Source organism: Trifolium pratense, linkage group LG3 (assembly GCF_020283565.1).
Source record: "Trifolium pratense cultivar HEN17-A07 linkage group LG3, ARS_RC_1.1, whole genome shotgun sequence".
Lineage (NCBI taxonomy): Eukaryota > Viridiplantae > Streptophyta > Magnoliopsida > Fabales > Fabaceae > Trifolium > Trifolium pratense.
This window is the reverse complement of record NC_060061.1, coordinates 50,971,776-51,115,954: the sequence shown is the minus strand read 5'-3', so window position 1 is coordinate 51,115,954 and position 144,179 is coordinate 50,971,776. Positions and strand designations below refer to the sequence as shown.

General features: G+C 32.6%; 17 protein-coding genes and 2 pseudogenes across 18 annotated transcripts in view; 11 read left to right on the top strand and 8 right to left on the bottom strand.

The window, feature by feature from the left end:
• Positions 1-122, top strand: part of LOC123915337 (F-box/FBD/LRR-repeat protein At5g56420-like) — a 1,357-nt gene extending 1,235 nt beyond the window's left edge. Inside the window, exon 3 of the mRNA XM_045966468.1 lies at positions 1-122. This exon is cut by the window's left edge and continues 151 nt beyond it. Within this exon, the coding sequence (XP_045822424.1) occupies positions 1-122 (122 nt within the window).
• Positions 123-4,050: 3,928 nt separating this feature from the next.
• On the top strand, positions 4,051-5,446 carry LOC123915336 (annotated as a pseudogene).
• Positions 5,447-7,237: 1,791 nt separating this feature from the next.
• LOC123914392 lies at positions 7,238-11,763 on the top strand (annotated as a pseudogene).
• Positions 11,764-11,858: 95 nt separating this feature from the next.
• LOC123914393 (UPF0496 protein 4-like) lies at positions 11,859-13,223 on the bottom strand. Its single transcript, XM_045965524.1, has one exon. It carries the CDS (start codon positions 12,925-12,927, stop codon positions 12,001-12,003), a length of 927 nt encoding a protein of 308 aa, XP_045821480.1. The 5' UTR covers positions 12,928-13,223; the 3' UTR covers positions 11,859-12,000.
• Positions 13,224-16,217: 2,994 nt separating this feature from the next.
• On the top strand, positions 16,218-18,431 carry LOC123917094 (biogenesis of lysosome-related organelles complex 1 subunit 2). Its single transcript, XM_045968719.1, is given in 4 exon segments — positions 16,218-16,434; positions 17,604-17,810; positions 17,969-18,223; positions 18,225-18,431. Coding segments are annotated over 3 exon segments (549 nt in total). The 5' UTR covers positions 16,218-16,434; positions 17,604-17,699; the 3' UTR covers positions 18,408-18,431.
• A 645-nt stretch (positions 18,432-19,076) lies between these two features.
• Positions 19,077-25,598, top strand: LOC123917093 (serine carboxypeptidase-like 40). Its single transcript, XM_045968718.1, has 7 exons — positions 19,077-20,035; positions 22,551-22,658; positions 22,741-23,015; positions 24,091-24,348; positions 24,565-24,773; positions 25,053-25,158; positions 25,255-25,598. The coding sequence occupies exons 1-7, from the start codon at positions 19,660-19,662 to the stop codon at positions 25,408-25,410; spliced, it is 1,488 nt and encodes a 495-aa protein (XP_045824674.1). The 5' UTR covers positions 19,077-19,659; the 3' UTR covers positions 25,411-25,598.
• A 1,832-nt stretch (positions 25,599-27,430) lies between these two features.
• LOC123916798 (F-box/WD-40 repeat-containing protein At3g52030) lies at positions 27,431-32,633 on the top strand. The gene is made up of 8 exons (XM_045968340.1): positions 27,431-27,947; positions 28,474-28,528; positions 30,011-30,109; positions 30,769-30,872; positions 31,332-31,421; positions 31,612-31,751; positions 31,913-31,997; positions 32,107-32,633. The coding sequence occupies exons 1-8, from the start codon at positions 27,553-27,555 to the stop codon at positions 32,489-32,491; spliced, it is 1,353 nt and encodes a 450-aa protein (XP_045824296.1). The 5' UTR covers positions 27,431-27,552; the 3' UTR covers positions 32,492-32,633.
• Positions 32,634-37,920: 5,287 nt separating this feature from the next.
• LOC123914485 (N-terminal acetyltransferase A complex catalytic subunit NAA10) lies at positions 37,921-41,755 on the top strand. Its single transcript, XM_045965679.1, has 2 exons — positions 37,921-38,335; positions 41,270-41,755. Exons 1-2 carry the CDS (start codon positions 38,036-38,038, stop codon positions 41,522-41,524), a joined length of 555 nt encoding a protein of 184 aa, XP_045821635.1. The 5' UTR covers positions 37,921-38,035; the 3' UTR covers positions 41,525-41,755.
• A 432-nt stretch (positions 41,756-42,187) lies between these two features.
• LOC123914484 (pectinesterase/pectinesterase inhibitor PPE8B-like) lies at positions 42,188-45,872 on the bottom strand. The gene is made up of 3 exons (XM_045965678.1): positions 45,366-45,872; positions 44,559-45,083; positions 42,188-43,069 (listed from the first exon to the last, which is right to left on the bottom strand). Exons 1-3 carry the CDS (start codon positions 45,691-45,693, stop codon positions 42,372-42,374), a joined length of 1,551 nt encoding a protein of 516 aa, XP_045821634.1. The 5' UTR covers positions 45,694-45,872; the 3' UTR covers positions 42,188-42,371.
• Positions 45,873-50,633: 4,761 nt separating this feature from the next.
• Positions 50,634-56,754, bottom strand: LOC123916318 (beta-glucosidase 42). 2 transcript variants are annotated; one of them, XM_045967754.1, is made up of 14 exons: positions 56,713-56,754; positions 56,399-56,570; positions 56,008-56,074; positions 55,861-55,919; positions 54,970-55,045; positions 54,150-54,224; positions 53,980-54,067; positions 53,558-53,783; positions 53,059-53,174; positions 52,463-52,677; positions 52,338-52,372; positions 52,149-52,248; positions 51,386-51,494; positions 50,634-50,991 (listed from the first exon to the last, which is right to left on the bottom strand). In XM_045967754.1, exons 2-14 carry the CDS (start codon positions 56,516-56,518, stop codon positions 50,796-50,798), a joined length of 1,482 nt encoding a protein of 493 aa, XP_045823710.1. In that variant the 5' UTR covers positions 56,519-56,570; positions 56,713-56,754; the 3' UTR covers positions 50,634-50,795. The 2 variants fall into 2 exon arrangements, with proteins under 2 accessions (XP_045823710.1, XP_045823709.1); XM_045967753.1 differs by lacking the exon at positions 56,713-56,754 and having other exon boundaries at positions 56,399-56,610.
• A 5,188-nt stretch (positions 56,755-61,942) lies between these two features.
• Positions 61,943-62,686, top strand: LOC123915335 (F-box/FBD/LRR-repeat protein At4g00160-like). Its single transcript, XM_045966466.1, has one exon. The coding sequence runs from the start codon at positions 61,943-61,945 to the stop codon at positions 62,684-62,686; it is 744 nt and encodes a 247-aa protein (XP_045822422.1).
• A 6,129-nt stretch (positions 62,687-68,815) lies between these two features.
• LOC123915334 (F-box/FBD/LRR-repeat protein At4g00160-like) lies at positions 68,816-69,445 on the top strand. Its single transcript, XM_045966465.1, has one exon. The coding sequence runs from the start codon at positions 68,816-68,818 to the stop codon at positions 69,443-69,445; it is 630 nt and encodes a 209-aa protein (XP_045822421.1).
• A 1,080-nt stretch (positions 69,446-70,525) lies between these two features.
• LOC123917327 (heat shock cognate 70 kDa protein-like) lies at positions 70,526-74,321 on the bottom strand. The gene is made up of 3 exons (XM_045969015.1): positions 74,096-74,321; positions 71,986-73,587; positions 70,526-70,684 (listed from the first exon to the last, which is right to left on the bottom strand). Exons 1-3 carry the CDS (start codon positions 74,319-74,321, stop codon positions 70,593-70,595), a joined length of 1,920 nt encoding a protein of 639 aa, XP_045824971.1. The 3' UTR covers positions 70,526-70,592.
• A 689-nt stretch (positions 74,322-75,010) lies between these two features.
• Positions 75,011-79,580, bottom strand: LOC123917328 (protein RETICULATA-RELATED 4, chloroplastic-like). The gene is made up of 8 exons (XM_045969017.1): positions 78,945-79,580; positions 77,302-77,370; positions 76,258-76,389; positions 75,908-75,961; positions 75,783-75,827; positions 75,551-75,684; positions 75,339-75,464; positions 75,011-75,237 (listed from the first exon to the last, which is right to left on the bottom strand). The coding sequence occupies exons 1-8, from the start codon at positions 79,518-79,520 to the stop codon at positions 75,189-75,191; spliced, it is 1,185 nt and encodes a 394-aa protein (XP_045824973.1). The 5' UTR covers positions 79,521-79,580; the 3' UTR covers positions 75,011-75,188.
• Positions 79,581-88,716: 9,136 nt separating this feature from the next.
• Positions 88,717-89,079, top strand: LOC123915332 (probable CCR4-associated factor 1 homolog 11). Its single transcript, XM_045966464.1, has one exon. The coding sequence runs from the start codon at positions 88,717-88,719 to the stop codon at positions 89,077-89,079; it is 363 nt and encodes a 120-aa protein (XP_045822420.1).
• Positions 89,080-91,498: 2,419 nt separating this feature from the next.
• Positions 91,499-92,353, bottom strand: LOC123915331 (probable CCR4-associated factor 1 homolog 11). The gene has a single exon (XM_045966463.1). It carries the CDS (start codon positions 92,348-92,350, stop codon positions 91,499-91,501), a length of 852 nt encoding a protein of 283 aa, XP_045822419.1. The 5' UTR covers positions 92,351-92,353.
• A 4,246-nt stretch (positions 92,354-96,599) lies between these two features.
• LOC123913943 lies at positions 96,600-99,539 on the top strand. The gene is made up of 3 exons (XM_045964883.1): positions 96,600-97,303; positions 98,261-98,446; positions 99,186-99,539. The coding sequence occupies exons 1-3, from the start codon at positions 96,740-96,742 to the stop codon at positions 99,471-99,473; spliced, it is 1,038 nt and encodes a 345-aa protein (XP_045820839.1). The 5' UTR covers positions 96,600-96,739; the 3' UTR covers positions 99,474-99,539.
• Positions 99,540-100,333: 794 nt separating this feature from the next.
• On the bottom strand, positions 100,334-104,724 carry LOC123913942 (protein PNS1). The gene is made up of 5 exons (XM_045964881.1): positions 104,475-104,724; positions 103,965-104,354; positions 102,602-103,519; positions 101,827-102,060; positions 100,334-101,264 (listed from the first exon to the last, which is right to left on the bottom strand). Exons 1-5 carry the CDS (start codon positions 104,490-104,492, stop codon positions 101,082-101,084), a joined length of 1,743 nt encoding a protein of 580 aa, XP_045820837.1. The 5' UTR covers positions 104,493-104,724; the 3' UTR covers positions 100,334-101,081.
• Positions 104,725-127,880: 23,156 nt separating this feature from the next.
• LOC123913772 (structural maintenance of chromosomes protein 5) lies at positions 127,881-143,732 on the bottom strand. Its single transcript, XM_045964620.1, has 30 exons — positions 143,394-143,732; positions 142,623-142,800; positions 142,354-142,507; positions 141,489-141,562; positions 140,970-141,119; positions 140,775-140,879; positions 140,398-140,543; positions 139,454-139,565; positions 139,096-139,251; positions 137,010-137,131; positions 136,794-136,938; positions 136,650-136,715; positions 135,785-135,913; positions 135,610-135,708; positions 135,304-135,469; positions 135,050-135,195; positions 134,789-134,852; positions 134,566-134,690; positions 134,033-134,110; positions 132,116-132,188; positions 131,940-132,043; positions 131,056-131,172; positions 130,901-130,978; positions 129,872-129,971; positions 129,739-129,793; positions 129,127-129,175; positions 128,952-129,039; positions 128,796-128,868; positions 128,294-128,397; positions 127,881-128,212 (listed from the first exon to the last, which is right to left on the bottom strand). The coding sequence occupies exons 1-30, from the start codon at positions 143,432-143,434 to the stop codon at positions 128,151-128,153; spliced, it is 3,159 nt and encodes a 1,052-aa protein (XP_045820576.1). The 5' UTR covers positions 143,435-143,732; the 3' UTR covers positions 127,881-128,150.
• Positions 143,733-144,179: the final 447 nt, after the last annotated feature.

Below are 144,179 nucleotides of genomic sequence, written 5' to 3'. Positions count from 1 at the left end.
ATTCAAAAGTGTTGGACACTATGATAATTAATAGTATAAGTTCCATAGATAAGTACCTAATGCTAGTGAAATTATCTTCATGCACAAAGGGCTCTACAACATGTAACCTTATATTTGATTGATCACACTACAATATACGATTTTATATTATTGTCTACTTTGATTGACTTATTATATAATAAACTATATTTCAATTGAGCTATATATGCAGCATCATGCATTATGTTCACATTATTAGTTTGTTGCATATAATTGACTATTTTAAGTTTTGTTGGTTTGATTTCTGATATGTTACTTGTTATAGCAATTGGCCATTTTTTTTTTAACTCTTTCTGATAAACTGTGAAATATGGTGGTGAGAATAAGTAATATTCAATTGCAGTATAGTAATCGAACCCCTTCATGGCAGTAGTGACAGCTGATAGATTAGGAACCAATAGTGAAATAATTCAGTTTGGTAGAAATGTCCTTTAATTTTGTTAGCAGCAAATTCATGTACTGCTATTGACTCGAACATGAAGCCAGCGATTGTGCCAAATTTTTGCATTGAGCTATATGAAGCACTATGCATTATGTTCACATTATTTGTTTGTTGCATATAATTGACTTGTTTAAGTTACTAGAGTAGTTTAAATATTGGTTTGATTTCTGTTATGTTACAAGGATATAGAGAATAAGTAATATTCAATTTGCAGTATAGTAATTGAATGCCTTCATTGCAGTAGTGACGACCGATGGATTAGGAAACAATAGTAAAATAATTCAGTTTGATAGAGTCATTTAAATGTCCTTTTATTCTGTTAGCAGCAAATTCATGTACTGATACGGACTCGAACATGAAGCCAGCGATTGTGCCAGTATTTTTGCACACAGCACAATTACATGATTTCTTTTTTATCTTTTTAAGATAGGACAGTATTTTTGTTCTAAATTTTACTATTGGCACATTATGATTTTATGTAATGGTTTTGCAGTTAAGCTTACGCTTATTTTTCTGCCTTAGGAAGTCATTCAAAACCCAATTTTCAGTAAAATAAAACTAGATTAATGGTACCTTGACTATTCACTGTTGTTGCTAACACATCCTTCTAACAAGTGATTAGGCACAAGTGGTTAATTAACTCCCCCTAAAGACGAATTGTTCGAGAGAACTCAAGTTCGATTTTTGCGAAGAATAATTCTTGATCAGACTTTACTTACCTTCCAGCTGCTGAACTCCGGATTACTATGACCCTTCCCTAGAGCCGGCGGATTAACACCAAAATAGTAATTAGATCAAGTCATATGTCACACTCACCTCTCTCACCATATATTATCAACTTGGGACACTAACATCAATTATTGAAAATTCCACCAAAAAAGAGCATCAATTATTGAATCACTTATTCATATACTTTCCCCCACTTGATAGGAAGAAGTTAGTTTTGTTGCGGATGGCAGAAGGCTTTCTTGAACATTTCGAAGGCGAAAAAGACATGGAAGAAGTAGGGGATGAGTGTTTTGCTGAATTGTTATCCAGATCATTAATTCAACAAATGCATGATGATTTTAGAGGACAAAAGTTTGTAATGCATGACCATGTCAATGATTTAGCTACAGTTGTATCTGGGAAAAGTTGTTACAGGCTTGAGTATGGATGTGATACCTTTGAAAATGTTCGCCATTTGTCGTATAATCAAGAATTTTATGACATTTTCAAAAAGTTGAAGATTTGCTACAAATTCAAATGCTTAAGGAGCTTCATATCCATTGGCTGTTGGAGGGATGAGAATTACTTATTTAGAAAGGTGCTTGATGATCTGCTCCCCACACTTGGAAAGTTGCGTATGTCATCATCATCAAAATATAAGAACATCACCATGCTTCCAGATTCAATTGGCAATTTGGTGCAGTTGCGCTATCTAGTTTATGAAAAGGTCCAACATGGTAATTTGGTTTATTTTGAGACTTCTTTGTAATACTAATACTTATTGGTTTATATATTGAAATATCAAATACATTATTTATTGTTCTTATTGGAGTTGAATTGAAATTGGAAATTTAAGATTAGAACAATGATGGAAATAGATCTCTTTCAGGTTTTTGGTGAACCAGTCTATCTTGTCGCATCATCTGCTTGGATTGATGTTTTCTACTAGGAGAGTTATCCTTCAGCAAAACATAATAAAGGTAGACACTGGAAAAGATAACGGATTTCAGTACGATTGCATTTTTTATCCAAATTATCATATCAGTTATACCAAGTCATATAAAGTAATAAAACATATCGTCCTTCAAAGATTGATCAGTTTGTTATGTTCCAGCTTAATAGTTTAAAACTCCGATCAAGCAATCACAAATCACCGAACATTTTAGTATGTAATGAAAATGCAGGGAAACTATTAAAATTGTATTTTTTTTTTTGTACTTTCTTTTTCTTTCAAATAATCAAATTAAAACAAATAACAAATAAAATTGAATGGTTAACAATCAAAAGAAAACTGTTAGGGGATCGATTTCACTTTTTCCTATTAGTTCCTAACAATGAATTTTAATTTGATTTCTCTATCTAATTTAAAAGGCTAAGTTTATGTAATTACCAGCAACTTTTTTCAATAGTTTGCATTGAAGAAACCATGCACAATACTATGTTTTTCAAAATTTGGCAGTACTCTTCTCTGATTTGTGTTAATGTTCCAAAATTATACACTCTTATGATCCCAACTGTGAATGCTGATCAAGATTTATTATGATACTATGTTGTTCACTGAAGTATCATAATAACGCATTGTTGAGTTTTGCAATAATTCATGTTGATTTAGTCAGTTGCTTGCTCAGCAAGTAACTGTCAAGTTTGTTGAAATATATGTTACTTAACTGTCAAGAAACAGATATGTTTGTTAGTTAGGGAGTTAATAACAACTTTAGAGTTCGTAGAGTGTTAGTTAGAAGTTAGTTTCTATCTAGTTGTGTTGCTTGTGTATTACTCACATTCATCTTTGTTTTCTTGCTCTTCTCCACAATTCCTCAATTAAGCCAAGTTTTTAGGCGCAAGGCGTGCCTAACCCAGTGTGTGTAGAGTGTGTGTGCAAGGCGCAATCCGTGCCAATATTGCAGTGTGTGTGTGCTTGTTTTGTTCATTGCTGCGCTAACACGCATATACCATTAACAATATGTAGAGTTTGTTAAACTAACCATTTGTGAGTGCTGCAGAGGGTTATGTTATTCCAATCGTGGTTTCAGATTGCACTCAACATCCGCAATTGTGGCCGTAATATTGCTGACATTGTAGATGAAGCAGTTGAAGCTCCCTGCGGTACAAAACCTCAAATTCACTGCTGTCGCTAACACAAACTTTTTAAATTTTACAGCTCACATAATAATCCTTAACAAACTATGAATCAGATAACTTCATAACAAAGTAATGATGTGTAGGCAGAGGTATCAGATTCTAGAACACATAACTTCATAACCCCCCCCCCCCCCCCCCCCCCCCCCCAACTTGTTCCGATTTCTTTTACGACCCTCATAGTCTCTAAGAAAATTATCCTCCGGTTTCATCCAAATTACTTATGTTTTGATTTTCATAATAAGTGTGAAATTTTTTTTCCGTCTATAATACTATAATTTCTCTTAATTCTTAGAAGCTTATTTGATGTTTGAAACATATTTTCTAGATATAAATTTAGGAAACTAATATATCTTAAATTTTAAAAATTTACTCTTTTTATTCATAAAGGTAATTTACTCTTATTTGAAATATATATCGTTAATTTGACCAAAAATATTTAAAGTTTCTATTTTTTTTTTTTTTGGTTTAGAATAATATATTTGATACGTATTTATTTTATTATTACTAAAATTCATTACTAAGACTATGTTAATTTGATAAGTAATATATACAAATTAGATACATCAATTTTTTCAATGAATCTAAAATGTCAATTTTTGTTTATATATAATATTCGAGGAGTAAAAAAAAAAAAAACAAAAAGAGAAAACTTAAACAGAGACGTACCTATATGTACTGAACTCTTTCTTCCTGGCGGCATTCACCATCCGTCCATCACCATGCAGATGCCGTCTTCCCGGAGGTCAATTCCAAAGACAGATAGGATCAGCGAGTTGCCGGATTCAATTCTGTGTCACATCCTCTCCTTTCTCCCAACCAAACACGCTGCAACCACAAGCGTCCTCTCCAAGAGATGGAAACCAGTGTGGCTCTCAGTTCAGACTCTCGACTTCGACGACAAAACCTTCAAGGATATGGTTACCTTACTCCATGTTATGTACTCAACCATATTTTTGCGAGACATCACACTACCTATCCATTCGTTTCGCTTTGAATGGAATAGTCATTCCGGTTGTGTCCAAACCGATGTCAATCAAATTGTTAACTTTGTACTTCAACGAGGAATACAAAACTTCTACTTCCTCCCGTCAAAATATGTGCCATATGATCTTGTGTTACCTCTTACCATTCTCAATTGTAGAACATTAAAGGTTCTTAAATTGACTAAAATAATTGTGGGAGATATTTCTCATAACATGGATATACATTTACCTATTCTTAAAATATTTCATTTGAAGAAAGTTAGTTTTGTATGTCATGACAATTTTGAGAAGCTTTTATTAGGATGCCTATTCTCGAGGATTTGGTAATGGAAAATAGTTCCCCTTTCAAATACATGAATGACCTTCCTTCCCTAGCAAAGTTAAAGGCCTTACCTAATTTGATCAAAGCAAGGATACGTGAATGTTATATTCCAATTACTATGATTTCTAAGGCAAAGATTTTGCATCTAGATCTGGTAAGAAATATATGATCATGGTCCTAAATTAACATTTGTGATTTCGCACTACTATATAGTATTATACATTAATATATAATGTTGTGTTTTGTGTACTCCGTGTGTAGAAGATCGTGCCATGTCTCCCTGATTGGCATTTCTTGTTTCAGAGTTTAACTAACTTGGAGCTTAACTTGAAAGATATACATTGGATTGTGAAGTTTAGGTGGATCTGGTTGGTAAGAAGGCTCAAATATTTTCCTAAACTTCAAAGTCTTATCATTCAGGTTTTGTTCATCTTTTGTACTTCTTAAATCTATTTTTATTTTTTTTTTTGAGAATTTTTACTTATTAAATAATTCAATGTATTTTATTTTTAAAAAGATTATGTGAATTTTTGACAGGACACTAAGGTTCTAGAAGAAAGGAATACGAAATATTGGGAAGCTCCACCATTTGTTCCGGAATGTCTTTCATCACAACTCAAAACATGTTGCATTAGAGGTTACAGAGGCATGAAATACGATCTCAGATTTGCAAAATATATTTTAAAGAATTCAAAAGTGTTGGACACTATGATAATTAATAGTATAAGTTCCGTAGATAAGTACCGAATGCTAGTGAAATTATCTTCATTCACAAAGGGCTCTACAACATGTAACCTCTTATTTGATTGATCAGATCAGACTACGAGATATCAACAACAGATTTTATATATATGTCTACTTTGATCGACTTATTATTTAATAAATTATGTTTGAATTGAGCTATATGCAGCATCATGCACTATGTTCAATTTGGTATTGGTTTGATTTCTGATATGTTACTTGTTATTGCAATTGGCCATATTTTATAACTCATTTATGAAAGACTGTGAAATAGAGAGAATTAACACATATGGCTATGGTGGTGAGAATAAGTAATATTCAATTGCAGTGTAGTAATTGAGTACCTTCATGGCAGTAGTAATTGAATACATATTGCTATGGTTAGCAGAAAATTCATGTACTACTACGGACTCGAACATGAAGCCAGCGATTGTGCCAAATTTTGGTTGCAGATTAATGTAAGAAAACTTTATAAGATAGGACAGTATTTTTGCACACATCACAATCACATGAATCTTTTTATCTTTTTAAGATAGGACAGTCTTTTTGTTCTAAATGTTACTATTAGATGTTGGGAGTTAGGCCTAACTCAATCCTACAAAACCAGTTTGTCTAGATCAACTCACATCCGATGTGGGACTTCTTAACACACCTCGTCATGCCCAGTACTATTGGGCAGCTTGGTGCGAGGATATAAATGGTGGGAGACTCGATAGCGGGTTGTCCAACGGATCTTGGAGCTCTAATACCATATTAGATGTTACTTAGACCTAACTCAATCCTACAAAACTGACTTGTAAGATTAGAATGACCTCTTACTTATAAACTCTTGTCCAAACCAACACACATCTGATATGGGACTTCTTAACAGTTACTATTGGCACATTATGATAATCTACAATTATGACATTATTTTTCAGAAATATAGTCGACAAAAACATTTATGATAAGTCTCTATAGGTTGTAGGCTTAATAAGATTCTGCTTAATTTTAAACAGAAGCTACCTCAAAGTCTCTCCTGTTGCATCATTTGCTTCAATGAATGTTTGCTACTAGGAGAATTATCCTTCAGCAAAACATAATAAAGGTAGACCCTGGAAAAGTTTAAGGAATTTCAGTGTGACTGAATAAGTGAAGCCCCATATATTAATTTGACTGCATAAGGGAAAATGTGCATGTTGATGAATCAGATGCTAATATTATAAATGTTGATGCCAATAATAATGCAAAGGAAAAGTTAAAACTGTACCTAAAATCTCAGTCTTTGGGCTACTGCAGAGATTTTATGTAATGGTTTTGCAGTTAAGCATATCTTTCTGCCTTAGGAAGTTATTTAAAACCAAATTTTCAGTAAAATAAAACCAGATTATTGGTACCTTTACTATTAATTGCTGTTACTAACAAATCCTTCTAATTTTTTTTTTAATTTTCAAATATATTTCAGAAAATATTAATAACAAATCAAATAAATAAAACAAGTGGTTAATGAGCTCCTGCTAAATCCAAATTGTTTAAGAAAATCTGAGTTCAATTTTTGCAAAGAACAATTTTTGGTCAGACTTTACTTACCTTCCGACCGCCGAACTCAGGATTACGATGACCATTCCGTGGAGCCGGTGGATTAACACCAAAAATATAAATAGATCAAGTCATATGTCACACTCACCTCATTCACCATATTATCAACTTGGGACACTGACATCAATTATTGAAAATTCCACAAAAAAAAAAAAGCATCAATTATTGAATCACTTTTTAATATACTATTAGTATTTTCTAATCAACATTTTTTCTTTATTACTTTTTAGTCATTCATGCTTTTTCTAAAGATGCAGGCAGAAGTGAGTGTGCAACTTTTTCTTTTTCTTTTATCTCTTCTTTTGTCCATTAACTATTATTCGTTTTCTTCCAAATTCATTCATTATACTTCAAATTTCCTATACAACTTCCTTGCTTCCTGCTTTCCTTTAACTTTAGAAGATGGCTGCAACTATGGTGGGAGGGGCTTTTCTCTCTGCTACTGTTCAAACCTTAGTTGAGAAACTTGCTTCAAAAGAGTTTCTTGATTACATCACAAACACCAAACTCAACGTCTCACTCTTGAGGCAGTTGAAAACAACACTGCTCACTCTTCAGGCTGTGCTGGATGATGCTGAGGAGAAGCAGCTCAACAATCCTACTGTCAAACAATGGCTTAATGACTTGAAAGATGCTGTCTTTGATGCCGAGGATTTGATCAACCAAATCAGCTATGATTCTCTGCGATGTAAGGTGGAGAGTACGCAAGCTGCAAACAAAACTAATCAGGTGTGGAACTTCCTTTCATCTCCTTTTAAAAACATCTATGGAGAGATCAATTCCCAAATGAAGATCATGTGTGAAACCCTGCAGCTTTTTGCACAGAATAAAGATATCCTTGGTTTGCAAATTAAAAGTGCTAGAGTTTCTCATAGAACACCTTCAAGTTCTATGGTCAATGAATCTGTCATGGTGGGTAGGAAAGATGACAAAGAGATAGTAATGAACATGTTGCTATCAGATAATGGCACTAGCAATAACAATATAGGCGTTGTTGCAATTTTAGGCATGGGTGGTGTCGGAAAAACAACACTTGCACAACTTGCTTACAATGATGAAAAAGTTCAAAAGCACTTTGATCTCAAAGCATGGGCTTGTGTATCTGAGGATTTTGATATTTTGAATGTAACCAAAACTCTCCTTGAATCTGTCACTTCAGAAGTAGGGGAAAGTAATAATCTTGATATTCTTCGAGTTGAACTCAAGAAACATTTGAGAGACAAAAGATTTTTGATTGTGTTGGATGACCTATGGAATGACAATTATAATGATTGGGATGAACTTGTAACTCCCTTGATTAGAGGAAATAGTGGAAGCAGAGTGATCGTCACAACACGCCAAGAAAAAGTTGCAATTGTTGCACACACATTTCCTATTCATAAATTAGAAGTTCTATCAGATGAAGACAGCTGGTCATTACTCTCCAAGCATGCATTTGGAAGTGGAGAATTTTGTGGAAGTAAATGCTTAGATCTAGAAGTTATTGGCAGAAAAATTGCGAAAAAATGTGGTGGGTTGCCCATAGCTGCTAAAACACTTGGAGGACTATTGCGTTCGAAAGTAGATACTAAAGAGTGGATTGAAGTTCTAAATAGTGAAATATGGAACTTACCAAATGATAATATTTTGCCCGCGTTGTTTCTGAGTTATCAACATCTTTCCTCTCAGTTGAAAAGATGTTTTTCCTATTGTTCCATTTTTCCGAAGGACTATCCACTTGATAGGAAGCAATTGGTTTTCTTGTGGATGGCAGAAGGATTCCTTGATCATTCTCAAGACGGAAAATCTATGGAGGAAGTAGGTAACGAGTGTTTTGCTGAATTGTTATCTAGATCATTAATTCAACAAATATTGCATGATGATTCTAGAGGACAAAAGTTTGTCATGCATGACCTTGTTAATGATTTAGCTACGGTTGTATCTGGAAAAAGTTGTTATAAGCTTGACTTTAGTGGTGACACCTCTGAAAATGTTCGTCATTTGTCATATAATCAAGAAAGGTTTGACATTGGCAAGAAGTTTATGATTTTAACCAAATTCAAATGCTTGAGAAGCTACCTACCCATTGGTCTATGGAAAGAAAATTACTTATTACTAAAGGTGGTCAATGATTTTCTACCCACATTGGGAAGGTTGCGGGTCCTATCATTATCAAAATATTATAACATCACCATGCTTCCAGATTCAATTGGCAATTTGGTGCAGTTGCGCTATCTAGACCTCTCTCACACTAAAATCAAAAGCTTGCCTGACACAATCTGCAATCTCTACAACTTGCAAACCTTGCTTCTATCATGGTGCTCAAATCTCACAGAACTTCCAAAACATACCGGAAAGTTAACTAATTTACGTCACCTGGATGTCGATATGACGAGCTTAACAGAGATGCCAAAGCAAATTGTTGAACTAGAAAACCTTCAAACTTTAACAGTTTTTGTAGTAGGCAAGGAAAATATTGGTCTAAGTGTCAGAGAACTGGGGAGGTTTCCTAAACTACGGGGGAAATTATTCATCAAGAACTTGGAAAATGTCATTGATGTTGTGGAGGCATATGATACCAACTTGAAGAGCAAAGAACATATTGATGAATTAACGCTACATTGGGGCAAGGAAACTGATGACTCACTTAAAGATAAAGACGTGCTTGATAAGTTACAACCATCATCAAATCTGAAGAAGTTGAGCATTGACTTGTATGGTGGGACAAGTTTCCCTCGTTGGTTGGGAGATTCTTCATTTTCTAACTTGTTGTCCCTTCGCATCGATAATTGTGCATATTGCGTGACACTTCCACCACTAGGCCAGCTACCTTCTCTTAAGGACCTAAGTATAAAATGTATGTCAACATTGGAGACAATTGGCCCAGAGTTTTATGGGATGGTAGGAGGAGGTTCCAACTCTTCTATTCAACCATTAATTTTCATCCCTTGAGGAGCTCGTAATTAAGGACATGTCAAATTGGAAGGAATGGCTTCCCATTCAAGACGACATATTTCCTTTTCCTCGTCTTAAAACTCTAAAGTTATCAAAGTGTCCTGAACTGAGAGGGTGTTTTCCTAGTCATCTTCCTTCCATAGAAGAAATTAAAATAAAACATTGTGATCTTCTGGCCACACCATCTACTGAGCCTTGGCTCTCCTCAATACAAATATTTTTTATTGCAAGAGATTTACATTCTGAAAGCAATACTAAACAGATCCAATGCTCATTGCTTGAGAGTGATTCTCCGTATCTTCTGCAAGATACGACGATAAGGAGTTATCAAATGCTAAAATCTGTTCCTGAGATGTTTGTAAACAGCACTTGTCTCAGAGAATTGAAACTGTATGGCATTTGGTCTCTCAATTCCTTTCCAACAAATGGTCTACCCACTTCTTTGCAAAAACTTTGTATCCGCGATTGTAACAACTTAACATTCCTCCCTCTTGAAACGTGGAGCAATTACACATCACTTGTGGAACTTGATTTACGTAATAGTTGTGACACACTTACCTCCTTCCCATTGAATGGTTTTCCTATGCTCCAAGATCTTTCCATTCATGAATGTAGGAGTTTGGAATCTATTTTTATTTCAGAAACTTCTTCCCTTAGCTTGTCAACCCTCCAATATCTTTCTGTCAATGATTGCAAGGCACTTGTATCATTACCTCAACAGATGGACACCCTCACCGCTCTTGAACATATGCTCCTCTTTAATCTTCCAAGTTTGAAGTTATCATTTTGCGATGGAGCTTTCTTACCTCCCAATTTACATTCATTTCATGTTGATTCAGTGAGGATAACAGAGTGGGGTGTCCAAGGTGTCACTACTCTTACAACAATGATGATAAAAGGTGATGATATTATTAACATGTTTTTCAAGGGGCGGCAGCTGCCCATTTCCCTGGTTTCTCTATATATCATGGATCTCTCTGAAACAAAATCCTTAGAAGGAAATGGACTTCGACACCTCTCCTCACTAAAATACCTTTACATCGGGCGTTTTTCAGAGATTGATTCATTGTCAGAGAAAATCGTGTCCTTCTCTCTGGAATCACTTTATATTTTCCAGTGTCCAAAACTAAAGTCAATACCAGAAGACAACCTTCCTGACTCTCTTAAGATACTGCACATTAATGACTGCCCATTGTTAGAAGAAAGGTATAAAAAGAAGGAACATTGGTCCAAAATTGAACACATCCCTGTCATAAGAATAAATGACCAAATCAGAATATGAGACATGGCCATATAGAAGCAAAGGGCATGAAGAATTGCAATCCTGTTCAGGTAAGAATATGATTTATTTAATTTATTTAATCATAACGTGTGTGGTTGTGTGCACAATCTAAGATATTTATAATTTTCATACAATGATTAAGAAATTGAGCAAAACATGAGTCAATAATATAATACTCATCATTCATTACTTTGGATTTTCAAATTATCTTATTGGTCTAAGATTCGCTTTCACAATTCTCAAACTAAGGCAAATTATTAACTGGCTTATTTTGCTACCATTTCCAGAATCCAGGCAATTCAGTCAAAACACTTCCACATTCTCACACCAGAAGGCTCATCAAGGTTGCTGTCATTCAATACCTATTCTGGTTATCTATTATTCTCAATATTTTGATGCTATTTCACTTGCAGTGGTTAGATTATATTTCTATTATTATCATTTGCTGCACTGGCCTATAGTCATTATGGTCACAAAAAATGTATACAATTGTGACTCTTTTCTATTCAGTTAGTTTTGTGTATCTTTTAGTTTTCTCATTCTGTTGCACTTATTACATGTTCTGATGAATGAAGTGCTTAACTTTATCTTACTATACCATATAAATATTTATGTGTTTTCTTTCTATTTTAATCATATGCATTAATCAATAACCATTTTTTACTTGTCTATATTTCATTGCTCACATAAAAATAAAATAAATATATTACTACAGTGAGTATTACTACTAACATGACTTGAGAATTATACAACTCAAGACACATTTACAAAAACGCTAAGTACAAACTATTGATATTTACATAAAGAATCAAACAATGGACTATTATTGTTATTTCTTGAGTCGAAATCCATCAATTAATTTAGATCTCTGACTCATTACATCATCAAATAGATGATCAACCTCTTTGCTTATATCACCAAATAACTTCTCAAACTCACACAACTTTCTTTGCAATTCCTTGTCTGCATCATCATCATCACCGGCAACAAGGTGAGCTACAAAATTATTTATCTCTTCGATCTCGCTGAAGTTCAGCTTGTTCTTTACTATCTTTTCACTGATTTTGGAATCGAGTGTGGCAACTAGTGAACCATCAAACCCACCAACAATTTTTCTTAGCTCCAAGTAGGGCTTAAAATCACCATATAAACAAGATAAGAGAACTCCACATACCCAAAATCCAATACTCTTCATTTCCTTTACACCCTCATGAACAATCAACTGCTTACCAGAAAAAATCTTTGCTTTATGATCTTCTGTGTGAAAAGATTTACCAAAATTAGTACTAAAACACCCTGCTGGTTTAATTGCTTTCAAATGTTTTCTTGCCAAAGAAAGTGATTTCTCTTTCTCCATCAAAGTCAAACCATGAGCCAAAGAAAGCCTTGCATGGCTAAGATGAGAAAGAGAAGAAGAAATTGAATTCAAAAGCTCTAGCAAATTCATGGTGTAGTTGAGATACCCTTCAATAGAATCAGCATCCCATTGACTCATTGGATAATCGATGTCCATAACAAGCTTTGCAAAAGCCTTGTCGATGATAGGAAAAAGGCCAAAACATCTTAGGAACCATGACAATGATAAGTTTTCCGACTCAGGTTTCAATTCCACTGCTAATTGGTTAATGTGTTTGGAAACATGGGAGTGAAAAGCATGTAGCGATGAAGATGATAACTCTTCATTAGGTTGAGGGTGACACTTGTTGTGGCGATTCTTCTTCTTGCAGAAGAGTTTTGCAAATTTGTCTACTACCATTGATAATTTGAAGTTAGAAGACAGATGCTATAAACGTTTCTTTTGTATTAACTTTCTGGTTTCTACGGAAAATGAACTTTAGTAATCTGAAGTTCGGTTGAGAGGTAAGTTAAGTCTGGTTAAAGAATTATAGAGGGGTTTTGTTTTTTTTTTGGCTAAGCTAACTGCTAAGTTTATGTGATTTGTTTGTCTATGTATAACTTTGGTGTAGATTAAATGGTTGGTTTATATAGTCATATTTTCATGTATAAAACAACATATAACATAGAAAGTTCACATTTAAAACATGATAGAAACAAGTGGGACATTAAGTTGTGGTGGTCAAGTGTGCTTATTCCTTTGTGTGTTCCAAGTTTGGACTAAAAACACGCAGAATTGGTCCACTTGGACATTCCTTCAAGTACAAGGTAGCTCAATGAACGTGTGAGGAGGCATCGATCAAAACTGGTCATGCTCATTCATGTCACTTTCAAACATGAAGTTCAGGCGTGTGAGTTATAATCATTTTGCTATTTTTTATTGAATTTAATTTATATGCACCGTCGGTGTAAAGTTATTTTGCACATGCATCCAATAAAAAACCGACACATCATGTATGGTCATTAAAAACACATGATGTGTCACATTCATTATGTGACGTGGCAACGCGTCATTGGATGTCTGTGCAAAAATAATTTACACCGACGGTGCACAACAATTAAACTCTTTTTTATTTCTTTTTGATACATCATTTTGCTAATTAACAAGCGCGGTCTTTCAATAAATAAATTAATTAAGAAACAGTGAATTTAAAATAAATTAAATAATTTAAGAGTTAAATATATACCGAGGTGGCTGGAACCACTTGATATCAGATTAAATTGGTGGTGAAAGCCATAATAAAACATTTTTATACATGTAGTTCTCGTGAACTTAACTCAATGTTAGAGACATCGCACTATATATGCAGAAGCCGGTGTTCAAACCCCAGACACTCCATTTATTCACCTTTAAGATGAAATTTCTAGCCACCAGAATACTTGGAAAAAAAATTAACACTCTAATGTGGATGTTTTTACATTGTACTCCCTCCCTCTCTTTTAAGTCATAAGTCATTTTAAAAAGAAAAAAATTATTTAAAATTATAAGTCGTAAAATACTAATAAAACATTTAGACTTTGTTTGGCAAAATTAAGATATAAGATAGCTTATAGCTGATAGCTGAAAAAACTACCCGATTGAAATTAAAGTGTTTCGTAAAATTAGCTTTTAAAGTGATTGATAAATATAAAAAAACATAAAAGGACATGCATAGTGGATAGTTTTCCTCTTTAGTGGATAATTTTTTATTTTATAAAAAATAATAAAATAAAACTAAATGTTATAAATAGAAAAACTGTAAAAAAAACTATAAGCTATAAGTTCAAACGTTAGTTGAAATAATATCTCAAAAAAAGCTACCCCCTTCGTTCCAAAATGTAAATTGTTTTGACCATATTACACAAATTAAGTAATGTAAAGTGACTTATAATTTAGTATAATTATTTTTCTTAAAATTACTTATATTTTGAAACGGAAGGTGTATAAGCTAATGAGAAAAACTTTTTACCAAACACATTTTTTTTTCCGAATAAACTTATAAGCAAATTCAATAAACTATAAGCTAACTTATTGGACTTACCAAACACATCCTTCATATTATTTCATCACTTATACGTGTTTATTACGGCTAATTCTAACATGAAAGAGTGATGAAAGTGGTGCATGGTGCACAAGTTCCCAATAACACTATAACGAATACGAATTTTATAAAATTCACCGTTAGATTGAAAGATTATATCATATAGATCATCCATAATTTTTTTTAGAAAAATTGAAAATCATTTGATATGTTATTGAGACCCGTCAAGATTAACGGTTTATGAGTTTATATTGAATACCGTTAATTTTGATGGATCTCAATAACATATCAAATTATTTTCAATTTCTCTAAAAAAAAATTATGGATAATCTATATGATATAATCTTTCAATCAAACGGTGGATTTTGTAAAATTCGTATTCGTAATAGTATTATTCGAAACTCGTGCACCATGCACCACTTTCTTCACTCTTCCATGATAGAAAAAGCTTTATTACTCTCCTTTTAATATTTTAATTTATCTTTTTCATATATCACTAATAAAGAATGGTGGATTCTAAGGTGAGGGCTCTATTAAGTCCTTCACCGGTGTACCATTTACTTTGACACTGAGATTAAAATAGTCTACATGATTTTAAAACTCATTGTCACACTGGATTTGAGTCTCCCCGTTTATCTCTTCTGCTTGATATTTACGATAATAATTTAAGATAATAATAATAATATAAACAAATAAGCACAAAGTTCTTCCTTCTCCTCTTTCCGTTAAAAATCTGGAAAAATGTATGAAGTTCATGACCATATTCATATCTTCAAATTCATTATCATCTTATTCCTTAAATCAAAATTAATTCTCAATCTCTTTCTAAACTTAAAAATTAAAATCCCCAAATTTTCAGTAAACCCTAAAAAAATTATTTATGATGTTGAGAGTGAGAAGAGGCAGCGCAACCCTTTCTTTTCGTCACCACCGATAAATTCGTGTTTAGATTTTTCGGAATCTGAATTTCTTAGGAATTTTATTTCTATATTATTCTTTGCAAACAAATTTCGCATAAGTTGTTGATGATATCTTTATTGAATTTGATTATGTGCTTACTACCTTTTTGGTTAATCGTGTATTCCTTGCTATAGTCAATTTGCTTGTCTGCAAAATTAATCAGAAGAGAATGAGAGAATGGTTCCTTTTTCTACTTTGAATTTGTTTTCCTTTATTTTTATATATATTTGATATGATACGATTATTCAAAGATTTGGACTCCTCTCACCGTTTTCATTCATTTTGTTGTCATTTTTTTTAAGGTTTATTGAAAATTTATAGATTTTGATTTTTGAGTGTAGAAAGAGATTAAGACCATGAAGTAAAGATTTGCTATTCCGAGATGTATTTGAGGAAAAACTAAGTGAAAATTAATTTTGATTTAAGGAAGATGATGATGGAGATGAAGATACAAAGACGATGAAGAAGATTAATAAGGTGGCTGGATCATGTGTAGACAATCGTACATGTTCTCTTTTTTAATCTAAACCGTTGATTTGATCTGAATGGTTGAAAACAGTTTTTCTTAGTCCCTCACCGGTGAGGGACCTATTTGCTCCTTCACTCTAGCATTCACCATAAAGAATAACTTAATTTTATAAAATTATTAATAATTTCTCTTTTCGACACAAAATTAACTATGCATCCGCTTAAGAAGAAGCAATTCGTGGAAAACAAAATTCTACAAAACGTCGTCGTTTTGAAGAATTGAAAAAAAAGGGGAAAGAAGAAACGAAACCCTTGAGGAAGAAGAGAGTACTCTACTCAGCTGAGCCACTGATTCTTCGTTTTCATCCGATTCGACAAACATCAATGCAAATATTCAATTCAACCGTAGTTAATTACAGGTCAATTTACTAATTTTATCTCAATTTTTTATTATACTTGTGAGTACTCTCCGTTTGTTTGAAAACTATCGATAATTCATGCACTGTATGTTTCAAAATTGTATTTGACGATTTTCGTCTTCACATAAATTATGTATTTTTCCCTTAAAATATTCAGTGGGAATTCTTTAATCTGCTGCATAAAATCAATCCATAGGTAATTTCTGCACATTTTAAGTATTCAGACATTTCTAATTGATAGAAGGGGAATGGGCCATGGGCTCACAGGGTCCAAGCTGACCAAACTGTTAGTTATTTATTAAATTTTTCAGAACTTTTTTAGCTTGCTATCTAGGTAGGTAATACTTGGAGAAGGAACAGGGAGAGTTTTGTGCGTATTTTTTTGGGCTAGACTTGTAAGTTGTAACGTGTCGGTGGCTATTGATTGGGAGAGACCAAGCTCTCGAACATCTCGGTGGGAAATTGCTGTCTGTTTCCCCTTATCATCTATTCTCTCTGTCAGATTTGTGAGTGTTTGTGTGTCTGTAATTTGTATTACAACCTCCTCTGTTTTGAGAATCTTTCTCTATAAATTGAAGTAAAAATTATGTGTTTATCCCTTAATTTTCTTAATCATAGATACCAGTTTCTATCATATGCATAATCACAAACAACTCCACCTCCTCCAATGTATGTTGTAGCCTTACAGAGAGGAAACATTTGAGATGTCAGCAGATATATATATTCCAAGTTTAGCCAGCAAAGTTCTACATAACTATATTCAATTAATGTAGTTTCTTAAATTATTATCGATGTCTGCGTGTCACTATTAGTATTGTGTCTGTGTCGGTGCTTCATCATAGGTCATTGTAATGTTGTAAAAGACTTAGGAGGAGGGACAGCTGGTTTTATCCTGTAGCCTGATTTAATTGTTGATGTACTTTCTCCTATTCTTCCATTAGCAGAAAAGTTGTTTCTCATATTTTCAATTCGGATTACTTAAAGCTTAGGTGAATAAACGGAAGGAAAACAGGGAATTTACCACATAATGGCGGTCTGAGTCTCTAGTACCAATCCTTAAAATTAGGAAATTCACAACACATCTAATTTATCAAAAGATTAAATTAGGGTTTGATTTGTGAGCTTACAAATATAAAATGATTTTTTCTTCCTTTTTGAAACAACTGCAGCTTGATCTATAGAACAACACTTGGTTGATTGTCGTCTTGGCTTGCATAGTTACTCCCAACCTTCCCTTGGGAATTAGTCAATTATATGCTCCAATCATGGAAAATATAAAGAAAGATGAAGCACAAGATCAGAAGCACGATGAACTTGCTGAATCACTAAATGATCTCTTCAGTAGTGTCACCACTATGATCAAATCGGAGCTTCAGGTGAAACCTCTCACTCTTTTCTCCAACCCTCTCTAAATTCCTACTTCTCGCCAATTCTGCAAACGCTTTACGATTTGGAGTTGCACCATTGTTTCAAAAATCAACTGTGATTTTTATCGACTTATTTTGTTATAATTTGCAATAAATTTGTGTCTCAGGGGACTAATAACAATCTAGAGCTATTGGAGAAAATGAATGTGAGGGTAGCAGAAGAGTATAAAGGGTTTGGTGATTTGGCTTCAGGGTTAAGGGTGTTTGTGGAGCAATTGAAATGCAAGAGTGGCAGCTTTAATGAGTATGTTGAGCAGATTGATGCCATAGAGAAGCAAGTGACTGAATTTGAAGCTGTGGTCTCTATGCTTGATAAATATGTGGCTTTGTTGGAATCGAAAGTCCACTCACTGTACCAAACCAAAACTCCATCTTCCTAATGAACAAATAATGTACAAATTGAGCAAATGGGTAGGACTAATGAGAATAGTCTCCCTCAACTTGCTAATTTACTTGTTTTACTCTCAACTTGTATTATTTTGCTCTAGTTTATACAGTTTATTTGGATCCTCAAACTCCCCTTCAATTCATAAGGGTTTTAGATAAAGGTTCGCGACCGCAATGTGATTTAGGGGTAATTAGCTGCATGGTTATCAAAGTAAAAAACATACTTTGTCATGAAATATTTTCCTCTTTCTCTTAAACTGTTCTTGATTTTCCTAATAGAATTTTCTTTTAAGACGTTTCCCAATAGAAAATTAATTCCGCCTTATCATTTAAATCTGAAAAATTTAATTATCCTCTTGCATGTGTTCTTAAGTAACCATGCATCTCTAAACTCTCCTCACATGGCATAACATGATTGACGGTCAAGAAATTCTTTAAAAAAATATTATTATCATTCAATTTTTCCACTTCTTATCATATTGTTATTTTGGTTACCCAATCATGTCCCTTAATCAATCAGTTGAATCGTGAACAAGTTTGTTCATTTGGTTTGATTATATTGCAGTTTGGTTGAACCGGATTGAACAAAGCTGAACCAATTGAACTGTGTAGTTGATTCAATTGGGTTTTTTATTAATATTTTTTACTTTTATAATATATTTTTTTTGAAATAAAAAAAAAAGTATTATAAAAGTAAAAGTATTATAATACTTATTTATTTGTCATTTAGTATTTTATAATACTTTTATAATACTTATTTTTTATTTATTTATTTGTCATTTAGTTAAATTATGATTATGATTGAACCAATTGAATCATGATCGGAATGTTATGACTAGTTTGTTGGACTTGGAACAAGTATGGAAAAAATGGAGGGAAGTTGGAAAAGATATAAACTCATGCATAGAACTAAGTGTTAGTGTGAATTGAAAAGAAAAAGAGTTTTAATAAGTCCCACGTCGAAGGGAACACTTATCTTAGTAGTGTTTATAAATGTCAGTGCGATTTAATGACTGATTAAGCACATGGTTCAATTCCTCTCGATCCACTTCCAATCAAATATATCCGTTAGCGCGCATAAGCCTTTGCTTATCAGTTAACGCACACATATAGGTGAATCAGTTACAGATCGATTCAAATTATGAGCTGATCCATCTCGCTTAAATCTCTCCCTTTTTGTTCAAAACTCCGCCTATAAATATAACCTTCCACTTATAATAATTTCTACACAACATAGTTTGATTTCAAGTCCGATTTTTACAACAATGTCCTTTATAGTGGTTTCAACTTAAGAAGCTAGCTAGATTTTGGATTCTTATATATAAGCCCCCTCTCCTTAATTTCATTTCTCACATTTCCACACTTAATTATCACCCTCTTTCTTTTTTATCCATCATAACAAATCAACACAATGAACAAACCAAGTTGTTCATTGTTTCTTCTATCCTTTCTCATTGTAACTCTCTTTGTGGATGAAATCCATGGAAGCAAACAAAGTAGAGCTCTTGACAAATTGCAAAAGTCAAAGTTCAATGCAAATTCACAAATTGACATGAGTCATTTTAAGGCACAAAAGAATATTTTGCTTGATGCAATGATTCATTCTCAAGATGGTATGAAAGAAAAAGATAGGATTGAGAAGCTACCAGGGCAACCAAATGTGAAATTCTCTCAATATGGAGGGTATGTCACGGTGGACAAATTCGCAGGACGTGCTTTTTACTATTACTTTGTCGAAGCTGCTCATTCGAAAGAAACATTGCCTCTTCTTCTTTGGCTCAATGGAGGTATAAACTATAAACACATCAAACTATATATAAACATATCATCTATTTTTAGATTCAATGTTTTGAATTATATGTGTGATTGCAACTGTAGGTTGAGATCTTTATGCAACGATCATAATATGTGACAAACTATCACTACTAGAAAAAGTATAATCGTTGTAAATGAAGTGACAACAAAATTTTGATCTCTAGTTTTAGTGTCATTAACAAATAGGGACATAATTAGAGTCATTTATTTTTATCATTTCAAATTAATGTCAATATTTAAACTTTGAGAAGAAATTTGATGCAATGTTATACAAATTAAAATCTCGATAGATCTAAGTCTATGGGTCTAACATTTGCTTCTAATGAAAAGAAATGAAAATATCATTATGATGCATTTTAAGTATTTGCACACTCAAAAAAAGTGTTGCATACTCAAAAACGTTGAAATTTTTTTATTTTTTTATTTTTTTATTTTTTTATTTTTTTTCCAATTAGTAGTTTCAACACAATTGCATCAAAGCACATGCACATATACAAAGTGTTTCTTTGCCTTGTTGTGAACTCACATTCTTTTTGGATTTTCACATCACGAGGGAGAAACAACTTGAAGAAAACGAATATATTAATTATGCATATATGATATATCATAGAAAGAATTTGTCCTAAAATTCTATGTAAGTACACATTCTATGGGGGTTTATCTGTTTTGAATTATGTTTTTTCTAGTCAAACAAAATATTTCTCAATTTAGATATAACCAAAGTGGTTTTTTATTTTTTTTATTTTTGACGCAATATAACCAAAGTGTTAGTAATACTACTTTTGCAACTTTTCATATATATTATACAAACTTACCCCATAATTAGTAATAATTGGAACTACCCAAATTATATAATGTCTTTCATTTATTTTTTATTTTGATTTTATATATTGTCTTTATATAGGTAAGAGTTGTTCAACCAACATATTATTATCCTTCATCTTCTAGTGGTTGTCTTTTATAATTACTTTGCATGGCTCACATAATTTAGTTTCCTATGTTGGGATTAAGTGTTACATGCACATATATGGACATGTACACTACATGGGGCTTAGAAAAATATTATTTGTAGGGGAATGATTATGAGAAATTATTATTAGTACTGTTATAATTATTATATCTACTTTTATTTTTACTCAATTATTATAGTTATTATAACTTGAACTTTACTAGACACTGGCAAAATCATATTCCAAGATGGATATAGATTTAGTTATACGCCGCAGTATTTTATACGAATAGAGCGTATAAAGCAAAGCAGGTGTTAGAAATTAGAATCCCATAATTGGCGGTTCTAGAGGATTTCTCGGCGGCGTACATGTGGTCGTATACTATACATACATAATACAGAGAACAAAAAATATAAATAAAGTCACCGGGAGTATTTATTGGGATTGTTATTAAGACAACTACAATATTATGTGGATTATCATAAGGAGAATGTTAACTTGTGCCCTTAAGACACATGTTAAGGAAGTAAAAATAGAAATTATTAAATGCTAATTTGTGCATTTTGACTTTTGAAGTATTAAATTTCTTGTATCATTAAATGTTAAATTTCTATTTTGGTATATCTTAACATGTGCCCTAAGGGCACATGTTAACAAGACCCTTATCATAATCATAATATCATTAATAGAATGATTTCAACCAAGTCCTTCGGTTAAAGTGGTTAAATAGTTTTTTTTAAAGACGAATTATTCGGAGAAAGTTTAATTCTTAGCCGAATAATTATTAATTAGATTTTACTTACCCCGTCTTCATCAAACACAAGTGACTAGAAGTTTGGTAGAAATTAGTTTTTAATTGTACCAAAAAAAAAAGAAATTAGTTTTTAAAAAGAAACTAGTAACTATTAACCGACAATAAATTTTTTATTTTTTATTTTTAACTTTGGTTCTTAAGTGAAGAAGTTCCGGTGATCTAGAGTTCAGTCGTGAGTTAAATAAAATCCGTTAAAAATTGTTCCTACAAGAAATCGAACTTAGGTTCTCATGAACGATTCGTCCTACAAGGACTTCATTAACCACTTGAGCTAAATTTTAAATAGTCTAAAGATCAAAATTTCACACTAAAGATGAGAAGGACCCAAAAAAAAAAAAAAATTCATCCTTTAAATTGAATAAGCGAGGAATCTCGAGTTGAAACTCCAACTCCTAAATATTGAAATGTTTCTAATAACTGAGCTATGTTAACCGGATCCAAAGTTAAATAATTCTATTATACTTTTTTTTATTTACAATGAAACTGGAGATCAAACTCAAAATTTTTAGTATGTTATTCAAATTCTTTACTACTAGCTCACTTTCTATTATACTTTTTTGTCCCAACTGTTTTTTATTTTATTTTTGACAGTTAAGTCTTAAATAAACTATTAAGATTAAATTATATAAATTTACTATTTTTAGGCCATATAAACTTACTTATTATTATATATTGTCTTTTTTATGGTATTTCACTACTAATATTTCATTTTCACTTTCAAAGGTCCTGGATGCTCATCTCTTGCCTATGGAGCAATGGAAGAACTTGGACCCTTCCGTGTGAACAGTGATGGAAAAACCCTTCACAAAAATAACTATTCATGGAACTATGGTATTTATTAATTTTAAGTAGTGTTTAATAATTTCAATCATTTTACATTTTCTCACTTGTGAAATAATTTTCAATTTTGAAGCTGCAAATGTATTATTCCTTGAATCACCAGCTGGGGTAGGATTTTCTTATTCAAACAAATCATCTGATTATGACAACAATGGAGATAGAAAAACAGCTACAGATAACTATGTATTTTTAGTAAATTGGTTAGAGAGATTTCCTGAATATAAGAATAGAGATTTGTTCATTACTGGTGAAAGCTATGCTGGTCATTATGTTCCTCAACTTGCACACAATATTCTTTACCATAACAAAAAGGCTAATAGGACAATTGTCAACCTCAAAGGAATTATGGTATGTATCTTTCATGTTTTAATCATGCCCTCTTTGACAACACAATAATATTCCCTTCTATTTGTTAGTAAATTGGAAAGAGAGCATGTAGAGAAGAAGTTATCATTATTATTTCATGTTTTAATCATGTCGTTATAGATACTATTTTCGATCACTATTATAAGTAAATTTGATTTTTTTGATACATTGAAAAAACGATATATGTGGTCCATATCTAATATGAGTCGTATACATATTTTTAAAATGTACCAAAATACTGAGCGGAGGGAGTATATATCATTAACTATGTTGAATACTCTCTTCGATCTTATATATAAGAAAATGTTTACTTTTTAGATTCATTGTAAAATTGATATATCCAAACAAAAGTAATATGATTTTCCAAATTTCTCAATAACATCATGATGGTGAAGAAAAAGAAGTATATCGTTAACTATGTTATTGATTGAAATCTAAATTGGTCAACCACTCATATGGACTATAACAAGTTGTTACATTCATGACATATGTGACTTTATTATGTTAATTGGATTTATTAATTAAATTTTATAAATCATGGTATTTTGTTCATTTGTTTGTGATATCATTGGTTTTATTGTTTTTAGGTCCTAGTGATCATGTCAATAATCATGAGTTTTTTTCTTCAATCATGTAACAACTATTAACTAACATTCTATATAAAAGTTTAAATTCTTCATCAAATTATATTATCAATATATGACATATAAAATAAAACAAAAAACAGTTTTTTAACTAAAAATAAATGGTCTATATATATTTTAGTCCATGGGTGGGACCTTAATTAGTATGGGTTGTTAATAGTAAGACATTGAAACATATGTCATGGAAAGGAAACAACAAGAACAAGTAGTTGTTGAATGTTTGGTTCTACTATTACAAAATTTGAATGATAAATTATATAACCAATTTTGATTAAAATTGAATTGAATATTAAACAACTATTGTTTGGATATATTGATCTAAATATTTGTTGAATGAGTACACAAATATGAATGAAAAAAAGAAGTTAATGTAACAAATATGATTATGATCGAATATGTTACATTATGTGTAGATTGGGAATGCAGTGATCAATGATGACACAGATAATCAAGGAATGAATGATTATCTTGCTAGCCATGCAATTATATCAGACCAAGCAGCACATAATATCAACACATTTTGTAATTTATCATCAAATTCTAATCAAAATACTGAATGCAATGAAGCATTAAGTCAAGTTGATAAGAACACAGCGTTCCTTGATGTGTACAACATCTATGCTCCACTATGCAATAATCACAACCTCACTACTTGTCCCAACAAGATCTCGGTGAGATTCAAATTTTATCCTTATTTTCTTCGATCTTAATTATGAAACTGAGAAAAGTTATGATTTAATCAAGTGATCGAGCTCATTGAAAAATAATACTACTAGGAAATATTTTTCGATAAAATTTACAATGCCAAAAATTATTTTTTTTAATATAAAATTTGCACGGTCGGAGATATTTTTTAATATAAAATTTGATCATATTATTGTATGCAGGTTGTTCTTGATCCTTGCAGTGATGATTATGTACAAGCATATTTGAATAGGGATGATGTTCAAGAGGCCCTTCATGCCAATGTCACCAAACTCAAATATGATTGGGAGCCTTGTAGTGATATCATTTCTAAGTGGGGGGATAGTCCTTCAACAATTATTCCCCTTTTACATGAATTCCTTAATAATGGACTAAGGGTGTGGATTTTTAGGTAAAACATCTTCTCTTTACTTATAGTTGTAGGGACTAGTGTGTAATTATCATATTCTCTTTACTTATAGTTGTAGGGACTAGTTGTAGGGACTAGTTCATTGGTTAGAAATTTCACCCTTATGGTGAATAAGTGAAGTATTCGGGGTTCGAACTCTGACCCCTACATATAAAATATGATGTCCTTGTCAACTGAGCTAAGTTTAGGGGGCTCCCTTATTATTCTAGGTGTTTGCTTATGATTTAATTTTGATCATTATTTTTGTATTGTATGATACAGTGGTGATATAGATGCAAGGGTGCCTGTTACTTCAACCAAATATTCCATTAAAAAGATGAATCTTTCTATTAATACTACTTGGTATCCTTGGTTCATAAATGGAGAGGTACTTGTAATTAATAATATCTCAATATTTGTTTTTTCTTGTAGATAAATTGTTTGATTCAAACATTTTGTGATGAATTTTCATATGAAAAAACAGGTTGGTGGGTTTGCTGAAGTATATAAGGGAGGTTTAACTTTTGCCACAGTGAGAGAAGCAGGACATCAAGTACCAAGCTACCAACCAGCAAGAGCCCTCTCTCTAATCAAGCATTTCTTAAATGGCACTCCTCTTCCTAATACTCATAGATTATAATCTTGTTAGAATTTATTTATATTATTTTGTTGGCTTGGCTCTCTTGTGTTGAACCATATTTTCTAAAAAAGAAAATCCATTTAATATTAGGTTTTATTCGAACTATTGATTGATGAAAATGGATAAAAATTATCATCTTTTTGGCTTTCGTATGAGTTACTTGTGTTATACATAAGGTAGTTTATTGATTCTATTACTACGAATTTTAATATGGGGGGTTGATTCTCTCATTTAAGATCTACGGTCTGAAAGTTAATTTGAGTGTTGTAGATGATGATGGTTGATCGGTAATTTCACTATAAAAGTGGTGTTTTTGCGAACACTTTGACAAAATAAGTAAGTGCATGGTATGAAGTTTTTAGAATTAAAAATGAATTTGGATGATCGGCAGCAGAATTCTCTGCTACAAAAAATAACTTTCACACCCAATTTTTTCTTAGCATCAGCTGAGTATCCGTATCGGATATTCGGATGTCAACATCTTCAAGAATTGTAACACTAAATTTAGTCAATCAATATATTTGGTGTCTTCTCTCAAAGTATGATTAAAAAAACCTCTCAAGAAAGGGAAGAGAGTTTCCTAATGAAAGAAAACAATGTTGCATGGGAATGAAAGTCATTGTGCTTAACATCATCAATAAGATCCTAAGAATCTGTTTCCATCACAATAGACCGATATCCAAGATCTCACAACAATTGAAGACCTCTCCAAATAGTTGAAAGTTCGGCCAATAAGTTAGAAGCTCTACCACAACATCCAGGGAAACCATGTATCCTATTTCCCCTATTGTTTCTCAAATGACCTCCAAATCTACATTACCATAATTGCGGGGTGAGATGAGTAGCTCAACTGGTTAAGCTAGTTGAGTTAAGAATAAAGGAGCAGGAGGTCCAGGATTCAAGTCCCGACAAAAAAGAAAAACTAACCTAAATTGTAATACTAACGACTAACATTTCCATATAAAAACAAAAACCATTATCATAATTGTCAATAGAAGATCAATCAACGTTAATTTTAATAAAGCCTTTTGGTGGAAGATGCCAACAAACTTATGGATCACATGATGGTTATTGGTATGCCAATTATCTCAACCATGAAAGAAGATAAGAAACTACTCCCTCGGATCTTAATGTAAGAGAGATTTTAATGCAATTCAAAAATCTTTCTTATTTTTTGAATAATCTAGTCATTTCTATTGTTCTAAATTTCATAACAGGTTACTTTTACTATGTACTATGAACCTCTTAATATTTTTTTCTTCTAATTTTACTTTCAATTTCAATTGGGATTAAATAAAAAAAAAGAAATCTACCGAATTAAAAAATAAATATATGTTTTTTGACCAAAAAAATGATCGTAAGCATTCTATGAAGTACGGACTCCGAAACGGACACCGCGACACGAACCGGAAACGGACACCGCGACAAAGTTAATGTAAAAAATATAGGACACCGACATCGCTACATATTTATAAAACATATAAATTGAGAATCAAAATATATACATACATGTAAATCTAATTTGAGCAAGTTATTTTTTTAAAAAAGTTTTAAAATAATATATGATAGTATTTTACCTTTATTTATCCATTTACGATCGAAAAAATTTAAAATATTGCAATAAAAATGTAATGTCTTCAATCCCTCGTTGATCAATATTGTTGTTTCGACAGATCTTTAACTCTTGTAGATATGTCTGATATTTGTCTAAGTCTAAGGAGAGTATAAGCAACGAAAAAATAATTATTTTTGGGACACTTGTCTGACATGTGTCATACGAGTGTGTTACAGGTGTCGGGCATCAATCAAAAGAGTGTCAAAGTAAATGAAAAATTGATTTTTTTTTTCCGACCCCGTTATGAGTTATCCAACACATGTCGTACTAGTGTAATACAAGTGTCGGACACCAACACGTGGACACACCAACAAATCTAATCATAGTGTCTTGCTTCATAGTTCCCGGTTTTTTCTGACTTTGATCCCTATTTCTTACTACGACCGGTCTGGAATCATCCTGATCGAACCGGCCGGCCCGGTTTTAACAACATAGCGCCCGCCACAAATTTCATTTCCGTGTATCCCATATCTTGCCGGAGTAGAGAACGTGTGGTGGAGCTGCCCACCCTCCTCTCACTCTAAACAATGATAAAACCCCAACCAACTTTCACGGCGGCGACAAATAACACACCTCCTACTCCGGCCACCGCTTCCACTGACCAAATAAATAAACGCGGCAGCAATACTCCAACAACAATACTTTCCCTCGATGGCGACATCATCTGTACAATCTTCGCTTTCCTCAACATGTTCGACCTTGTTCGGTGTTCTCTCGTTTGTAAATTCTGGAACGCAATTCTTGAGTCTCGATCACTGCGAGAGTATTATGAGAAGAAACTGTTGAAGAATTGTTCGAGTTCGTCTGAATTTACTAAAAAGTCCTTGAGGGTGATTTTAAGGGAAGTGGGTATGGAGCAGCATAGATTATCGCTGAAATGTGGTGTGTTTCATGTTGATCATTGGAAGGGACATTCAACCATGTAATTTACCAACTTTTCCTTTTAATTTAGTACTATTTTTCAACCATCAACTTAAAAATTTGTAGTTTTTTTACTGGTGAAGGTTGGTTCAGTTGGTGAGGAATTGACTTATAGCCCGCAAGGCGTGAGTTCAACTCCTCGGAATTAGGACTTATTTGGCGGGCAATTTGTAAGTGCTCTTTGAGCCTTGAGGTCTGCCCGGACTCTGGTGAGCTTTCGAGCACCTGAACTTCCGAGGAATAGAAAATGAGTAGCATTTACTTTAGAATTTGTGTATGTGTAGACAAATTGATAAATGGATAGTAAGATAAAATGTGTGTATGTGTAGAAAAATTGATTAATAGATAGTAAGATAGATTGTAGATATCGATGTTGTTGATGGTGGATGGAAGAATATGGAACAGCTATGATTCAATACTACGATTGCTTAATTACTTGCCTATTTTGTAGACATCTGTTTGATAAGTGCACACCATATAAACATTCAGACTGTATATTGATTTTCCATCTTTGCCTTTCAATTCAGGGTTTCTCAGTGCCGAATGAAAATGGGTACACTTGTTACTGGTGTGGGAGATAAGGTGTGGACACTATTCTTATATCTCCTATATTTCCAATTTCCTGTTCTTAAAGACATCCTTCCCTTAGCAGCTTGTATAAATAAGCTGTTAGTTTTATTGTTCATCAAATCCACGGTGGATTATGATCTGCTTTGTGGTTCTATGACTACTTTGTTTAATCTATTCTAAACTCTAGCTCAAGAAATGCTTATCATGTATTGAGTATGATCAGTAAGTTTGTACCTTTGTAGTTGTTAAGCATGAATGGTACATCTCTATGCATCTACACCTCTTCACAAGACAATATCTAGTGATCTTTCAGTGTTTAAGCAACCTGATTCTGTAGGAAGCAGTAAATTAACAATTGCAATGGTAATCAACTAATTATATGCCAATTCCACATATGAATCTGACAAGCTTGAAGCATTTGTTTTTTTTTTTTTTGTAAATTCAACTATTGGGATTGTTTCTATGTGCTTGTTTGAGCGGTATCATTGTTAACACTTAAAATGATGAAGATGCACTGTGTACAGTAATAAGAATTTGACTACATATAATTTAAAGCATCATTGGGTGGATTGTGGATTGGGGTCATGTTTAGCTCCTTCTTGGGCCCAAATGGTTTAGAATATAGTAGAAGGTTGGATAGCTGAAAGGAAGATTCTCATTCAGAGACGGTATCAGTCTTGTTAAGGCCTGTTTTTCTAGTATTTTAATGCACTATCTTTCCCTGTGAATGATTATTATATAAGCAGTTCACCAAATTGGGAGGGTCAACATCTTATTAAAAAAAATATTGGGAGGGTCACCTGGGATTTATTGTTGTTGGGGATTGTTGCGCCCTAGGTGGGATCGTTTGGTTAGATAGCTTAACTTTAAGTTTAGAAAGGAGAGAGGACTGTCTTCGGATTTTGGTTCCTGAAAACATTGCTTGTCTATTACATATTACATAAGTGTTTTGCGTGGCCCTCAGCTCAGGACAATGTTTCTTGATCTTTTATTCGTAGATATTCATAAAAAATGGGGAGAGATTTCTAACTGGGACATATCTTAGTGCATTTTATGGTTTGTAGGTTGATTTTATCTAGGCTATTTGTAGCTTTGTTTATGGTTATCAAGGTAAGTGGGATTAATCTGCCATTTATTTAGGAACTGAAAAAACCCAAAGGGTCAAAAACTCATTCCTAAGGATTTGAAGCACTTCATTGAAGTTCTTGTTTCTATTGCCTATTCTTTGGTGGCTGGATAGAACTTCATCATTAGATTCTTTAAATGTCTAATATGGATTTGTATTCTGCTTCTGGAAATTTGCACATTCTCTGTATTTGACTATGTTAATTTTTCTAAATATCGCATCTTTGTCGTTAAAAACAGTGTAAATTCAAGATATATTGCTATCATATCTACCTTTTGTTGATCTTTTATTTTTGTTGTTTCTCATGTGGTATAGTTTCTAACTTGATTAGCTGTGTTTTACTAATTATTTCCTTGACATTATGGTAGGTTATTCGTGTCTGGTCATTAGACCGCTATAAATGTGTAGAAGAATACACGATACCTGATACGCTACCTCTAGTTGACTTTGATTTTGATGAGAGCAAGGTTAGTGATTAAATGAATGTTTTATTTATTTAATTTTGTCCAGTGAAAGTATAAGAAATTTGATGCTATCAGTAAACTGTGAGATACCTCCTATTTAAATTATAGTTAAAAGCTTTTATTAGGAAAGAAAAACCTTAAATAGTTTGATTAGTTAATTCACATTACACAAATAGATATTAACAAGTATAAGTGTAAAAGTTTGGCGCTTGGTTTTAATTAATCATATCCCTAGCAGCATTGTCGATGGCAGAAATCAAAATTTCCGCCATATAAACACGCTGTGGCGGTCATTCCTTCACAAATTGCCTATGGCAGTTGTCAAAAATTTCACTGCCCCATTCCACCACGGCGCCGCCATTTAACAACACTGATCCCTAACTGTACTGTGTACACACACACACACGTATGTATGCATCATGTGTCAAACTTAACATACTTACACTTTCAACAACTATCTGTAAAACGTAAAATTAATTTTCTTGATTTTTTTTTATGAAATTTTGTTGTGCTGCTAATCAGCTGTAGGCTGATGTTAATCTGTTATGTCTTTTCATCCGTGCTTCCCCAAAATTGTTGTCAGTTCAAGTATGTTTAAGTTCCTAACTTGCTGAAGTTTGGCATGCTTTATAGTTTAAATCTCTGTATATATTCATTTGTAGATCGTTGGTCTAATTGGCAGTCGTTTGTGCATATGGAGGCGAAATGGGAAAAGAAGTGTGTTTCCTTCTCTTGAAGGCAAATTCATAAAAGGCTCATGCATGCGGTAAACAAAAGCAATGCTCTTTTTTCTTGTCTATTTCAAATTCTGTTTCACAAGACAGTCAGAATCTTGTATGCTATTTGCTTAGCTGGCATAAAGTTGAAAGTTTATCTAACTTGAGTTTCATAAGGCAATCTTTTGCATGCTCTGAACTTCATTTGTGAAATATAAAAAGCCTTCATGAGTTTTCTGTTCTGTTCGATTCCTATTATTTTTCTATAATTACAATTATAAAGATTAACATTTGCAATAACTACAAAACAAATATCTAAATGCTTACCTGAATTTTAGTGATATTATTTCACTTGTTAATTAATTATATTATCGTACTTCTATATATTAGATCACATGACCTATGTTAAGATCATGTATGTTATAATCTTGCACCCTTCTCCCACTCCTAGATAGGATCATGATTTTGACCTGAAATTTTTTCTTTTCCCCATTGTTATGTGCTTGCAGTTACTTCGACCCAGAAGCTATGGTTGGATGTGACGATGGGGCTGTTCGTGTTTTTGACATGTACAGTAGGAGATGTTCTCAAATAATAAGGTATAACTATGCATTAAGAACATGGATTACATATCGTTAAAACAGGGGTTTGGGGGGGGGGGGGGGGGGGGGGGGGGGGGGGGGGGGGGGGGTCTAACTTGTCATTGTTATAGATTGATTCATTTGTATTGCTTGAGGAATAACTAAAACATATCTAACATGTATATTGTGTTAAACTTGTTATCTGCAGAATGCACTCTGAACCTATAACTTGTTTATGTTTAAGTGAAGATCAACTGATACTAAGTGGGTCCACTTCGGGGAATATAACAATATCAGATCCTTCTTCTGTTCAGAAAGTAGCAAGACTTAGATCTAGTGATTTTAGAGGTAATGGTTTATCCCTTCTAGTTGATATTGTAGTAACTCGTGGATTTATAAATATCTTGCTTTCCGTTCGATCCTTCTTAGTGTTTTAACTTTTTGATAAGCATTACAGATTATGATGCACCAAGTGAAAATCTTATTTAATTCTTTGTTTTTCATCGCAGGCATAAAGACCTTGTGTTTAAAACCCTCCTCTCAGCTACTGTTTGCCGGATCAGCTGTTGGGTATACATATTGTTGGGACATGAGGTATGCTTGCTATAGTGTACTAAAGGTTATTGATTGCTAGGGTGCATCATCACTAGAAATTCCTAAACAAATTAAGACGGATCATAATTGCAATCTTTGTTTGATGCAGGACAAGGAAACTGTTGTGGAACACACGAGTGAGTCCTAATGTAGTGCACTCTATACAGCACATGCAGAACGACAAATCAACATTGGCTGTTGGAGGAATAGACGGTATCTTAAGATTTGTAAATCAACATGATGGCAATATTGTTTCAAGTTGTATCGTAGAGAATAAATTGTTGTCAACATATCAAAGTCGTCATTCAGGCTCCATCCAAAGAAGGAAGGGGAAGAGATTGCCTGATGATACCTACTTAAATATTGATGACATTCCTACAAATTCTCGGCCTTCTATTACATGCCTCGCTGTTGGAATGAAGAAAATTGTTACCACACACAATACCACCAGGGACATCAGATTGTGGAAATTCAAAGATAATGATACATTGTAAATTATTAATTTATGATCTATTTGTTTGGAATAATGTATATTGTAACAAAAACAATATAATCAGTGTATGCATTTGGTTTAGCTATAACCTATAACAGTTGTCTAGTTTTTTTTTTTTTTACACAATAATAACAGTTGTTTAGCTATAACAGTTGTCTAGTTTGTGGCTATATGTCAACATTCTTGTAGTGTCAGCACCAAATCACCACTACAAGAAAACATTGATTTACTGGCAGAATTATTCCCTCAAAAAGTGCCAATTTCCGCCACTAACTACATATTTACTGGCGGAAGTGCACACATGTTGAAGTTAGCAAGTCACAATATGATGGTGGTCACGGATCACTTGTTCTGGTTCCTACCACCATTAGTCTTGAACTTGGACTCATCAATGCAAGCCTAGTAGAGGCAATAGAGATCTATAAATTCCACAGAATAACAAAATTATCAAAGCAAGCCTAGATTTGATGTTTAGAGTCCATAACCAAGTACCTAGAACTAAGAGTTAACATCAGGAATCGACAGAGATGACGGTGGAAAGCCCACCACCAGCGGGAGAGGCTACAATCGTCTTGAACTAGATCCGACAAAGCGGAGAGAGGAGAAGCTATCCGTGATTTACAAGGTTTATTTGCATCAATTCTTCTTCCTTCTAATTTTATGCACATATCTGCATACACAACCAATGCATGTGGATATAAAAATTGTAAACTTGTCTCAAGTTAATCATTACAAAATGAAGCATAGACAATTCACTGGACTAGCATATTAGATTCAACCTGATGTAAAGATGAAGAAAACCAAGAAAAAAAATAATTATGAGAGCAGAAATCTTTCTAGTGTCATCTTTGTACAAAGGACATGTTATGTTCTATATGTCTATTTATATATGCATATGGTGAGACTCCACCTGACCTTGTTAACATCACCTTTAGAAATGCTTACATGAATTTTAGTGATCTTATTTCACTTTTTTTATGATAATAATAAAGAGGAGAGATTGCCTAAATTTTTTTAGGTAAGCATAAAGTATGAAATAATATCACTAAAATTCAAATAAGCATTTTTTTATATTTGCATATTCTTAAACTAATGTATTTGTAACTTGTTCTCATTCTTTCTTCTTCTTCTTCTTTCGGTAAAAAGAGGGACTAAAGTACTAAACCCAAAGAAGAAGCAATTACAAAGAAACTAAACGAGGGGTCGTAATTCCCAAAACATCTGAAAACAGAGTCATTGTGCAATCCATTAACTATTGGACAATCCGGAAAGGACAAAAAAAAAATCATTTTTGTACCACACAGATAAGTAAATCTAGACAAAAATAATGTTTTTGAGAAATCGTGAAGATAAAAGTAGCTCTCTTAACTATTTAACGAGTCTTATTGAGAAACAAGGTGATATTGGAGAAGTTGCACATTTATGTTACAAACACATAAATGGTTACAATTGTCTTGAACTAGATTCTGCAAAGCGGAGAGAGGAGAAGCTATCCATGATGGTTAGAAGAAAAAGGAGCATATCGTGCCAATTCAATCGAAAACGGTTCCTTTAACAACCCAAAAAGGGGGCTTTATAAGATGTGGTGACGATACAGACTATACCGAAACCACACCGCCCGTGCAAACGAGTATGGTGCATGTTGAAGGGTAGGAGAAGTTAAGCAGCAATGGTGGAAATCTGAGAACGAGAATTTGAGATGAGGGAGAATAGAGAGAACGTCCAAAAAAATTAATGATAGAAGTTTTACTCTTCAATATAGATAAAATATATATAAGATAAAAATTTAACATAAATATGATATTGTCCTTTCTTATTGATATTCATCCATACAAAATGATTTCATCACAACATTCAATAACTTAATTTTCATTTTGAGATATTACATTATGAATATTATCAACTCTTGGTGCTCTTGGTGGTGGTAGGAAACACCAACAATCTCCATGGTCACACCGTGGAAATCCAATCCTACATTGACATTCTCCATCCACCTTACAAGGTTTCTTTGCATCAATTTTCATGCACATATCTGCATACACAAACAAACAATGCATGTGAATATAAAAATGTAAAAAAGTGAAAGATTTGAAGTGTAATCAATCTTATTTCATATTAATCATTACATAATGAAGCATAGACGACTCTACCAAAAAAAAAAAATAATGAAGCATAGACGATATACTCAACTAGCATGTTAGATTCAAACCTGATGCAAAAATGAAGAAAGCCAAGAAAAATATGATTGTAAGAGCAGAAATCTTTCTAGTGTCCATCTTTGTACAAAGACCATATAATGTTCTATATGTCTATGTTCTATGTCTATTTATATATGAATATTGTGAGACTCCACCTTGACCAAGTTCACAATTTTAAATTAATCTACTGTATATACAATTAATACTTTGGTTGACCAAAAAAAAAAAACTTTTGGAATAAATATATTGATCAGTTGAGATCCTCTCCGTTTTCTATTATTTTCATTTCTTCCATTATCAAAGTTAAAAAAAAATATTATGTATTTTTGTCCCTAAATATAAAAAATGTTATCTTCAATACAAAATTTACTATTCTTAATTTCCTTAACTAGTGTCTCAGAAACAATATTATTGGTTAACATGGTTTATGGTGGTGTCTTATTTTTTTATTTTTTTTTATACAGATGACCATGGTGTCATATATTTTATCACCTCATTATAGTTAACAATATTTATTCCCTCCATTCCAAAATATAAGAGCTATTTTGACTAATTTACGTTATTCATTTATCTTGCTTTGACCATAATTTTTTAATAATATATAGATGTAAATATTAATATATAAGATCTTGTTTGATTTGTTTTGATGAGTATTTTCAAAATATCAAGTTTTTATAATTCTTACTAATAGAGAATTAAAAATATTAGTGATCAAAATTGTGTGTTAACATACGTGCATTACTCAAACTATCTCTTATATTTTAGGACGAAAAAAGTATACTAAAAAATTTAAAGCGATGGGGTCAGAGTCAAACTTAATAAATACATTTTTATAAAAAGTTTGAAGGGTCAAAGTCAATCGTAATAAATGTCATGATTGAATACAATTTTGGGTCAAAAAATTCAACCTTGATAAATACTTCATTGGTCATTTTTATAAAAAAAAAATTGATTTTTTAGGTGCATTGAATTTAATGTATTTAGTTAGTTATTCATTAAATTTAAAAAATTGACTGTTTCTTATAAAAATGACCGGAGGTAGCTACCAATAAACACAAGTTCTTATCTAATAAAAAAAACATAAATTATTATTAAATTAATTAGAATGTATTATTTCAAATATAAATAAAAAGTCCACATCATTTATAAATATTTTAATTAAAATCTTTATTAAATAGTTGTTTGATTGAAGCTATACTAATGCCAAGTAAAAAAGGCGTATGACAAAGGCTAAATTACTAGATTTTTTTTTTTACGATAAGATAAGAAGTTCATATCATTTTATTAGCTAATAAAGTTAATACAAGTAAGTGACAAATCAAAGATATAGCGATGAGGCCATGAAACGGCTACTCTAGCAAGCTTATGAGCAACCGAGTTCGCTTGCCGCTTAATAAATTTCACCTAGAAGTTTAAAAACAAAGCCAAAATATTTTTAATCATTACAATTAAAGAACTAAATTCAGAAATTCCATTAAGTCGACGATTGATTGCATCCACAACACTTTTGGAGTCGGTTTCAAAAATGACATTTGTGAGGCCTATACGTTCGACTTCCTTCATAGCATCAAGTAAAGTCATAGCCTCACCTTCAATGATAGAACAATTTTCATTCATCCACGAGGTTCCTGCAACTACAAACCGATCCTCATGATAACAAACGCAGTACCCCAAACTTGTCTTTCCTTCCACATTATGAAATCCCGCATCAATATTACATTTAAAACCAACCAAAACTCGGTTTCAGCCACTGCATCTGCTGCTGTTCTGTGACAGTATGTACAGCTCGGTTTCACAAAGTTTGAGCAGCTCACCATTACTCCCATAACCGTAAAGCTTTGTTACCAAGTTGCCTCGTCTTCTTGAATGTATAGCGTCAACCAACTACTTTGAGTCGCTTTCAAATTGAACTCGCTCAAAGCCACGATGAATAGTCTCTTTCATAGCATGTGATAGAGCCCATGTTTTGCCTTCCACTACGAAGTAAACAAGTTGTTGCCATTGGTCAAGCCAGCCACAAACTGTCCATTGGTATCGCGAAAACAAGACCTATAGAAGCCACACTAGAACCAACTACAAACACAGCCTCAACATTACATTTAATCCACCTCACTCCTAGTTTCTCCCATCAAATCAACCTATGATCCGCAATAGGATCAACAATATGATGCTTGAGGTGAGGGCACACACCTTCCGCTTGAGGTGAGGACACCCATCGATCACCATTACCTCGCAACCATGGATCATACATAACACGCATCATGTCACCCTTACCAATCTGCCACCTACACCCACGTAAAAGGATTTGTCTAGCCTTCCAAATAATGCGCAAAGCAAAACTAGGATTATAACCTAAAAATGCTTCTTAAAACTATATGTTGGTGCTTTATCTATGAGCATAGCGTTGAGTATGGTCACGTGACTACAAACAGCAATTTTAGATACACTCACATACAATTACTCCCTCCGGTCCTTTTTATAAGGAACACTTAGGGCAAAAAATTTGGTTCTTTTTATAAGAAACTTTGACCAATTTTCAAATGTTTTAAATGTTCAATTTCACTTATGCCCTTATTTATTATGAGAGAGAATTTAAAAATAAGTAAGTTAGTTGAATAAAGAGTAATTAAATAAGGGTATACATGGAATAAATTTAAATTTATAAGAGTGTTAAATAAAAATAACTATGTTAAATGTGCTTCATTGGTCTGTGTGATTTTTTCAAAGTGTTCCTTATAAAAAGGACGGGAGGGAGTAATATATAGGACTAATTTTTTTGACTATATATGAAATAATTAAAAAATGAAATAATTAAAAGAATAAAATATAAAAACGCTACTTGACAAAAAAAAAAAATATTTTGTGAGTGTGATTAAAATAAGGATTTAACTGATATGCACCGATGGTGTAAAATAATTTTACACTATCAACCAATATCAACCATGTTTTCCGCCGCATCACCCCACTTTCTTATATGACATGTCAAAATGATGGTTGTTTATTGGACGATTGTGTAAAACTATTTTACACTGTCGGTGCATATCAATTAAATAATAAGAACTTTAATTTCAACATTAGTTTCTCTCTTGTTAAAATAAAAAACATTAGTTTCTCAATTTTTTAAAAGTACAAAAAAAAATAATTTTGTGAATAACTTAAAATATACTGACCTTGTATAATAAAGAAAATATATATACTTACCTTAGTAAAAAAAAAGAAAAAAACTTAAAAATATGAATGCATAAACAGTATCATATTCTCGATTAACCATTCCAGTCCATTCCCAAATCCTCTGAATCGGAACCCTAACCCTAACCGTGAAACACCAAATTCGAACTTCAACAACCATGGTATGCATAAGAAAAGCCACCGTTAACGACCTACTCGCGATGCAAGCGTGTAACCTCTTCTGTCTACCGGAAAATTACCAGATGAAGTATTATCTTTATCATATCCTCTCTTGGCCGCAACTTCTTTACGTCGCAGAAGATTACAATGGACGTATCGTCGGTTACGTTCTCGCTAAGATGGAAGAGGAAACGAATGAGTGTCATGGTCATATCACTTCTCTTGCTGTTCTTCGTACTCATAGGAAACTTGGTATTGCTACTAAGCTTATGACCGCAGCACAGAATGCTATGGAACAGGTTTGTTACGATTCTGTTACGAGTTTGTTAGAATTAAGTTCACTTGTGAGAATTAGTTGAGAGAGTTTATGGATAAGAGCTTATAGCTTATGTGAAAATAAATTGACTTTATTTTATAATTTGTTATAGAAATAGTTTATATATAAACACTTAGTGCCCTGTTTGGATATACAATTTATTTGCAGCTTATAACTCAAGTGATTATGTATAGGTTATTTTGATAGCAAAAGATAAGAGTAGAGTTAACTTAGTATCGTATAAGTTATTTTCGTGTAAGTTACTTTCATAAGCTATCTTTGAGAACTTGTGAAAATAAGCTGAAAACAGCTATTAACAATGTCATAAGCTGTTTTCATAAGTTCTCTCAGCAGTCTCACAAAACTTATGTCAATAGATAAACTCAAGTTAACCAATCCAAACAGGCCTTTATTTAATAAGGGTTTAAGTTATCAACACTTAATTGAGCTGTTTATTGAAACATGGTTATAGTTAGTTACGTCTTGGTGATTAGTTACAACTTATAAGTATGCTAGTACTATCAAAGACAGTCAGAATCATTTCTAGAGTTAGTTGGGAGTTTGTGATTGTAATTATCTGTTAAAGTTCTGTTATACTTAAGCTCATGACTGCCACTCAAAATGCCGTGGAATAAGTTCCTCACTGACTCTGTTATAAGTTTGTTTGGATTAGTTAGTTATATCAAGGTGTCTAGTTATAATTTATACGTTTGTTACTTACTGTTAGAGATAATTAAAATTATATTTAGAGTTAGTTGGAGTTTGTGACTGTATGACTGCTGCCCAAAATGCTATGGCACAGGTTTCCTTCCGATTATGTTGCAAGTTTGTTAGTAGTTAGTTAGTTAGTTTTATCTGTAGAGTTAGTTGCATCATCTGAAGTACCGATACACAGTGTTATAGAATATTGGCCATGGTGGATATTGGTGGCGGATTGATATGGTAAATATAATATGGCAGGTTTTTCTGCTGTTGCAGCGCCACAAAATGGCCGCTATGGCAGGATTTTGGCTCTCCTACATGGACCGCCATTGTCAACACTGCCAATACAAATACAATACTGGCAAATAAACACATATATTAATTTGAAAAATGGAAGTAAGTTATTGAAATTTGAGAAAATGGAAGCAATTGAATGTAATCACATGTATAACACCGACCCGTGTCGAATACTGGACATAACTTTAATATGAAGTGTCAGTGCTACATAGGTTACATCACTCACAGTGTTCAGTTGCTAGTTTGGAGTAAATAAACAGTGTAATTAAGTACTTAGTGTATAATAGATTATGTATATGTATAATTTGTATCTATAATTAAATAGAAAATGAGATTAAACTATTATATATGGACTGTTGTTATGAGTTATTTTTACAACCTTTCATAAACACTTGTTCAAATGATTATAACATAAGAATAGAATCATCAATCATCTTCACAATTAGTGCACATGTAACTAGGAGATTATCAATTTCTAGTCTTAAACTAAAGAAAAAGTCTTATGAGGTTATTGGTGATTCTGTTGCATGCTTGTTAGGAGTTAGTTATATCCAGTGTTCAGTTAGAAGTTTGTCATTGCTTTTGTTAGTTAAAATCATATATAAAGTTAATTCAAGTTAGTGAATCTGTAACTGTTTATTAAAATTTTGTTATTAGGTCCAATTAGTATTGATTAAAATTCTAGCTTGTAGGGGATTCTTATCTGAAATGAGAATTTAGTTCTTAACTTACTCATAAGTTTTTATGGGTTTATTGGTGTTTATGCACTAGTTTGATGACAGAGTTTATAAATAGTTGAGCTGCCATGGTTGATTTCACCTTGTGAGAAAAGCTATTAGAAATTTAGAATACTCATAATCATTTTAAGGTTATTATATGAACCTTTTTTCATGAAAAGTTTATTCAATCTACATTTCTATTTGTTCGGACACATATAGTTTGTTGGGTTCAATGAATGGGAAGGGCGGGAGTGGAGAGAGGAGAAAGGATTTTATATGTATTGTGTTTGGTTCGACGAGGGGAGGAGAAGGATTTTAGTGGAGGGGAAGTAAAAATTTAATTTTTGTTTACCTTTTAATTTTTACTGTCACATTTCATAGAAGGATATTTAACTCAAACTTTTAAACAAATACTAGCTCGTCTCCAAATTCATCCACTCATGGGGTGGAGTTAAAATTGGCTCAAGAGGGATTTTGCTCCACTCCCTTCCAAAAAATTGAACCAAACAAATAATGTTTAAAATAATCCCTCCGTTTCATTTCCCTCCAACCTAGCGGACCCGTAGGGACAAGTTAATCTTACGTCAAACACTTGTGGCAATCATGAACAAGCTAGATTAGATGGAAAAGTTTGTAAAAAAGTTGTGGTGCAATAGTTGACTTTAACTTATGAGAGAAGGAGCTGTTAGTTAAAATACTCATAGATATTAGAATATAATTCTAACTTATTTTTCCTACAAGGTGGTTTGTTGGAAAGTTTATCTAAATTTTCTCGTAGTTAGTTGCCTCTGTATACCTCAATTCAAGTCATTTAAACACTTAACTGATATGCCGATTCTCTCACTCTCCCCCTCTCATTTTTTTAGAATTTCTCACTATATCGTAGATAATGTTCTACAATTCTATCTGTTAGAAGTTAGATTCATCAAGTTGTGTATAAGATGATAAGTGTGTGTCTTGTAATGGGACTTATAGTTTAAAAATTGGGTATGTTAACATGTGCACCAAAGGCACATGTTAAGCTACCTAAAAAGGAAATATAGCATTTAATGATACAAAATATTTAATGTTTAAAGAGTTGAATTCACAAACTTAACATTTAATGTTTACCACATTTATCTTCTTAACATGTATCTTTGGTGCACATGTTAACATTCTCCTTAAAAATTTAATCCTTACTGTTACTGTGTATGACACAGGTGTTTGGTGCCGAGTACGTGTCACTACATGTCAGGAAGAGCAACCGTGCAGCTTTTAATTTGTACACTGAGACCTTGGGGTACAAGATTCATGATGTGGAGGCCAAGTATTATGCTGATGGGGAGGATGCTTACGATATGAGGAAGCAACTCAAAGGGAAACAGTTGCATCCACCACAGCATCACCACCATCACCATCACCATGGCGGCGGCTGTTGTTCTGGGGAAACCAAGGGGAATGCAAAAGCCACCTGATTGCGAGAGCAATTTCCCCCCAATTTTTTGCCTGTTTCTTGATGTCATTGTTGTGAAAACAATTGGAACTTTGTTTACTTGTTTTATATTGACAAGATGGTAATATGTGTCCGAATAATGCTTTGTTACTTGTTGTAGGCTCATTTTGTTGTGTTCACTATTTTGTCTTTTTACAATGTGGATTTTTACTTCTCTTTTTTGAATGAATGCACTCGTTTGTGGTTCATGCCATGGTGCTTGATTATGGTTGCATTCAAATAAATATCTTGGTAGAGAGAAATGTATACACATAAAAGAGATGGTAGAGAGAAATGTTGAAAGAGAGAATAATTGTTGAGATAGGTACTCTCCTTTAATGCAAGGCTCCTATGCCCTGTTTGGTACAAGCACCTCAACCACTGCTTGTAATCATGATGTACGTTATTATGACTTCATTACTAGCATATCATGATCACAAACTATACAAACTATTTCTGAAATAGTTTTTCCCATGCCCTATTTATCACCTTGCGGTCCACACTTAATAAATAAACAAACTTCTTCCATAAATTAATTTTTGCCAAATTGATACTATATTGCACAAGCTCATTAATGTTATTACCATCAAAACTCTTTTAATGCATGAATATGATGATCATGCAAAGATTTTGAGAGGTTTTAGAATATCTAATCTAATAATCAAGTACTATTTAATTAGGTAGGGTTAATAGCAACCCATCTCCTTTTACTTTTACATAATCTTTCTTTAATACAATACCAGCAACCATTATGAATTACAACTGTTTTAATCACTAAATACAATACTATACTGAGACAAATGATTTAATTTTTTCAAGTTAAATATACTTTACACTGTCAAACCAGCAGTGTAAGCAACACCAGTGGAAGGTAACCACAGATTTCCTTCAATAAATTGAGCCACAGTAAACTTTTCAGCCTCCCTCGAATCATTCAATACGCGATACCCTGGCCATTTCACTCGGCTAGCTACCCCAGCACCAGGTCCAGTGTTCATGTACTCATTGTAAGTCAATGTGTCCAAAGCAAACTTTCCGTTCATCTCCAACCACCCTTCAGGACTTATTATGTTACTAAAGTAGGATTGCATGAAAATTGTTCTCGAGTAAGTCTTCCAGGGTCTACCTAGGTATGTTTGGATGGTTCCAACCGATGGTAGAAGGTCAGAGTCTGCTGAAATGTTGCAAAATTGGAAGGAGAAACCGGTTGGTTGATTCGGGTCTTTTCGTCCTTGAGCAGTAATAGTGTTCTTTTGTGTAGGACCTCCTTTCTTGGCTAGTATTTGGCAATTCTGGAACACGGCTGTGGCATCTCCAAAAATGAAATCCACAGTACCAGCGATTCTGCACTCTCTGTAGAACTGACGCATCGCATGGGGATATAGGCTATCTTGATAGCCGAATATCCCAACCCGATAAAATACAGAGAGGTCAGAATCTGATCTTAATGCCACTGCTTGGTGCTTCTCAGGGCCAGCTGTGTTCTTAAATGAAATATCGCGTGCTATAAACCCTCGACCATTTACCGCTGCACATGCACATATATAAATAAGAAACTGAAATGAAAATTAAGGTTTGAGAATTTGGTCAGACTTACATTTCAACTATTAAAGATTAAGAAAATTATTATTGAAGCACATGCTAATTTAATGTTACTTATTAGTAGTTAGTTAGATGTACGAATTATGTTAGTTAATGTTTACAATAATAAGGTCCTACTGAGACTGTTGAAATGAAATTATACTTGCACACTTCCTTGAATTTTCTGAGGTGATTGATACTCATAACAAATTGACTCATGGAGTCCATGACTCCATGTCATCAGAATGATCCTTTCAAAGTTACTAATTATATGCAGACATAGATTATGATTTAGTTTGCTTAATACCAATCAAAACTGGTATCATGGTATATAAATTTAAATCACTTGCAATTCAAAATAGAAAAGCACCACATGCTGTTGCAAGCCTAAACTTGGCACTTATTGGGTTATATTTTCTTTCAAAAAATTTGCAAGTAAAGAATGTTTTTAAGGATCAAATGTCTTACATTATGAGAAAATGAGTGAAAACAAATCTTGATTCCAAAAGCAAATCTTTAAGCAAAACATATTATTAGGTTAATTATTATTGGTTAAAGCCAAGTAAATTTCCAGTTCTTCATTATACTACAGTAGCAAATAAATATTTAACAATTTATTTGGCTAAAAAGTAATTTAACTTTCATAAAAACAAAATATAACAAGTTATTGAAACATCTTCTGTAAAAAAAAAGACTTATTTTGAATCTTTGATAAAATGTTAGTATAAAACATTGAATTTAATAGATATATTATGTTAGTGTAAATTATTTTTATATGGACATTCAATATGAATCACATATTTCTCCGCATCATACTTATAAAGTGGGATATAATTGGTGCATATCTATTTACTTTAAAACTTTTTACATTTTCAACAAATCACAAACCATCATTTGTCTGATTTTTAAGGTTAGATGTAACTAAAGTCAAATATTTTAAGATTCCAATTGATATTGGTCGACAGTATAAAAAATCTTAACTGCGGGAATGCATATCAATTAGTAAATTCAAAAGATAAACTTATCAAAATATCACTACGACATATTTGTTTTTTTGGTCTTGCTAGGACACTTGTTAAGCATGTAAAATTTAAAAAAATTGCATTGAAAATAACAATTTTTAAACTTCAAAATAGTTAAATATACCATTTTTTAAATCAAAATTTCTATATTTAATTTGCTTTTTTAACAAATATCTTCACTCTAGCATTTTTCAAGTTCTTTTTCCTCATTTTATATGTATAGCTTTTAAACTAAACTCTTGTTTTTATCTTCCTTGAACATGAAACAGAATATTCTATCTTAACCCAATGTAACTTTTTCAAGTTTCACCTTATTGGAGTGCACATTTACCTTATTATTTTTTTCAAAAGTTTCTAAAAACAAAGAAAAAATAAAAGAGAAATTAAGGGGGTGAAATGTGAATGTAATCTTACCAAAGGTAGCTGATCGGAATGTAGTCCAACCATCGACTTTATTCCGATCACCGGAGATAACAGTAGCATCGATACCATCACCGATCATCATAATATTCCATTTCTTCTTACTAATCTCAACATTTTCAACATAAACACCTTTCTTTACATATATAACATATCTTTTCATGCTATATTCAGGTGCTTCCGAAATCGCATCCATCACCTTCTTGTAATCGCCACTTCCATCGGCCGCTACAACAGCATCAGCAGCCACTCCATTTTCCTTCAACAGCTTCTTATCCTCGTCATTAATCCACGAAGGAAATTGATCAGAACCGGTAGAAATTGCGAGTTGATCGTTGCTAGGATCTACTTCAGCTAGAAGACTCTTCACTAAGGACATTACAAGATCAAGAGCACTTGATACAAGACCCTTCACAACTGTACCTTCTAATCCTTCTATACATGTGTCTGGATTCACAAGAACAGCACTCAGCCATGTTCTTAGGTCAGAGCTTAGATTTCCAGTACTGTTATCCTTCCCTGTATTACAATTAGTGAGCTATAATCAGAGGAAAAATATAACAGCGCGGAGTTCATATATACCACTGACACGACACCAACACATATTGTTACAGATTATCTTGTTACAGATATAGTTAGTTAGTTAGTTAATAATAAACACATTTATTTACTAGTAACCAATTAATTATATGTGTAAAACTTTTATGTTTTTAAAATTATTATCGATATCTGTGTGTCAGTGTTAGAACACACATGTGTGTTTGTGTCGATGTTTTATGGATATAAAAAATTTAATAGTACCTTTGGGATTTTGTGTGGCGGACATGGACCAACTAAGTTGTTCGGAGGACATATCGAGTAATTCAAGGCAATCGGAAATGGCGTTTGAGAGACTAGAGTGGCCGAAGACGTTGAAGCCTGATAAAATGGAGGTGACGCGTTCTAGAATGGTGATAACTTCTTTGGCAGAATCGATAAATTTCAAGGGAGAAACTCGAAGACAGGTTGAAGCATTGAAATCAGTGGAAGCAGAAGTGGAGTGTGGAAGAGTGAGTAGAAGGAAGAAGAAAATGAATGTGGTTATTGTTAGTGTTTTTGTGTATGGTTGTGTTTTGGTATAGAGAGCCATTTTGTAACACTTTGAAATGTTGCAGGCAAATAAGAATTGATGATGTTGAGATTATTTAAAAAGGAGAAAAAGGAAAAAAGATTGTATAGATTATGGAATTTGAGGGACTATACTCTGTCTTCTTAAATGGTGTGGTTTTTGGTCACACATGAGATGGAGACTGTAGAGAGGTGGAAAACAACTCAGATACTTATAAGGTACAGATACAACCATAATTAAGATACGATACTTCTAAGATACTTTAAAAAGATAAAATATATTTACTACTTAATCGTTAACACTAATTGTATCAATCTCTTATCCTCCATTTTCATTTTTCAAAGAACAATTTAACTTTCAACTATGATTTATTTGTTTTTATTCTAAAAAAACAAACTGAAATATTATCTTTTAATGAAAAAAAATAAAAAAATCCTAGTTTTTTAGAGTGTGCTATATCCTATGTTTTATATGTCTCATCCGTATCATGTGTCGTATTGGTGTCATTCAGCCGTATCCCAAATATGTCGTCTATATTTTAAAAAAAACATAATTAAATTGTAGGATACTTCACGTATTGAGAAATATCAAACACATATTAATGTTGAGTACGTGTCACACACCGATACTTTATCAAATTTGGAGTATCAGAACTTCATACATACTATACGATAATTGAGAGATTATTCTTTATTTATTTCGAGCCAATCTAAGACATTGATAAAATCTAAGGGCAATTTTCTTACATTTCACATGTGAGAAATTTAATTGAATTTTCGCCTTAGACATTATCTTATGGTCTATTTGATTAGCAAATGATAAATACTAAACCAAAGAAATTTATATGATAACTTGTATTTGGGACAAAGAAATTTGTCCATCAAGCAATTATTATATTTTTTTATAATTTTTGTCTATTCCTTATTTTTAATATTGAAATTATTCTGCTTGATTTTTTTATCTTATAGCAATAGTAAAACACAAATATTTTCGACACCGTCACATTCACCCAATGTGATAATTACATCTTGCTGCCTCAACAAAGATGTCTCTAGATAATTTGTTTTTGTTTTTCTTTACTTAGTCTTATCATGTCATCAAATTAAAAATATTCACTCACTTTAGCATTGTATCTTACGTATCGATGAATGTCACCATTTTGTATATTTATATTATGAATGAAAACGAAAAAGAGAGGAGCTATCATTTTTTATGCAAACATCACATGTTTGTCCATATCTATCATAACCAATTGGCAGATTCTTGTTTTCGTTTTAATTTCAACTTTCCTTTTCTGCGTCCATCTCCGACGCTAATTGGTGTGTGCAGGCCTTCTTTTAATTATTTGGTTTCCTATTTCTGTGTCATAGAATAGAGCCGTCCTTGAAATTTTGAATGCTCTCACCAAGTTATAATATGGTCCATTTTTTTATAAGTAATACTAAGATCATATTTTGTACCTAAAAAAAATAAAAAATACTAAGATCATATAAGAGTTAAATTTGTGATAATTTTGTTGTTGTCAAGTAGTTCAGTGACTAGAAAATTTATCACTAAAATGAATAAGTGAAATGACCGGAGTTCGAAACTCAACTTTCTTGCATATATAATACAATGTCCCTACCAACTGAGTTAAACTCACGAAATAAATTTATGATAAATTTATTTATACTACAATTATATATATATTTATTTAACTTAACATACAATAAACAATTGAAAATTCTCTATGTATTTATCTAATGCTATAAATAATTGAAAATCATATGTATATATTACAGAATGCTTATATATGACATACATGCAAAACTTTACAGGATTAGAATTAAAAGAGTTAATGTAAGATAAAAAAATTTGAATATTTAAAATAAATTTTTGGTTTAATTGCATTTGGTTCTCTCTATAGGTTCACAATTTTGTAAAATTCATCGGTATTTTAAAATTTGATAGTTTTGGTCTATTTATCAAATATTTGATTTAAAATATGTTGATATAACACATTTCAAATGAAGTTTTTAGGAGAATGTTTTTACAATTTTCAACGAAGTTAATATTTTCTCATCATATATCATATCATTTAAAACATATCATACCACCTTTTTTTACTTCAAACATATGATGGAAAACCAAAATTGCCGGATTTTAAAATAGAAAAACCAAATAACCTCTAAGTAAATCTAGACTTTAACCATTCTAAACTACTTCTATAAACATAAATAATTCTAGAGAGCTTATGAAAATAAACCGTAAATATCTTATAGAAGTTGATTTTATAAATTCACTCACACAAATAGTCTGTTTAATTATATCAATAAATAAATTTAAATAACTTTAATATTAGTAGTAGTCGTTAGAGGAGGGAAAAGGATATGAAAAGAATTATGCCAAATTTATAAAGTTAAGCTCCAAAGCAACTCAAAAGATGTACCATGTGTTGATTTTTTTGAAAATAATTTGTATTGCTAAGTTTTGTAAAGATAATATGTCATAGTTTTGGAAAAAGCCTGCCGTCCAGCGAAGAAAAAATGGAAAGGAAATGTGTGATCATTATTGAATTATCACAAAGAAAATAAAAAAAAATTAAGCTTATTCCTTTCTTTTAGAAATCACACACATTTACATGTGTGTTAATTAAGCTTATTCCTTTTGAGATCAGTCATTTATAATTTCACTAGATCAAATTTTATTTGTCAAGTAGTAGTTCAGTGGTTAAAAAATCTACTTTTAAGGTGGATAAGTGGAATGACCGGGGTTCAGACTCCGACCCCCTGCATATATAATGCAATGTCTCTGTTAACTGAGCTAAGCTTACGGGATTTCACTAAATCATTTTTAAATAGTTGATTTTGAGATCGAACAACCAAGATCAATAAATGTGTAACACTTTTACTCCGCGGGCTTCAAATTCAAGTGATTTATGTTTACAAATGAGAAAAATCTTCACTTTAAAAATCAATTTTGTATGTTTGAGTTAAGCTAACCTAAAAATCCTAAGAATGATTTCAGGGGACATTTTTACATAATTGACAATTAAATTCAATGTCAAATTGCCAATAAAACCTAGCTAATATGGAGTGGAAAATTAATAATAGAGCAAGTTGGTTAAACTTAGCTACATTTCTGAGTTAAGTAACATGCATTAACTCATTCCATCTATAATCATGTATATTACCAAAGTATTAGAGAAACATCAACATCAAATTTTTAAAGCCTAATCACAAAAGAGTCAATAATAATAGATAAATTAATTAATTAAAATAAAATGATATATAGGATAAATTAAAGGTACTATAACAAAAGCAATAAAGCCACAAAAGCGACTTATGCTTTAGATAAGTTCTGATTCTATTAAAACAAAACGCGTTTACAGCTATAGCATGCATGTTCTTGTGCCATTTAGCTTTAAGAATTATACGATCTCAATATATATTCTTAAAGCATAAAGAGAAAAAGATTGCTAAATAAGATTAAAAAGGAATTTTAGTAAACAAAAAAACAAAGAAAAAGATTAAAAACGCGTTATCAAAATTTAAAGGTTGATGGTCTATTTTGACTTTGCCCTTTGGACTTGGATTGTGAAAATGCTATATGAATTTTGACTGTTTGCATTTTTAAAGAAATAATTTTGGGGTTATTGTTTTTGTGGCCCTTCATTCATATTTTTAGCAATCTTTGATTTTGGGATACATTACCATTTTCAATATGAGTGATAGATCACTTGTAACCTCCAAATTAATAATGTCAAACAAATATTACATTGGTGGTTGCATTTGTACGTATATGTTGAACTAGTATGGAGCCGGTTCATGGGTAAGAAAATCAGCAATATAAATTATTTTTGAAGTTTTTGAACTAGAATAACTTGGGAATTTTTTTGTGTTGATTTTGGATTTAGAAAATTGTTTTTGAAAAAATGTCAATGAATAAATTATTGGATTGGAAATACTATGTCGTTCTCTTTAAGATGTTTTATATCACTGTCTAAAATTATGCAAGACAAATGATCAACCACGACATCCACATGATTAAACAACTCAAATTAATGTATCGATTTAGTACTATATTGTAGAAAAACGGTTCGAGAATAAAATCTTATATGACTCTTACAACGACTCTTAATATGATAACCACTTGATTAATATGGTACAATAGCCACTCTATTTTCCAAATTATCACCAAGAATGATTGAAACGGAACAAGAACTCATCGGTGATTTTTTTATATATAATATAGTGGTTAGAAATTCACCCCTCAAGATTAATAACGGAGGAATCTCAAGTTCGAACTTCAGCCCATGCATATATAATATGATGTCCATACCAACTGAGTTATGCTATATTGCTATTAGACTAAAACTTCCATTCTTATTAACATTTTTTTTGGGGTACAAAGGGGCCTAAGCCTGAAAGCTCTAAAGCGGGGAAAAAAACACCCCTAGAGTCATCAGCCAAGATCATCTTCACCTCTGTAGGAGGATCATTGAACACATGTATACCATGTTGAGAAGCACACCCCAAATTAAAACTAATGGGATCAAAGAGTTGAAGATGAATCTCATAAGAGAAATAAGCTTGAGAGTTTGGCCAAACAAACAAACTGTCTAACTAACAAACTCTAACTCATTTCTAACTACTAACTAACTCTAAATTAAATTCTATATTCTAATGGTTTCGATGTGATTGCGGTGCCGCATGCATTCTAGGGAGACCAAAGTGAATGGTGGTAGTTCTTGTTCTGGGGAGACCAAGAACAAGCGATGCTAGCACGTGCCATAGAACACAAGTTATTAACCAAAAAATAGAAACATTTTACTAAAATTCATGTATTTGCTGTTCCAGAAAGATGTGTATGAAATTTGTATCCAACTTTGGATGACAACTTGGCACAACCCCACAATGGCAATTTTCACAGTACAAGGAAGCTGCTAACATTAAGAATGCAAATAGAAGCAGATTAGAAGCTAAAACAAATAATAGAGTTTTAACTTTTACGAAATTTGGGGCATAAGATTTGATGCAGTCATAAATAAGTTTAGATGTGCCACTATTTAGTTTATACAAAGCATCCAAACAATGACAGAAGCTTTAGTTCTTGCATTATTTTCACATAATAATGAAAGTGAATTACTCTTCTTTACCCTTCTTGTTAGCCCCATCTTTCAGAAACCGCGAAAACCAATACGCAGAAGACTTCGGGTGCCTAGTGAGTCCATTTTTGTAATCTACATAGACTAATCCAAAGCGTTTGGTATAACCTTGAGCCCATTCAAAGTTGTCGAGTAATGACCATGCAAAGTATCCTCTCACATCTGCTCCATCCCTGTGCATTCAAATGATATACAAAACGTTAGCCATGTTTGATAAAGATTCTTATTCTGTTTTCAAATTTAAACACTTTTGGTTTTTTTATGCTAGTGAAAACTGTATTGTACTAATGATGTAAAATTAATTATAAGTTTCTCAAAGTTGTATTGTTAAAGTGGAAGACATGTGGTGAAATAATACATTTGCCCAAAGATCAAGAGAAATATATAAATGCAAGAAAACCAATTTATTTCACCAGATTACTCATTAAAAAGGAAGATAATAAGAACAATACTATATTTTAAAAGAAGGATAGAAGGATGCATTGAACTACCAAATTATTATTCATTAGTTGGTGAAATATATAGGGTTTACTCAGATGGTGTGTGTGTAGAAAGTGGGAATCTTACTTTATAGCCTGCGCAACTGATGCAACGTATCCCTTGAAATAGCGAACTCTCAGTTTGTCATCTAGTATCTCATGTAGTGGCAAGCTATCATCTTCTTCATCATCCATACCTGTCAAATGAAAAGACAACCCCAGAGAGATTAGAACCCTTTTATAAAGTTTTGGTTCAGTCATATAAAGCTTTGTTTCGGTCATACGAAAAGAGAGTGATGCTGTTACAGCTCAAGCCTTTCCTAGGGGTTTAGTAACCGATCATGGTATATAGGAGAAATGTGCTATGAGAGATAGGTTCATGTTAAGAAGTCCTACATCGGATGTGAGATGGTCTGGACATGAGTTTATAAAGTAGTGGCAATCCTCACCTTACAAGCCGCTTTTGTAGGGTTGAGTTAGGCCCAACTCCCAAATTACCATGTTTGGTGCATATTATTAATATGCAATAGAAGGCGACAAAAAGTAAGGAAGGTGATACATTTTGGTTCTACATAAATGAGCGTAACCAAAGAGAGTAAAATAGAACAGAACATGTAGGAAAAAAGTAATACATTTTGGCTTTACATAAAATCTGAATCAAAGCAGAACATACGATTTTATTTTGTGCTATTTGCATGCCAAACACTACAGAAGATTTGACACAAATATAAGCTTACAGGACCATAAAGCCCTACTTAGCAGGCGGTTTCTCCCTCAATTTACAATCTGGTGGTTCCCTCCCTATTTTTGTTTTCTTCAAGTTTATAAGAAGGAAAAGCAAACTCACGTACCGTTCTCAGTGACATAAATTGGGGCAGGATATTTTTGTGATACATAATTAATAATCTTCCGGAGACCCCAAGGAATAACATATAGCCACTCTGATGCTGCCTGTTATATGCACATAGAATATAAAACTTTCATGTTTGGACTTGTATATATATAACAAGAACACGGAGACAGAGAGTGATGGTATATACCTTCTCACCGATGAGCTGACCGCCTTCCCATTCCACTGCAGAAAGATAGTTTAATCATCAAAGGAAACTCATTTTGGATATATAGTTTATAAAAGGCTACACTATTCGGCTATTCCAATTATTACCGATTCTCTCCATCTGCTGCACGTTGTAGTAATGATTTTCTCCAGTGCATTCTGTCACGTGTGAAATGAGCCTTGTTGTATAGTGATTTAGACCGATGAAGTCCAAAGAATTCAAAAGAATTTTCTTATCCTCCTCTGAGAATTTTGGAAGCTTGTCTCCAACTCGTTCACGCATAACTTCAGGATACTCTCCATAATACAGTGGATGCAAGAACCTGGGTTAAAAATAAATTCTAAAATAAGCATACATCATACGCCAAGGTTATATATCACCTCAATCTGCAATTTCCACTGTTATGAGCATCAAAGTAAAAATAGATCAGTTTGTCTTCATTATTTTGCGGCGCTAAAAAGAGAAAATTGAGAGGATAATACCCAACATGATACTGATTTTTCGTGCTGGAGCTCCAACACAACAATATTTTCAGCCAAATGGCTGCTATGTACTATTACTATTTAGAGGATATAAGAGCCAAAGTTGTCTGTGTATATTTGTAAGTTTGTGCGTCCACACATCATGCATTTATAATACAGCGAAAAATCTATGAAAACTCTTACAAAACTTGTAAATATATAACAAATGTATAGGAAAATACCAGCCAATCTGAAAATCTAAACGTCTTGCAGCAGCAGTTTTATCTTCAATCTTATCAGAGTTAGCCTCTGCCCATTCACAGTCTACCACCAGCCCCAGCTGTCCCCCTTGCTTATCCTGGAACATTGAGACAACATCTTAAAGAGAATAAATTTTACTTCACCTACAGTTCAGGCCTTATAAGGACCAGGGACTGTGGCATGAAAAAGCTACTTTATGAATAAAATTTGCCTTTAGTCTACTTTATGAATAAAATATCTCAGAATAAGGCCTTTAGAATAGGGACTGGAACATTGAGACGATATCATTTTAGAATTTGCCTTTAGTCTACTTTTCTTTGAAATGAAAAAGCTATGCATGCTAAGTTATGATATTAAGGAGAGTAGTTACTATTGGAGGATTCAAAATATTTTGTTGGAGCAGAAGACAGCAGAAAAATAGAACACACTGAACAAAATAAATGTAATTTAACAAGTAGAAACAAGTATATAGTCTTTGACCTTGTACTTGCTTCGGTAAATGGAAGCAGCTGTTGCATGGGCCAAGATTTGATGATGTGCTGCCAAGTATGGCTCTACTGTTCTATTTTCATTTCTTCCAGGGGCAAAAATTCCAATATCATACCCATTAACCGCAGTTTGAAGAGGCTCATTGAGAGTAATCCAGTTCTTCACTCTATCACCAAAACTTGCAAAGCAAGTATCTGCATAGACTGCAAAATATTCTCTGCCACATGCCACAATATGAACACACCACTCAGTAATAGAATATTCGAAATCAATCCTCAACATGATTTTAAAAACTTTTTTCAGTAAAAAAAAAAAAAAAGAAGTGAGGCCCTGTAGCAAATTAAATAGGTAGACAAAATGGTGGGGTTAGCATGATATTTTTATTCAGTAATAATCAGTTAGATGATACCTACATGATTTTTTTATTCAACCATCCTCCCATTGACTCATCAAGATGCAGCGGAAGATCCCAATGGTATAAAGTTACATAAGGTTGAATACCTGCTGGAAATGAGTAACTTAATATATATGGTTGATATAAGAGATAAAAATCAATGGTAAAATAGTTTTATACAGACAATACCTCTGTCAAGAAGAGCATTAATAACATTGTTGTAAAATGTGATCCCTTCCTCATTGACTTTGGTTCCTAAGCCATCTACACCCAAACAAATTACCGTAAGTACAACATCTTCAATTTCAATATAATAACTATAACAGTATTGTGGACAAGTAAAACCATGTTGTTAGCCTCAACATTATAGCTCATAAAGGATGGTATGGCATAAAATTAGTAAAAATAACACTAAAAGTTAAACTCGGTTACATAAACTAGCTAAAAGTCTTATCGCCATGTCCAGTGCCATCTCCTATATTAGTCGACCGCTTGTCATCATTTCCCACCAACTAAGGGTAAAGTCTCCAAATGCCCTGCCACTTTTGAATTTTGGTATACATAACACATTTATGTATAAGTTTTTTAATTATACTTGAGATTTTAACGTAAGTTTGAGAAACAAAAATTAACTTTAGAATTGTTTCAAGAATACACATAATAAACTATCAATTAGAAAAAATATATTGCAATTTAGTAGTCAGACTCTTCCTTGGACTCTTACATGCCTAAACTCTATAGCATCAAGTTGTAGATAAAAACAATATCAAATAGGAACAGAATGTCAGCAACTAATCCAAAGATATCGTTAATACCATCTTAGCTGATGACCCAACACCAATACCTCCCAGGAAAGACTTAATTCAGGAACTATTGACCAGTTAATGATGACACAACGGAACTGATAAACCTCCAGGCTTAATGCTCTCATGGACATGAAAATGATAAAATTAACAATGAACCATATGGAGAACATATGTATTTAAAATTCATCGGCAATAAAACATACCAGGGAAAATACGTGACCAAGAAATTGAAAATCTGTAAGCGCTAAAACCCAACTTGGCTATAAGATCAATATCTTCCTGTTATCATAATTACATTCAGAAAGTTAAAATTGAAATATATGTGCACTGCAGCATCTTGACAGTTAACAGAAATAATAATATGATACAAAAAATAAAAAAATGAATCTCTTTTCACACTCTCGTAGTCTCGTGTTGTGCACAAAAATAGACTCAATATATATGACATTCCCTAAAAAGTGTTTGGCTTGAAAGATAAAATTTGAGCAAAAGTATTAAATTTGGGAAAAAAGAAACCCAGGCACATTCATACAAACAAAAACCAATTCCGTGAGAAGAAACATTGCATATGCAATGTGCTAATTTCTAACCCAAAATCAATCCAGAAAGACAATATATACGACTGCGAAAATCTTTCTTGCTATAGGTAGAGTCAGCTACATACAGCGGCGGAGACTGAACAATTATAGAGTTTGGGCAAAATTTCACATGTGACATAATATGTAAATAATCCAACAAAAAATCTCATTTTTGCCCTAAACTACTAACCCTAAAAATCTCAATTTTTTCATAAACTAACCCCTAAAAATCTCAAATTTTCCCTAAACTAACCCCTAAAAATATCAGTTTTGCCCTAAACTAACCCCTAAAAATACCAAAAATTTTGGCCAGAGCCCGGGAAACTGCCTAGTCTTGTTGGGCCTTGGCGCCGCCCATGGCTACATACTACATAGATCAAGCAACGGCATATGTCCTATCAGGTCTAATGACAGACTATTCATCACAAAGGCAATATTTGTAAAAGAAAGATGAATGTCAAAAACATAAAAAAAAAAAAAAAAAAAAAAAAAACTGAAAGATATTATATTACTGACCAAATACCGATGATAATGATCAACTGCTACATCACCATTGCTTTTATCAAGTATTTTTCCTACCAAAAACAAGAAGCACATAGTAAGTAATGAAGCATCAAGTAGCAGTGTTTGAGCAAATTGAAGAAACAGTTCTCATACTCATACCTTCAGTGTGCGAAAAGGCATCCCATATACTAGGACCTCTACCACCCTCATTGCTAGCACCTTCTATCTACAAATAAGCAACAAACACTTAAATAAATCATCAACAATTTGTCCACAAATCCTAGCTCAACCGACAGAAATGCCGAAATTGCTAGTGTTGGACGTCAGGACCGAGGTCCGAACCACAGTCACTCCATTTTGTGTGTGTGAGTTTTCAATGACTTTGTCATTTCGTATATCAACCAAAACAATTTGGGGATCAAGATTCCTTCCCCTCGTGAGTCAAGAACACTAAGTTGATAGATTGTTATTAAAATTTGTATAGTTGAATCAAGATACTAAATCATGGAAATGGAGAGAGTAGTGAATGCGCATTGTGATGATAACGAACCTGATAAGCGGAAGTTGCGACTCCGAAGATGAAATCGGAAGGAAAATCAGTGCGTGAGACGACTTGTTCTTCTTTCTCCTCAGAACCGTTTTCTCTGAGAAACTCTTCTTTCTTTACCATTCTCACTCAAACTTCACTGAACTTCACTGATCTCACAGATTTTACTACTTTGCTACAATTTTGAGAGGATCCACAGAATTTATAGAATTGTACAAATTAATAATAATAATAATAATAATAATAATAATAATAATAATAATAATAATAATAATAATAATAAAAATTTAAATTGTTGTTCAACTGTTCAAACTTACCTTTCTTTGAAAATACATTTGTCACCTGACACATACGACATATTGTCGGCTACCTTACCTAAATTCTTGTCACTATTATAACTATAACTATTTTTTTTACATAGTATTGGTAAGAAATTTTCACAGCTGATTGCGTTAATTAATCTTCGTCTTTGATGTACAAAACATGAATTTTCTTCTTTCAACCGAATAACTTTCTTTATATAAGTTAGATTCGAATATTTGATCACATACTTGATAAACACTCTTACTACGAAAACCAATTTTTTGTTGGTAATTTAATTTTGGCTTAAATGCATCCCCTATTTTTAAAAAAATGAAGTTTTGGTCCCCCTATTTTAAAAATTAATTATTTAGTCCCCCAATTTTAATTTTTTTTGAGTTTTGATCCCTCATTCCATTTTAAGGCTAATTTTATTGATGTGGCATTGTCACTAATGCATATCAGCGTTCACGTGGACAAATTTAATATCCATGTCATTATTTGTTTTTAATTCAATAAAACTTATTTTATAAAATAATTTAATTAAACCTAAGAAAGTTCATTAAAATAAAAAATCCAAAAATTCACAACCTCTAATTTATTAAACCTAAGAAAAAACAAACAATCACAACATGGACATGATCTTCTTTGATTCATATCAAACAATTGCATATTGAAAGCAAGTTTTGTGTTTCAAGAACCTTCAACTTTCATCATCATCCAACTTTATATAAAACCAATCTAGAATTAAACTTCAAACTTAAAACAATTTTTGGGTTTTCATTCAAACTCATCCAAAGTCATAGATAATTTAAAGAGTATGAGTAATTTCTATTGAAACACAAAATCATCTCTAATTTCTTTTCGTTTTTAAAAATCCAAAAATTGTTGAGTTTGAACGGAAACCATAGGATTAGTGAAATCCATAAGGAAGGATTCTCTCCGACGGTGAATAAAATTCTAGTAGTTGAAGGTTTGATAATTAGGGTTTCAAATTTCATATTTTATAAGATTTAACAATTATTATTTCAGTTGAATATATAATTCTAACAATTAAAATATTTTATAAATAAAGTTTTATTGAATTTAAAAATATATAATAATGATATGGATATTAAATTTGTCCACATGAATGTTGTCATATCATTAGTTACAAGGTCACATCAACCAAATTAACCCCAAAATAGGATGGGGATCAAAACTCAAAAAAAATGAAAATAGGGGGACTAAAAAATTGGTTTTTAAAATAGGGGACCAAAACTTCATTTTTTTGAAAATAGAGGGACCAAAAGTGCATTTAAGCCTTTAATTTTTTTATTTTATATAACAGTGATTGGAGGAGTACATATTATTAGTTTTTTTTTAAAAAAAGAATAATTACTTACATAGCACTGTATTGTTTGTTGAATTTTTTTCTTTCCACCCCGATTTTTCTTCATGGCCCTTGAAATTCCAATTTTGCTCTCATAAATAGTTTTTGGAAAATATTTTTCAAAATTTGTATTTTTTCGGAATCTATTTTCCAAAATAGACTTCCATGTAGTTTTCAGCTCTAATTTTTTTCATACACATTCAATTTGTTTCAGATTCTATTTTCCAAAAAGTTAACTATTTTGAAAAACGTTTTCTAAAAATTCAAATATTTCGGAAGGCAGAATCCGAAATTATTTTGGAAAATATTTTCCGAAGTGATTTTGGAAAATGTCTTCCGAAATATTGTTATCTATGATCAAAATGGCAAATTTGTTCTTCTAACCTGATTTTTCATCGGTGTCAATCATCTTTTAGTCAAAATGTTTATCAAACTTTATCTCTATCTTTCGCAAGCTTCTCACATGTTCATTATTTTGTTTAATTAATTCAGGCTAGCTGCAAAACATTATGCTCGTCTACAAGTGTACATAACTCACATCCATCAACAAAATTATATTTCGATACTGATTAGTGTTAAAAATAAAATAAAAAATGGTTGAGACCGATGAAAAATCATATGATAGAACAATAAATTTACGGTTTTGATCACATATAATAGGATTTTGAAAAATGTTTTCCAAAATTACTTTAGAAAATATTTTTCAAAGTAGTTTCGGATTTTGTATTCCGAAATATTTGAATTTTTGAAAAATGTTTTCCAAAATAGTTGATTTTTGGAAAATAGATCCCGAAAACTGTAATGTGAATGAAAACTACATTTAAGTATATTTTGGAAAATAAATTCCAAAGAAATATTAATTTTGGAAAACATGAGGGGTTTAAAGAGAAAAATTATTGTTTGTTATATAAATATAAACAAGTTGTCCCAATAGTAATTGGTGTTGGACTTGGTAAGCAAGACAACGGTTCGATCCTTACAACTGATTAGAAGAAGATTGAAACCACTTGATATCAGAACTAAATCTCGAACCAAATTAGGAGGTCCAGTGAGCTGGATAGTAATTTTGGAAAAAAATAGATATATTTATATCTATATATAAAGATGATACAAAAATTTGGGTGACTTTTCATAATACCAACAATACCCTTGATTTTTTAGTAGCAACAAAAAAAAATTTATTAACAAACTCACCATAACATAGGACACATCTTTTATTTTTAGCAGCAATTTTTTTTTTTAACAAACTCACGATAACATAAGAAAATGTCTTTTTCTGTCAAAAAAAAAAAGAAAATGTCTTTTTTTTTCTTCTTTTGTTCATAATTTAGACACAGAAACATACTATTATGATTTGCTTGTGCAAGATACAACATACGATTATAAATTCTGGTATAAGAAAAAATATACTGACAACCTTTTATTCAACGTTCAAAAAAAACTTTTTATTCACATCATTTAGTTAATTTTTATTTCTACCTTAAAGAATGACTTGTTTTAGTCCCTTTATTTTTACTATTATGTAAATTTGATCTTCCTATTTTAAAATTTGATAGTTTTGGTCCCTAACACATATTATCTAAAATGTGATGATAAAACATGTTTTAAATTAACTTTATGAACAATATTTTTTACAATTTCATCGATGTTGATATATTTTTATCATTAAATCATATACCATATCATTTAAAACACATCACATCGTCAATTTATAGTTAAAAATTATGATAGAAGACCAAAACTGCCATACTTTAAAATAGTGGGACCAAATATGCAAAATAGTAAAAATAGGGAGATCAAAGCAAACCTTTGAAGGTTTCTATCTTTGCCTGACGACTCTGGTGACTGCTCAGACTCTTTCTGATCACTTTGTTCCGTTTACAGGTTCGGCAGAGGGTCTTCGAGCACGACGTTCTTTCATGCAGCTTATATGGCTTGATGTTGTGTGGGTTGTATGGACCGAAAGAAACCATAGATTGTTCAGAGGCTCAGCAAACTCGGTGCATCATATGTTGGACAAGATCAAGACTTTAGTGTAACTTTATCGGGTCGTTCTTGGCACGTCTTGTGCTGAGAAGACTTTTTGTTTATATATGTATTTCATTTTGACTTGTTCAAAAAAAAAAAAAAATAGGGAGATCAATCTGCAATTAAACCTAAAAAATTTAGATTGTATGAACAAAATTCTAAATTGAAATTTTACAGTCAATATTTTAGTCAACACAAGAATATATCAAAGATAACAAGATCAGTCAATGTCCACACAAGAACACGGACTAGACCACCAACTATGAAAATTCGAAACGAAAGAACTACTAGTATTTTACCGTCAATTTTGCACACCAAAAAATTAAAAATAATAACTAAAACCAAAAACAAACTGACTTGTACTACTTGTACTAACACAAAATCTGCTTATGTGTAAAAAACAATTAGTTTTTGTGTGTAAAAAAAACACACAAAATTGTATACCAAAAAATAAAAATAATTAAAGGAAAATCATACCAACTCCATACTAACACAAAACGCCGAGCCAATTAGAGTGGCTTTCGAAAATGTCATTCTAGTCAAGTTTCCTTACTTGATGGGATAAAGCATGAGATTCTTCTCAACAGAGCAGATTCAACAGGAACTCAATTTTCATCCCTAGTATATGAATTCAGTTTACATTCTAGGATGCGAACCTCATAAAATCTTATATTTTTGTATCTCTCGTCCTTGCTTCGCACCTAATTTATAAGGTTCTTATGGGAACTGAATTCGCATTCTAGGATGGACCTGAATTTGTATTCTAGGATTGGAACTGTTTTTTCCTCATTCAGAGGGGGTAAAATTGGACGTAGGGATGGCAACGGGCGCCCATGGGTGCGGGTTTGACACTTACCAAACCCAAACCCGAAATCATCACCCAAACTCAAACCCAAAGGCTGTTCGGGTGGCAAAACAACATCCACACCCACACTCACACCCATTGGGTTCGGGTTTTTTCCACCCAAACCCAAACCCGCAGCACATTTGAAAATAATTTGCAAATTTAAGAAATTAAATTCCAACCTAGACTTTGAATTAAATTACAACTAAAATTAAGATCTTCCAAGGAAATTCAAACATAGACTTTCAAGAAATTACAACATAGACTTTCAAGAAATTAAATTACAACTAAAATTTAAGGTCTTCCAAGGAAATTGAGGGAGACTATGGGGTAATTAGGTAATTATAAAATATTTCGGGTGGATGTATGGGTTTCGGGTGTGGGTTTGACTGATACGAAACACACACCCATATTATCGGGTGTCACCCGAACCCAAACCCAAACCCAGTCAAATCGGGTTTCGCCCGTTGACTTGAGTTTGGGTTCGGGTGGGTCTCTCGTGTTTGAGTTTTTTTGTCATCCCTAATTGGACGGGCGGTGGAGCGCGAAGAAGTCTGATTTTTTTATAATTTGCATGCCAAGTATTTATTGGACTTTTATACCCTCTCGATCGCACTAATAGTGGCACCGGTAGTTAATTATTTTCTACATATATTTTTGGATATATCCTTATTTTTATGATTGTAATATGTTTTGGATATCAGATGATATTGGTTTGATGAACCTTAGTAGGGGTGTACATATATTAGCAAATCTGGTTGATTCAGTCAAATCCATGTGTGTAGTGCAACAACAAACCCTAGTTATACTTGTGTAGCGCGGCTCACTTTTTATGACATGACAAAATTATAGTTGTTTATTAGATAATTGTGTAAAACTACTTTACAACGTCGGCGGTGCATATCCATTAAATTCATAGTGAATATGTAGTGCAACAACTTAAACCAACCCTAGTTATACTTGTGAGAAGCCCTACTTTCATTGATTGAAACAAATTGCTCCAATGGCTGCGGATAGAATTAGCGAATTACCAGATCCTATACTCTCTCACATACTCTCCTTCATCCCAACCAAACTCGCTGCAACCACAAGCATCCTCTCAAAGCGATGGAAATCAGTGTGGCACTCAGTCCTCACACTCGACTTCGACGACCAAACCTTCAAAGACTTCGATTCACTTACAAGTTTTATGCTCTCAACCATTTCCTCTCGAGACATTAACTTACCAATCCATTCTTTCGCATTCAAATGTGTCGACAAGACATTTTCACCCTACGATCTAAAAGTTCTCAACCTATATGTTATCTTTGCCGTTGAACAAAAGCTTGAGAATCTTAGCCTCCACATGCCCCTTGGTTGCGTTTCAAAGTTATTTTTCCAAAACCCTAATGAAATCGATTTATCTCGCGTTTTTAGTTGTAGGACGCTTCAAGTTCTTGATTTAAGTCGCTTAATATTGAAAGATATTACTTTTCAACCGTTGGATCTTCCCCTTCTCAAAACTCTACGTTGGGATTTTGTTCTTTTCAAAAATATTAATCAGGTTATTGAGCTTCTATCAAGTTGTCCTATTCTGGAGGAATTACATGTACGATGTTCAGTTTTTGTAGAAACTACAATTCCAGAGCAAAACAACTTAAAGGCCTTACCCAATTTGGTAAAAGCAAGTATGCATACTCGTTTTTATCCAAGCACTTTGCTCACTTTGCTGTCTGGGGTTAAGAATCTGCATCTAGAAACGGTATGAATCTACTACATAATCTGTTTTCATGCTTAAGGAGTGCTAACATTTATGATTACATTGAATTATATTTATTTTTTAAAAATTATTAATGGTGTTGACATGTGTTTGTGTCATGTCTGGTGGTGGCAGTGTTCGTACTTCTTAGCCAATAACACTCTATTTTAATACTTTTTCTAACGTACTCTCTAGTCGGTTGACACTCCGCATCACATTTTACACACTATATATCACTATGGTAGTTTGCTTTGAACCTGAATGTATGTTGGGTGACCATGGTTTGAACTTGCTTATGTACATGGTGGTTGTGATTGCGGGTATTGTGGTTGTTGCAACATTGCGGCTACATCAATGAGAAATAGCAGAGCCGGCCCGCACACATGTGCGGAAAGTGCGACGACATCGGGCCTCAAAATTTTGAGGGCCTCAACTCAAAATTTTGAGGTCCTATAATATTACTTATATATTATTTATATATTATTTATACCCATAAAATATCAGATGTATATTAATAGGTTAAATTTTAGGTCATAAAATAATAGTTATATATTATTAATATTCATAAAATATATCAATAGATTAGTTATCTATACTCGAAAATATAATTCTAGTCCATTTTAATCTTTGCATAAAATTTAATCTTAGATTATGATGTTCCTTCTTGACGTTATATACAAAGATAATTATTTTGTATTTTTTGTTCTATTTGATTTAACGCAATTGGTTTAATATTAATAATTTATATGATTACAAGAATAAAAATGATTTTTTTTATATTATATACAATTTAAATCGATAATTTTTTTTAAAAAAAAATTATTTTTTTTTATTAAGGGCCACTTTTAAATTTTGCACAGAATCTCCTAAAACTCAGAGACATCCCTGTGATATAGTTTTATTTTAAGAGATGTTTGACTAAAAAGTTCAGATACCTTTAAAAGTATGATTTTTTATTAGATCCAATGTATTTTTGGGTTTGGTGTTCTTAAATTTTATTTTTTGTATGAAAATTAATTAAACACACAAACATGTCTTGTCTAAAATGATTCGATGTCACACAACAGTTGTAGTGTAATGCAGTTGATGAGGCTATTGCATCAGCAATATTGCGGATGGCATTAGTACATATTGTTCTTTGATATTGTGGTGTCATGAACACGTGTAATTGCATTCAAATTTCAATCACTTGCAATTATGCGTTTTGTCTGGTCTTTGATATAGTATATACATTTACACTCAGGTTTTATGTTATATATGATTTGCCATATAAAAAATATATTTGTAATGTTGTCTTGTTTAATACATGCAGAATGAGATAATCATATCTTACACCGAGTTTCCGATATTTTACAATCTCACTAGCATTGAGCTTATCTATGAATATCGAACAGTCCCAGAAATTTCAAAACTGGTGTGGTTGTTAAAATTTCTCAAACATTGTCCAAAACTTCAAAATATTACTATTCAGGTTTAAATTTTATTGTTATATTATATATGATTATTTTCCCTTTCTTTTTCATATCTAAATCCATGCATGTATTTTTTATTTTAAGAACAAAAGTAAAATCAAATTTCATGTCATATTGTTTACAGGATTGTGATGATGGAGATCAATCTGACATATTTGACAAATATTTGAAGGATGACCCAATTGTTCCAACCTGCCTTTCATCACAGCTCAAAACATTCTGCCTTATAGGTTTCAAAGGAACAGAAAACGAGCTCAAATTTCTAACATATATTATACAAAATTCAAAAGTACTACAGACCATGACAGTTTCGAGTAGGTTCCCCGCAGTATTTTACAAAGTAAACACCTGCACCATAGATAAAAATGAAATAAACCAAATGTTGATGAAATTATCATCATCTACAAGAGGCCTTACAGGTTACAGCTACAATATGGAAATTTGTATTTGATTGATGTCCAGCTATGGCATGTTAGTAACAGATCATTAATTTATCCATATATATAGGCTACATGTTATAATCTTTTTGAATTGTGTAATATTAAGTCAAATTTCACTGGTACTGAAATCTTAATTGTCTGACGAGTTCTTATATTGAATGATATATTTATTTACTATAACATTTAGACAATACATATATTTATTGTACGAAGTTACTACAAGACGGTGTTTCCCGTACGTTATCATGGGCACCGGAACTAGTATTAAGTCATTTAGGAAAAACTATTCTTAAAGGTATGTTTGGCAAGTTCAATATGCTAAATCTATAAGCATGTATGACTAAAAAAGTTTGTTTGATAAGTGCTTATCATAGTGAACTTATAAGCCTCGGCTGTCTACGTACCTTATGTGGTGCCACATATTAAGGCTCTGTTTGGTAAGTTCAATAAGCTAGCTTATAGCTTATTTGACGAGCTTATAAGCTTGTTTGATAAAAATGTGAAATGTTTGGTAACGAGCTTCTCTAACAAGCTTATAGCGTTTTTTCAGATGCTATTTCAAGGCTCTGTTTGGTAAAAAAAAAAGCTATAAGCTAGCTTATAGCTGATAAGCTAGCTTATAGCTGATGGCTGATAGCTTATAGATGAGAAGCTAGCTTATTAAAATTGTAGTGTTTGATAAATTTAGCTGTTATAAATATAAAATGACCAAAAAATACATAATAATTTAATTTCCAAAAAAACAAAAAAATATAACTTTTTTATGTAAAAAAAAAAAAAAATAAATTAATGTTTATCAATGTTGTTCCTCTTCGTTCCTCGCTGGTCGTTTTGCCGTCTCCTCTGCGCCACATCAACTCATATTTTGCATCGTTCTCCTCCCTCTGCATCACATCAACAATGGCGTTGTTCCAATCAGCCCATAACGTGGGAGGAGACAATGCCACTTAATAGAGTAAATTGCATTTGTGAATTATAATAAATGCAAAATAATCCTGCATAACAACCACTTATCATCGTTTATGAATCAATTTGCACTTAACAACACAATTTAGATTCTTCTCTCCATTGCAGATTGCTACAATTTTTTTTGTCTTGAAAGATCTATAAAGTAATATATGAACGCGCGCCAAAGAATGAAACGTGGCTGAGTAGTGGAGCAGTTTTCTTTTCCTTTTGTTCTTGAGGAGTCAGTTTCTCTTATGTACATGAGGGTAATAAAGTAATAAAATAAAAATAATAAGGATAAAATTGGACTAAAATGTAAAAAGCTATAAGCTATAAGCTCAAACGCTACTTGAAATAGCATCTGAAAAAATGCTATAAGCTGGTTAGAGAAGCTCATCTATAAGCTATCAGCCATCTGCTATCAGCTATAAGCTAGCTTATCAGCTATAAGCTAGCTTTTCAGCTATCAGCTAGCTTATAGCTTTTTTTTACCAAACAGAGCCTAATTCTCCATTCTATGCGAAGATTGTGAATGGTTTAATGAAGAAGTCATTGCTTAGTAAGGTGCAAGAACAAAAAGTAGATTACATTATAAGAGAAGCTGAAAAAAAAAAGAAGAAGAGAATCTGAAAAAAAGACAGAAACAAGATTTTATGGTGTTAAACATGAAGGTTAAATATTTTATGTATTAAGAGAAGTATCTTAGACAGAAATAAGATTTTTCGGGGCTAAAGGCAAATTTTTGGTAGAGTTGCCTTATGAGGATAAATGTTCCCAATGAATTTTTGGAGATGGCTCGCACTTTTCTGAATTGTAAGCAAGGGAGCTTCCCGTTCAAATATCTTGGTCTTTCGGTTGGTGCGAGTCCAAGGAGAGCGTCAACGTGGCAACCTATGGTGGATAGCCTAAAAAAGAAATTGAACTCTTGGAGTCATAAGCATATAAGTTTTGGAGGGAGGTTAGTTCTTATAAATTCGGTTCTAAATTCTATTCCTATTTTCTCTATGTCCTTTATGAAAATGTCAGCGAAAATGGTGAAGAAAGTGACCCGTATCCAAAGAGAATTTCTTTGGGGAGGTGTAAATGGTGGAAAGAGGCTTAGTTGGATAAAGTGGTCGGTGATGTGTAATGAGAAGAAGAATGGGGGATTAGGGGTTAGAGACATCAAAGCGGCGAATCTAAGTCTTCTTTTGAAATGGAGATGGAGATTACTACAATCGGAGGACAAGGGCCCTTGGAAGGAGGTTTTGGTGGCCAAATATGGTGGCCAAATCTTGCAAAATGTTGTTTGGTCAAATTTTACACCTCCCTATTTTGCGTCCCTTTGGTGGAAAGATATTTGTGGCCTTGAAGATTGTGTGGAGTCAAAGAATTGGTGGGTAGAGGCGGTATCCCGTCATCTTGGAAATGGCGCGAATACCCGTTTTTGGCGTGATAGGTGGATCGGAGATAGCTCTTTAGATGTGTTGTTCCCCCGGTTGTTCTCTCTTTCTACTAAAAAAGATGTGACAATTAATGAGGTTGTGTTGGTGGATGGGGAGAGGCAGTCTTGGAATCTCTTGTGGCGGAGACGTCTCTTTCAATGGGAGGAAGAAAGTGTTACCGCTCTTGTTGCTTTGCTTGATAATGTGAGACTTTCCCTTGAGGAGGATACTTGGAGGTGGTCTTTAGATCCGGAAAGTTGCTTTACGGTGAAATCCGCATTTGAGTCTCTTGTAAAGGAGTTGGTAGAAGGACCGACTCTTAGTTCTTTTAAGTCCAAGGTCTTTAAGAATATTTGGGGTAGCCCGGCGCAAACAAAGGTGATTGTTTTCTCTAGGAAATTGCTTCATAATAGAGTGCCTACAAAGTATAATCTTCTTTTGCGAGGTATTTTAAATAATGACTCGGAGGGGTGTTGTGTTTGGTGTGGTAATAGGGAAACCGCAAACCATTTGTTTCTTCATTGCCCGACGATGTTTGTGGTGTGGTATGAGATTTTCAAGTGGTTGGGAGTGGTGGTGGTGGTGATGCAGCCGAATCTTTTCTTCCTCTTCGATTGTTTTATGGTTTTGGCAAAGACTAAAAAGGAAAGAAAAGGTTTGTTGTTGGTTTGGCATTCGGTGATTTGGTCTATCCGGAGAGCTAGGAATAATCACATCTTCAAAAATAAGGTGGTAGAACCTATGGAGATTGTTGATGAGGTTAAAGTCCTTTCGTGGAAGTGGACTGCCGATAGATCGAAGATCTCTCCTTGCTTATTTTATGAATGGTCTTGCGACCCCGGAAGCTGTTTTAATCGCTAGCTTTTTGTTTTTATTTTCCCTGTCCTAGCTTTTGGTGTTTTAGGGGTGCTTTTTAGTCCCCTGTGTTGTTTCGTCCTTGTAGCATCTTCTTTTGTTTCTTGTTCTTTCCCCCTAGATATTCCTTATGCCTTTTGGGTGTGGTTTATAATAATATTTGCAATAAAAAAAAAAAAAAAGAAGAGAAGTATCTTAGAGTGTTATTTTTTTTTTTAAGCATATAAGAGTGTTGTTAAGAAGTTGTATTGTGATCTCTGTAGCTCGGATTAGTTATGGAAGGGTTGGGTAACATTAGTGATAATTTTGAAATGTGAATATTGTGAGACATGATGTATTGTATTTCTTAGAATTGAAAGTTGGGTCTAACTCGACTTATAAAATTGGTTTGTAAAGTGGGAATTGCGTCTATTTTATAAACATATATCCATGCTATATATCTTGCAACAAATGTGAGACTTCTTTCAACTTCCAATTCTAATTGGTATCCACCATTTATATCCGCACCCTAAACTCAATAGCATTAGGTGCGAGTTGGTGTGTTAAGAAGTTTTAGATCGGTTGCAAGATGACTTGAATATATCTATACCTATATATAAAGAGGATATAAAAAATTTTGGTGTAAAATTTTCATAATACTAACAATACCCTTGTTTTTTTAGCAGCAATTTTTTTTTAAACAAAACAAATCTTTTATCAACAAACTCACCATAAAACTTTTTATTTTTTAACATAAATTTACATAATAGACATATATAGGACGTGGGGCCACTAGTATTTATAAAGCTTCAAATCAAAACTGCCCTTATTCTTATCCCAAGTAAGTCTGATAAAAAACTTATTATGTGATCTGAGTTTATTTTCAAAAATTTTATTATTTTGTTTGATATCTTTTTTTTCTTCCGAATTTATACTTATAGTGATATGTGCAATTCAACAACCAACCCTAGTTATACTTGTGATAAACCCTACTTTCAGTGATTGAAACAAATTTCTCCAATGGCTGCTGATAGAATTAGCGAATTACCAGATCATATAGTCTCTCACATTCTCTCTTTCCTCCCAACCAAACTCGCTGCAACCACAAGCATCCTCTCAAAGCGATGGAAATCAGTGTGGCACTCAGTCCTCACACTCGACTTCGACGACCAAACCTTCAAAGACTTCGATTCACTTACAAATTTTATGATCTCAACCATGTCCTCTCGAGACATTAAATTACCAATACATTCTTTCACATTCAAATGTGTCAACGAATCTTCACCCTACGATCTAAAAGTTCTCAACCTATGTGCTATCTTAGCCGTTCAATATGGAAAGCTTGAGAATCTTAGCCTCCACATGCCACTCCATTCCATTGTAAAGGGTTTAAGAAACCCCAATGTAATCCATTTATCTCCTTATATTTTTAGTTGTAAGACACTTCAAGTTCTTCATTTGAATTGCTTAATATTGGAAGATATTAGTTTTCAACCGTTGGATCTTCCCCTTCTCAAAACTCTACGTTGGGAATTTGTTCTTTTCAAAAATATTAATCATGTTATTGAGCTTCTATCAAGTTGTCCTATTCTAGAGGAATTTGTTCTTTGTGTTTGTGTCATGTCTGGTGGCCGTGTTCGTACTTCATAGCCAATAACACTCTGTTTTAATACTTTTTCTAACATACTCTCTAATGAGTTGCACACTAATGTGGGTCTCTCACTTTAAAAATTAAAGTGACGAGACTCGCATGAATTTCACAAAAATAAAAAAAGTAAATGTTAGAGAAATGTTGCTAAGCATCACATTTTACACACTATATATCACTATGGTTTGAACCTGAATGCATGTTGGGTGACCATGGTTTGAACTTGCTTATGTACATGGTGGTTGTGATTGCGGGCAAGGTTTTAAATTGCGGACCGCATCACCTGATGCGGCCGCAATATTGCGGATGCGGTAGGCACTGCAACCGCATCGGACCGCAATTGCGGTGTGAACTCAAATCACACGTGATGCCGCAACGCAACCGCAACGTAACAGCATTTCACCGCAACACAACGGAGTTTTGACTGCAACGGCCGCAACGGTTCAATCCAATATTCCTTTTCGTAAAAATTCAGAGAATCTCACCTTTATTTTTTCCTTTATGTCCTTTCATTTTAGAGTTTCTGTCTTCTTATGTCTCGATGACTTAAAAATGAATTAAAATTTATATAGAATTATAAGTAAAAGATATATAAGGAATTACAATAATTATAGTATTTTTTCTGTGTTTGTGCGGATAAAAAATTATTTCACGTCGCAACGGCCGCAATTGCATCGCAGTATCCGCATTAGCCGCAATCGCAATACCTGCAACCGCAACCGCATCCACGACCGCAACCGCAATTTAAAACCTTGATTGCGGGTATTGTGGTTGTTGCAACATTGCCGCTACATCAATGAGAAATAGTTTTATGTTATATATGATTTGCCATACGCCATATAAAAAATATATTTGTAATGTTGTCTTGTTTAATACATGCAGAATGAGATAATCATATCTTGCACCGAGTTTCCGATATTTTACAATCTCACTAGCATTGAGCTTATCTTTATCTATAAAGATCAAACAGTCCCAGAAAAATCAAAACTGGTGTGGTTGTTAAAATTTCTCAAACATTGTCCAAAACTTCAAAATATTACTATTCAGGTTTAAATTTAATTGTTATATATATGATTATTTTCCCTTTCTTTTTCATATCTAAATCCATGCATGTATTTTTTATTTTAAAAACAAAAGTAAAATCAAATTTCATGTCATATTGTTTACAGGATTGTGATGATGGAGATCAATCTGACATATTTGACAAATATTTGAAGGATGACCCAATTGTTCCAACCTGCCTTTCATCACAGCTCAAAACATTCTGCCTTATAGGTTTCAAAGGAACAGAAAACGAGCTCAAATTTCTAACATATATTATACAAAATTCAAAAGTACTACAGACCATGACAGTTTCGAGTACGGGCTCCGCAGTTTTTTATATGGAAAAAACCTACACCATAGATAAAAATCAAATAAACCAAATCTTGATGAAATTATCATCATCAGGCTTTACAACATGGAAATTTGTATTTGATCGATGCGTAAACTATGTTATATTAGATATCCTATAGTTGAATTTTACTATGGTTTAAATAATGCATAAACTATGTTCCATTCTGTCCTTTATGTAATACAGTGTTTCAAATTATATACTGTCTTAGATGATTATCTGTTTACGAAATGTCCGTTTGCAACTCATTCTCACAATAGTGATTAATGTAGATCGAATTATATGTATGTTTGGAAAAACCCAAAATCATAGAGAAAAATCATGAGTGGTGTTAGAACTTAGAATTATAGACCCATTTGGGATGAACTTATAGTGAAAAATCAATACAGGGCTATGTATTAGTTCCACAATTTAAATGTTGTTATGAAATTTGGGATTCTTGAGGTTGTCCTGTATTAGTTTTGTCATTCTAAACTTCAAAATCATGGCCCTAAGGTCATAACCGTATTATTCTGTGAAGTTTCTTGTCGGACTGTCATTTTCGATCTAGGACTGAATCTTCTGTTGCTTAAGAGTTTAAGACTGATAGATGGTAGCTATGAACAACTCGAAATACTAACATTTCATTATATTTGAATTAGTTGAATTGGATTTATTTTGAATTGCCAAACATATTACTTATGACCATTTCATAGAGCAAATGAAAGAAAGATACAAAGTACATCAAAATATACTAAAGTTCTGATCAAGTATACTCCTTTTGGTGGCAACAGAAAGTCACCAATCAATGATCAGCAAGAAAAGTTCTGATCAAGTATCACTGATCAATGATCATCTGGAAAAGGCTAAAACATTCACGAAGTCAAAATCTTTCAAGTGGATGAAAATTGAAATGGAAATCCATCAACTGATTATGCAGCAAATGAAAATTTCAAGTGGAAAACAATGAAATAAACTTGTAGATTAACAGAAATGGTAAAAAGAGTTTCCAAGTCATGGTTTTCGCATAAGATTTGCATGGTTAACAAGTGAAATACAATAACAATAATAAACCTTTGTAACTAAAAGGTAATCATCATAGAGATTTGCATTCACTTACCAAAAATATGCAAGACTACACTTACAATTTCATAATGCGTTCATACATACTCTCGAGCACACTCAATTGATCCTCAAGAACATCAATTTCAATCTGCTGGTCGTTCTCATCAAGCAAATTTGTGGCCATTGTAATTGCAGCATTGATCTGATTGTTTTCTTGTAATGAGAGCTTTAAGTTAATATCCTTCTTCTCCATTGCGTTTCTCATTTTGTAGACACAGTCATCCAATGCATTCATTACTTTGGCCTTTCTTAAGAATTTCTTATCTTCAACGCGGTAATCCTCAGCTTCACGAATCATTCTCTTAATTTCATCATTCGATAACCTTTCTTTGTTGCTGGTTATTGTAATCTCATTGGTATTGCCAGTGGAGGTTTCCAAAGCAGAAACAGTTAGAATACCATTTTGATCTATGTCAAAGCATACATCGAAAGGATAGCCGCGAGGAGCAGGGGGTAAGCCAGAAAGATTGAAAAAACCAAGAAGGTTATTGTCACTGGCTCTTGTTCTCTCACCCTCATAAACCTGAATAAAGACAGTGGATTGGTTATCTCCAACTGTGATGTATGTTTTTGTGTCCTTGGCAGGAATGGAAGTGTTCCTAGGGATCACCACATCCATGACATCATTTTGTAGGCGCCAACCTAAAGACAGCGGTGTGACATCCATCAGCTCCAAATTTGGAACATTGCTAAAGCCTTCACTCAGCAAAGCAGCCTGGAAAGCAGCTCCATAAGCAACGGCTTCATCAGGGTTGATGCTCTTGCATAGATCTTTTCCCTTAAAAAAGTCCTGCAATAGCTGCCTTACTTTAGGAATCCTTGAAGATCCACCAACAAGGACAATATCATCTACATTAATCTTGTCCATGTTAGCATCAACCAAACACCGCTCCACCGTCTCCATGCACTCATTGAAAAGGTCCATGTTGATTTCCTCAAACTTGGCACGAGTGATTGATGAAGAGAAGTCAATGCCTTCAAATAAAGCATCTACCTCAATAGTGGTGGTATATACAAAACTGAGTGCCCTTTTTGCCCTCTCACACACAGTTCTCAACCTCCTCAAGGCTTTTGAGTTCCCGATAATGTCCACTTTTTTCTTCCTTTTGAACTCTTGTGCAAAGTAGTTCACCATTCTATTATCAAAGTCCTCTCCCCCAAGGTGACTGTTTCCGGCAGTAGCCTTTACTTGAAAGACCTTATCTTTGATCGTAATAAGAGACACATCAAAAGTCCCACCACCAAGATCAAAGACAAAAATATTCCGTTCTCCTATACAATTAGTTCTCTTGTCAAGGCCATATGCAATAGCTGCAGCAGTGGGTTCATTGATTATTCGCATAACATTAAGGCCAGCTATGGCGCCAGCATCTACAGTGGCTTTTCGTTGAGAATCATTGAAATAAGCAGGCACGGTGATAACCGCATTCTTAACGGGTGATTCCAAATATTCCTCTGCAATCTCTCGCATCTTTGTGAGGACCATAGATGAGATTTCCTCGGCGCAAAGGTGCTTCTCTTGACCCTTGTATTTAACAACAATCATGGGTTTGTCATTAACACCGGCAATGACCTTGAATGGCCACAACATTATATCTTTTTGGACAATAGAATCACTAAATTTTCTTCCGATTAACCTCTTAGCATCTGAAAAATTAAAAGAATATTCAATATTTATTATCATTCATTTGGCCAACAAACATAGCAATGCAATAATAAGAGTAAAAATATAGATTCAATGTCTTTAGTCTTTATAAATTTCTTGACATGTTTAGCATTACAAAAAAATTCATCAATGTTTATTCCCTAGTTTTGATAAAAAATAAATAAATCCATCATCACCAAATCAAATACTAAACTAACCGAAATATTTGTAGGACTAAAGGAATATGTGTTAAAAGGGTTCCAATAAACCATTCTACAGATATATCTAATGAAATCCACGTACTATTTGGACATGTTAGGTCAATTTACAGGTCTACAACCTAACAATATCGACATTATCAGTTGTCAGTTAGGCCTTATCGACCATGTAAGTTCATTTTTGTAATTGAATCTTAATGATATGAAGTTCAGTTAAGACTAATAATAAAGCATGCACCTTAATCTGAAAATATATTATATGTATAAAGGAGTAAAGATAACTAGAATGTACCAAATACAGTGTTTTCTGGGTTGGCGGCAGCCTGGTTTTTAGCAGCGTCACCGATCAACCTTTGCTCATGAGTAAAAGCAACAAAAGAAGGAGTGGTTTTGTTGCCTTGGTCGTTGTGGATGATCTCTACTCTATTATGTTCATCCACCCACACTGCAACACAAGAGTAGGTTGTGCCAAGGTCTATTCCCACACCACATCCTTCATATCTTTTAGTTTTTGCCATCATCTTTCAAAAGGGTCACTACCGTTGTGGGTAGATAACTTTGAAATGCCTACTGTCTTTCAAACTTCCGGTACAAACAATCAGTAACTGCTTCTTCAAGAAATGCTAAATTTCAGGACTAGCTCCAACCCTAAATATGAATATTTATACTTATCCTTTATATTAAAGAATTATTCTTGAACGGTCAAATGAACAAATAAATTGCATTTCATCACACTCACAAAAAATAATTAAATAATATTTACTTTTCAAATTATTAAATATATTATTAAATGTAATTTATTTGGTCACTTACCATGTAAGAATATCCGGTCTATTGGACCGCCTAATCTAGTTTGGAGGTCAATTCTGACATCAGTTGGTTTTAACCTTCCGATCAGAGTTGCAGGGTCGAACCCTAGACCTCCCTAATAAGTCTAGCGCTAATCACCACTGGACCAACTAACGATCGATTGTTTTTTTATATTCTAATGTAAATTAGTGGCGTGCATGAAGAATATTCTAATGTAAATTAGTTGCATAATATCTATATTTAGTTGCATAACACAATGTGTATTTTGACATATTAATATGATTATTACATGACCAATTTCAATATGAACAAATTTAACAAGGATTAAAACAAAACACCAAAAATAAAAATTGGTATATCTACAAGATTTAAAATAAAACAAAAAATGTACACAGACTAAAAGCAAAAAATGATATATGTTGTGGGGGACTAAATGCATTTTAAACCAAAATAAACAAAAACAAAGAGAACAAATTTAAGAACCAACAATTCAGAGTTCTTTGAATGAACAAATGTACACAAGCTTTAACCAATTGAATTCATCACACTATATATCTTGTGATGTAAACTAATGGTTAACTCTTTATCTTTTGGACTCCAACCCATCTAGCAAAATCCACCCACCTAATCAAAGATATATACAAAATGATGAGAACTAAAAAGAAGAGAATTAATTTTAGTGTATAATTATGAATTAAGCTAAATTAAACAATCAATAATCTTACAGTAGAGAGCCCCAATAAGTATTTGCAGTTCTAATAAAAAAGTACGCTGCAGTTAGTATAAGCTTGTTTCGACGTAGTAACGGTTCTAGAATCCGTTGCTCAATAATTCCTGCTAGTACTTGATACCTGCAGATGATGTATCATTGCTTGTTTCTTCTTTGAAAGTGATTTAATGCATTGATATTATTCAACTTTCAAGAAAAATGTAATACCTGAGGTTGCTAACTACTACCATGTAAATTCCATAAGCTACACTGGTTGATATTACAGGTAAATTCTCGACCGTAAATGTTTTATTTACAGCCTTCTGTGCATTGATCAATGCATTTGTTATACTTATACCAACCTGAAAAAAGAATGATAGTTTTACCTGTTTTCTATAACCTAGAGTAATGGAATTCAATTTGCAAGGACCAAGAGAAAGAAAGTAAGGTGCTGGTTTACCAGTGAAGCACCGGTTCCGACTACAAATAGCTTTGCTCCGTTACGCTGCATAAGAGATGGATATGACCTTCGATCACTTATATTAATATAACAATTTGACTTGGTTTAGGTGATCTAACACATACCACTATAGCACCTATTCTTTGTAAAAGTGTGTATGATGTTCCTGCCAAAGCCACCTTGAGAAAACATAAAATTCATCAACATCGGATCATATATGTTTGGATTGACTTATTTGAACTTATCTACTGGCATATGTATAGGCCATTTGAGAGAGCTTATGAGAACAACGAAGTTGTTTTCAGCTCATTTTCAAAAGCGCTCTTCAGGATACCTCATAGAAACGCCTTATATAACATTAAAAACAGTTTGGCTATATTTGATCTTTCCTTATAGAATTAGGTTATACATAAGAACTTATATGATAAGTGCTTATTTTAAAAGGAGATGCAAAAAAGCTAAAGAGAGTCTTAACCTGGAAAGCATTTTCAGGACAGCCATAGAAGAATTTGGCAATAGCTCCAGCACTAACTGCAGGAGGAGGTTTAAGAGAAACGGTGGGCGCAGGAAACCATACAAGTACAAAACCTGTTACAATGCCTGTTACCTAAGATAAATTAACACACTGAATAAGATGGTTCACAAATTCTTACATAATAAAGAAACTGGAAAAAATTACATCAGAGTACAAGAAGTTACAGCAAAGAAATTGGAACAAAAAGGGAAAATGCGACATCAAGCAGATTATAGGAACAAAAAATGTCTAATTATGAAGATTGGATTTTAATGTAACAGGAATAAATTGTTTATTGAGTTAATAACTTTCATCACCTAGGAACTGGCAGAAGAATATGTTTCTATTATTTTGTTTTTTCTTTTTTTTTTTAATCGGCAAAATTTATTAAAGCTTCCTCCATAACAAGAAGTACAGGAGGTGCCAAAGCAGTACAATCAAGAAAGAAAGCTGTTTCAATATGAAACTGATTCATTTAGCAGTTGATCCGCTCTACAAACCTCGAATTAAATGGAATAAATGAAGGATATTTGTGGCCAACATGGTGTCCCCCATAATAATGCATGTCACCACTTTACGGAAGCAACTTCATGTAGCGCATCAGAACTTCAGATTAAAAGAAGCTTGTCCAGTGTTTGACACGTGTATGTGTCCAACACGAGACAACACCGACACATGTTACATTCAATCATTGAGCATAAGATGCTTACAACAATTACTCCTAACTAAATTAGAATTTGGCCCAAATTATGTTCATTCTTCAATAAATGTATGAGATAGTATAAGCTATAAATTTGTACATAGCTTTATTTATCAATTTCATTTTGGAAAGAAGAGGGAGGATCATGCCTATTCCATGCTTATCAAGATAACGACTAATATCAGATTTTCACTTATTTTCATCATCCTAATGAGTAATAACATTTTGAACCCTAGCCTGGAAAGTGATAGGCTGAAAAAAGCAATGAAAGAAAAAAAAAAAAATTATCTTGTTGATAAGCATACCACATTAGCGACAACAAAATCCATCTCTTTTGAGAAATTTTCTTTACGTCGCTCCAACTCTGCAGCAGCCTGAAAACACATAGGTTTGGTTTGTGACTATCAACAATATTCTAAGCGAACAACCAACTCATTAATTGACATTCATAAACCAGCATTGGTTAGTGACTGAATCTAATTACAAACTGTCAAACCAAACAGCTTCAAATTAAAGAGTATACTTTTATGTCATTTATAAACTTTTGGAGATGGAATTAAATCAAACTTATATTGCAATGCAATCTCTGGCACATTTCACCAGAAAAGAACTTGTTTGAAGCAGATTTGTATAGTTAATACAAAAACTCCCAATGTGAAAATTCAATTATGGTATACAAATCAGTTTCATCAAGATTTTGTTGTTTTAAACTGTATCTACACAAGATTTTTCCATGTCAGTATGTCACCACTCTTTTGTTTGCATGGCTAATTTTCAAGGTAGTTTCATGAACAAGAAACAATCTTAGCGTTTTTAAGTAAAGAATGGTATGCAAAAGCATCCTGTAGAGAGAGATTCCAACTATGTTTGCACCTCAAACTCGTCAACCCAAATAAGGTAGACTTGTTGGTTTCTTTTCTTGCAAATGGGGTGAGTTATGATGACCCTCTTTCCCCCTTTTTGTTTTACATTGCAGAAAGTTGTTCTTAGCAGAGGGGTTTCAAAGCTAGTTTAGTCTAGTACTATGAAGCCAATTATACAAGTCCTAGAAATTAAAACACTCCTAGTGTTTTATTCTGATGATGAATTTTGGTATTTTGCAGAGACAATAAAAAGAATTCGGATGCTTTGGTGAAGCTAGTGGTCAATATCTGAGCACAAGCAAATTATGCAGTACTGACTCCGACAAGGCTACCAGATACCGTCGCTTGTCAGACATGTTAAGAATATAGATCCTTAGTTAATCAATTAGAGTTAGTTGATGGGTTATCAAGTTGGTTAGGAGATTAGAAAGTTAGTTAGGGAGTTAGTTACTCCAAAAAGTCCTATAAATAAACTACTTCATTGTACATTTTTACTCATTCTTTTATCAAATCTATATTCATTCAATATGAATTTCTATGAGTATCTTCCTCATGAATACTCTTATTATGCTCTCTATCTGGCTTATGAGTATGATCTTCATCCCTATGATTCCATGATTCCCAACAGGACACACACATGCCTAATCCCAGAAGTGTACGAGTTGCATAGCAAACAAATGCAAGTTCTTTTCTTTAGGTCAAGTAGCCTAGTGGCTAGAATTTCACCTTTTAAGGTAAATAAGTGGGTTCGAATCCCGACCCTGAATATAAAATGTCACGGAAAAAACAAATGCCACCCATCCTCGTAACTAGCTTAACCAGTTGAGCTACCATCCCACCCAAACAAATCCAAGTTCTATTTTGGTCATATATATACCTCATCTTCTAAAAAAATTATATCTCTAGTTTATTGGTTATTAAGGCTAGTCATCATCCATTTAACATAAAAAATAATATTAATTCCATACACAATAGAATTTCAAGACTACACAGATATCAAAATAATTTGAATAGGATATAAAAATTGGAATTGGAAAACAAAAGTATGATTCATATTCATGAAATTGTAAAAATGAAAAATAAACCTTGGTGAAGATAACAACAACACATTCCATAACAAGCTTGGTTAAGAACAAATCATCAGCCAACAACCTTTCCTTAAACCCTCCAAATTTTAACAACCATCTGAACACAACTGACTCCTCCAACTCAAAAAACCTCCTCACTATCGAACCCGGAACCCTCCCCGCCTTAACAGCAATCGCCAAATCCGCCGGAAAACTCTCCAAAGACTTTCCGGCCTCCGCCAGAACCAGCATTGCCTCTTTCCTATTTCTGTCCCTTTCTTCCTCTTCACCACCACCACCACCATCTCCATCACCATCACCATCACCACCACCTCCACTCCCTGGAAACCCGCCTCCATTTCCGGCCGAGAAAGCGGTAGAAACAGGAGAATTAAGCAAATGGGTAGGCATGAAAGTGGACAAAGAGGCAGAGTAATGATTGAGCTTGGAACTTAAGAATGTGGAAATTTCATGGCGGGTTTTGATGGTGTAGCTTGGTAAAGATGAATGGTTATAGTGGTAGAAGTTGGTTTGAGTGTGAGTGTGATGAGAGAAAAAGTGTGTTGAAATGTTGCAGAAGGAAGCCATAGCCATTTGAGAGAGATCAGTTAGTGACAGTTAAAAATGGAGGGTGTAGTAAGGGAGTTTGTTGATAAGATAATTTTTTAAAAAATTATTTTTATTTATTTTAAAATATAAAATCCAATTTAGATTATTTTTTAATTTAAAAAACATATGAATTTTCTATTTTAAATAAACAGAGATGAGACATGGTAAACAGGGGAAAGTTTGTTGATAAGATAATTTAAAAGGATCTATTTTTATTTTTAATTTAGAATTTAATATTCAATTTCAATTAATTTTGTAATTTTAAAAAGATATTAATTATCATACAACAAAAAGGGTTTTTGTTAAAAAAATAAACATTAGTATAATACTCGTGCATACACATGGGTCGCAGCGTTGCCGCGATTTTTTTTTTTATGATAGAATGATCTTCGTATGTAGAAATAAGGATTAATATTATCTTACATGATTTGATTTCAATTTATACTTTCTTTATCAAGATTATGGAAAAAAATATTAATACGGTGAATTATAATAGATCAAATATTGTATAGTACAAAATTAGTTCCGTTACAAAATTATTCGTCAGTGCAATATCGTTGTCCCGTGTATGGTCGTTATATTGTACCTCATCGGTTCCTTTTTAAGTGTCGGAGGGATGATATTTCTCATTTATTAGTGACAACTTATCATATATGAATAATATTTAACTTGTTGGATATTTTTCAATTTAATAGTAAAAATTTCTCATAGAGATAATATGGTTGAAAACTATTTTTTGTATCATTTTAAAAATATTTATTCATATAAATTCCTACTATATCATGCACACTTGCAGCTATTTTATGCATATATGTGCCTTTATTTGAATTATACTAAATATTAAAGTTCATAAATTTGATTAAGAAATATTTTTGTTTATAAATAAAAATGGATAATAGGTAATAATATGTTCCTCATGTATAATAGTTTTTTTTTTAATAGTTATAATAACATGTTCCCAATATATAATAATAGTTATTTAAACTTTTCATCCGCCACAACTTATTTTCCTTGTATAATAGTTTTTTTTTTAAGCAACCCTTGTATAATAGTTAAAATCTTAGTATTATATTTACCTACAGTGAGGTAAGATTACTTGTGATAATATATTTAAAAATTATTTTTGTATCATTTTGAAATAGAATTATAGATCCATGTAGTAATATTAGTCCGCGTCAAGATTATAAATAAATAGGCACATATATTATTATATTATTAGAAATATAGATCCCGTTGAAATTATAAAAAAAAATAGATACATATATATTAATATATTAGGTGTGTACCATAGATATATTGGTACTCTCCCTTAAATAAAGTATCCATGCTTCATAGCCCTCTCTCTCTTATCTCTCTCCACTTTTTTTTTCTTTTTTTGAAATTTTAAAATAGTATAATGAATGGAAATTTTGAGTTCTAAAGTAAAACTATATATATATATATATATATATATATATATATATATATATAATGTAATATTCTATCAATTGACCTATACTCGCGGGAACCACATAAATAACTTTGCATATAATTATTCTCTTTAATAACTCGATATCAAATTAGATTTCATTAAGCCGCTAGGTTTGGTCTAGTGGTGAGGGGTTTGGGTAGTACGTTATAGGTTCTGGGTTCGATTCCCAACTCATTGTAAACAAAAAAAATTAGATTTCATTAATTCAACTATTGATTAATTATAACTATGTAATTAGGTGTGTTACTTGTCCCTTGTTATGTCCACTTTGTGAACAAAGTAATGAGGATGATTGGCATATATTTTTTAATTGTAATGACAGTTTGCAAGCACGTCAAGCCGCTGGTTTAGAACAGGTTATAGCAGCTCGCATGCAGCAGTACCATACAACTCAGGATGTGATTAAATCCATCTGTCATGACATGGATAGAGATACTGCAGGACTTTTTGCGGTACTGCTATGGGTCTTATGGAACAATCGAAATGATAAGGTGTGGAATGGTTCGACGGAAGCAGGACGAAGCTTGGGACTCAAAGCTAGGCAGCTATGGTGTGAATGGTACTCGGTGCAGACTCAATGGCAACAAAGGCCAGGCGCAGAACAGCAACAACAACAGGTTTTAACATGGCAAAAACCGCCTACGGGATGGTATAAATGCAATGCCGATGCAGGTTTCTATAACGAGTTAAATAAATCAAGTGCTGGTTGGTGTTTGAGAGACCACACGGGAAGTTTTGTGAAGGCTGGAACTATTTGGAATGAAGGTAAATGTTCTATAATTGAAGGCGAAGCGCTTGCACTACTTGAAGCGATGAAAGCGGTGAAGGACAGAGGCATCACACACGCCATCTTTGAGACGGATTCGAAGAATGTGGTGGATGCAATTCACAACTTACGTGGTGGTACTTCAGAGTTCAGTTCTCTTATTTGTGACATTAAAAATGTAATGATGTTTAATCCAAACTTTGTGGTGAAGTTTATAAAGCGACAAGTGAATATGGTTGCTCACACGCTTGCTCGGGCGGCCATTTCTTGGTCTAGTCGCTATATTTGTGAGACGCTACCTCCTTGTATTACTCCTTTATTGAATAATGAAATGATATGAGTTTTTGATTGTCAAAAAAAAAACTATGTAATTAGGTAATTGAATAGTCATTAGTCGACACTAATTTGTATTTTACAAAAATATCATACGTTCTATTAAATATCAAATAGTTTAAAATATGCATCTATAGAAAATTAGAAAGCTAGTTCAATAGAAGACTGACCAATGTAAATATTTCTGAATAAAATTCCTTCATTGTTAAGATAAAGAATTTTTTTTTTTTGAATATAACAGTTAACATAGAGAAAGATGACACACAAATAAGAACAAAACTTATATGCATTGCTTTAGGTGCAGTTTTTCCTGTTCCTCTCACAAAAATGTAGTTTTTAATATTTTTTAATTAAAAAGAAAAAAAGAAAACTGTTTTTAAATAATAATAACCACCTCCATGTATCTAGCACAGTAAGAACTGTGTATAAGTCATTATACATAAGTTTGGTAACAGAAAATTTCCATATACAAATAGAAATGTATTTGTACAAAAAAATAGAAAACGGTAAAAAAAAATCATAGAAAGTTACAGTAATTTCAAATAAAGTTGCAGTAATTTAAAAAAAAACATAAAGAATTAATTGTTGATAAGTTACATGTAATAGAAGATACAATTTACGATCATTTTCTATTTTTAACCTACATAGTATGAAAATAAAAAACGCTCCTCACTACTAGAAAATTGGTTATTTCGGACGAAATTTTGGGACGGATTAAAGTTTGTCCGAAAGCATTTTTACATTTCAGACAAATTTGGGACGGTTCTAAAATACAAATGTTTTCGTCCCTAAGCTGTCTAAATGCTTTTGCCCTTATCTCAATATGTCTGGTCCGGAGGTCAATTTTGATATCAAGTTGTTTCAACCCCTCTAAATCGCAGTTGCGAGAGATCGAATTGTAGTCCTGGTTGATTCAAATTTATTATTGCACTTTTTTCTAAAGAATTAAATGTGTTTTTTTAATTTAATATGTAAATAGAAAACAATTAATTTGGTCAAGGAAAATAAAAAAAACAATTAATTTGGTCAAGATAGAGGCTCACGATATGCATTATATAAACAATAGACATGTGTAGAATATAACATATCATACCTACAAGATGGAGCCTACAAGGATTTGTGCTCTCGTAATGGTGTACTCATTGGCTTTATGCATCTTGACATCAGGTTTGCAACCAATGAACTAATTAAGTACATTGTTTATGCTGATGTTTAAATTCAAACAAGATTATACTTTAAATCTTTCACTTTTTACATAATAAATTAATCTTATGCTGACATTGTTTGAATATGTAGATATGTCCATGAAATTAGAAGGAAGGGAACTTGATGGCGCCTGTAAATCAGATGGACAATGTCAATCAGGATGTCCGGTTGGAAGACATGGGGTATGTGAACACGGAAGATGTTGGTGTTATGAACCACCACCAACTGAGGTTGCAAAAGAACTTGATGGAGCTTGTAAATCAGATGGGCAATGTCAATCTGGATGTCCGGTAGGAAGACATGGAGTATGTGAACACGGACGATGTTGGTGTTATGAACCACCACCAACAGAGGTTGCAAAAGAACTTGATGGAGCTTGTAAATCAGATGGGCAATGTCAATCTGGGTGTCCGATTGGAAGACATGGAGTATGTGATCACGGAAGATGTTGGTGTTTTGAACCACCACCAACAGAGGTTGCAAAAGAACTTGATGGAGCTTGTAAATCAGATGGGCAATGTCAATCTGGGTGTCCGGTTGGAAGACATGGAGTATGTGAACATGGACGTTGTTGGTGTTATGAACCACCACCAACAGAGGTTGCAAAAGAACTTGACGGGGCTTGTAAATCAGATGGGCAATGCCAATCTGGATGTCCGGTTGGAAGACATGGAGTATGTGAACACGGACGATGTTGGTGTTATGAACCACCACCAACGGTGGTTGCAAAAGAACTTGATGGAGCTTGTAAATCAGATGGGCAATGTCAATCTGGGTGTCCGGTTGGAAGACATGGAGTATGTGAACATGGACGTTGTTGGTGTTATGAACCACCACCAACAGAGGTTGCAAAAGAACTTGACGGGGCTTGTAAATCAGATGGGCAATGCCAATCTGGATGTCCGGTTGGAAGACATGGAGTATGTGAACACGGACGATGTTGGTGTTATGAACCACCACCAACGATGGTTGCAAAAGAACTTGATGGAGCTTGTAAATCAGATGGGCAATGCCAATCTGGGTGTCCGGTTGGAAGACATGGAGTATGTGAACATGGACGTTGTTGGTGTTATGAACCACCACCAACAGAGGTTGCAAAAGAACTTGACGGGGCTTGTAAATCAGATGGGCAATGCCAATCTGGATGTCCGGTTGGAAGACATGGAGTATGTGAACACGGACGATGTTGGTGTTATGAACCACCACCAACGATGGTTGCAAAAGAACTTGATGGAGCTTGTAAATCAGATGGGCAATGCCAATCTGGGTGTCCGGTTGGAAGACATGGAGTATGTGAACATGGACGTTGTTGGTGTTATGAACCACCACCAACAGAGGTTGCAAAAGAACTTGACGGGGCTTGTAAATCAGATGGGCAATGCCAATCTGGATGTCCGGTTGGAAGACATGGAGTATGTGAACACGGACGATGTTGGTGTTTTGAACCACCACCAACAGAGGTTGCAAACTGAGAAAGTGAATATTGTGATGCAATCGTAGTGTACGAATAAAATAATGCGAGAATAAAATAATATCTTATTTTCTATTAAAATATCATCTAATATAAAAGTTAAATAAACGTTTTTAATTTTATTCTTGTATCTTAAGTGGTTCTTTACTTCTTATGTAACTAGCCATTGTTCTCAACTTGTAGGCAACGTATACTTAATTTGATATGGTCATAGAAATGTTTGATAGGATAGATCAAAGATTATACCGAAATGGGCAGGGCTAATTTAACAAAACAGAAGAAATAGCATATTCATATACTTAATTTGATATTGGATACCATTAATGGAGGGAAACTATATAGTTATAAAAATTAAATCATACTGCCTATTCAAAGAAAATTTGAATGTATATGTTAGAAGAGATCACCTTTGACAAGTGTTGGCACAAAATGGTGCGCGCAAAGATTCTGTTCTGTTTTTTCTTAGGCAACATTTAGAGGTACTGATAATTTATAGTTAACAAGAAAATATCATAATTAAATTCCTCAAAAGATAACAATATTGTTATCTTCAAATGAATATTAGAAACTCAACCTGAAATGTGACTCTTGTTATCTGATGCTCCTCCTTGTTTTCCCTACATATGAACTTTTCTAGAATCAAAATGTAGATCGTTGAGCCTACTCACTATAAGAAATTTTCTGTTTTTCTGCAGATTTTCCTACGGATTTAGAAAAACAATCTGCAGAAAACACATTTCCTGCGGATTCGTGTTCCTAGCTAATACCTTATTTCCTGCGGATTTTGATGCCGAAAATGACAACAAATTTGCAGTAAAATTTCCTGTGAATTTTAAATCTGCACTAATACCTGCATGAAACTTGTTTCTGCAAATAAATCCGTCGGAAATTCTGCAAGAAACATGTTAAAAAACATAAATCCCAAAATGTCCTAATCATTAACATCCTAATTTTAAGTTACAAATAAACCTAATGAATCAAATTGATACTTTTTAAATGTAAGGGACCAAATTAAAACATAAAATAAATGTAAGGGACAAAATGTGTAGTTAAGCCAAATAAAAAAGTCTTCATAAAAAATGTCTTCCGCAAATTCATTGTCATCATCTTCATTAGTAAACTTTTCATTGTTTTTTTTTTGAAGAAGCTAAATTAGCCCACCCAAATTGGCGCCAGAGAGAATCGAACCTCAGACCTCAAGAGGAGCACACTCCCAGGTCCCAAGCCAATACCAATGCACCAACCCAAGTGGGTTTATAAACTTTTCATTGTTGGGTTGTGTTGGATGAGAAGATCCCACAAACGTCCACACCATAAATATGCTTGACGATTGGTGGAGTGATAGGTCGACTTGCTGAAGAATAAACGTCTACGCCTTAACAAGCTTGACGCTTCGTGGACCTGTTGAATAACTTAATATAAACATTAGATTTCATTAATTCAACTATTGAATTAAAAAAAAATATTGAGATGAATTCTACGATTTGTTTTTCAAATTTCAACAATTGAAATTTATAACGATGTAATTAGTTAATTGAATATACTCGACACTAATTTATTTTTTAAAAAAAAAATTACCATACGTTCTATTAAAGTTAGTTAGATTAGGGCCCTGTTTGGATTAACTTATTTTTGAGCTTATGCAAATGGCTTATGCAATTTTTATGTATTATTATAAGTTTGTGGAGGTAGTTAATGATAAAATAACTTATAAAATTACAATTTTCACTAGTGTGAGCTTATAAAATAACATAAAACTTAATTTATATTGCATAAGTTGTTTACATAAGATCAAAAATAAGTTAGTCCAAACAAGACCTAAATATCAAATAGAATTAAAAAATGAATCTATGGAAAATTAGAAAGCTAGTTCAATATTAAGAACTGACAAATGTAATTACTATTTTTGAATAAAATTCCTTCATCATTAAGTAATTAATTTTTTTTAATATAATAGTCAAACATAAATAGATGACCACACACAAATAATAACAGTAAATTTCCATTTACAAAAAGAAATGTATTTGTACAAAAAATAGAAAAACTTTAAAACGAAAATCAAAGAAAGTTAATATCAAAGAAAAATAGAAATTTAATATGTAAATAGAAAACAATTAACTTGGTCAAGGAAAATAAAAAAAAATAAAAATAAAAATAAAAACAATTAATTTGGTCAAGATAGAGTCTCACGATATGCATTATATAAATAATAGACATGTGTACAATATAACATATCATACTTACAAGATGGAGATTACAAGGATATGTGCTCTCATAATGGTGCTCTCATTGGCTTTCTGCATCTTTACATCAGGTTTGCAACCAGTGAACTAATTAAGTACATTGTTTATGCTGATGTTTAAATTCAAACAAGTTTATACTTTTTACATACAAAATTAATCTTATGCTGACATTGTTTGAATATGTAGATATGTGCATGAAATTAGAAGGAAAAGAACTTGATGGAGCATGTAAATCAGATGGGGAATGTCAATCTGGATGTCCGGTTGAAAGACATGGAGTATGTGAACACGGACGATGTTGGTGTTATGAACCACCACCGACAAATGCAAAAGTACTTGATGGAAGTTGTAAATCAGATGGGCAATGTCAATCTGGATGTCCGATTGGACAACATGGAGTATGCGAACACGGACGATGTTGGTGTTTTAGTCCACCATCTACAGAGGTTGCAAAAGAACTTGATGGAGCGTGTAAATCAGATGGGCAATGTCAATCTGGATGTCCGGTTGGAAGACATGGAGTATGTGAACACGGACGATGTTGGTGTTATGAACCACCACCGACAAAGGTTGCAAAAGTACTTGATGGAAGTTGTAAATCAGATGGGCAATGTCAATCTGGATGTCCGGTTGGACAACATGGAGTATGCGAACACGGACGATGTTGGTGTTTTAGTCCACCATCTACAGAGGTTGCAAAAGAACTTGATGGAGCGTGTAAATCAGATGGGCAATGTCAATCTGGATGTCCGGTTGGAAGACATGGAGTATGTGAACACGGACGATGTTGGTGTTATGAACCACCACCGACAAAGGTTGCAAAAGTACTTGATGGAAGTTGTAAATCAGATGGGCAATGTCAATCTGGATGTCCGGTTGGACAACATGGAGTATGCGAACACGGACGATGTTGGTGTTTTAGTCCACCATCTACAGAGGTTGCAAAAGAACTTGATGGACAAATACTTTGTAAATCAGATGAACAATGTGAATCTGGATTTGTGGGTATAGAATTTGGTACATGTATTGACGGACATTGTGCGTGTATTTCTCCGCCATTTTCAGATGGTGGAAAAGTACTTGATGCACAAAAGCCTTGTAAATCCGATGCACAATGTCAATCTGCATGTACGGGTGGAAAACACTAGCATGCATTCATGGAAAACATCCTTAGATGATATTATTCCTAATCTAATAACCCGAATTGCAATCATAGTGTACGAATAAAATAATATTTAAGAATAAAAATGTTGGTAAGAAAGGAAAATATCTTATTTTCTATTGAAATGTCATTTTAATATAAAAGTTAGATAAACCTTTTTAAATTTATCTTTTTTATCTTTCTCAAGTGGTTCTTATGTAACTAGCCAATGTTTTCAACTAGCAAGCAACATATACTTAATTTTGGTGAACACTCCGGTACATATATTATGTAGATGTACCGATACACCTCAAGAAATGTACCGGAACATATCTACATAATATGTGTAATAAATAATTGACCCTTAATTTGATATGGTCATGAAATGTTTGATAGGATAGATCAAAGATTATACAGAAATGGGCAGGGCTAATTTAACAAAACAGAAGAAATAGCATCATATACTTAATTTGATATTGGATACCATTAATGGAGGGAAAATATATAGTTATAAAAAATAAATCATAGTGCCTATTCAAAGAAAAATTCAATGTATGTTAGAAGAGATTCCATTGATCTTCTCCGATTCCAAGGTATCGATTTCAACTGCAATGTCATTCACGGTGTCAATTCATTCCACTTTTCTGAGTTGATGGTGACGTCTGGACTTGTCTTCCATAAAGCAGTGACGTGGGTGACATTTCACGGAACCTACGATTTTGAATATCTTGTGAAGATACTGACACAGAGTAATCTTCCGTTTAGCTTGGGAGAATTTTTGGGTGTGTTGAGATTCATATTTGGAAGGAGTGTCTATGATATGAAATACATGATCCGTTATTGCAATGGACTATACGGTGGTCTCGAACGTGTACACCACAAGAAGAAAGGCAAGTGGTTGCAGTCCAAATAAGGCAGTAGCGTCGGTTCTTTCTGTCGCTAAATGACAGCTGCAGCGGTTGGGCAAGCGCCGCAACAAAAATGGTGGAGGTATATAGTGGGTTAGTGCTAGGGGTAAAGAGGGTGGAGAGTGAGGGAGATTGTTGGAAGTGGGGAGATGACTCTTATTCGGTTAAAGATGCTTATCATTTGCTAACTGAAGGAGAAGAGGACGAGGTAGAATGTGAGTGGTTCAAGGACGTTTGGTGTTAGCGGCCAACACTCGGTGGGATTTAGTCCCACATCGGATAGATAGGACTCTTGAGAAGAGTTTATAAAGAGGAGGCAATCCTCACCTTACAAGCCGGTTTTGTAAGGATGAGTTAGGCCTCGATGTTCGTGACATGGTATCAGAGCCTATCAGGGTCTATCGTTGGGCTTCCGACATCGTTCACGCTTCAGGCCCATTGGGCTGGGCTGAAGCGTGAGGGGGTGTGTTAGCGGCCAACACTCGGTGGGATTTAGTCCCACATCAGATAGATAGGACTCTTGAGAAGAGTTTATAAAGAGGAGGCAATCCTCACCTTACAAGCCGGTTTTGTAAGGATGAGTTAGGCCTCGATGTTCGTGACATTTGGAATCAACCTATTCCCTCAAATATGTCGACTCTTGGTTGGAAACTGAAGAACACCTATTTTTCAATTGTCCTATTTTGGGTGCGATGTGGAGAGAAATAGTGAGATGGCTTGGAATCCCGGTTGCTTTAGCAAGAGAGGGATCAGCTCATTTAACACTTTGGAAAAATATGGTGCCCCGAAATAAAAGGATTAGGGATATGATGGGAGCTGTATGGTTTTCTGCTGTTACTTTAATTTGGCAATCGAGAAATAACATGATTTTTAATCGGTCCCAAAGTGCAATAGTGACATCGTGATTATTATGTTCGTAGCTGAAGTTGTGCATTCGTTTCATCGGTCCTCTGTCATGATGGGTCTGTCCTTTTGAATTTCCTCCCTGCTGGGAGACTTATCAGGCTGGATGGATGTTCATCTTTGGTTGTTTAGTCTATTGCTTTTTGCTGCTCCTGATTTATTGGTTTGTGTTGTATTGGCCATTGTGGCAGTCATGTGGTCATTATAATAGGGAGGATATTGTGTATGTGTCTGCTACTTTGTATCAGTTGGATTTGGTTTATTGAAATAGCACTTCTTGTGCTTATTTCACTTTATTAATAAAATTTTTGCTTTTTCAAAAAAAAAAATATCATTCTTATATCATGGTTTTAAAAAACGAACGGATGTGACAAACGGTATATGTGATGTCTGTTACCGTATTCCTGTTTTAACAGTGTGAATAGAAATCACATAAACGACAGCGGCACACAATTAGGGTTGAAATCACATAATAGTGGAAATTTAACATGATTGTAATAATAGTTTTAATAAGATTTGTGCAATGTTGTGATTAATATGCAGTCACAAAAATACACATGTATCATTATCATCATAATACTTTTCATTTGATTCTCTAGTCCTTAGGAAGTTGGAATCTTGTGATTAATAAGTCACATCTCCTTAGCCTGCTATGCCTTTGAAATCATGTTTTTTTAGGATATTAAGCCTAGCTAGCTTTATTTGCATTGTTAAAAAGACCAACACTAAACTTTTCCTTATTTTAACCTGACATCCCTCTTTTCCTCAGTAGTAACCTTAAGGACCAAATCTCAATTCTCAAGTAACCTTGAGGAAATTTATGGTTCCTGTTCAGCTGCAAGAAATGTTGATTTCTGCTGATTGGTTTGGTTGTGAGGCACTAGGCATTAGGCAAAGCATAGTGCCTATTCAGAGAAAAATTTGAATGTTTGTTAGAAGTGGCCTTAATAACATATTTGTGTTATAGTGGAAAATAAAAATAATAGAAATGTGTCCTGCAGAAGAAACAAGCACTCATAAACCGTTTGTGTGCGCAGCACGCCAACTATACCAAACCAGAACAAAATGGTGCGCACATAGATTCTGTTTTTTCTTAGGCGACATTTAACGGTACTGATATTTTATTCTTGTCAAGAAAATATCACAATTAAATTTCTCAAAAGATAACAATACTGTAATAATAAACCTGAAAATGAATAGTATTAGAAACTCAATGCCTGAAAATTGAAATGTGGCTCTTGTTATCTGATGTTCCTCCTTATTTCCCCTACTCATGAACTTTTCGAGTATCAACATTTAGATCATTGAGCGCACTAACTATGCAAAAGGCAGAGAATAGTAACAGAACATATTTAAAACAGAATAATAATATGACAAATAGAAAACAGAATAACTAAAAAAAAAAAGAAACGGTAATAGTTTTATATGTAGTTCAATATTTGATCTATCTACGAGACCCGAGCCCAACTGATAGCACAGAACTGATAGAGAATGCGTCCGTGTAATATTCGATTTTAAAATTTAGTAAGACGTAACTTCTAATCCAAAAATCATTCCAGCATGATTTTTAACTTCATTGTTGCTGAAATACATGAGTTTCATCTTTTGAAACGCCTGCCACGTCAACAAACTATCAGATGCAGCTTGATGTGACTTTCCGGCAATCCGACCAACTTTAAGAATACTTGCAACACGTTCGAGACCACCGTATAGTCCATTGCAATGTTGGATCATATATTTCATATCGTAGACACTCGTTCCAAATATGTCTCTCATTACATACAAAAATCCTTCCAAGCTATCCGGAAGATTACTCTGTTTTAGTATCTTCACAAGATATCCAAAATCGTAGATGCCGTGAAATGTCACCCACGTCACTGCTTTATTGTGGACAAGTCCAGAACTCTTCATCAACTCAGAAAAGTTGAACGAATTCACACCGTGAATGACATTGCAGTTGAAATCGATACCTTGGCGTCGGAGAAGATCAATGGAATCTTTGTTGTGGGGGTCACGCCGGACGTCAAAATCGCAAAAATTGAACTCCCAAATGTAGCAGTTATCGGCTTCAAAAGGTAGGTTGCCACTTGCATCCGATAAGGTGAGACCCAACTGAATGAGTTTGAGAGCGTCGACATTAACCTTCAAGTAACCATAAATGTCGGAAGGTCGGAGGTGATGGCTATCGACTTTGGGTGGATAAACAACTCCAGGAAATTCAGTGTCCATTGACACCATACGATATCCATCAACAACGGCTTTACGTATGCGATCGAATTCATCTTCTAGGTTGTGTGCCCATACTTGTCTAATTACGACGGGTTTTGAACTTGAACGAGACAACTCTTCCTTCATTTTGAATTTCTGGATCATAGTATCTTTAGCACAATTCTGAATGAAGAAGAAATAAGAAAGATAACAGGTTAATGATCAACATTGTTGTAGTTTTTTTTTTTAAGCCAACCCAAAATGTGACTAAGCTCGTGGACGAGCAACGCCCACAACATTAGTCACCAACATGAGATTGAGCTTAAGAGGACAAAAGATATGAAAAATATATGAAAAATAAATAAAATTAAAAACAAAAGATACAATACAATGAAGCTGAGAATCAAAAACTCATGACGTATATCATATTACCCAACTACCCTCGGTCCTCACTACTATCAAACTTAGTGGCTTTTAGGGTGCATCACTGATTGGTCAAAAAGAAAGAAAGAAAACATGCATTACTTAATTAACAAGTAGCCATTAATTCTCTTAACATTAAAAGAGCCGTAATGAAAATAACACAACGATTACAGAGAAATTAGTGTACATAGAATGATGAAGGAAAAATAAATGTTAAATTGAGAAATAATAATATTGTCAAAAAAAAAATTGAGAAATAATAATAATACCAACCAGAAAAGAAAGTTATAAGAATCCTGGCTTTTCTTCCTATATCAGATGGACACATTTAATCAGATGGACACTAGGCAGGAGAACGGACACTTGCTGCAGGACCAAAGTGTGTGTGATGAGATTACAAATTAGAAAATCACTGTACACAACTTTAGGGTTATATATATAATAACAATCGTGCTCTCCAAGTTTCACCGTTGTAACCCTAAATCAAATATTAATTTTATTACACAAATCTTGGTCTTCAAGATTAAATAAATTGGGTAAGTTTGCTTCAAAAATAATTTTTTTCAATATCTAATAATATTAATCAAATATTTAATTTTCATTCTAAAAAAATTGGGAATATTTAATATTAATCAAATATAATTTTTCAAATATTTCTTTTTTTGAACAAATCTTTTCAAATATCTTGTGGACCGGGCAATGGACCAAAGGACAAATTAGTTAGGCTCAATAAGTCCAAAAGTAACAAAGTCAAATCAAATGACCCAAGAAGGTTCAACAGTGGCGGGATGAAGTGACGTGGCGCCAACAGATTTTGGATATTGTATCGCGCCCAAATATCTTCTTCTCAGATTACCAAATGTTTAGCTTCACGTGGAAGAAATCATCACCCTCATAACCTCCATAGCTTTGGGACGAAGGAAAGGATAATCACCCCTATTCTTGCGCTGGTTCGCCGGTGAAGACGGTGGTGACTGAAGTTCTAGGAGATCAAACTTGGAGAAGAAGGAATTTGCAGCCTATAAATAGCTTCACATTTTCTGTATCAATCCATTAGTGATCAATTAATGTAAATTTATCATCACATTATTAATAATACAACCCTTGAGTGTTCACTAAAACATCTTGTATTCCCAAAAAAAATTATTCCCACAACAAACACCCCCTATAGAAATTGATATAGTCCTACATGATATCGCAAATATCCATATCCATAAATACAATACGTCAAAATTTAATAAGTATTTGCCTTGCCAATATCCACACGGTTATCGAGCGAATAGGATTTTGTTTTGCCAATATTCCCTATAGGAATTTGTGAAGTATTTTGTCTAAGATAAATTTAAGGAATTTCAAATGACACATAAAAGTCTAGGAATTTGAAATTCCTTCCTCTCTATCAACTTTTAAAAATTACAAATTGATCAAAAAAGCTAAAATTAGCCAAAAATTGACTAATTTATTTTTAAAAAAGAAAGATGCAAAATATTTATTTTTTAAAAATAAAACAGGAAAAAATAACGTCATCCTATTGTCATAATTTTGACTGAAAAATATAGAAATTTTGTTAATATTCGATATCTGTGGATCTTCACGGATGCCGTGGGGATGAAGACAGGGACAAATATTATCCTGTGGAAACGGAGAACGAGGAAGCTTCTTCCGTACATCTCCGCCCCGTTGACATCCCTATACTCAACCACTAAACCATCACCTGCATTATTTTATATTTTACAGTATACAACAAATTGAAATTTTTAGACCTTCTATTTGTGAGGCCCTGGGCGAAAGTCTAACAAAAAAAAATTTAAACTTATGAGACCACTGTTATCAAATAGCTTTATTGACAGTGTAAAATAATTTTACGCTGTCAACCAATGACAATCATGTATTCCACCAGTTCACCCCACTTTCTTCATATGACATGAAAGATTGGTGGTTTCTTATTGGATGACCATGTAAAATTATTTTACACCGTCAATGCATCTCTATTAAACTCTTATTTTTATCATATAAATTTATCTATTTTATAATATTTTACTTTTTCAAACCTTAATTATAAGTAAATTTCTATTTTTCAGATTTATTGGATAACTAATGTATTTTACCTTAATTATAAATCAAATACATTAATTATTCAATAAATCTAAATAGTAGAAATTTATTTATAATTAAAGGGGTTGCGGCACAACTTGTTGTCTGTTTGTCTTCTATTCAAGTGTAATTATTTTACGTATATATTTATTGTATGGACTTTAAAACGTAATAAAAATGTATCATTGTTTTAGATTAAAAAAAAATTAAAGGTTGATGAAGTACTTCCTACGTCCCAAAACTTTAGTCTTTTTTAGAGTTTTGCACGGAGATTAAGAAATGATAAAAAATTATAAGTAAAATCATTTTTACCCTTACTTTATTAAGAAAGAGAAAATATATTTAATTAATATTTTAACTTTAGTAAGGGTACAAATGCTAAAGTGTCACTAAATATGCATTGGTTTCTTAAAAGGACTAAAGTTTTGGGATAAAACTAAAAAGATAAAAAGACTAAAGATTTTGGACGGATAGAGTATAAATCAGCGGTTTGAACCTTTCAAATAAAGCACTAATCCTATTTTCTCATTCCTCCTAAAAGTGTGTTTAGTCCAATAGCTAATGATTAGATTTAGACACTATAAATATGAAGAAGTAGAAATTCTTGAGTTTGAAATCTACCTCTCTAATAATATTTTTAGTAGCTATCAACTTATCTTTGCGAAAACAAACAATAGTAGTAGATCTATCGTCCCCTTTTCGGTTTAGATCTGATTATTTTGGCTAAACATTTGTGAGGAAATGGTATGGTTGAAGCGTGCTTACTTTGGTATCATTTCTTCCTTTTTTTTTATGGTGAAAACTTTGCTATCATTTCTTTGAATGTGGAAAGAGAAACAATTCGGTGTAAAGCAAATTAGTTAAATAGGGGAGCGCAATAGCATGACACTGCAAAATCAATGATTTTACGGTAATAATCTGATTAACTTCATTTTCATTAAAAAAGTGAGACCTACTTACCCCCTTCATAATTTGAGTCATTTACTTAATGACTACTTTGTGAAATCTCTGTTATCTCACTGGACATTCATTCATATGGTATGATATGTAAAGTGTGAATTAAAGTTTTACATATTGAATAAAAGAGTTAAAGTTGAAGAACATATAAGTGAAATAATTCATAAATTAAATAATTCATAAATTAATACCTTAAGATTTTGAGCGAAAATATGACATCAACATCACTTATATATGTGGTTGATTTTAACTCAATATGTTGAAATTCTTGGTGTTGGATCATGTACATGGAGAGGTTGAACACAGAGAAATACTTATATGGGCACAAGCACAAATAATGACTTGTTAGGCACACTCACATTAAGTAAATAAAATTAAAGAAAAATAAATTAAATTTATATTAGTTGATGTGACAAATATATTTTCTATTTAATTTTTTGGATTGATGTATGTGTGCCTAAAATTGTGTCTAAAGTAGTTGTGCCTAGGTAAGAGCTTCTCGTTGAACACATATAGGTGAGAAAACTCATAAACATAACGCGTTAAGATTTTGGATGAAGATATGGTGTTCAACTCACTTATGTGTTTTCTCTTAACCCAATGTGATGATCCAGTCTAGTGTAGGCTCCCCCTTAGCACAACAGTGGTACCATATTCCCGGTTCAACTTGACGGGGGAACGAGGCAAGAGAGTCTCACTTGAGAAAAAATGTTGTGATATTTCAATTATGACTTAAAGTCTCACATTAGATGAAAGAGTTGAAGTTGAGCAAGAAAGTATAATACAAAATGAAACAGTGTATAATGCATGATGGGATTTCAAATTAGAAGCAACAATAATGATAGTTCTACTCATGTCCCTTAATGAACACCCAAAGCAATGCTATAAAGCATAAAATATTTTTTTATTAAACAAATGTGAAAATTAAAATGGCCTAACTTGGCCAACCTCATAATGTAATCCTTAATTCCCTGTCTTTATTCTGTTTAAAACCCCAATCCCTCCAAAGCTTAGGAAAACACACACATAAACAAACTCATTTTTCACCTACATATTTGGCACACTAAGAAACACACAATAATGTCTTATCATAATGGTATGCAACAAAGTAACAACGTTGTTGAAGAACATGAAACTCTGACATACCAAACCTACCCGTGTGGATACTATGTCCAAAGCCCCTCCACACTGTCCCATGCCAACAGTGTAGACATAAGAAGCAACATCCAAAACGACGCCGAATCAACTTTTCACTCCCCGAATCAATCTGAGACCCATCCGACAAATTCGAACCGCATAGCCCTTTGCCGCTACTCCTCTTCTCGAGGCTCTAACCATTCTTTCTTGCACCACAAGAAAATCTCATATGACGGTACTGTCACTGAGAATGACGATGATCACCATCTGGTGATCGTCGATGACAGTGGCAGTGTCGTTAGTGATGAGGAAGAGAAAGGGTTGTTTGATGAGTATTATTGTGAGAAAAATGAAGGAGGGTGGAAGAGGTACTTTTCTTACCATAACACTGATTCATATGCTTGGATTTGGTTGCAAGTGAGTTGGAGAATTATGGTGAGTTTTGGATTTGCATTGCTTGTGTTCTACATTGCTACAAAACCCCCTCCTCCCAAATTCTCCCTTGAGGTGAGTACATGAGCAATAATTAATAAAAAAAAATGTCCATCGTTATGTTTGATATATAGCCCTATGATTTTGCTCTGTTTTCTTTTCCTCTGTTTTTGTCACAAAGGAATTGTGAGAAATGAGAATAATGTGTAAAATTTATAGGTTGAACGATGTCATTCATATTCAAACTCGATATCTCACAATTATGTGTGTAGTTTTGTGGCGTTTGTCAGACAAAATAAAATATCATTTTTAAATATAAAAAATGAAGATACAAAATGTTTTGTTTTTAGTATGTGTTTGGTCCTCTGATGTGAAATTCATTATAATTGTTTTAATTAATAATGACTTGCACATAAAGTTATGTATATTTAATTAAAAGTTGGTGTTTTAATACATTCCATGAAAATGAGTTTAATAATACATTTTAGACCAAAAAAAATCAATTTTTTTTAAAGCAAAAATACTTCTAAAATTTTTGGTGTTAACTTTCCGATTTTCAGAAAAGGGGTTTGGTAATTCAAAGTTGTTAAAATGTAAATAAAATCTGGTCAAAAATTATTAGTCTATGAACTCTAATTCAGTTTTTCTCAAACTATTCGTCAAATAGAAAGCTCATAAACTAGTTAAAAACATCTATTCGAAAACATCTAAATATGTTAAAAAAAAAAAAAGTGAACCGAATATGCATTAAGATATTGGAATGTGATAATTGTTTCTTTTTGTTGTAATGTGGGAACAATCATTGTGTAAAACTAAAAATAGAATCCCAATCACAGAAAATTCATAAATTTCTCCTTCATTTTTTTCACCATCAGTATCTGACCACTAGACATGTTAATTTAATTCGGAAGTTAGTTCCGGCATTAAGTGGTTCCAACTCATCCCAATCGCAGTTGATAAATTTCTCCATTGACAATGACAAACATGCTATCAATATTTTGTATGCATAAAGTTTAATTTATTGATTTGTAGATTGCAAGGATTCCAGAATTTAAACTAGGGGAAGGAGTGGATAGAACTGGAGTGACAACAAAGATTCTGACATGCAATTGCTCCATGAATTTAATCGTAGAGAATAAATCAAGATTCTTTGGTCTTCATATTCGTCCTCCAATGATGGATATGAAATTTTCCATCTTACCCTTTGCATTTTCAAATGTAAGTATGTCAATTATGATGCACAATATTGTTGAATGATTGACTCTATAGAATATTTTCTTGTTAAAGGGGTATATTATATATATACTAGTGAATAGTGATTCCCACATATCACAATAATCATTACCTGTTTTTTTAACCAAAAAAGAGTAAAAAATCCAAAATTACCTGTTTTAATTATTTTATTTTTTAAAAATAGAGGAAATAACTCATTTTTACTTCATTTTTTCCTTTACCATCAAGGCCTCAACTCATTTTTACTTCTTTTTTCCTCTTTAAAAATTATAGTAAAATAAAATTTAGAACATAAAAAATGCATCTTGGACTTCTATTATCAAACTCATTAATCAATTAAATAAAATTTTATTTATTTGAGTAGATATTTAAATCTCCTAATTATCTGGTCCCAATATTTGATCTTTAACCGACACGTATAAAAAAAAAATTTTTGACACATGTCAACTCCTTAAGTAAATTTTACTGATCAATCTCTTAAGTTATATGCAGAAAATGTCTTAGTTTACGACAAAAATATAACTGAGACAACTAAATCTGATACGAGCGGTTTGGTTTGGACAAAGAGTTTTACTATCTATACCTCCACACTTGCATTCTGAAACTTATATATTTTGAGAATGCATATTGTTCATAGACTTATATAAGGACTTATATTATGTTACATCATCACAAAACTTATTTTTGCATTAATTAATTCGTGTAAATGTTTGCATATATGTAGGGTCCTGAGCTCTATGCAGAAAGTGGATTAACAATCTTTACGTTACAATTAGGGGTAAAGAATAAAGCCATGTATGGTGCTGGAAGAAGCATGGAGGATATGCTAGATTCTGGAAGAGGATTACCAATAGTAATACAAGTAATCTTAAGTTCAAGTTTTGAAATGGTGCCAAAACTTGTTAAGCCTAAGTTCCATCACCAAGTTGAATGTATAGTGGTTCTTAAGAAGGCTTACAATAAGAAACATCGATCTCAAGCATTTAATAGTACTTGTAAAGTAACTTCTTGAGTAAATGTGACTTTGATGTACTCTAGTCTTTTGATTGGTTCCAACGGTTTCTTAACTTCCAAGGAACAGCTAGCTGAGACTTGAAGGCTAGAGTCACAAACTTGGAATCACACACAAGCCAAAGATGATTCCAACTTTTCCTTTGCGCAATCTCAATAGCAACAATTGCATCAATAAACTTAGCAGAAAAAGCATCATTCATCTCAATATTGAAAGCAAAACAATCTAGATTATTAGATTGATTATCTCTAAAAATTCCTCTACAAGCCGAAGGGCCAGAGTTACCTTTAGACGTCATCCGAATATGAAAAATACCCATAAGCTCAGTAAAATTTACATACATGTTGGAAAGTAATTAAAAATTTCGTTTAAGCTTTTCAAAAAGAAGAGTCACGTGTTATGTTAAAAAAACTTTAATAAAACGATGATACAAATTTTTGTATTTGGAAGATGACACTGATTTACATAGTTTAAACGGTGTGATGTGAAAAAACAAAACCACAATGTATACAACATGTAATTTTATATTAGAAAAAAGAATAATCAGCTTGCATAAAAATCCAACTTTCAGAAATAATTTAAAAATGTACAGAGATCTTTGAGCATCTTATTATAACATGTGTCCAAACCAACCAGGCTCAATTATTTTATGGCAAAGTTGTACACTTGAAAAAAAAAATATTAAATGGACATAGCATAGTTTTTAAATTAAAATAAAATTAAAACTCATGGACATAGTCACATAGCATAGTTTTTTATTTTTGACAAAAATGGACATAGCAGAGTATAACTATATTTTAAATTAATTGCAAAAAAAAATCTTTTTAGTTACTTGTGACCATATTGATAAAAGATTGAAATACTACTTAAATTAGAAGTCAGTGGCTTCTACGCATACTTTATCATAAAATAATGATAGGACTTAACCTTATGGAATATCCTAAAAGTATATTTACACAAAAATATATACATGATATTACAAGGAAAGGACCACAAGTCATTTTAGTGGCCTTGTTGATGAGGCTAATTTACTCCACGTTCCTTTCATTCCAATACAAAAATCCAATGATGGCTCTTCAAGCCAGATCATTCTCAACCATACCACTTCATTCTTGGTTTTTTTATTGGCTTCAATTCAAGTATTCAACCCTTTTAATCATGAATGGCCCTTCCACCACACAACTAAGGGCACTTTTCCATAAGATAACATACTTGAATAATAAGAATATCATAACTCGAAGGATTTAGTCTAGTGGTAAAAATACAGGTCTGAAACCAAAAGTTTAGGTTTGAACCCTGGTCAAGTCTTTGGAGGGAGGTTAATATAAATACCTTTGTAAGCTTTGAGCCTCAAAATTTTCCATGGATTGGATTGAAATGAAACACACCTCGCCATAAGCATCATCTCCTTATCATAAAATTTTTCGAAAAAAATAAATAAATAAAACTACTAGAAAAATTAAATAGAATTAGCATCCGGAAAAACAAAATTCGTCTCTAATTCTCTTATGACTTAATTTAATGGTGAAATTAGAGACGGAATTTGTACTTTTCATCTCTAAATTTTCGTCGTTAATTTTTTTTTTTTTTGGTAGTGAAATTGTAAATTTAAGACCTTGTGGTATATCTTCTAAGTCCTCTTGGTGTAGGCACAACAACTTCACGGCCAGTTTTTAACAAAGCTTGACGATCCCTAATTGTTTTATCGAACAATCTGTTTTCAGGATTCTCAGCATAACATACATAGTAACAACTCACACAAGCATGAGGCACTGCCATTGCAATCCTTGTCTGCAAAATCAACAAGTTGATTATGTTAAGATTTGATCACATGCTAGTTAATCATTGTGAACACTAACAATAAAATTGGTTTAATTACTCCGTAGGTCCCAAAACTACGAGGATTTTTAAATACGTTTGGTTTAATTACTTCGTAGGTCCCATAATTATATGAGGATTTTTAAGAACTTAGGGACACATACAAATTACTTAAAAAGTTTAGAGACCTAATTAAAATTATTTAGAAGCTTCTACCAAAAAAAAAATTATTTAGAAGTTTATGAGGGACTAGTTATAAATTACTGTATTTAAAAATTCAGGGACTTGATTAAAAAATGGTACAAGAATCTAATTAAATATTTTTGACAAACTCAGACTAAAAACTAATCAAAGAATCTATTTAAAAATTTCTAACTAATTTAGGGAGTTTTACCTACAAAATAATTAAACCATAAGAAAAAAATTATCTAAGACTCTATTTAAAAAATTCCAAATAATTTAGGGACCTGCACCTAAAGAATAATCAAACCATAAAAAATATGGAAAAAAAAGTGGTCAAATAAGGGGTACCAACCAAAAGGTATCCAATGAAGAATGTGAGTAAAGACAGAGTGGCAGTGAAACTTTGGTGTACTGTTTGAGTCCAAGCAGCCACAACAATGACACACATAGAACCACTACATACTCCAGTGAGGAAGCAAATTGAGCTTGTTATATCGGCATCGACAATTTGCACCATGTCTTCTTTCTCAAATAGGGACCATGTCTCTTGTGATGCCATTACAAAACCTCTTCCATAGGCTGCTATCTGTTAAATTGATGAATTGAAAGTAAGTTAGATAACTTTAATAATTGGTAGATAGTGATTGATTTGTGAATTTTGGAACACGGGAAATGATGGCGATAAAATTTGAAAGACATGTAGGGACCGTATAATAAAGGAATCCAACAAATCACATAATCCGAAACAGAAAAGAGTTTAATGACTATGCATTGACATGGTGATGTGGGTAGCTCAACTGGTTTGCGCTAACGGTTAAAGGAGTTGGAGGTCCTTGATTCAAACCCGGACACTTGATTCAAACCCGGACACGGGGGAAAAATACTAACTTAAGGGGAACATTGTTTTACACAATCTTCCAATCAAATCTCACCATGTTAGACATCATGGTGAAATGTGATTTGGATGATCGTAAAACTTTTTTACACACCAGTGGATAGTCATTAAACTTGACAAAAAGGCTCGCGGATAAATTTTAGAGTAAAATAGCTAAGCTAACCAATACAAGATATGAACAGCAAATTAGTTTCTTATAAATACAGTTCAAATTGTTTATTTGTGAAGTTACCTGTACATAAGCCCAACTATTGCCATTTCTGAAAATCGATTCCATGACTCCTAAACAACAACGAGCACAACAAAACATGAACTCATCTTCTCCCTCAAGCAAATTCAACCCCCTAGCAACAATTCTAAGTGCTTCAATTGTTGGCACAAATAGAGAACCCAAACAAGCACTTCCAAGATTCCGAGTTAGAGCTCTCAGAAAGCAAAATTGAGTGCTAGATTGCATTCCTCGCAAGTAATACAACGCAATAACCCGACTAACCGTTATATTAACAACATTCCTCATAACCTCGGTAGTCCAAGCCAAACTCAACACCAATGCAATGATAACCAAAGGTGGATAATAAAAGTTCAAAGCTCCGATAACTGCTAAAATCCATAGAGATATCCACAAGAATCCAACAGCGAGCATATGATAAGTAGGTCGATTCAAATCGCTGAATTTGGACATAGGTTGAAGCGATAAAGTCAAGATCTTACAACAAAACTTAATTCTATGACTAATCCAACAACCATATAAGCCATTTCCAATTGCAAAAGCAATGAAACAAACACCGACACCATCGGTAGGGGCCCTTTGGAAGCAAATAAGAAGAATCCCGGCAGCAAGAGACATCACAAAAGTAAACCAAAGTATGAAATGAACCATAAAAGTTGGCCATTTTCTAATTGCACCTTGCCAAATAAAAGCAAGAATTATGCTCATAAAAGTTGCAGCTTCCACTTGTGGCAGAAAAAACTTCAACACATTTTTCTCTTTTCTCTTAACAGAATCAGATTCTTGTTGTATTAGTCCTTGGATTCCTTTGAACACAAGAAAACACACAAGAGCAATAGCTAGTAATTGGTGGAGGGCAAATATAAACAAGGATATTCTATTGGTATATCTTCTTGAATTAAGTGTCACTGGTTGTTGCTGCTGAAAAAAGGAAAAACAAAAAGAATAAAATTAATAACAAAAACAAAAATAAACCGTTACAAACTATAATCCTTAACCAGATAAACACATAAATTTAATTTCCATAAAGAGTATTTGACTTGAACAAGACACATTTAACCCCCATAACCATTTATTCAAAAAATATATTAAAAATGTAAATTTCCTTAAAGTAGTTGAATTGAACAAGAAACCTTCATAACACTTTAAAACAAAAAATTGTAAATTTCCATAGAGTATTTGACTTAAACAAGAAATCCTCATAACCCTTCACCAAAAATTAAATAAAAAATGTAAATGACATGAACAAGACACAAGAAACCCCATAACCTTTCACCCAAAAAAAATGTAACTTTATAAAAAGTGATTAATATTAACAAGACACTTCTATGAAAACAAAACAGAATCAAAAGAAAAAGAAACATACCCTCTCTTGTGGTGGTGATGGTGGTGAAGGTGGTTGTGGAGTTTGAATTGGTGGTGGTATTGGTTGTGGTGTTGGAATGGAACGAGTATGAGTATGAGAGCGTTGAGATTGAGTAGGAGGAGAAGGTTTAGCAACTCTTGTTGAGCTATTAATCACAATTCTTAAAGGATTAGTAGGGTTTAATCTATGAAATCTAGAAAGATTAAACTCTTCATGATCACCACCATGACCATGACCATGAGCAACATTCTCAACATCATCATCATCATCATCATCAACAACATCATTACTTCTTCTAACTTCCCCTTTCTCCAAATCCCTTACCCTTTCTTCTTTCTTACCATCATCCATTCTTCTAGCTCCACCTTCATTCTCTCTCTCATCCACCTCCTAAAGAAAAAAAAACAACAAAAAATCAAAACTTTACACAAATGGTAACAACCCATTTTGAAAAAATTAAAGTAGCTTAAATAAAAAACTGAAATTGACTTAAAAATTAAGTTAAATTACATGTTCTGTGGCACCCATTTGAAAAAAATTAGTTTTTTGGAGTTATGACGGCGGTGGAAACAACCGTGACGGTGTGTGTTAATGTTGGTGTTCTTTTTTCTGAGAGAATAATGTTGTTGTTGGGTTTTGGATTGGTAGAGATGACGTTATTGAGTTTGGTTGTTGTTTTCATTTGGAGTTTGTATTCACAAGTTACAACGTTTTTCTTCTTTCTCACACGAATTAGGATCATTCAAGAGTGGGGTCCACTGGGTATTGATGTTTGTGGAGGAGTTGATAACGTGCTAGAACAGAAAGTGGATACTACGCGCCTATGATGTGATCAGTCACTGTTTTACGTGTCAGAGAAAAAACATAGCACGTGGAACAGAAAAACAATTACAGTACCACTTTCTTGAATGTGTGAGTACTTTTTATATTTAGTCAAGTTTATTTCTATATTTAGGATTTTTAGGATCATTTACTTTTGAGTTTAGGTGAAATAATTTATATTAAGTTTTATGTATTATTATAAGTTTTTTAATGTAATTTATAAAAAAAATTAAAAATATATAATTTTTGTTAGTAAAAATTTATGAATTAGCATAAATTTTTTTCATAAGCTTAAAAATAAATTAAATTCAAATGGACTCGAGTTCGTTTGGTTCTATGGAAAGAAAGTGAGAGGAAAAAAAATACACAAATCAATACATGAATTTAGACTGACTTTAGTCTAAGTTCATGCATTGGTTTGCGTAATATTCTTTCATCCTACTTTCTTTTCATAAAACCAAGCGGAGTTAATCACTTATTAGTCTTTATGTTAACTTATTAACTTTATCCATAATTTTATCGGTTACTAAATGCTTGCGTTTAATCTACTAGAAAATAGATGATTGGACAATTTTTGTTGCATTTTGATTGATTTTAAAAATCGTTATGGGACTGGACAAATAAATAGTAAGGGACGGGAAAAAAAGAAGAATTTTTGTCCTTCACTTACCATATGAAAGTTTTTTTTCCATAATACAACTATGAAAAATACTCCTACATATCTCTCTCAGGTATATTTATGTCATGTCTTGTACTAGCTTGTTTCGTCCCGTCTTTACTGTTATGTTTAGTACTAACTATTTTGTGAATTATAAACGCACTTGTCTCTAATATACTTTTAAAAGGTTTAATAAGAGTAAAATTTGAAAAAATCATAATCATTTTTTTCTAAGTGGAAAGTATCTAGACATCAGAAGATAAAACAGGTTTCGTTTTATATTTTGTCTATATCTCTTTATTATATTAAAAAAAAAATTATACCAAATTATTAACATTTTTGAAAAATTAGATAGGTACTCGGATATATTTATATTTGGTTAATGATATATCTCAAAGTAATTGCTTTAGAGTGAATTAAAGCATTAAGATCAAGTGGTTAATAAATTTTATTTAAAATAAATCGTTTGAAAGAATCATGCTCAATTTTTTATAAGAACAATTTGTTGTCGAACTTTACTTATCTCGCGGTTGAACTAAGATATATGCTAGCATGTGTCAATGATTCGCAAAATTATATTTTTATATTTATTTCTTTAACATATTATGCACACGTTAGCATTTTTTATAATTTAGATAGAGATTAAATTTGATACTTTTGATTGATTTGATATTAATTAAATTTCACGCTTTAGATGTCTTTGAACTTCAAATCAAATTGTACGGTTAATATTAAATTCGGTTTTTTGCGATTTTCATTTGGATTGGTTCGGTTTGTGGTTTTATTTTTGGATTGTTTCGGATATGATCACTCCTACTTTGAAGGATAGTTCAGAGGGTCGAAAATTCGGATTTTGAATGTCAAAATCAAATTTTCTTCACATTTAAAGTGTACAAATATAACCAATTATTAGTTGATCAAATGGTGATTAGCGTTGGACTTGATAGGGATGAGTGAAGATCATAGTTTGATCTCTCACAATTGTGATCGAGAGTGGGCTAGAATCACTTGATGTCAGAACTAATTTTCGAACCAAATTAGGCGGTCCTGTGGACCGAATACCGGTGGTGAAAACCAAATAAAAAAATTGTACACATATACATTCAATAAATTGGTCTAAATCGTAAGGGTCTTGCTCCTCTAAAGTATGTAGTTAGGGGTTCAATTTATGGCTGATACATATGAAAAAAATTTGGTTGAAGGGGGAGAACCCACCTTATGTAGAAATTTCGTACAAATATCATACTCCCTATGGTCCTATATATAAGAAAAAGTTTAATTTCTAAATTTATTGTAAAGTTGATATATCTAGACTACATTTTAGTCTAGATACAACTTTACGATAAATCTAAAAATCAATTTTTTTTCTTATATAAAGTGTCGGAGGAACTTAGGGAGTAGTAGCCCAAAAGAATGTACTCCCTCCGGACACAAATATAAGAAAAAAATCACTTCAAATTTTGGAAACAAATATAAGCAAAAGTCAACTACTTTTAAACTAATTAATACTACAATTCCTAATATGCATTCATTTAGGGGGGTGTATTGAATTGGGATTTCAAAGGACTATTTTAACAAAAAAAGTCTTGAAGATTTTGTGGGATTGTATTGACTTTGTGGGATTTTAAATGACATTTTCAACAATCACGATTTTCAAATCAAGACTTTAAAGAATTGATTACACAGATTTTCTAGATTTTAGAGTACTTTATGGAATTTTATGATTTCAAATGATTCAGTAAATTTGTTTTAAAAAAAGAAACAAAGTTATTGATTTCCTAAAATAACATTCAATATTAATAATAACAATTAATCAATATAACAAAATAAAAATCAATGAATCAAGAAAACAAAACAAATTAAAAATAAAAACATAACAGATGGGAAAAAAAATTACACGTTAAATTGGTACAAAAACAAAAAAAAAAAGTTATGTTGAAGAATTTTGAGAGTGGTATATGTGTGATGATTATTGAACAATATAGCAAATCGTTTTTTGTGAGTGATATACGTTGAAGAAATTTTTGATCTAACGCAAGTTATAATTGATTGAAAAGTATATAATCCATTCCACTTGTAAGAGAAGAAACTCGGTAATATTATGTTAGAGGTTTATAATTATTTGTATGGATAATATAGCAAGTTGTAAGAGAATAACATATTTTGAACTGATGAGTTCCGACGGCAATAGAGATCGGTAGGGAGAAAATATTAGCGATTATAAAAAACATGAGATAATCAGGAAACATGAAATAGAAACATGAGGAAAGGTGAAAGAAATAAAAAAAATGAGAATCCATCAAAATATCATGATATGAGGAAAGACTTTTTGTAGCTCAAAATTCACTAAAAAGTCCATCAAAATCCATTAAAATCATATTTTTTAAACAATCCATCGAAATTAGAATACTTTTGAATACCACAAGACTTTTTGTAAGTTGTAAAGAGTCTTGATTGAATACCACTAGACTTTTTTAAAGTCTTTTAAAATCCTAATTGAATACCACTAGACTTTTTTAAAGTCTTTTAAAATCCTAATTGAATACCACAGGATTTTGTCATCATAAAAAAGTGTTTTAAAATCCATTAAAATCCTAATTGAATACACCCCCCTTAATCATTTCACTTTTCAAAAGTATATATGATTTGCAAGACATAAATCACTTTCCAAAGGATAATATAATAAATTTAACTCATGTTTTGCATTAAATCAAAGAAATTTAACTACGTTTAACTAAATTTCTTAAACACCGCGTAAACGATTATTTTTTCTTATATTTGTGTCAGGAGAGGGAATACAAAACTAACCATAAAGTTTCTTGATTAAAAAAAAAAAAAACTCACGTTCTATATCACTTAATTAATTATATCTCATTCCAACATTATTATTTTTTCATTTTCAATTAGATTTCTCCGTGCAAGTTATTTATATCGAGATTCATTCTTATCTACTACTAGTAATATGATTGATTGTCGAGTTGCTTACAATTTGGTGACTGTGTGTGTGGCAAACTTGGTTATCAACTTCGAGAGAAGTTATATTAGGGTCTGTTTGGTTCAACATAGGGGGAGGGGAGGGGAGGGGAGGTATTTTAATGAAGGGGAAGGGAGGTGAGGGGAGGGGAGGTGAAATTTGTATTTACACATATGTTTGGTTCAAAAGAAGGAAGGGGAGGGGAGGTGAGGGATTTTAATTAGATATATGTTTGGTTCAAGAGGGGGAGGGGAGAGATTTTAAAACTAATTTACTTTTTTATCCTTATAATTTTCATGTAGTCTGACAATTTTATAGCTACTTGGTGCGAATTAACCTATATATCCACAATATTTTCTCAATTTTTATGATTGATCTAACCCAAAAATAATATTTATAAGTTTAAATTACCTATAAATATATTTAAAAGAATTTTTTGATAATTATTAACAAAAAAACCTTGTACTAATACTAATATTGTACAAAAAAGTAATATTTATTTATAAGTATAAAGATCTTGTACTAATACTAATATTGTAAAAAAAACAAAAAAACTTTTGTATATTATAAGTTATAACGTAACAAACTTAATGATATTTTAAAAAATATAATAGTGCATATAAATACTAACTAATATGATGCAGGTAAAAAGTAAGTAACAACGTTGATTTTCTATAAAAAAAAATAACAACGTTGATTCAAAAAATTATATGAACTTTACAAGATAACAATGTAATACAAAAAAAATTAGCACAACAGTTTATGAATATAAAAAGACATGCGTAACAATAAAAGAAAAGTTTGAAAAAAAAATTAGAACTAAAAAATGGATAATTTAGGCATTTTAAAATAATTATGAGGACAATTATGTCAAAATAATTAAAATGGTAATAATATCTTTCTCCTTCCCTCCCCTCCCCTCCAAATCCCCCCAATTTGGGGGGAAGCAAAAATTGGGATTTGGAGGTATTTTGCTCACCTCCTCTCACCTCCCCTCCCCTCCTAAAAATTGAACCAAACACAATTAATTTAAAATATCCTCTCACCTCCCCTCCCCTCCCCTCCAAAACCCCCGAACCAAACAGACCCTCAGAGTCTCATTCTTTGGTTGCTATTTTTTTTTTTTTGACAGGACATTCTTTGGTTGCTATTAAGCTTCTAAAAGACGGATGTCCATTTATTCATCCACATCATATGAAAAATGTGCATTAGATTCATTGGAAAAATGTGCTGATTGAATTCATATCTCCTAATGCTAATTTTAAATTTTTTAATGGTGTTCCTAGTTTGATTTCTATTCGGCTGATACTGTCTTAATATCAAGGATATTGTCATATCTGCAACCAGCTGTGTGTAGTTTCCATTTAGGGATTTTGTAGCATATGTTTTGGGTGTAAATAACATAATTATAGCTGCATAATTATAGCATATGATTGCATTGATTGTAAATACTATTTGCCGTATATATATCCAATTGAGAGTCAATAAAATACATCATTCTATCTCCAAATATACTCTGTTTCTGTTAATTTCTTTGCCCCTTTGAACTGACTCTGCTTGTATTAGTTTTTCTAGTGGTTTTTAGGGAGTCTAAAACATACAGCTCTATTGTTAAAAAATGAAGAAAAAAAAAATGATCATGCTACATCATATATTTATTTTAAAACGGTCAAAATAAGTAATTGACATTTATCTCCTTAACTTATTTAACTCTTAGTTCAAGCCCTAAATTTTAAATCATTCAACTCCTTTTTTTAAACCAATTAAACTATTCATCCAATTCCACCTCATCTTCTATTAATTAAAGATTTTTGGTACAAGAAGGCAAAGACAAAAGAGAAAAAGCTAAAGAAAACTATCTAGAAAAATAAACCCCATTAGCATCAGCTAGCAGACAAAGATTTAAACCAGCAGGCGGACAACTAAGGAAGTGAAGATTTCATTGTTGTGGGCACCATGCTTAGCTAAAAATTCGGCGCAAGCGTTGCCTTCACGGTAGGTGTGGAGGATGGTAACCTACCAATTCCTATTCAGGATGTCCTTGATGTTATTAATGATGGCTGCATAGTGGTGTCACTCATCAACCGTTTTAGTTATTAATTTAAGATCTGTCACGGAGTCGAAATAACACCACAAGTTCCTAAACAGCTGCCATAAACAGAAACATGGTGGGGCAACGAAGGCCAAAACGTAACCATGCATATGGTGCGTCTCCTTGGAAGAAATTAAAGATTGTGCATAACTAACAACTCAAGAATTAATAGTTGAAATTTGCATGTAATTCATTCCAAATAAACACATTAAACAGGCTAACATTTTTCCATAATATCAAATTGAAATACTATTTTGATATTGGATCATTGAGATTTTATTTTTTTCGGTATTGGATCATTGAGTTTTTGTGTAACTTGGAAGAAAGACTATATATTTTTCGATGTACTTAATTGTACATGTGCATATGTATACATAATAATGACAAGGAGTAGTAACGGTCTATGATTGGAAGAGAACGAGTGATGGCAACAATCCCATATTGAGTAATTAAAAAGTGATGGTGAAAATGGATGGAAAATGTTGGTGACGACAAATAAATGATAAGCAAAACAAAGAAAGTTATACACGAATGCAAAAAGTTATGGGGCCACCCCACTCCCAGATTTATAATTATAATGTTAATATAATTATATTATATTTTGACGATAATATAATTAGGATATAATTATATATACTCTGTATTTGGTAAATATAAGATTTTTTTAGAAAATGGAGAATATTAAAAAATAAAGTGTGATATTAAATTTAATGTGAATTGGTATGATTTTTACAATTTTAAATTTTTTAAGAGAGAGAATAAATTAGTGTTTTTTTAGAGTATTTATCATGCTCGACCCGGTGCAGGCAGCTCAGCATTGGAGCAGGCTCAAATCACTATTTTTTTAATAATGGGCTTCAATGTTTTTAGTATGATGTATTAGACCCAATGTAATCTTACTTGATGTTTTCTCTCCCAACCCCCCTCAATTCTTTTCTACCCCCTGAATTTCCGTTTTTGCCCTTGGGGGTACTGCGGTTTATACGAACCGAAATAAGCTGACATGATGATAAATTTCGGTAACCACTTACCGAAATCTGGGACATTTCGGTTCGCAAGTACCGAAACAATTATTTCGGTAAACTTCTACCGAAAATGGCCTAATTCCAGCGACCAACGTACCGAAATCTAGGACATTTCGGTTCGCAGATACCGAACAAGCTGACATTCGTTTTTTGTGTACCGAAAACGCTAATGTTCGGTTTGCAATTACCGAAATGGTCTAATATTTGGCTTCGGTGAATACGAACCGAAGTTTTTTGGCAAAAATGTTTGAAACCGCAAGGGGCAAAATTGGATTTTTGGGGGTAGAAAAGAAATGAGGGGGGTCGGGAGAGAAAACATCATCTTACTTTAGGAGTTTTTTTTTTTTTTAAACCATCTTATTGGTTTTCTCAAATGCTTTTTTAAATTATCAAAATATTTGTGTCTGTTACTTAAGTAATAAATGTTATCCGTTATATAAGTAGCGGCTGGATAAAAGTTTCCAAAGTTTGGAGGATTTAAGATTTCATGCCCCCGGAAATCCCATGAGAAATTTTACAATTTTTTTCATCCACTACTTATGTAGCGGACGACCATTTTATAGAAAACATACATGATTATGTTTAATAGGCAATTTACATTACATTGGAACATCAGTAGTTCAATAGGAATAATTTTATTGATTTCAGTACATTCAACGATGAATATTAAAACATAAAACAAATTAAAAAAAAATTACATTTGAAAAAAAAATCAGTTAGTCATAAAAATCAATCTTCTTGGGGGTAAAAAACGACTTTTAGCGGATCGACCCCCGACAATCAGCCCCTATGAGTAAAAGTAAATTCTCAATAGGCCTAAAAAAGTCCCTTGTCGATTAGCATAATGATTTCAATCATCGTCATCAAAGAACTTAGATAAGATCGTTATGACTAATCGATAACGATGGACATTGAGGTCGTTTATGCCTTAAATAACGAAAATATAAAAAAAATAAAACTAAAAAAAAATAAACACTAAACAAAGAGAGTATGTGAGAAGAAATGAGTATGAGAATAAATGCAAAAAAAATTCCAACTTATAGATTTTTTGGTTGAATTTCATTGGTTGAAGCAAGTAACAGTCGCAACTAGTGGCCAATCAAATTTGGCCACCGTCCTTGACAAATGACGGTTACCAAAGACCGCAAAAAAATCTGACCACCGTCCATCCGGTACTTAAGTAGCGAACTAACCGGCGCAAAAATTCGTTACTTAAGTAGGGGACTCAATCAGTATAGTATTGTGTGGCCCAAAACGCACCAGTACAATAATGATTTTAATTAGTACAATAATGATTTTAATTTGTTTTAAAAAATTTATGTATGATATATATGATATAAACTTTCAATCTAACGGTAAATTTCTAAAATTCGTATTTGTTATAGAGTTATTTGACAAATGGTGCACCGTACACCACTTGATCAACTCTTTCATGTTAGAAAAAACCTATATATATATATATATATATATATATATATATATATATATATATGAGGAGGGATCAAATTACACCGGTGTAATATTTGATAATGTTACAAGAACTAATTTTAACAAAAATTACACTCACGTTTTAACAAAATATTGAACTAATTTTTCAAGAACTTATTTTTTGCTAAAAATTATGACCACTTTGTAGCATTGTTGATCTATGAAGCATGTGTACTCTATTTGAGAGAGTAGTTGTACGCAACAAAAATACACAATTTAAAAAAAATAAATTCATACAGGGTACATGCAGGCAGGGAACTCGCAGGGTACGCCAAACATAAAAATGTGTTTTTTTTCTTTTGAAGTTTTATCGAGAAAGAGTAAGATTTATAACGAAGGATCAATAAAAAATATTGGTGAAGATGAACATGATATATTTAATGAAGTTAATATTCTTGAAGTTGCTAATTTTTTTTCTTGATAAATCTAAACTAGAGACCGCTTTCTTTTTTTGTGAGCAAATTACTTTTAAATTTTTATGTTTTGTTGCCATTTAAACAATTTGAATTACCATTAAAATGTGATTATTTCATACAGATACTTGTACTGGGTACCCCGTACCGTACCCGTACTTACGCAACGTTGTTGATCATGTTGCTTCTCAATCGAGATAAGAATTCTCTTTTTTTTTGGTCAAGTTAGTGGCTAGAAAATCCATCATAAAGATGAATAAATGGAGTGTCGCAGGTTCGAACTCGGACTCCTACACATATAGTGCGATGTTACTACCAACTGAGCTAAGCTCACGAGGACAATTGAGATAAGAATTCTTACATAACTAATAACTATAATTGATTCGATTTTTTTGCCCATTTCGGTTTTATGTTGAAATGTAACAATTTGCATATATGTAGATTTTATTCATTGCCTTATATACGCTAATGTATATCTTGCCCTTATCATTGCTCTTTAATGTCCTATAGCTCATCTCTCTCTATAAATAGGGAGACATATCAACCTTCTTAATACAATTCAAATTCATTCCATTATACTCTCTAATAATCTCTATAGTAGAAATTTATACAAGATGAATACTACAAGAAATATTGCTATCACAATTATGTTCTTATTATCTTTCTTTATCTTCACATCAGGTTTGAAACTAATAAGTTTATTTAGTAAATATGTTATTTTAAACTTCAATTCTTTCTCTTTTGCCGTAAACATTAATCTTATTAGTTGAATGTCAGGTATGATTTTAAGGGTCTATAATTATTTTTTTATTATACTCATATATAGGATTATTAAAATAAAAATATAAACTAATATACTGATTTTTAATATTTGGCTTTGGACTCATGTTATAAGAGATTTACCTGACATGTATAAGTGAGACATGTCTTATATCATACATATTAGTATACTTCTTACTCCTCTTTATTGTTTTAAACTTTCTCTTATATGTTTTTCGTTTTTATATTAATATATAATATATTTACCATTAAAAACAATATTTGAATATTAATCTTATATTAATTTCACATTCATTGGTTGATTATGTAGATATATGCTGCTTGGCATTAGAAGGAAGAGTGCTAGAGGAGACAACTTGTGAAAGTGATGCACAATGTCATGATTTAGTGGAATGTAGGAGAACTGGACAATTAGGAGTATGTAATAGTGGAAAGTGTTGGTGTCATTACCCACCATTCCAATAATAACATACCTAGTTTCATTCCTTCAAAAAAAAGAAAAACATACCTAGTTTCATATCCTAGATTGCAAATTCAGTCTTCAATATTGTGATGCAATGTATTAACAAAAAATAAAATAAAATACTACGGTGCAATTATTATGAATAAAAATAAAGGTGTTTTTAATCGTGTGCAAATTTTATTGTAGCATGTTTGTACAAAAAATTGTGCCTTATATATATATATATATATATATATATATATATATATATATATATATATATATATATATATATATATGAAACTAGTCATCATATCTGTGCATTCACACGGGTCAATAATTATAGATCAATAATATTATATCTATTTTGACTAATAAACAAATTAATTCATATACATAGAAATCAAAAATATTTATTGTCTAATTTATTTCTAACAACTTACATAAATATAAAAGTACAAACAATCCTACATATTACGGAAAATTTCTTTATAAACGACATTTGAAGTGATATTTGTAAGGTTGTCGTCATCATCAACGATTAAAATCTTCAAACCATTTCTCGATGTGACTCTTGACACAGCAACATATAACTGACCATGCGAAAATACTGATTGCGGAAGATATACTCCAACATTTTTCAGTGACTAACCCTGACTCTTGTTAATAGTCTTGGCAAATGAAACAGTGATAGGAAACTGTCGGCGTTGAAATTTGAAAGGGATTCTGATGTCAGATGGTGTTAAGGATAATCTGGGAATAAAAACTTGGTCGCCTATATTGCTTCCTGATATTATCTTTCCTTTCTATAATAAATTGTCCCATCTTTGTAACAATCAACCGAATTCCTACACAACCCATGAGTTGGATCCATATTTCTCAATAACATAACAGAAACTCCAACTTTTAATTTTAACTTGTGATTTGGAAGGCCCGAACAAGTAATTTTAACCAGAGTTATCATTTTCTGGAGAATCGTAGCTCAAATATACTTTCTCTTCACCGTCTATCAATGACAACATGTACTCATTAATCAAGTCAACAATTGAATTTTTTGGAGTCAATATGACTCTATCCTGACAAAATATGTAGGATCTTTCATATTATCAATTGTAGATGGATATATGGCAGTAACAATTGAGGCAATATGATCATCTGAGTTTGGTATCAGAATATCATCTAGAATACGCAGGTTAATATCAACATCATCTATGTCTCCAATACTTCCATCACCAATTCCCAAAACCCAATATGAGAACATTTTCCTTTCATGTAGATCTTGACCAACACTACCATGCAAAAGTCTCATATTAGTGGTTAATGTCAATACCTCGCAGTGATGCCAAATTTTGGATGAATTAATGCTAGCATTTACAACTGCTTGCCTAGTTCCTTTAGGTATGACCGGTAGAATTTGTCGAAATCACCACCAAATACTACAACTTTCCCCCCAAAAGGAATGTATTTATAGCGCTCATCATAAGGTGTAAGAATATCCCTTAAGGTGCGATGAACTGCCTCAAAATAATGTTTATGCATCATAGGAGCTTCGTCCCATATAATAAATCTTGCCTTGACAATTAACTATGTTGAATGACTATTAGGGTGAATAGTGCAAGTAGAGTATTCATCCACATTTATGGTAATGCAAAATCTGCAATATGCAGTTCTTCCACCAAGTAATAGCAATGCTGCAATACCACTTGATGCAACATTTATAATAATATCGCCTCTTGGTCTAAATGTTGCGGATGAAGTTCTCCAAATAAAAGTCTTACCTGTTCCACCATAGTCGTAAAGAAAAAAATGCCGGGTTTATTTTCATTCACCCTTGTCAGAGTCTTATCATATACTCTTTTCTGCTCCATAGTAATTGTTGACATCAATCGAACATGTTCCTCCATCAACTTTTGTCTGTCATAATTCAACTCATCATATATCAACATGTTTCCAGACGCCGTCAACAATTCTCTATCAGCCCGAGGCATTGGTGGATAATCCTCTAACTAAATATACAAAATCATGAATTGTGTCGTGTGTGAAATTATTTGAAATATTCAATATCATATTTTTATACGAATTGTATCAAAAGAGAAAAGCATGTAAACTATATTGTTAGCATGCATGCACCCTATAAAAATAACACACGATAGAATTTAGAATCGAACAACATTGAGAATTATAGTAAAAAAAAATTAATAAAAAATTTAGAACTGCACTAACTTCGGTTACGCAAAACTCAACACAGTAGGTTCGATATCTAACTTGTAATTCATTAACCAACTTCTCCCGATCAGATAAAAGATTGAGATTCAAAAGACCTGTTTAAATATATATATTAAAAAATAAAGTTAGCATAAAATTTTGAACAATATCGATTTCAGAAATAAAGATGATAAATCACAAAACAAAATGAAAATATACACACCTCTAAGTAAATTAAGTGCAAGTGTGGTGAAGTTGTTAACCTGAGCTATTGAAATATGAAAAGGAATTTTTTGTTTTATGTCAATATTGAAAAAAAGATATTAGTAAGAGTGGTATTCTTTGATTCTTTGATAATATATATAACTGTGATGCTGCACAAAGAATTTTTACATCAATAATTTTTTTTCCTTTTCATATTCTAATTGTGACTATAAATATGGGCTAAAGTGATAATGATACAGTATGCTTCAAATTGTTTCAATCATCATTAATGTTTAATTATTATTTGAAACATAGTAGCCATGATATAAATGAAAATTGAAAATATGGTTTTGCATCGCTAAAATCTGGTTTCGTAGAGCAAACTTGACGCAAGAGTAATTCCATGTAGAACACGGGATTTTTTATTTTAAACTAGGTTAAGCAACCTCCTAATAAATAGTTTTTTTGATTAAAAAAGAAAAAGAAATCAATAGTGTTTTTTTCAAGATTTGTGTTTTTTTGTTAGTGGCGATAAAAAAATAAATCTACATGGGCTTGTTGATGTGATATTTTCATGTAGCCTTCTATAGATTTGTGTTTTTTTTCAAGATTTGTGTTTGTTGCTTAGTGGCTGGTAAAAAAATAAATATACATAGGCTTATTTTTTGAAATCATTAATGCCTAATTTCATGTACCGAAAAAAAATTCTAACTGCTAAGAATTCCCATTTTATTTTTTTATTCTCATATACTAAATACATAATTCAAATATAAAAAAATAAAAATAAAATCAAGTTAATTAAAATTCATTTCATGGTGCTTAATTGACATATGAAATCTTTCTTATTTGGGTATGAACAAATTAATTCCGCAAGATTTATTCTCAATTGTAAAGTTTCGATAAGGCTAACACCTGGGGGACGTAATTTTAATCACAGTTGGTTTACATGCCATAGTAGTTGAAAGATTTTATTCACATCAAGTGATCCTGGGTTCGAATCCCATGTAAAACACATTTTTTTTTTAATAAATTAGATAGTGAAAAAGTTCCCTCCAAAATTGGAATGCAAATTAGGGTTAACCTAGTTGCATATTATAACAATTATATATAAGAAGGATGTGTAACTTTTAAATAAACTAGAACTTCGACCCTGCGGTGCACGAGTCTAATTAGTCTAATATGTAAAAAAAATTGTAATATTAAAAGGTATTTTTTTAAAAAATTACTGTAAACAAATAATGCGGGTTTGATTCTCACGGTAGACAAATTTATATATATTTTTAATTTAAAACTGCAATAAAAATAGGAGGAAAATGAGCGGAAAAAAGATTAGGTTTAGGGTTAACATATCAAAATAAACTTAGAATATATAAGAAAAGATTATAAATGCATTTAATTTTAGGTTAACATATTAGGATGACAAAATTATATTGCAGGTCCTTTATCGTTTTTTTTGTAACACTTTGGTCCTTTATCTTTATTTTGTAATATTTTGATCTTTTATCTTTTATTTGTAACACTTTAGTCCTTTATCTTTTTTATTTGTAAAACTTTAGACATTTTTTGTGTGACACTTTGGTCCTTATCTTATTTATTTATAAAAAATAAAGACCTAAATGTAAAAAATAATAAAGGATCATAGTGTTACAAAAAAATATAAAGGATCAAAGTGTTAAAAAAAAGATAAAGTACCAAAGTGTTACAAAAAAATAAGATAAAACACATGCAGTGTAATTTTTCCTATTAGGATTTTTAACTTTAATCACAATTGAAGCAGAATTGAAGAACTTTATTGTAAGCAAAGGATGCGGGTTCGATTCCCACTGTAGACAAATTAATTTTTTTTTAAATATAAAACTGCAATAAAAAGAGGGGGGAAAATAATTAGGTTTAGGATTAACTTATCGGAATAAACTTAGAATATAAGAGATCTTGTATAACAGCCGACACATCCATGGAAAAAGTGTTGTTTTATTCTTCTGTTCATATATTTCCACTTAAAAAGTTTTTTTTTTCTAATATAATAGTATAATAATCATTACTGTTTAAAAAAAAATAGTATAATCATTCATATCAATATTACCAAAAATAGTGTCGACAATTTTATGTATTATGAATCAGTTTGGGTATCGAATATAAATTTTCCTAATTTAATTATATAATCAATCCTATCATTATTACCAATTATACCTCTATTATATCTCTTATAATCTGTTTTCAAAAAAAAAAACTCTTATATTCTATTATATTTATATTATATTATTATATTATATCACTTATTTTTGTTATGATATTTTTACTATAAAAAAAATATATGTAGGAAAGATGGTAGGGAAAAGTTTGTTACATAAAAATAAATAAATGATGATACATGTTAAAAAAAAATTAAACTTAGAACACAATAGCCAGTCTATAAAACGACACAAAAATTTTAAAGTTAGATTTTTATTATATATTTTTGAGATAGTATTTCTTGTAAAAAAAATAATAAAAGATTTTTATTATATATATTTTATATTGATGTGTTGTAAAAATCAAATAATGGTGGAGGTAATAAATTAAAAATAGATGGACAGGATTTATTTAGTTTAAATGGTTGAGATTAGAAGAAGACCACATAGAAAAAAGAGGGAAAATGGAATTAGGGTAAAACTTATTTTTTGGACCAAGCTTAGAATATAAGAGATAATTGTTATTTTCCAACAAAAAATTATTATTTTTTGTTGCTTTTAACATGCAATGCCAATATTGCAGATATTATAAAAATCCTAAAAAAATTATGTAAAATAAATTATTTTTATTTTTAGGTGGGGTGCGCCAGACAATTGCAGTTGTGCAACGCAAAAGCGACACGTGAGGGACCTAATTGCAAACTATTGTGGTGGATTCTCCCCCTAAAAAAATAAAGAATTTTTTTTTTCTATCCCAACAATTGTCAATCTACCCCAGCATTAATTTTTAATGGGCGAATTTCCCCTCATATATAAACTAAAACACTGAAGAAAAAAATTTGGTTACCGTAACACTTTGGAAAAAAGTGTTCTGATATGTAATTTTTTTTTTTTTACCTGAACACTTTGAAAAAAAGTGTGTAGATATGTAAAATGTTTCCAAATTTATTTTGTTACTTACACATTTTAGAAAAAAGTGCTCAGGTATGTAAAATTTTTCTAATATTAAACTCATAAGAATAAAAATTTACATTTGATCTTAGCCAAAAAAACAAAAAAAAAAATTATAACTAATAAGAAACAACTACATCAATACTTTTTCCGTCAAAAAAAACTATCAATACTTTATTTTAATTTTTTCTTTTATTAGCAGAAAGAAGACACTAATGTGCCCATGCATGTGATCAGTTTTCTATTACCTTTCATTGAATAACCATTTTACCACATTTACCTTTCATTGAATTTCTCTTACCACATTTAGTTATAAAATATTTAGCATATCACAAAAGTTTTTCATAAATAAGTAAAAGATAAGTTTGATTTATAGTATCCGATATTGTTCTTATTGTAGTAACATGCATATGTTCCTTACGATACCAACAAATAAATTAATCCAAATAAGAGTTTTAGGGGTTTATTGGATTGAGATTTCAACGGACTATTTTGGCAAAAAAAATTCTGAAGATTTTAAAAGATTTTGTGAGATTGTATTGATTTTGTGAGACTTTTTTGAAAGACTTTTTACAATCAAGATTTTTAACAAAAGAATGTGACATTTGTAAGATTTTATAACACAGACTTTTTACAATCTTATATTGACCATAAGTTCGATTCTTGACTCATGCATATGAAAAAAATTCGATTAAGAGGGGAGAAATGTGCCCCACAAATTCCGTAAGGAGATTGTTTATTGTTAACGGCGGTGGTAACTTCGTACCAATATCATTATCATGGTAACTAAAAAAAGGCTTAAATGCAGTTTTACCCCCCTGTTTTAAAAAATGCGGAATTTTACCCCCCCTATTTTAAAATGCGGAATTTTACCCCCCCTATTTTATAATTTGTTGGATTTTGCCCCCCCCCCCCCACCAAAATCTGCTTCTGAGCCTCAAGTTCAAAGCTTCGCACAGAACTCAATTTGGATCAATAATTCACCAAACTAGTACCTAAACGACCGCAATCGAGTTAGTTTTCCACAAAATCAAACTCCACTAAATTTGGAGTTACAGAGAGAGATTATTTACCGTTTTAGTGAAGGTATGTTCAAATTAATTATCGTATGAAACTACTACTGGTATTTTCGTCATGTCTCTCACCCTGTAGCTTATTTTTTAATACTATTTACATGTATGGAAAGCTAACGAAATTACCCTTGTTTTAATTTCAATTTCGTCGAATTTTGAGTTACGATGCGTTCGGTAGACGATGTTGAATTTGAAGGTCACAAGTATATTTCTGCAGAATTAGTAATTGGACATACCTTCACTAAAACGATAATTAATCTCTCTCTATAACTCCAAATTTAGTGGGGTTTGATTCTGTCGAAAGCTAACTCGATTACGGTCGTTTCGGTATCCGTTTTGTGAATTATTGATCCAAATTGAGTTCTGTGCGAAGCTTTGAACTTGAGGCTAGAAGCAGATTTTGTGCAGAATTTTGGTGGGGGGCAAAATCCAACAAATTATAAAATAGGGGGGTAAAATTCCGCATTTTAAAATAGGGGGGGTAAAATTCCGCATTTTTCAAAACAGGGGGGTAAAACTGCATTTAAGCCCTAAAAAAATTACACATCCCAATTTATTTTTTATTTTTTATTTTTGGTAGGAAGCACACATCTCAATTTTGTAGATTTTATTCATGGTAACTAATAATTAATTTGCATAAGTAGATTTTATTCATTGCTTCCCTGTTTTGTAACAACAAAAAAAAGCATTTTATTCATTGCCTTATATAGCTCGTGTATATCTTCTTGTCCATATCATTGCTCTTTAATGTCTTAGGTCATCTCTCTATAAATACAAAAACTTATCAATCCTCACAATACAATTCAAATTCATTTCATTATACTCTCTAATTAATTTCTACATATCTCTAATCTCTACGGTAGTAGTACGTAATTTATACAATATGAATACTACAAGGAATATTACTATTACAATAATATTCTTATTGTCTTTCTTTATCTTCACATCAGGTTTGAAACTAATAACTTAATTTACACGTCAAATCTTTCATTTTTTTTTTTACAATAACATTAATTTTTATATATTTGTATTGTTTGAATATGTAGATATGTGCATGGCAATAGAAGGAAGAGGACTTACCGAAAAGTTCCCATGTAAACAGGATGGAGACTGTCATTGTAATGGTGGAGAGAGTGGAAGATGTCTTGGTGGACAGTGTTGGTGTTTTTCACCACCATCTTCTACTAAGAAACATACCTAGCTAGTTTAATACACACACTATATTAGTATTGAATATTGTTATGCAATTTTCCATTATGAATAAAAATAATATTCTACTATTTTTATTATAGTTTTAAAGCTTTTTTTATCTTTTCTATATTAGCATAAGTATCAATGTGTTTTCTACCAATCATTAGTTGGTTCAGTCGTGATTGACGCTGAACTTGGTATGGACGACCGCGGTTCGATCCCCCGCAACTGCGATCTGGAGGGGGCTGAAACCACTTGATACCATAACTGACCCCCGAATCAGATTCAACTTGTGGTAAAAAAAAAAAAAAACTGTATCAAACGTGTTTTCTACTTTTCCATTACTCTCGATTGAATATATAGTTTAGCACAGTCGATTATAAAATATTTGACATATACAACCAACTAAATAATTATGACAAATAAAATCAATATTGGTTTCTTTTATAGAGCCGAATTAATGTTCGTATTGAAAGTGTGATTGTTCATTTTTCAATGATTTTTTTAAAATTAATTATTTTAATTAATTTTATAAGAAGGATAAAATTGTAAATATAACTGTATAAACGAAGGATTTTTGGAAGAAAAATAAAAAATTACTTAGCAAAAATAAGCATTCTTTTTATACTAAAAAGAATATTTGTTTAATTTTTTTAATTGCGTAAAAAAATCTCTTTTTTTTTTAATGAAGACTATGTACATACTCATATATATTACATAGAAAACTTAAAGAACCTAACTGTTTCAAACATGAAACTTAAAGGACTTTTGAATGCATTTAGCCTATTATATATACATATTACATCCTCATCTAACATAGGCAATTTCATAACAAACTTTACGGTTTTATGCTTTACAAGAGTTTTACCCAACATGCACAAGTGAGATAAGTCTTTTATCATAAACAAATTTGTTTATGAGTACTCTCGGTAGTCGTATTCCATTTTGTTTGTGATCTCTACTTGTAACTGGAACTTTTGTTTTATTTCATTTTATTTATTTTATATATATGTGCCATTAAAAAAAAGTTTGTTTACACCATTGTATCAATAAATTTCTCAATTAGATTAATATGTAAAATTGGATCAATAAATTTCTCAATTAGATTAATATGTAAAATTGGACTGGGCGAAACCCAAATTATAGAGAGGGTATCGTCCATTATAATTGTCATAGGCCAAGAGCATTGGTGGACTCCTTCTTAAATCTCACGTCGTCCCTATCGGATAAGGATGGGACTCGGTCACGTCACGTAGGGCGAGATAGGTCTGAAAAAAATATAAACGCATGGGAGTACTTCTTACATTCACTCCATCACCATCTTATTACTCCTACACTATCTCAAGTCTCAACTACTCCCTCCACTATTTCCTCCACTATATATTAGCCATCATAAACATTAGTAAGGGACATTCACATTTTACCCAAAAAATACTTATACATAAATCAATCTCTATGATCAAAGTTAGGTACCTTAGTCAAAAAAAAAAAGCTAGTTACTTTCTCGGTCTGACTCATGCAAGACATATAACAACTCATTTGATCAAATGGTAAAAACAGATTTGCGTGAAAGATTTATCTCACTTGTGTACAATTGCACCGCATTAGTGGAAAGTGTTGATGTTATTACCCACCATCTTCCAAACAAAATTCAGTCTTGAATATTGTGATGCAATGTATTAAAAAAAAATTAGTGCAATCATTTTTTTTTGGTTGATTATTACGGTGCAATCATTATTTATTAATAACTAATTTTTTTTTACACAAAAAAATATTAATAACTAATAAGAAACACATATTAATACTTTTATTTTAATTTTTTCTTTTATTAGCAGAAAGAAGACACTAATGTGTGCCCATGTGACCAATTTTCTATTACTTTTCATTGAAATATTTATTTTACCACATTTAGTTATAAATATTTAGCAGACTAATGTTACGGTGGACCACCTTCAGAAGTGGTCCACTGTAGACAAGTGATCTACCGAATATGAATTTTACGAAATTCACTGTTGGATTGAAAATTTATATCGTATAGATCATCCATAAATTTTTCAAAATTTTTTGAAAATCATTTGATATGTTATTGAGACCCATCAAAATTTACGTTATTTAATAAACCGGTAATCTTGATGTGTCATCTATATGATATAAACTTTTAATCCAACGGTGGATTTTGTAAAATTCATATTCGTTATAATGTTATTCATGACGGGTCCATCATGTACCACTTGATGAAGTGATCCATATTAAAATTTACCCTATTTAGCATATCATCACAAAAGTTTTTTCGCAAATAAGTAAAAAATAAGTTTGATTTATAGTATCCAATATTGTTCTTATTGGTATAACATGTTCCTTATACAACGATTTAAATAATTTTATAAAAAGGATAAAATTATAAATATAATAGTTTAAATTAAAAGGTATTGGAAGAAAAATGTTATACTTTTTTTTTTTTGGTATTGAAAATAGTTAATCACGGAACATATCAAGATATAAGGCACATATCATGTACATAATAACTACATTTTTATTCAAATAATTGCACATCTCGATTTTATAGAATGTAATAATTAATTTGCATTGATGTATATTCCTTTTTGGTAAACCTAGTGGCTAAAAATTTTACTGAATAAGTAATCTCTCTTAATGTCTTAGGTAATCTCTCCCTATAAATACAGAGACTTATCTATCCTCACAGTACAATTCAAATTCATTTCATTATACTCTCTAATCTATACGGTACTAATTTATACAATATGAATACTACAAGGAATATTGCTATCACAATGATATTCTTATTATCTTTCTTTATCTTCACATCAGGTTTGAAACTAATAAGTTAATTTACACTTCAAATCTTTCATTTTTTTTTACAATAACATTAATTTTTATATATTTACATTGGTTGAATATGTAGATATGTGCATGGCAATAGAAGGAAGAGGACTTACCGGAAAGTTCCCATGTAAACAGGATGGAGACTGTCATTGTAATGGTGGAGAGAGTGGAAGATGTCTTGGTGGACAGTGTTGGTGTTTTTCACCACCATCTTCTACCAAGAAACATACCTAGCTAGTTTAATACACTATATTGCAACTTGAGTATTCAATATTGTTATGCAATAATTTCCTTTATGAATAAAAAATAACACGGAGTATTCTACTATTATTATCATAGTTTTAATTTTTTTTTCTTCTTTTTTTATTTGCAGAAACATAAGTATCAATGTTTGTCTACTTTTCTATTATTCTTATTTGAATATATATATTTTAATGCAATCAATTATAAAATATTTGATATATACCACCAATTTTTAAATAATTATGACTCGATTCATTTTTTATCCTTTAACCACTTTTCCCTTGTATTTTGGGACAGAGGAAGTATATACCAAAAATAATTATAACCCGGTGTAAGAAAATAGATAATCCCTCCGGACACAATTATAAGCAAAACACACTTTTTAGATTCATTGAAAAAATAATGTATTTAGTCTATACTATTAACTAGATACATTATTTTTTTAATAAACCTAAAAAATAATTTTTTTCTTATAATTATGTGTGGGCAATAATAAAACAGAAAGACACGTTAGTGGGTGTCTATCCGGTAGTATAATATAATTATTAGTATTAATTAATTTTAAAAAATTTGCTCCCCTAAACCAGTCTTAGCTCAATCACCGGTTGTGATGTTTAACTTCAAGCAAATTTATACTTCAAATCTTTAGCTTTTAAGATACAACAATAATCTTAGGGGGTGTTTGTTTCAAGGTTAGGAATAATATTCCTGGGAATATATGGGTTGGAATAAATATACCCATGTTTGTTATAAGGTTGACATGAAATTATTCCTAGATATGAAGTTTCCTTGGAATAAAATAACTTCCAATAACTTCTCTTATTCCCATGATTTTATTCCCAAGGAAATGGGTGGGAAAGAAAAGTTCCTATGAAAATGGGAATACATTTTAAATAACTTCCAATAACTTCTCTTTTACCCACTTTTATCAATAATTCCTAGGAATGTAGTTAATATGAACCAAACATGTTTTTTTTAAAATACCTGGGAATAAAGTTCTCATTATTATTTCCTGGGAATATGATTCCTGGGAGTAAAATTAACAACCTTGAAACAAACGCTCCCTTATGTCCGCACACTTTTTTTTTTTTTTTTTTAAACCAAAGGTATTCTCCATGTGCAACAGCAGAGACTAATCATCTCGAGATAACTGAAATCCATTTAAGGGGTTGACCTCTCCCAACAAATGCTTCTCCATACGCACCGGCCGTGGATTGAACCCAGGATCAAATGATTAAGGGACTCAAATATCTACCACTTATACCACACTATGTTGGTGTCCGCACACATTTTTTATATATGCAGATCTGTGCATAAAATCAGAAGTGAAATGAGTTCAACTAACAAATCCTTGTAAATATGATGCAGCTTGTCACCCTAGACGTCCTCCTTAAACTATTGAGAGACGTGTATTTATCAATAATAAATTCTAAATTAATATTTACGTTAATATTTATACGAATATATATACGAAATTATTTGTAAATATACGAAACTATTGAGAGACGTGCAGTCGTCAATACAAAATTATTTATAAAATATATTTATTTAAAACAATTGGGTTGAACTGGTGTCGCTATGTCCGCCAAAGTATACATATCAGATTGTGTTGTTGTAAAAACAGAAAGAAGGGGTAGAAGAGAATAGAATATGGTGCAAAAACTTTATTATAATATTTTAAACTTTTGTGATCTAAGGATGAAAATTTGTCTCCCACCTTAGAAGACCTATTCCAAGTTTCCACTTATCCACCCTATACCAAGCCTCGAAAAAAATTGTCAGACATAAATCATAATTTGGTTAGCACTATTATTTCTTTCATTCATGAAAATAAGATATTTCATAGTCAGATTCTGATTGACCACCATACATGAGAAAGTAGTGGTTATTGTTTGTTAAATCCTACTTCGTTCTACATTATTCTGGCATTTTTATGCCACTCATCCTCAAAAATAAGTAATATTCATTATATTGCATGAATACCAACATAAAACAATATAAAAAGTTTCATATTTAAAAAAAAAATTGATACTTTAAAAAAATTGGTCCCTTAAAGATTAATTTTAGATAACTTTGGTATTTTATTGCGACGAACTGTAAATTACCCAAACACCACTCCCTAAGAACCGGAGGGCTAACACAACAAAAAAAAATAAAAAATAAAAAAACAATAAATATAAATACAAGTAATGGATTGCATTTTAAAACTACAATATATGCAGTAACCCCAATGTTTCTTTTGGCTTTTTTAGTAGAACCCCAAAATTTCTTGCTATTGCATTTGTTTTTCTTTTCATTCAACTAATCTGCTTATGCTGGTTTGTTTTATCTTTACTATGATTGAGTAAATAAGAAATTACATAAGCAAGTAACAAAACCTCACGGTTGCACAAGCAATAGTAGGAGTAACTGCTGTGTTAATCCTAAAATCAGCAACAAAAACAAATAGGAAAGATATTTTTACATTGTTAGGTATATCCAATCCTATCATTGAAACAAAAGCAAGTTCCCTCCAATGCAAACTTAATTTTCTATCTCCACAAAACTATACAAAATGCTAATTAAGCACTATTGATCCCAATCGCTGCAACTTCAACATGTTTTTTTACTTTAACATCGGGTCTCTCCAACATGCCCAGTGATAGTACTCCATCGATCACCAGTAGTCCAGACTGATTCACAGAGAAAATCTATTGTAAGCAATATCAACAGTAAAAGAGAGGATAAATGTAGTTTTCGGTATGAGAAATTACCCTTTGAGGGTTGTTCAATCCAAGGGCCATTCATTACATTCAATATGCTACAAGCCTCACTATATTGGAGATCTGGTAACAACTTTGGGGTAAGCAAGAAACACCTGCATAAGATTAATGGTCACTTACACGTTATAAACCAAACGAATGTGGGGGAACAAAGCACATTAGTGACTAGCAAACCTGCAAAGATCAACCTTAATTTGCTATAGTATGAATGCCAAGCATCACATTCAAAATCCACGGGCTTTTTTGCCTCATGTATTTCTCTTATTTCTATTACGCATAAATACTATGCATGCATGTTTCTCTTCCAGCTGATATGACACCAGCCGGTTGATATAAATAGCCCTTGTTTATGCCCCTTTTGTTCAAAAGTCTTAAAAAATGAAAAGACAATCTTTAAATCACTAAATTAGGTATTTAACATGTATTCATCACGTTTTAATATCAAATTTAAACAAGGAATTTGAAAGATCAAGTAATATTAGTTAGTACTCACTGTGGTGTATTTGGCTTGCTTGCTGCTCTCACCAATTGCTGAAACATCTTCCTTTCATTTATTGGGTCCATCCCTGATACAAATAGAGTCAATGAAGGTCTCTTAAGTGCTGTTTACAGTTAATCCAGAAAGAATTTACTTCAAAGAGTAACCAACCTTGATTGATCTCATCAACAACTCTAAATGGGCAGTTTGTAAGATCTTGAAGGGAAACAAGATAAACAATAGTTGAAACTGATCGCTCCTGAAAAACCAAATTTAACGGTTAATTAGTGGGCGGAATGGAATGGTGGAAGCATCGAAGCACTAAGAAAATAATCCTCTGTAATACCCCTCCAGATTGATGATGGGCACTGAGAACTTCAAGCTCTCCATTTTCTCTGATAGAATGAAAAAATATACCGTAAGAAACAAATAAAAAGTGAAGCTGGAGTGTAAGGTATGAGAGAACATATGTGTGTGTGTGTGTAAGGAAATTCCTTTGGTATCCTTTGCTTTTTTTGGGATATTGGTACCGTTAAATAAGTAGAAACATGAAAATTTAATTGAAACACGTATACAATAAATTATGAGGCACTTTAAACCACATACAAATCTAGTAGGTTGCATAATGTAAAGCAATCTATGTAAGCAAATATTTTATGGCAAGTTGTGTATGGTACACACAAATCATGAGTCCTGTTTCCTGAGTTTGCTGTTTGTTATTTGCTTTGCGGAATTTCTCTTTTTAGAAGCTAGTTAAATTGTGGTTTTCTTGTTGAAGATTTTCTGCTGGTTTTAAATTCTTTTTTGAGATTGGTTACACAGCAACAGAAACAGAGAGAACAGAGACAGATATAGAAAGGAAAGGGACATCAACTAATAATAAGAATTAAAAGTGACCCTGTAAAAGCATATTCTTGTATGAAGAATAAAAAAATAAATGGCTTAGAACAACTGTCACCTGAATTTGACTTTTATATGTATTCCATATTGATCAAAGTCTATATCATGCTCATCTGAGTAATGGAGACATTGGTGAGGATGGAAGCATAAGAAAACCAAATAAAATTAATTTCAATTACCATCTGACAAACCTAATGAAACTTCTCCGGCAACAGCCATCTGTCGAAAATTTTGACTAAAAGTTTCATTTATCTTGGCCACAAGGTTTCTCAGTGTTGGGAGCCATTTTCCCTGCAGAAAAAATTTGAAGATGAGTTTTTTGCAGACCCGGAAACACAACAAAGTCATGCAGATCGGGCACTATAAATCACTATCTATGCACAGAAATAGAGACACGTCATCTTTCAGGCGTAAATCCAAAATCATAGGAAATGTTATATCACATTGTTTAACCCTGACCAAAAAGCTTAACTCTTCAAGTCAACTTGGTTTTTGAAATAGCAACAAACTATTTTGGCTACATGCTAATAACTCAGGACTTGAATACTGGCACCCATCTTCATCAAGTTCTAAGGATTTTATCACAGAAATGGCAAGCTTATTTAATAGGATGAATCAAATTATTAGTCAGTACAACTGCATAGGTTCACCCCAGTCCATTTTAAGCCTCTTCTCCTTTTCTCTCTTACCAAGAGAAAAAACCGCTACAAACATTATAAATGTACATGCAAGCATGCACATGTTTTGCAAAACACCTAATAAAAATACCTGTTTGTTCTTCCTTGCCTTTCTTATTTTACCATTCAAAACACATTTTAGAAAATATATGTATTTATAATCTGCAGAAATGAAACTTAACAAGTAGATTATTAGGAACTTTTCAAATTTATAATTTTAAATCCACAGACATCATAAATGCAGAAGAAAGTGTTGTTTGAGAAAGAATTTGCTCTGATGAAATCTATCATCAAATAACAAAATCATTCGCAAACAATTGCTAAAACTAAGGAACAAGATGAATTTTCTAAACCGATCCCAAAGATTAGTGAAAGTGTGCGTAGAAAAAGATGAGAGGATGCTGCAAATAAGAGCTAGCAGTGTATAGAAAAGGAAAACTCTGTAGTCTTAATTTTTCAAGTGCCACATGCTCAACTTCAGTCAATACAGATGCATTTTCTACATCGTAATATTTCAATTATGAGTAGAAACACTTATCGGACCTTAATGTTCTCAAGTTCGGCTTTACACCTTTCATATTCCTTCTTGTCTGCATCAAGTTTAGTTGCAAGATCTTCTATCTGTAAAGTCACAATAAATAATAAATATAGACAGCACATGGAGTTAACCCAACTAAAATTACAACAATGAAGTATACCTGTCTTTGACGATCCTCATATTGTTCCAATATGTTAGAATTGACAAAAAGGATTGAATTGGCTTGAGAAGTTGTATCTTGGATAGCTGCTTCCAACTCCTCAATTGTAGTAGGCATCTACATGAAAAACCCAAATATATAGGATTATCGTGCGCTTATGCATAAGATGGGCGAGATTGTGTGATTCAAGTACGCTAAACCAGTGACTTGGATGCATCTTCCAGTGCTAGGGTCTGGGGAATTAAGAAGAAAATGTCGTGTGAACAACTTTGCTTCACCATTGAATAAGTTTCATTACAGCCATGGAAGAATAGTGGCTGTGGCATGACCTATAGGCGAAGATTCACATTGTGGGAAATTTTGGAGATACATGTGAAAGAGAGAGCACTCGAGTTTTTTAAGCGCATGATGTATCAGTATTGTGTATTGGGTACATAGGAAAAGTACTGTATTTTTTAAGCGCAAAACAGAATTCAATTGAATCAGACAGCCTTTGTTTATCAATAACCCTCTCAACCATTCAGGAACTACTCTTTCAAATCATTTCAATTTCTCAACAAAAAAAATAAATTCATTTCAATTTGAGAACAGTTTTGTTGTACTGAAACATGTTTGATAACAAATTGTTTTGAAATATAATGCTTAATGGGAAATAATGTTTGCAAGTGACATACATGTATAATTACCCCAGTCATGTTTTTATTTTAGATTTGTCACGGTCCTCTTAGGTTCTTCAATAATCGAAGATAAACAAACATGAAAAGTTATGCTTTTGTGTTCATACAGTCTACAAGCATTACCTTCTGGATGAGATTGGGGATTGCATCATAAATATATAAAACAAGAAAAGGAATGTATACAATAATTGAATATCTAATACAAACCTCAAGAAATTCCTTCTCTAGATTAGGTGTAAGCCGAGCAATTGACTTAGCATAGTTCAATAAATCTGTAAGGTTCTGTCTACATTCTTCAGCCTCTTTCTTAGCTGAAAAATAAGAGTTAGGAACATATTTGCATCTTGCAAAATCTACAAATTAAAATTTAAATAGCTTCTCACCGTTGTTAAATTGCAATGATGCCTGCAGAGCTAAATCTTCATGCTGCTTGATATTGGCCTCCACTTCTTTAATCTAAAGAAAATACATGTGTGTGAGAGAGATAGAGATAGAGAGAGAGAGAGAGTAAGCGTAGAAACCAAGCACAGACACAAGATTCAACATAATAAAAGCTAAAGTCGGGATTGATTATAAGAATCCGTACAACATTTAACTATACTCTAATAACTTCAGCTTGAAGTAGCAGATAAAACTAGCTACTTAAACTCTTTAAACTATGTCAGGAAAAAAATTGCAATCACCTAACTGAAATTCACAGTATACTCTAGGAAATGAAGATGAGGTAAAAAAGGACGCCGAAGCAAATTATTTAGTGTAATGCATGAGGTGATTGTAGAGTATTTAACTTTACACTGTAAAAAGGTAAACATGCTTAGTCATAAATGGGAGCATTGAATGTGTCTCATTTGGTCTCCAGAGATCTTACCACGAGAAAAATAATGAGATTGACAACTATAAAACCAATAATGCACTAAGAGAGACAATAAGTGTTTAAGATATGAGAATGTTGGGGTAGATAAGATGGCGTATATTAAAAGATCGTCAACAAACGTATTCAATTAAATTTGGGGTAGCACCCCTGTGTAAAGAAGATGAAAGAAATGTGTCTGAGATGTTTAATAAAGGACAAGACCAACATAGGCTACAAAGAAAAAAGGTAATTAATTGGAAAATAACCTGATTCAAATGTGTAGAGAAAGAAGACATTCTGGGAATTTGGTTTTCAAAGCACAACAATGTTGTTTGATCAAAATCCAAGTAGACAGTCTTGCCTCGTCTTAGAATTTGTACCAGACCTAACTCAACGAAAAAGTTGTCTCAAAGAGGTAAGGATTTCCTAAACCTTTATAATAACATCGTTGACTATATCTCTAAATGATGTGGGATGTCAAAACACCCTACTAGGCCTAGTACTCGACATCAGAAGCATGGACTAACGCGGGTGACCAAATAAGAGGTCCCAACACACCCTGTCATGCCCACGACAAGACAATAGAGATTGGACAAATGCAGGTTGCCCAATAGCAGAGATAGAACAGGCTTTAATATCATCTTAGAATTTAGGCTACACCTAATTGAACCCAAAAGCTAGCATAAGAGATAGGATTGCACGAGCCTTTAGAAGGACTACTTTGACCTTATTTCTAGTCAATGTCGGATCTCACCTCACAACCGAGACACAGAAGCATGGACGAATGTGAGTGGCCAATAGCAAAGAACTCAACACCTGGTTAGTAATATGGAATGAATAGTGACTGAAAGTGTGGGAAACCCTCACCGCAAGAGCTAGCTATTGGGGTTGCGCTAGAACCAACAAAAATTCTAGACGACTAACTAACCTTAATGATCATGGCAACTGCCGTTTTGTCTAAAAAAGTAAGGGGAGCCCATATAACAGACATTCCCTCATTGGCTTGAGTGTTTGTGTTACATAGTAGTATAGATATCGTTCGTTGTAACTTATAAACATAAATAGATCATTTCAGGAATCAGATAAGCTAGACGCAAAATTTACACATAGGAGATTGCCTTGGAACAGAAAATCTAAGGAGTGAGAAACCTCTGGTGTGTATGTATTTTGAACATGAATATAATCTTGAATCCGGGTTCACTGTGAGTCTGTGACGAATCCCGATTAATTCTAAAATTTGAAATTAATTTGAATACAAACTTAGCCTATTAGATGTTTAGAACTAGTAAACAATAATCAACAATCCCTAATGCAGGGTGACATTTCATTGCTTGCGTTCAACTTGTAGTAGGTAAAGTAGCAGCCTATAAATTAGACATTACAAGTTAAAAAATGGTTGATAGAACTAGCTGCATATAGGCGACGAATAATATTCAACTACATTTACCTTTGCATCAAATTCAATGCAAGTCATACGTTGTTCAACATAATTTCGTCTGTAACCCGCAGCTTCAACAAGAAGATCCTGTCAATTGGCCAAAAATCAACAGTAAAATACCATATTCCTCTTGGAACAAAAACCAATAAAGAAAAAATGTTGAAAAAAGAAATTAACATTTTATTGTGAGTGCATTTGAATATTGAACCATAATCATGCTCATGCCAACAAAATGGAAATAATGTAAAATTTAAGCCTGCAATTAACATGAATTTTTTTATTAATTAAAATTTAGGACAAAAAGATGACGCCTCAGTCCAAGGTAAGGAAAATATCCAAGCTCCGTGAACAGTTATGAAGGAAATTACATTTATCTCCCCCCAAGGGGACTGGAACACAGAACAAGCTATGTCATGTTCAACTAAGCCAACCCCTTAGAGTTTCCATTAACATTAGTAGAAAACACTGAATGTTACATTAGTATGAAAACGCTGAATGTTTCCATCAACACGACATTAGCAAAAAGAACTGAGATAAATCACCTTAATTTTAATTGCATTATGGAAACGCTGAATGTTACATTCTGTTGCCTGATCAGCAAGCTTTGCTAACTCAGTGTCCAAATCATCTTGCTCCTCCATCAATTTCAGTTTTGCTTTCTTTTGTTCTAGAGGTCAAAACAAGGTATTTGCTTTATAGTATGAAAACAAAATGGTAATCCAAGAAATTTGATATCTTTCAATTTAATATATCACTTATAATTACCAATACGCCTATTTATTGCTTCTCGCTCTTGTTTCTTTATTTGTGCTTCCCTACGAATGGCTTCCTAAAAGAAATCAGCAATCAAGAATAACAATTTCAAACTTTAGTAAGAACATATTCCTTCAAACACATATTAGGTTAAAATTATAGCTTTCATTAACAATACAAGAACCCTTGGGAAAAAAAAAACTCTAGGCCAGGTGTGTGTGTGTGTGTGTGTATAAGTATGGCGAAATTAAAATAAAATTTTCTGTAACCTACACTCTGTTTACGAAGATTAGCAGCCTGATTCATAAAGCTTCTTTCCTCGTCTTTAAACCGTTTGACACTTTCCTCCGAGGAAGCAATTTGTTCTTTAAGATCCCTTTCCTGGGACTTCAGATCCTCAATGTCCCTCACATTCAAATCTAAATAGTACAACAAAAGGTAAAAAGAGAGAGAGAATAAGGAACCAGCATTTAAGAGTAAATCACATGATAGAAATGTTAGCTGAATAGGCTTTTGGAGTGGCATACTATTCAGTAAAAGTTTTGGGCGTTGCACTTGTTCCACAATTGCTGAGACATGATTTCCATATCTAGACATAGACCAGTGATAGTGGTTTTCTGGTGTCCATAAACTAGTAATTCCTAATTTTGGGACCCCATCAGCTTTCTGATCAGTTTCTTTCGATCCAATGAACTGAATGGCAAACATGTAGAAAAGAAGCGAGATTAACAAAATAACATTAATCCTCATCAATAAACATATTAACTTGAACTATTTTTCAAAGAACCTATAACTTAAATAATGAGTCTATAAAAAAAGCACGAGAGGCATACTGAACGATCAAGATTAGATTGGCTATTCAAAACCTCCTTGACAGCAAAAGGAGCATCAAAAATTTGGTCCAAACGGGAGTAGACACCAAGAGCACGCATCTGGTAAGAATTATACAACAATGATGAAATATTTGATACTTAGATGGAAATAAAACAGTTGTTGCACCGAACTTACATCGGGAGATATTTCAGGAGGCGGCTCTCTTTGTCGGCTATCACGAGTGTAATTTAAAACTGGTACATCGAAATTCCGTAGGTTGTTCACCAAAAAATCCCGATCACGAGGATCCTGTGTTATGAAAGACTGCATTTGAACAAAATGAATAAATCAATATGGATAAGGTGATACCGATATCCATGAGGAAATGGTGAAACGCATGAAGTGACTCTACAATAAGACCTGTATAAGTTATAAGTACTATATTTGGCCCTCCCACCAAAAGAAAGTGGGTTAAAAATACAGCATTATACCAAACAAAATTTGTCAAATTCACTTGAGAAACAGATTTTTTGCATAGAAAAAAGGATACAGTAAAAGGAGGAGGGAAAAAAAACATTTAGTGATGGGTTGGGGGAAATCAACAGGGAGTGGAAGGAATATTTTAAACTTTTCTTGTTTTGTTCAATTTTATCGAGGGGATGGGAGTCAATTCCCTCATAACATTAGTAAATTTTGGCTCCCCTCAGTACTAGGGATATTAGGAGGAGATGGGTTTAAACGGTAAGTTAGACAGTTTCCTCAAATAAACTCTCCCTTTCCACACCTCTCAACCAAGCAAATAGAAGTCTGTTAAATCTCTCACCTCACCTCCATTAAAATACCCATCTCCCCTTGTTTGAGCCAAACAGACCCAAAGATGTCCACAAAATATAATAGAAAAGCAATTTTAAGAATGAATTATGGTCTAAAAAAAAAAAAACTCCATAATATCTAAATCTGCAAAAATGTAGCCAGAATTTTCATGGTATTAGGGTGACAAAATTCGGCAGAATTGGTTTTGTGGATACAAAAGAGGCCATAATATAATATCTAGGACTACCTTCCAAGTGTACCAAGCAACTTGACCCTCTAGATATCCAGCATGAGACTGATCTGGGACATTCACCTGTAAATTCACTCAACAATTTAACAGACCAAGTAAGAAGACCAAAAGGCAATAAAAACGCTATTTTGTCATATATACCTCTAGTAATACTGGACCATAAACTTCCTTGTTAAATTCATGGCGATGCGCTTTGACCCAATCATAAGCATCAACAATTTTTTCAACCCCAGATCTTTTTAATGCATGCAAACAATTGGTACTTTTATTACCCATTTCTTTCAACCTGCAAATTTTACAATAGATTAGCACAAGTAATCAATCTGAAGAAAACGTCATATTTTGTCCAACTTCTACCTGTCTTGACACCTTTCCAAGGAGGACCTTTTAACCTTTATTTCGTTTTCTGTTTGTGACTTATTTTCTCTCGCTTGAGTAGCAAAACCATCCAACTCCAGAGTTTCCTCTCTCAGTCTTGCCTGGTAAGGATAAAAAAATCACTTTCAAAGGGCGTAAGTACCAAAAATATAAACAATTTTTTCTGAGTATAATCTCAGCTAAAGTTAGTAACAAACATTCATCAGAGGTATTTGGAGTGGGAATAATAGGAATTAAGTATACTTGGGTTTTACCATAGTTAAATCTAGTATCTATTACACCTGATCAATTTTTCATAGTCAGTTAATGCACCTGTAACTGAACATTGTTCAGGTGAAGGTATTTCAAGAGATGCAATGACGTCCAAATGAACGGAGGAGTGGCCAATTCCAAAAGACATCAAGCGGCTAAGAGGGATTTTGGGATTGACAGGTTATTACCGAAAGTTTGTCAAAGATTATGAAATTATTGCTAGGCCTTTCGTTCAGTTATTAAAGAATAGTTTTAATTGGGGAGAGGAAGCAACGAGAGCTTCCCAAAGAATAAAAAGGGTCATGATGGAACTACCTATGTTGAGCATTCGAATTTCTAAGTGCCATTTGAGATAGAACTGATACATCTGCAGTTGGTAATGGAGCTGTTCTGATGATGCCATCAATTTGTTGCTTCCACTGCTTGAAATGCGAAGAGAGAAAACTGCCCTCAGAATTGAGAAATGGATTCGATGTGGCCATTGAAACAGGAACAGAATCGAAAAAGAAGCTCTAAAACACCATGTTACAAAATCCAAGAAACTGAGAGAAAGTTGAATATTCAGAATTCATCACAATTGGTTGAATGATTACAATGATACTATAGCTGTGTTTATAATAGATTGTAACAGAATCTAATTAACTTGAAGTTTGTGATACAAGCAACTAACTCTAACTAAATAGAAGCTTCTAACAAAGAAGCCGGTTTTCATAAGACAGCTGTAACCGCTAAGCTAACAGTGCCTGGGCTCAAGGCCCAGTTCATAGACTATCTATAACACTGTGTAATGATTCAGTGGAAGCGACAGTAGAGGCTGTTAAGTTGTAGTGGTGGCGGGGGTGGCAGGTTGTAAGGACATCCGTGAGAGATGTAGAGACCGCAACGAAGATGGTAGATGGAGTTCGATGATGAAAAGGAATAATAAAATGAGAAAACAAAAATTGAAAGCTATTCTTGATAAAAAAAAAATAGAAAATAAGAACAAATTTTGAGAATAAACTATTATAAAATATTCAAAATAAAATAGAATCATGTAAATAAAGATATAATTCTTAGATTTGTATATTGGGCATAACTCATCCTTACAAAACCGGCTTGTATAGTGAGGGGTGTCGCTCTTTATAAACTCTTCTCAGGCCTTATCTTTAATCAATGTGGGACTTGGTTTTTCCAATACACTCCATCACGCCCAGCACTATTGGGCATGGTACATGGATATAAATGGTGGGTGGCCCGAAACGATAGGCTCTGAACCATGTTAGATTTGTATATTGGGCCTAACTCATCCTTACAAAATCGGCTTGTAACATGAGGGGTGCCACTCTTTATAAACTCTTGTCAGGCCTTATCTTTAGGAGTAGATTATCATGTAGTTATTCCTGTCACTGTTTGCATTTATTACTTTAAGTATATATAAAGAGACTGTTGTGTAGTTGGGACACATGGTTTCACCATATGCCGCTCTTGTTTTCTCTCATTCAACATAAAACAACTACTCAAACAAGTTTTTATTTTAAAAAACAAAACTCAAATCAAACATGCCCTTAATTGTAGAATACATAAATAATAATAATAATAATAATAATAATAATAATAATAATAATAATAATAATAATAATAATAATGATGATGATGATAAAGGTCTTGCCAACGAGTGCCCCGGGGGCTTAAGCATTCCATTCAAAGTAAATTTTTATTCAAAAAGTGAAACATTTCAAAAACTTACTATTTAAGATGCTTAAAGAGTGCCCCGGGGGCACTCGTTAGCATTTTGCTAATAATAATAATAATCAATGACTAAAAGTACACTTACAAGCTCATCCTTGGGATGTAGAAAAGGGTCTAGATTCTTAAGTTCAAGTTCAGCAGCAGCAAGTTCCTCCCTAGCATTGATAAATTTCTGTTGCCGAGTTTCTTCCTGCCTCTTCAACTCGTCCATCTCTTTGTACTTTCCTTGTAATTCCACTTCCTAAATATTGATAACAAGCAAACTGAAATCACGCCAGACTCTAATTTCATGCCAATAGGTTACAAGATGAACCTAACATGAATAATTATTGATTTACTTGGATGGCCTTGGTGCCAAAAAAACTTGTGCCAAGAAAATTCATGATTGATAATGAAAACTGTAAAAATAAAGTATGTCAGGTAAACTGGATGAGAAAAATTACCAATCGGTTCTCTTTCTCCTTAAGATCCATTCTCTTCTTGGCATTCTCGTCTATTCGGTTATTAACCTTTTTGCATTTTGCTTCTAATGTAGCCTTCTCATCCTTTTGTTTACTGTTAAAGCATGACAAGTTATAACTTTATCATACCATATCTGAACAAAAGAGAGGTGTTTGCGCCACACAGGCATATTCGGGAGATAAATAGTACAGTAGAGGGCAACAAGGATGCCAACTCCATCAAGTGAATAATAGAAAGTAATATAATTCAGTATGTAATTCTGTTACTGATTAAACTAACTGAGAACTTAGTCAGTTAGGATACATCTCCTATAAATACATTAATGTTTAATCAGAATACTGATTATTGTTTATGAAGCATAGTTATTTTCTTCCATTTCTCTCGGTTTCTATCGGGAAAAACACCAAACGAAAGAAGAAAAAAGAAATGAAAGAAGATCTGAGAAAGTAAACGAAGAGTGAAAACATGAAAAGTGGAGTGTTGGATTAATGATCCATGTAGTATTAGGACAGGCAATTCATCTTTAAACCTTTGGCATACTTTCATGCATAAACTGGCCATGACATATAGCTGTTAGTGCATCTCTACAATCTATTTACGGTTGTTAATGAGAGTGGCAAGGGAGGATTTTACAAGGTATGACCAGTGTATTGCAGGTTATGAATTCCTATCAAATTATGAATTCATTTTATTTAAATCCTGCATTTTGAGGCTTATATATATGAAACCTCTTCCTGGATATAGAGTAAGACATGTTTTCTTTCCTTGACTTATACATAAAAAGTTAAAATTAAGTCAAGACCACTCCCCCAACTTCCGCCCATGCTAAAATATAAGCAAATTCACACCTAGAAATTCAAATTCTAAAGAGGATCAATATATAAACAATTACTAACATGTACCAAAGTTAGAAAGGACAGCATACTTAATAGGCTCTTTAAGTTCATTTAATAATTTTGCAGCTTTCTGAAACTCCTTTGCTGCAATCTTCTCACGTTTTTTAGCTTCACGATATTCTGCCTGCTTCATATCATACTTCAGCCATGGCAATTTCTTTTTCATTGATTCGGCCTACAAAACAGATATAGGCACATTTTTTATCTTTTCCTTGTAAAAAAAAACGTTAAGAGTTAAGACAGGGAACTTTCGAGGCAGGAGGATCAGAAACCTCCTGGTGAGAAATAAAGTATGAACTAAGCATATCAGAAAAAGAATAGACATCACCACAAAGGAGTCTACATTGTTTGGCATATGCAAAATATACAGACAAAGCATGTGTGATAAAAAAACCCAATACCTAACCTTGGCAAGAAGTTCATCTCTTTGACGAACACGTTCAACATCCTTCTCTAATTCAGCATTACGTTCCTTCAACTGATTTAAAGTTCCTTCATTTTTCTCAAGAGACTGAAATAGAATTAGTAAATAGATCATGAAATTTACAAGCAGCTATGATTTAGGAGATTTCTATCATTCCTTAGCAAAGGGTGAACTTACCAGTTCAACATGCTTTAATGTACGACTTTTATCGATGAGTGCACGATGTTGCTCTGGAAGCTGTGGATCACCAACAGCCTTTTCAGTCTCTTCCAGAAGTTGCACAGGAGTTAACTTTGCAAACTCACAGACCCTATCTTGTGGTAAAAACTACCAAAAAGCCAAAGGATCCCAAAGAAGTAGTTCAGCAAAATAGTGGAAAAAAAAGTATTAGCCCATCATAAATTTGAACATCACCATAAACATAACACCTATAACAATATTCCACAAAACGAATAAATAAAACAACTGAATACATTTCAGTTCATTGGTGCATTTCAGTTAAGTTAGAAAGTGCCACATCAGCACTAACCGCTTCAAGCCATCAAAACTTGATGAGCAAGTTTGTTACAATTGGGTACATGTTAAGCCTGAGCTTAGTGTAGGATAAGCATCCTATAAACTAAGCAAACTAAAACTGTGAGGAAACCTATAGCCTAATACCATGAAGTATAATGATTGCAGGTCATATAAACTTACTTGAGTCAAATTATTTACTTGGATGTTAAACCTCTGAATGGTTTCCGCCACATCCTTTTTGGCCACAATGTTTCCTGAAATGACCACGTTGACAGATCACATAATTGATCATACTGTTTGAAACTTGTCAGTAATAATATATTACTATATTTGCAGTTTGCACATGCAACTTCTTTCTCTTGTACGTATTCAAACATAGAATCATTCATCATATAAATAGACATATAAGGGGAAAATCCAAAATTTAAGGTCTTACAAAGAAATTTTTCGAAGAATATATATCAAGTATAAGACAAAACCCCTAAATATGTGCATGCTCCACTCAACCATAGCTAAATTCACCAAGTGATAGAAAAAATTGCTAACTGTTCCAAAAACTTGATATCCTTACTTTTTGACCAAAACACCTTCATAAATCAAAACATACAAGAACTCCTTTGTGGTAGAAAGACACACCCAATGCCCATGATAAAAACCAAGAGAGATTGTTCCAATGAAATATGTCTTCTGTCTAAGTTACAATGCAGACATATATACCATCCCGTTTTAGAACTACTCCATGATACTTACACCAAAATAAGTGACACCAACATAATATAATGCAAAGTGAATCTCTTAAGACATCCCAAGTTTATAACAATTAATAAGAAAAAGTAGTTGTAGCTTGTGCTAACTCATAGAATGTTTTTCAAGGGAATATGCATTCAAGTAGCCAGCATAGTTTTTAATATCAAAAGCAGTAACCAAATTTTGTATTTTACCTTTAAACATTTCTATTAAAGTTAATATCAAGCAAAAGACTTAACAATTACTATCAGAATAACGGTAGCATTCAATAAATTGCGTAGTTAGTTAAAAATCCCACCATTGAAAAACCATTCAGACTTGTTGCTAGTATTTATTTTACGCATAATCGTAATGTTCTCTTCTTTCTGGTCTCCTCTTAAGGTAATCTTAACGTGCCCAGACTCTTCTCCCCTCTTCACATATGCCCCGACACTCGTGGCTCGCCCAAGCAACTGCAGAAAATGAAGTTGTCATATGAAATGGTTAAAAAAAAAACGCTTGAGAAGCCTTGTAAAAAAAAAAAAAAAAAAGCGAAGTCTCTTCAACTGTGTGAAAACACAAACCAACCTGGGGCTCTCCACATAGGCCCAGAGCAATAGCACATACAAGAGAACTCTTTCCAGAACCATTAGGCCCAATTACGAGATTCAACCGAGGCCCAGGTTTACATTTTAAGTAATCAAATGTCATGAAATTATGAAGCTCGATCTCTAGAATGTTTCCAGGCATATAATCATCATCACCCCTGAAACAAAGTTCAAATCATCAAGTCCATAATCACAACCCTTTCGTCATTTTCAAATAAAAAAATGGGGTTACAGAGTATTCCTCATTTCATATATTAATCATGAAATATTAATTTTTAATTTAGTAAATCACCATACGGTAGAGCATGAACCCAGAACATTAAGGATGCAAAGGAAAACCCTCACTTCTAAATTAAGAAAAATATAATCCATTTACAAATTAAATGAAAAATTATTTTAAGGATACCCAAATAAATTCATATTTGCCTCTAATTTTTAAAATTACACAGAAAAATATAGGCCATTTACAAAGATAAATGAATAATGATTTTAAGGATACCCATAAATTCATGTTTGCCTCTGATTTTTAAAATTACTCAAACACTCAAATTGTTCAAGTTTCCAACTTCAATGATTTTCCACTACCTTTTGAAAAAAATGGTTCCACTACTTTAACTTAACATACAGTTAGTTAAGAACAAAACTTGCAACAAAAAATACATCCGAAAAAACTGAAATTGCAAGGAAAAAAAAAACTAAAAAGTATGAGCAAAAACAAAAATAAGAACGGAGAGTTGGAACGGTGACGAACCTGCTAATTTTGTGGCGCTTAGGTGGGCGAGATTCCGCCATTGCAAGTGACGGAGAACGATGGTGAGTGCTATTGGAAGATTGGGAAGCGAATGGTTGAAGAGTTGTTTGTGAAAACCCTAGGAATTGGGAATGGGAGCGATTGATTGGGATTTTAGGGTTTGAGAGTGAAAAAAGTTGGAACTTGAAGAGAGAGAAAAGAACGAATAGATTTGGCGCCAATTAATGGGTCCGATTTTTGCTTCACAGTGTGTACGGTAATCTCGGGGATTAACGTTGTGATTGGTTGGATTAGGGAAGAGATTGAAGGATTTGGTTTCTAAGTGAAAAATGGCACTTTGCGTTGAAATGTGAGAAGCTGGATTAGGTGCAGTGCATTCACTGCAGTTGACTACATCATAGCCGTTAAAATAATCAAACCATTTGAATTCCGCCACGTCATTAAAAACAACACATCTTGTATTCTAGCAAAGCAATAATAATGCGATAATCAATAGTTAGTTGGTTCAGTCGTGATTGACGTTGAACTTCATAGAGAGGATCACAGTTCGATCCTCCACAACTACGATTGAGAGGAACCAATTAATGTTAGAACTGACATCCGAACTAGATTAAACTGGTTGTTAAAAAAAAAAAAACATTGTGGTATATGGTTCAAAGCGTAACAACTACAACTAATCTACTAGATCCGTAATGCAGCATTTAATGACTTAACAATAAATAAATAAGGTTATATGTTTTAGTAAAAATAAAAATAAAATACCGTGATATGTTCATTTGTGAGCCT

Excerpts from the sequence above, each read along its gene's own strand:
- LOC123914485 (XM_045965679.1), top strand. The coding sequence starts at position 38,036 with ATGGTATGCATAAGAAAAGCCACCGTTAACGACCTACTCGCGATGCAA. Across the intron at positions 38,336-41,269 it reads CACAGAATGCTATGGAACAG|GTGTTTGGTGCCGAGTACGT; the intron begins GTTTGTTACGAT and ends TGTATGACACAG.
- LOC123913943 (XM_045964883.1), top strand. The coding sequence starts at position 96,740 with ATGTCTTATCATAATGGTATGCAACAAAGTAACAACGTTGTTGAAGAA. Across the intron at positions 97,304-98,260 it reads CTCCCAAATTCTCCCTTGAG|ATTGCAAGGATTCCAGAATT; the intron begins GTGAGTACATGA and ends ATTGATTTGTAG. Across the intron at positions 98,447-99,185 it reads TACCCTTTGCATTTTCAAAT|GGTCCTGAGCTCTATGCAGA; the intron begins GTAAGTATGTCA and ends GCATATATGTAG.
- LOC123917327 (XM_045969015.1), bottom strand. The coding sequence starts at position 74,321 with ATGGCAAAAACTAAAAGATATGAAGGATGTGGTGTGGGAATAGACCTT. Across the intron at positions 73,588-74,095 it reads CCCAGAAAACACTGTATTTG|ATGCTAAGAGGTTAATCGGA; the intron begins GTACATTCTAGT and ends TTAATTTTTCAG. Across the intron at positions 70,685-71,985 it reads TCAATTGAGTGTGCTCGAGA|GCAGGTTGGAACAATTGGGT; the intron begins GTATGTATGAAC and ends CTGTGATGAAAG.
- LOC123913942 (XM_045964881.1), bottom strand. Across the intron at positions 103,520-103,964 it reads CATCACCACCACAAGAGAGG|CAGCAACAACCAGTGACACT; the intron begins GTATGTTTCTTT and ends TCCTTTTTTCAG. Across the intron at positions 101,265-101,826 it reads TCTTCATTGGATACCTTTTG|ACAAGGATTGCAATGGCAGT; the intron begins GTTGGTACCCCT and ends TTGATTTTGCAG.
- LOC123917093 (XM_045968718.1), top strand. The coding sequence starts at position 19,660 with ATGAACAAACCAAGTTGTTCATTGTTTCTTCTATCCTTTCTCATTGTA. Across the intron at positions 20,036-22,550 it reads TCTTCTTTGGCTCAATGGAG|GTCCTGGATGCTCATCTCTT; the intron begins GTATAAACTATA and ends TCACTTTCAAAG. Across the intron at positions 23,016-24,090 it reads TCAACCTCAAAGGAATTATG|ATTGGGAATGCAGTGATCAA; the intron begins GTATGTATCTTT and ends CATTATGTGTAG.
- LOC123916318 (XM_045967754.1), bottom strand. The coding sequence starts at position 56,518 with ATGGTAAAGAAAGAAGAGTTTCTCAGAGAAAACGGTTCTGAGGAGAAA. Across the intron at positions 54,068-54,149 it reads TAATGCTCTTCTTGACAGAG|GTATTCAACCTTATGTAACT; the intron begins GTATTGTCTGTA and ends CATTTCCAGCAG. Across the intron at positions 52,249-52,337 it reads GTCAGCTCATCGGTGAGAAG|GCAGCATCAGAGTGGCTATA; the intron begins GTATATACCATC and ends TGCATATAACAG.
- LOC123915334 (XM_045966465.1), top strand. The coding sequence starts at position 68,816 with ATGGCTGCTGATAGAATTAGCGAATTACCAGATCATATAGTCTCTCAC.
- LOC123914393 (XM_045965524.1), bottom strand. The coding sequence starts at position 12,927 with ATGGTAGTAGACAAATTTGCAAAACTCTTCTGCAAGAAGAAGAATCGC.
- LOC123913772 (XM_045964620.1), bottom strand. The coding sequence starts at position 143,434 with ATGGCGGAATCTCGCCCACCTAAGCGCCACAAAATTAGCAG. Across the intron at positions 136,716-136,793 it reads ATGGTCCAGTATTACTAGAG|GTGAATGTCCCAGATCAGTC; the intron begins GTATATATGACA and ends GTGAATTTACAG. Across the intron at positions 134,111-134,565 it reads ATAATGCAATTAAAATTAAG|GATCTTCTTGTTGAAGCTGC; the intron begins GTGATTTATCTC and ends GCCAATTGACAG.
- LOC123917328 (XM_045969017.1), bottom strand. The coding sequence starts at position 79,520 with ATGGCTATGGCTTCCTTCTGCAACATTTCAACACACTTTTTCTCTCAT. Across the intron at positions 75,828-75,907 it reads AAAGAATAGGTGCTATAGTG|CGTAACGGAGCAAAGCTATT; the intron begins GTATGTGTTAGA and ends TCTCTTATGCAG. Across the intron at positions 75,465-75,550 it reads GTAGTAGTTAGCAACCTCAG|GTATCAAGTACTAGCAGGAA; the intron begins GTATTACATTTT and ends CATCATCTGCAG.
- LOC123916798 (XM_045968340.1), top strand. The coding sequence starts at position 27,553 with ATGATAAAACCCCAACCAACTTTCACGGCGGCGACAAATAACACACCT. Across the intron at positions 30,873-31,331 it reads ATAAAAGGCTCATGCATGCG|TTACTTCGACCCAGAAGCTA; the intron begins GTAAACAAAAGC and ends ATGTGCTTGCAG. Across the intron at positions 31,422-31,611 it reads AGATGTTCTCAAATAATAAG|AATGCACTCTGAACCTATAA; the intron begins GTATAACTATGC and ends TGTTATCTGCAG.
- LOC123915331 (XM_045966463.1), bottom strand. The coding sequence starts at position 92,350 with ATGATCCAGAAATTCAAAATGAAGGAAGAGTTGTCTCGTTCAAGTTCA.
- LOC123915335 (XM_045966466.1), top strand. The coding sequence starts at position 61,943 with ATGGCTGCGGATAGAATTAGCGAATTACCAGATCCTATACTCTCTCAC.
- LOC123914484 (XM_045965678.1), bottom strand. The coding sequence starts at position 45,693 with ATGGCTCTCTATACCAAAACACAACCATACACAAAAACACTAACAATA. Across the intron at positions 45,084-45,365 it reads CGCCACACAAAATCCCAAAG|GGAAGGATAACAGTACTGGA; the intron begins GTACTATTAAAT and ends ATTGTAATACAG. Across the intron at positions 43,070-44,558 it reads ATTCCGATCAGCTACCTTTG|CGGTAAATGGTCGAGGGTTT; the intron begins GTAAGATTACAT and ends GTGCATGTGCAG.
- LOC123915332 (XM_045966464.1), top strand. The coding sequence starts at position 88,717 with ATGTATGTTAGAAGAGATTCCATTGATCTTCTCCGATTCCAAGGTATC.